This window comes from Aegilops tauschii, chromosome 7 (genome assembly GCF_002575655.3).
Source record: "Aegilops tauschii subsp. strangulata cultivar AL8/78 chromosome 7, Aet v6.0, whole genome shotgun sequence".
NCBI lineage: Eukaryota > Viridiplantae > Streptophyta > Magnoliopsida > Poales > Poaceae > Aegilops > Aegilops tauschii.
Genome location: NC_053041.3, coordinates 99783953 through 99928131, shown reverse-complemented (window position 1 = coordinate 99928131; position 144179 = coordinate 99783953). Strand labels below are relative to the sequence as shown.

The following is a 144179-nucleotide window of genomic DNA, read 5'->3' as shown; positions in this document are numbered from 1 at the left end:
TTCTTTTATATCCGGAGATCCGTAACTCCGATTCGGTTGAATCTTTCGCCCAGATTTTTCTCATAAAATTAGCTTTCTTGCGGCAAAAGAAGAGCGTCAACCACCTTACGGGGTGCCCACGAGGGTCCAGGGCGCGCCTGCCCCTGGGGTGCGCCCCCTGCCTCGTGGCCCCCTCGGGCACCGTCTCGCGTTGATTTTACTTCCCAAAAATCATAAATATTCCAAAATAATTCTCCGTCCGTTTTTATCCCATTTGGACTCCGTTTGATATTGGGTTTCTGCGAAACATAAACATGCAACAAACAGGAACTGACACTGGGCACTGGATTAATATGTTAGTCCCAAATATAGTATAAAAAGTTGCCAAAAGTATATGGAAGTTGTAGGATATTAGCATGGAACAATCAAAAATTATAGATATGACGGAGACGTATCAGCATCCCCAAGCTTAATTCCTGCTCGTCCTCGAGGAGGTAAGTGATAAAAAGATAATTTTTGATGTGGAATGCTACCTAGCATAATCTTGATCATGTATCTAATCATGGCATGAATATTAAGATACGAGTGATTCAAAGCAATAGTCTATCATTTGACATAAAAACAATAATACTTCAAGCCTACTAATAAAGCAATCATGTCTTTTCAAAATAACATGGCCAAAGAAAGTTATCCCTACAAAATCATATAGTCTGGCTATGCTCCATCTTCACCACACAAAATATTCACATCATGCACAACCCCGATGACAAGCCGAGCAATTGGTTCATACTTTTTAACGCGCTTCAGCTTTTTCAACCCTCACGCAATACATAAGCGCAAGCCATGGATATAGCACTATAGGTGGAATAGAATATGATGATGGGGGTTATGTGGAGAAGACAAAAAGGGAGAAAGTCTCACATCGACGCGGCTAATCAACGGGCTATGGAGATGCCCATCAATTGATGTCAATGTGAGGAGTAGGGATTGCCATGCAACGGATGCACTAGAGCTATAAGTATATGAAAGCTCAAACTGAAACTAAGTGGGTGTGCATCCAACTTGCTTGCTCATGAAGACCTAGGGCATTTGAGGAAGCCCATCGTTGGAATATACAAGCCAAGTTCTATAGTGAAAATTCCCACTAGTATATGAAAGTGATAACTCAATAGACTCTCTATATGAAGAACATGGTGCTACTTTGAAGCACAAGTGTGGTAAAAGGATAGTAACATTGCCCCTTCTCTCTTTTTCTCTCATTTTTTCTTTTTTTTGGGCCTTCTCTTTTTTTGGCCTTTCTCTTTTTTTATTTTTTTTATTTTTTTTATTTTTTTTCGTCCGGAGTCTCATCCCGACTTGTGGGGGAATCATAGTCTCCATCATCCTTTCCTCACTGGGGCAATGCTCTAATAATGATGATCATCACACTTTTATTTACTTACAACTCAATATTACAACTCGATATCTAGAACAAAGATATGACTCTATATGAATGCCTCCGGCGGTGTACTGGGATGTGCAATGATCTAGCATAGCAATGACATCAAAAAACGGACAAGCCATGAAAACATCATGCTAGCTATCTTATGATCATGCAAAGCAATATGACAATAAATGCTCAAGTCATGTATATGATGATGATGGAAGTTGCATGGCAATATATCTCGGAATGGCTATGGAAATGCCATGATAGGTAGGTATGGTGGCTGTTTTGAGGAAGATATAATGAGGCTTATGTGTGACAGAGCGTATCGTATCACGGGTTTGGATGCTCCGGCAAAGTTTGCACCAACTCTCGAGGTGAGAAAGGGCAATGCACGGTACCGAAGAGGCTAGCAATGATGGAAGGGTGAGAGTGCGTATAATCCATGGACTCACATTAGTCATAAAGAACTCATATACTTATTGCAAAAGTTTATTAGCCCTCGAAGCAAAGTACTACTACGCATGCCCCTAGGGGGATAGATTGGTAGGAAAAGACCATCGCTCGTCCCCGACCTCCACTCATAAGGAAGACAATCAATAAATACCTCATGCTCCGACTTCGTTACATAACGTTTCACCATACGTGCATGCTACGGGAATCACAAACCTCAACACAAGTATTTCTACAATCCACAACTACCCACTAGCATGACTCTAATATCACCATCTTTATATCGCAAAACTATTTCAAGGAATCAAACATATCATATTCAGTGATCTACAAGTTTTATGTAGGATTTTATGACTAACCATGTGAATGACCAGTTCCTGTCGTCTCTCTAAATAGATATAAGTGAAGCAAGAGAGTTTAATTATTTCTACAAAAGATATGCCCACGCTCTAACAAGTATAAGTGAAGCAAAAGAGCATTCTACAAATGGCGGTTTTCTATGTGAAGAGAAACACGCAATCCAAACTTCAAATGATATAAGCGAAGCACATAAAGCATTCTATATAGCCATACTCAAAAGATATAAGCTAAGTGCAAAGAGCATTCTATAAATCAACCAAGGACTATCTCATACCAGCATGGTGCATAAAATAAAAAGTGAAAACTAAATGCAAAAGACGCTCCAAGACTTGCACATATTGCATGAACGAAACGAATCCGAAAACATACCGATACTTGTTGAAGAAAGAGGCGATGCCTTCCGGGGCATCCCCAAGCTTAGACGCTTGAGTCTCCTTGAATATTTACTTGGGGTGCCTTGTGCATCCCCAAGCTTGAGCTCTTGCCTCTCTTCCTTCTTCTCACATCGAGACCTTCTCGATCATCGAACACTTCATCCACACAAAACTTCAACAGAAAACTCGGTAAGATCCGTTAGTATAATAAAGCAAATCACTACTCTAAGTACTGTTGCAAACCAATTCATATTTTGTTTTGGAATTTTTTCTACTGTTGTATAACTTTTCCATGGCTTAATCCACTGATATAAATTGATAGTTTCATCAAAACAAGCAAACTATGCATCAAAAACAGAATCTGTCTGAAACAGAACAGTCTGTAATAATCTGAACATTCACCATACTTCTGATACATGAAAAATTCTTCCAAAATTAGGAAAAATTAAATTTTTTTATATAAATACATTTCAAAAATAACCAGAACCATTTGACTTTCCAGTAAAAAATTAAAAATCGCACACTACAGCCAAAGTTTCTGTCCTGCACCGTACAAACCAACAAGCATTGTAAACATCCTAAAGGCAAACCTTGGCACATTATTTTTATAATACAGTGGAATTGTACAAGGGGATAATTATTTTTGTTGAAGGTTTCTATAATTAAGATTCGCAAAGTTTCCATGGGCATGAACAAAGTTCAAGGCTAGCTCCCACTTTAACAATGCTCGTCTTTCTCACTTTCACTTTCCTTTTCGAAAAAGTTTTTAGCTTCCCCTCTTTATTTGTTTGTTTTTAAACTTTATAAAAGCACACAACAGAAATAAATGATTCTCTAAAACTTCCGGGTTGTCTCCCTGGCAGCGCTTTCTTTAAATCCATTAAGCTAGGCATATAGTGCTCAAGTAATGGGTCCACCCGGATCCCAAGGTATATCAAAGCCAATTTTAATTAACAATGATTTGTAATTTAGTAGTGAGCACAAAGCAACATATATCAAGTAATGATGAAGTCTAACTCTCTTCCTATGCATCGGCATGTCATAAAAGAACAATTCATGCACATATAGTAAAGGCCAATGCATAGTATAAACAGTTTCTTGCAATTTTATCATGTTGGAAACATAGAGAGGTGGAGATATAGTTCCTCTCTCATAATGATTGCAAGTAGGAGCAGAGCAGCAAGCACATGCATATTATATTCATCAAAATCATCATGTGCAACGGTAAAATGCAACCCATCAATATAATCCTTAATAAGGGCAAACTTCTCCGATATAGTGTAGTCGGGAGAATTCAAAAAGATAATAGGACCATCATGCGTGGGTGCAATAGCAACAATTTCATGTTTAACATAAGGAACTATAGCAAGTTCATCTCCATAGGCATAATTCATATTGGCATCTTGGCCACAAGCATAGCAAGCATCATCAAAAAGGGATATTTCAAAAGAATCAATGGGATCATAACAATCATCATAGCAATCATCCTTCGGTAAGGACAAAGGGACATTAAACAATGTATGAGTTGGAGGGTTACTCTTATTAGAAGGTGGGCACGGGTAGCTAATCCGCTCTTCCTCCTTTTGTTCTTCGCTCTCCTCATCATCTTTTTCATCCAATGAGCTCACAGTTTCATCAATTCCTTCTTCCATAGACTCCTGCAAAATATTAGTCTCTTCTTGGACAGCGGGGGAGTCCTCAATATATGGTTTAACATAAGCATTAGAAGCATAATTATCATAAAAATATTTAAGTATGGCAAAGTTTTCAGATTTGTAAAGAGTAGCGTCATACTTTTCAATCAAAGAAGCAATTTCATAAGCACCCTTAAAAGCAACAAATTCTTCAATTTGTTGAACATCATAGTAATTATAAACACCCTTAGCATACGAAGATACAATTCCATTATCACTAAACTCACATTGATAGGGAAGGTGTTTCTTAGGGTTTTCAGGACAACAAGTAAAATCATATATTTCACATAAATTCCAATCATAGCATTGCAAACGATGAATTTGACCCAGTAAAAGTTTCCCTTTTTCAGATATACGGTGTCGCACATAACAAGCATCCTCATCTAAAGATTTGCCCTCAACTAAGCTAGTTGGGGTTTCAGCACGAGCACATAGGGATCGAAGATGATCCAAGTAATAAGCTTCAGGAGTGTGATAGATTTTGAGTGGTTCTTCAACCATTGGTTCAGTAGGTACAACTAATTTTTTTGGTATTTTGCCTTTCCTACCCATAACTAAAGATACAAAACAACTAAGAACAACAAATAAAAATTACTTAGTGATAAAGCAAACAAGCACACACGAGAATATTCACCCCACGCTATTGCTCCCCGGCAACGGCGCCAGAAAGTATAGGGAATCAATTGTGGCCTCTTTCGATAAGTAAGAGTGTCAAACCCAACGAGGAGCTAAAGGTAGAACAAATATTCCCTCAAGTTCTATCGACCACCGATACAACTCTACGCATGCTTCACGTTCGCTTTACCGAAAACAAGTATGAAACTAGAAGTACTTTGTAGGTGTTTTTGGATAGGTTTGCAAGAATATAAAGAGCACGTAAATAAAAAGTAGGGGCTGTTAAGATAAAGAAACGACTAAATTAGTTTTAGTAAAGAGCTTGTTGTCACGAGAAAGTTATTTGTCCCTAGGCAATCGACAACTAGACCGGTAATCATTATTGTAATTTTATTTGAGGGAGAGGCATAAGCTAACATACTTTCTCTACTTGGATCATATGCACTTATGATTGGAACTCTAGCAAGCATTCGCAACTACTAAAGATCATTAAGGTAAAACCCAACCATAGCATTAAAGTATCAAGTCCCCTTTATCCCATACGCAAACAACCTACTTACTCGGGTCTGTGCTTTTGTCACTCACGCCACCCACCATAAGCAAATCATGAACATATTGCAAACCCTACATCGGGAACCCCTCACGCTTGCGCAACACGGAGAGCACCATAGGACAGCACCAATAATAAAACATGCAACTCAAACCAATCACGATCATCAATTAACCCATAGGACAAAACGGATCTACTCAAACATCATAGGATAGCCATACATCATTGGGAAATAATATATAGCGTTGAGCACCATGTTTAAGTAGAGATTACAGCGGGTAAGAGAGAGGTTACACCGCTGCATAGAGGGGGGAAGAGTTGGTGTTGATGGCAGTGAAGTTGTTGGTGAAGATTGCGGTGATGATGATAGCCCCGGCGACGTTCCGGCGCCACCGGAAGAGAGGGGGAGAGGGCCCCCCTTCTTTTTCTTCTTCCTTGACCTCCTCCCTAGATGGGAGAAGGGTTTCCCCTCTGGTCCTTGGTCTCCATGGCATGGGAGGGGCGAAAGCCCCTCCGAGATTGGATCTGTCTCTCTGCCTCTCTCTGTTTCTGCGTTCTCGTCTGCTGCCCTTTCACCGTTTCTTTTATATCCGGAGATCCCTAACTCAGACTGGGTTGAATCTTTCGCCCAGATTTTTCTCATAAAATTAGCTTTCTTGCGGCAAAAGAAGAGCGTCAACCGCCTTACGGGGTACCCACGAGGGTCCAGGGCGCCCCCCTGCCTCGTGCCCCCCTCGGGCACCGTCTCGCGTTGATTTTACTTCCCAAAAATCATAAATATTCCAAAATAATTCTCAGTCCATTTTTATCCCGTTTGGACTCTGTTTGATATTGGGTTTCTGCGAAACATAAACATGCAACAAACATGAACTGGCACTGGGCACTGGATCAATATGTTAGTCCCAAAAATAGTATAAAAAGTTGCCAAAAGTATATAAAAGTTGTAGGATATTGGCATGGAACAATAAAAAATTATAGATACGACGGAGACCTATCACCCCTTCCTCACTTCACTTTTACTCCGCTCGATCTCTCTCCCGCTCGAGCTTTCCAAAAACTAGCGCCGCCACTAGTTCCATCGTCGCCGGTGAGGAAGAGCTTCACTGCCTCGACCTCGTCGCCGTCGTACTCGCGCCGGCTGCGGATTTCTTCACTCCGTCGCCGCCGTAGCTGTCTTCCTCTGCCGAGTTTGGGCGTGGAAGATCTGAACTGACGAACTTCACATCTACACTTCCCAGTTCGTCGTGTTCTTCATCCCGAGTAATTAAAAGTTACTTTTACTGCCCTCTTTGATTCAAATGTTTACTATAAAATCTTCAAAGGTGTTTATTCTTCAGATTCACACACACTAAACACCTCACATGTCATCTGTTCTTGAGCCGTTTCTCTAAGCAACATTTTTTAAGATTCCTGAATTGTGTGGATTTTTGATCTGTACAACTCTGGAACCTAAGACAAATAACTCTTAGTGAAATTCTTCAAGACACATCTGGTCAAATTCCTCAAACTTGTTCTTTTTGCAAAACCCTCTGAGAACGCATATGACCTCTCCAAATTCCTCGCAACTATACTCTGCTCACAGGTACTCATGTCCGCTGCTGAATCACTAGGTTCTCATCAACTTAACTCATTTGCAGCGTTCCTCGAAGAAAAGTTGCACACCTCTTCAGAAAATTCAGTTGTTCATATTCCTCAGCTGAAGAAAATGGCTGACGGTAAGAAACCACAGAAGGGAGGAAAGAGGCCTGAGATCAATACTGCTTTTGAGATCCCTGATGACATATACAAGGACTATTGCACTCCTGATGAGGCCAAGTTTGGCAAGGAGGACAAAAATAAGTGCAAGGTGCGCATACAAAGGATATAGAGGAGATGGGCACGAGAATGGAGGGAGTACAGATATGTTACTCCCAAGTATATGAAGAAATTCGCTCTAAATCCTCCATGCCCAAGACCTCCATTGGCACCTGGCCAAGATGCTGATCCCACCAGCCTCAAGCGTGGTGAGGACTATCCTGATGAATGGGCCAAGCACCAGGCCAAGTTAGCCAAAATAGCTAAGGAACCAGTGAGGACATTTAATGAAGACTCTGTTGCTGCTGCTACCACTGCTGAGGCCTCTGCAAGCAAGCCAAAGAAGGCCATGGCTACGAAGCCTGCTCATAAGCCAAGTGCTTCACTCCAAATGCCCTCACGGCCAAGTTCCTTAGCAATGCCCTCACGGCAAGATTCTTCAAAGCCCTCACGGCCAACTCCTCAAGCTGCTCCAGCTCCTCCGCCAAAGTTCTCAGCTGCTCCGACCAAATCGTCAGCACCTGTGCATCACGCCACATGCCAAAGGACAATAAGCATCTCTATTGCCTCAGGAGCTTCTGCTAGTTCCTGAGCCGCACCAAATTCATCAACTGCCCCCTCTCTGCTGAAGAAAAAGGCCACTGCTGGACGAGGCACTCGACTAAGTCCTCACAAAAAGCAGGTCGCCTTTCAAGTGCCGTCTGATGAAGATGAAGCTGATGATGAAGAACTTGCCGAAATCATCAGAGATAGGCAGCTCAAGGCCGCTAGAGACAAAGGCACAAATGTGCCTCTACTTTTGGATCCAAAGTTGATCCTTGATTACATTGATCTCTGGCACAAGGACCCCAACACTCCTATGCCTGATTTTAAGCTGACTCCTGGCCAGAGTCATATGCTGACTGCCTTCATTCAAGAAGAAAAATGGAATTTTGAAAAGGCCAGGCAGATCAACAAAGCGCAGTACAAGAATGAGCGCTTCCTGAAGAAAAATGTTGTCTCTATGACAACTAAAGAACTTGTCACTATTCAATCTGAGATCAAGAAGCTCAGTGATGAATTTGACGTATACCGCGCTGACTGGCTTGGAGCCAAAGTCAGATTTGTGAATTTGACTAAAAAGTTCACTTCCAACATTGCAGCCCCATCGCAACAAGAAAATCCTTAGGCTGAGGCTTTTGCTCAGCCTACTGAAGAACATGCCAGCACCGCTGATGACTTTCAGGCTGCTGAAGAAACTCAGAGTACCAGAGCTGATGACTGCATTCCAGCCGCTGAAGAAATTGCCAGGGCAACCACTAGTGTTGCGCCTGAAGAGACTGAAGAAGTCAGGGCAACTGCATCAGTTGTGCCTGAAGTAATTGAACCAATTTCCTCTGCTCGTCCTGCACCTACCTCAACTCTGATCCTTCCGTCTGCATTAGATGTGAAGAAAACCAAGGCTGCAGAGCATGCAGCGGTGAAGAAAAGGAAAGCATCAACTTCATCAGATTCTTCAGCTCCGAAGAAGATGAAGCCATTGACCAACTCTTTTGCAAATCCAATTGATGCTATTCCGGTCTCATCCATGCCATCAAAGGACCTTGTTCCTTTTGATGAAGAATATGTGATTCCAAGTGAATCAGATGAAGAGAATCCTTCTGCTGCTTCTTCAGAGCAGTTGGATGAAGAAATTGAAGCGGATGCAATCCCTTCAACCCCAATAGTCTCATCGCCCATGCCTCAGTTCACTGCTAAAGAGGCCGGCGTTGAGGAAAAGAGTGAAGATGAATATGTGGACATTGGGTGTACAACACCAGTGCTGAATGATGACTTTTGGGAAAGTCAGCACCCCAACTCCCCTTTGTTCACACCAGTGCAACAAATTCCTCAGTCCCCTGTCAATACTGAAGTACAAATGGGATCTGAAGAACCTCGTGCAACCTCGTCTGTCCATGAAGAGATTCCAGCCACTAGTGCTGAAGAAAATGTTAATGAAGAATTAAAGACCCAGGTTGTCACTGAAGAAGAACCTGAAATTCCTCAGCCCGTGGAGCCTGAGATTGTGATTCCTGAGGTGGTGATGCAATTGACTGATACTCCTCAGCCCAAGCCAAAGGATCCCTTCTCGAAGAAGCAGAAATTCAAGGCTGATGACTTCTTCGGCGAGCATGTTTTCTTCACTGACTTCAACCCATATGACTCTGCTCGTCTTAGAAGGAAGCGGTTCTGGACTGCCAGCCAAGCAAATTTTTATTCTTCACTGCTCTTCAACAAGGACAAAGTCTTCGACCACGAGCATATTCCTCACGTCGATATGGAATCAATGCCTTGTTTTACCCCAGTCCTTAGTGTGCTTCATGATGCAGGATTGCTCAACTTTTGCACGGATATTTGCGATTGGAATGAAGAGCTCATTCTTCAATTCTATGCAACCCTGCACATCACAGGCGATGCTGATGATATCAACTCTTGGGTGTTGGACTGGATGACCGAAAACACTCATTATAAGGCACCGGCCTCTAAATTACTTCACGCCCTGCCCATCCGTCCACCCCTTGAAGGAGCTTGCTGCCTGTACCAGGAGCCTGAACTCACTTCTCAGTACATGCAAGTTCTTATGAAGCCTCGGAAGCCCGGTCAAGCCCCAAGGACCAAATTCCTCGTGAAGGAATTGTTGTATGTACCAAGAATAGTCTATCGCATTCTGACAAAGACTATGAGTCCAATCAAAGGCCATGACTCGTCTGATGAGGAAATTGTTGGCATCATGAAGAATCTGATATTCAACATCATACTTGGCATTCCTGTCAATTATCATGATTTCTTCATGAGGACTCTGGCAAATGTTGCACTCTCTCCATTTGAGTTGAAGCCTTACGCACCTTGGATTATGAGATTCCTCAGAATAAGGTCTTGACTCAACTACAAGGCTGATTTTCAGAATCAACTCAGCTACTTGCCCCCAATTGAAGTCCTCAAGCGGACGTTTTCCTCAGCTGATGAAAAGGGCAAGGCCGCTGCTGTTATTGATGAAGGCAATCGTCCATTGGATTGTCAGTTTCGCAAAGTTGCATCTTATTCAACCAATGATGACTCTGCCACTCATGATTCTGCTGCAAATGCATCCAAGCCAAATCCTCAAGCCACAGCTCCAAGAGTGATGATTGACTGTGAGATTCTTCTTAGTCTTCACCAGAAGGTGGATCGAAACCATAAACGAGTTAAGCGTCAGTTTGGTTCTATTCTTTACAACATGACTGCTACACACAATGTAGTGAAGAAAAACCATTTCTACCTCCATGAAGTCTTCGGTCGCACCTGGGCTATTCTGTCACATCTGTATGGTGAAGAAGATCTGAAGCAAATGGGTCTCAAGGAAGATTTTGACTGGTCTGCTCCTCCACCGAAGAAATTCGAGAAGGTCATGGTTCCTTCCTTGGTGGCCAGCTCATATTCTTCATTGCGCGAAACCGATGAGCATGAAGACTTGGACGACACTGCGGTAGGCCCTACAACAACAAACGACCCCAACAACGTTGGCGCACCTCCATCATCTTGATATTCTTCACGGGCGTTAGTCCTCATTTTTCGATCCTTTTGGTCATTCGATGACAAAGGGGGAGAAATTTGAGTTAGTCTTCAAGCGGGTCTACATATATGGGCGTTTTTTGCTAAGTTACAACTCTCGTTCTTTTTGAAGACCTTGCTGTATCGAGTCGTAATCTTAAACCCTATGGTGGTCTGATACTTTTGATGTGTTTTTCTGCATGCTTGTTCCTCGTTAATGTTAAAGGGGGTCGAGGAAATACTTTTGATAAGTTTGATATTTACACGGAAAGTGGACCGCTAAAAATGAATATCTTCGACTGAAGATTTTGGTTTTCTGAAGACTTTCCGAAGACTTTGAAAGTGAAGAAATTGGTGTGACCTGAAGACTTGGTATTCATATGAGGAACATGAAGCGTGAAGACTTTTGTTTTTGTAGTTTCATTTTCTCTTTCTTGAGTCATAGGAAACACCGTACTGTTAAAGGGGGTCGAGGAAATACTAAGGAAAAATTTCCATGTGATGCTCAACTCAAAATCCTACACCTACCAATCCCTTCGAGTGAAGCCATTGGAAATCTCATACAGCTCAGTCAATTACTTCAGTGACAGAGACGAAGTTCTTCTGGTCGCCGAGGAATTTGTTCTGACTGAGGAGTTCGGAATTCGCCATTGCGGATTGCCTACACAATGAGGAACATGATAGCCCTGAGGTATTTGATACTCAAAATTCCGACCGTTGCTGTGCTACGCGCCAGCTGTCCCAAAATATCTACCCACCTAACCGTCATATCATTGAAGGGCATTTATGTCTTATCATGTCGGGCTGCTCCCTAGGCTATAAATAGCCACCCCCTACAACCACTAGCTAGTTGGCTGCTCCGAGAGAAACTGACACTTATCATTTGAGAGCATCCCATCCTCCGAGGACTTTGAGCGAAAATCATCCAGTGAGGAAACCCAAACCCAAACACCTACAAACCCAAAGTGATTGAGCATCACAGAAGAGATTGATCCTGCGTGGATCTGACGCTTGTTACCTTTGAAGACTGTGCATCTTCCAGACAGTTAGGCGTCATGGTCTAGAGCATCCAAGAGGAAATTGTGGATCGCCGAGTGACCGAGTTTGTGAAGGTTTGGAAGTCACCTGAAGACTTACCACGAGTAATTGGGCGAGGTCTGTGTGACCTTAGCTCAAGGAGAATACGGTGAGGACTGTGTGTCCGGGACTGTGTGTCCTCAGGTTTAAATACCTAGCCGCTCCAACCAGACGTACAACTATCACAGCAGTTGGAACTGGTCTACCAAATCATTGTCTTCACCAAGCCTACTGGTTCTATTTCCTTAACTCTTTCATTTGCTCATTATAGTTGTTGTGTGCTTGTTCATATCTGTTTGAAGACTTTGACTGAAGACTTTCTCAATTTCCTCAGTTCAATTTCTTCAGTCTGTTTGTCTTCATCCTGTTTTATCCTGTGTTTACGCTTTCTGTACTCAGTGCTTGTCTTCATTTCATCATGATGACCATGCTTATGTTCTGTTATGTTTACATCTGAGTACTTATTCTGCTGCGAGTAGTTCTTGGCTTAGGAATTTCCTCACCCTGAAATTCCTCAGTGAAGAATTCATAAAAATCTCCTATTCACCCCCCTCTAGTCGATATAACGCACTTTCAGTAATCGCACTTGTCATGATGCGTAGTTTCATGTATGAGAGTAGTAGACTCGTTGTGATGTTTACTTTCATGTTGGGACAATGTATAATTATGTTGGAACCTTTTATTTGCCTTGGTTTTCATTCGCTGCTTTCTTCTGGGATTTGTCATTGGCTTTTTCTCCCATTTTGGAATTTTCTCATCATTGTTGCTATGTATTGGGAAAACGAAAAAGAGGATGACGCGTGGAGGCAGCAGCAGCCAAGCTTGTGAGGATGTCCCTGTCCGTCACTCCGCAAGACAGGTAGGACATTGCCCTAAGCCATACCCGCCACCTCCATCTCCACCGCCACATCCGCCTTCCAGTGAGCAAATCCTGTGAATGTTTGAAGAAAGAAGGAGCAACGATCTGCTGGAAATACTGAAAAGTGTACAAGTTATGGTTGGGCAGATTGGAAACCAGAATGGCCATCACTCCAAGCTGTCAGATTTTCAGCAAACCAAGCCTCCCAGTTTCAGCCACGCTATTGATCCATTGGATGCCGACGACTGGCTAAGGACTATTGACAGGAAACTGGAGATTGCTCGGACTGAAGAAGGAGACAAGGTTCCCTTCACAACGCATTATCACGAAGGAGCTGACGCTATATGGTGGGATAATGCCAAGACAATATGGCCTGCAGACGAGGAAATTACTTGGACAAAATTCAAGGATCATTTTCGCAAGTATCATATTCCCACTGGAGTTATGAAAATCAAGCAACGCGAATTCCTCGCTCTCACTCAAGGCAGCATGACCGTCAACGAGTATCTGAATAAATTCAACCATTTGGCCCGCTATTCTCTCCACGATGTTGCCACAGAAGAGCGGAAGATCGACCGGTTTCCTGGAGGCCTGAATCAACATCTCAGGTGCACTCTCAGCATGTTTGATTTCCTAGACTTCCTGACTCTGGTGAACAAGGCCCTCATCGCAGAAAGGGAACACAAGCTCCTACACGACAACAAGCCAGCTGTTAACGACCACAAGCGCAAATTCGAGCCGAAGAAGAATATGCAACCAGTGCAAAAGGCTCGTACTTGGCAACAGACTCAGGTGGAGTACAAACCCAACTGGCAGCAGAATGTCAACAAGACTACCACTCAAGTCAAGAATGCCGTGACTAGCCCGGTGCGTGAAGATTATCAGCGCAACAGTTCATGCTTCAGCTGTGGTCAAACCAGACACTACGCCAGACAGTGTCCCAAGAACAACAAACAAGCAGCTCCATTTCATCCGCAAGTCAACACATGGAGCCGTATTCCTCCCCAGATATGATCCAAGGACAAATCCATCATATCTCCGCAGACGAAGCCCAAGAGGACCCGGAAGTCGTCATTGGTATGTTTCCTGTTAATGACATACCCGCCATAGTTTTAGTTGACTCGGGGGCTTCCCACTCTTTTATTTCGTGGAGTTTTGCTTCCCAAAAGAATTTTCCTTGCTCGATTTTGGGAAAGCACATGCTGGTACAATCCCCGGGATCCCTACTCAGAAGCAATCTCGTCTGCCGAAATTTGGAAATGGACATCAAGGGCGTCAAGTTTCCAACATCGTTGATAATCATCGACTCCAACAAATTGGATGTCATTCTGGGCATGAATTGGTTAACTCAATACCAAGTCTGCATCAGTTGTGCGACCAGAGAAGTTACCCTGAAAAACATGGAAGGTCGCACCACAAGTTTTTATGCCCGCAAGCGCATACCCACGAAAGATATGGTTTTCGCAGTAGTGGCAGAAGAGGTGGAATTAATTCCAGTGGTCAGTGAGTATCCAGATGTATTTCCTGAAGAATTGCCAGGCATGCCACCAGACCGAGAATTGGAGTTTGCAATTGACTTGGTGCTTGGAACCACCCCGATACATAAGAAATATTATCGGATGCCTTCCTCAGAATTGGTGGAATTGAAGAAACAATTGGATGAGATGCTGCAGAAAGGATACATCTGTCCAAGATCTTCACCATGGGGATCACCAGCGATCTTCGTGGACAAAAAGGATGGCAGTCTACGAATGTGCATAGACTACTGACAGCTGAATGACGTCACCATTAAAAACAAGTATCCACTGCCAAGGATTGACGATCTGTTTGATCAACTCAGTGGGGCTAAAGTATTCTCAAAAATTGATTTGAGGACTGGATATCTTCAGCTCAAGATAAAGAAGGAAGATATTCCTAAGACTGCGTTCACCACTCGGTACGGTCTTTATGCATATACTGTTATGTCCTTCGGCCTCACCAACGCCCCTGCCTTATTTATGCATATGATGAACAAGGTGTTCATGGACTTCTTGGACAAATTTCTGGTGGTGTTCATTGATGACATCCTCATTTACTCCAAGAGCAAGGACAAACACAAGGAACATCTTCGAGCAGTTCTGCAAAGGCTTCGCGACCATCAATTTTATGCCAAATTCAGCAAATGTGAGTTCTGGCTCCAGCAAGTGGGATTTCTCGGGCATATCCTCTCGGTAGAAGGAATCTCAGTGGACCCAAGCAAGGTGAAGGATGTACTTGATTGGTCCGCCCCCACAAAAGTCTCAGAAATCCGGAGTTTCCTTGGACTAGCCGGATATTATCGCCGTTTTATCGAAGGATTCTCCAAGATCGCCAAGCCAATGACTGAGCTTCTTAAGAAGGATAAGAAGTTCGTATGGACTGCGGACTGCGAACGGAGTTTCAATGAGTTAAAAATCAGGCTAACATCGGCACCAGTATTAACTCTTCTAGACATTTACCGCAGTTTTGATGTCTACTGCGACGCATCCAGAAAAGGACTTGGGTGTGTACTCATACAAGATGGCAAAGTTGTGGCTTATGCATCTCGACAACTGCGGCAACACGAAGGAAACTATCCTACTCATGATTTGGAATTGGCCGCGGTGGTGCACGCTTTGAAGGTCTGGAGACACTATCTGATTGGAAAGAAGTGCCAGATATTCACCGACCATAAGAGTCTCAAGTATATATTCACTCAGCCCTATTTGAACCTTCGACAGCGAAGATGGCTCGAGTTGGTTAAGGACTACGACCTCGGAATAAATTATCACCCGGGCAAAGCTAATGCGGTGGCTGACACCCTCAGCCGCAAACCAGCCAACCTTAATGCTCTAATGGACTCCTTGCCTCCTGAGCTTTATGAAGAAATCATGCAGCTCAATTTGGTAATCACCGACGCCCGTCTTGCGAACATATTGGAAGTTTCCCCTACTCTCGAAGAAGAAATCCGCAGTGCTCAGGCAGATGACAAGAGGTTGAAAATATATGTCTAGAAGATACACCAAGGGCATGCATCAGATTTCTCTACGGATCAGCGAGGTTCGCTAAGGTTCCGAGGAATACTTTGCGTACCCAACCAAGAAAGTCTGAAGAAGAAAATATTGGCAGAAGCACATGAAGCACCATACTCAATTCACCCCGGAGGTACCAAAATGTATGAGGACCTTCGTCAGGTATTTTGGTGGGATGGAATGAAGAAAGACATCGCATACTTTGTGGCCTGTTGCGACATATGCAACAAGGTAAAGGCGGAACACCAAAAACCCGCCGGACTCTTCCAACCTCTGCCGGTATCCCAATGGAAATGGGATGATATCTGCATGGATTTCATCACCGGATTACCAAAGTCTCATCAAGGAAATGACGCAATATGGGTCATAGTGGACACCTTAACAAAGGTGGCACATTTCCTTCCTATCCGGACCACATACCGTGCAAATCAACTCGCACAGCTGTATGTGTCAAGAATCGTCAGTCTGCATGGATTACCCAAGACTATCACCTCCGACAAGGGATCTCTCTTCACCTCCGCATTTTGGTCCCGACTACATCAAGCATTGGGTTCCGCTTTGAAATACAGCACGGCTTATCATCCTCAGACAGATGGACAGACTGAGCGAGTAAACCAAATACTCGAAGATATGCTCCGGGCATGTACATTGGCCCAAGGGACCGAGTGGGAAGACTATCTGCCCTACGCCGAGTTTTCCTACAACAACAGTTTCCAAGCCAGCTTAAAGATGTCACCCTATGAAGCCCTGTATGGCCGGAAATGCCGCACTCCATTGAACTGGTCTCAAACCCGAGACAGCCGCATTTTCGGCACTGATTTAATGCTTGAAGCGGAGAAGCAAGTCAAGGAAATTCGAGACGGACTGCAACTGGCCAAATCCCGACAGAAGAGCTACTATGATGCCAAACATCGTCAGATCAGCTTCGAACCCGGAGAACACGTATATCTCTGAGTCACCCCTATGAAAGGAGTCAAGAGGTTTCAGACCCGTGGAAAATTGGCACCCAGATATATCGGTCCATTCCCCGTGATGGCCAGAGTCGGAACCGTTGCATATCAGTTGGAATTGCCACCGGAACTGTCAGAAGTACACAACGTGTTTCACATCTCACAGCTAAGGAGATGTATCTCGCCACCGGAGAAAAGGATTGATATGGTAGAGATAGAATTGGCCAAGGATTTGACTTATGAGGAAAAGCCAATCAGAATATTGGATCAGACAGAAAGGGTCACTCGCAGCAAAGAAATAAGGTTTTACAAGGTTTAGTGGGAGCATCACACCGAAGACGAAGCGACCTGGGAAAGAGAGGAATTTTTAAGGACTGCATACCCAGAATTGTTTTCCCAAGCAACCGAATCTCGAGGATGAGATTCATCTTAAGTGGGGGAGGTTTGTGACAGCCTGGATTTTTGCCTTCTCTCTTTTTCCGGACTTGCCTTCTCTCTTCTTCCGGACTTGGTTTTTACCGTGGTTTTTGCCCTGACTTGATTTGGATTTTGGAATCATTTCAAATGGACTTGACACTTGGGCATATCCTTGACTTTCACCCAAGTGACCTATCTACTTTATTCCTCTAATAAATCCCCAATATAATCAAATGAATATTTTTCATAAAAGAAAAATATTCATTTTTCTCTCTGAAATTCAATTCAGAAACTTGTGCTCCAAAGAAACCCCAATTTTTCTTGCCCAGAAAAATCTGAAATAATTCCTGAATATTCTTAGAACCTTGGCACACCTTCCCATGCAAAAATATTGCATGTTGGAATATTTTTGCTATAGAAAATCATTTCTCTTCTAGCCCAAAATTCCAGTTTGTACAGCAAGTACATTTTCCGTTGAGCTTTTGGCCCTGATCTTTCTTGAGCTTAAACACCCTCCTAAGAAACCCTAAACCCCAGGGGATCAGAACTAATGGCCTTCTAGAAGGTGGCTTAACTTGGCGACCAAGTTTCTGGTCAGAAACTTGCCAGCTTGGTTAAGTCAAATATGGTCGGCGTGAGCATGAGCTATCACCACTCCTAGAGTAAACACTGCATGGACGAACGCGTAGACAAGGTTTGGCTGCTCTTGGGCGTCGTCTTGACCATGCCAGCTTGGTGACCGCGCGAAGACACGGTGCCTGGCAACGTCTCGACGCGCTCTGGCTGGCGCTTTCCTCTCTGTTTCGCGTGTGCTCGATCCAGTGCTCGCCGACGCCTACCGCACCACACCTACAACATCGACCCATCACCCTTGACCGCTCCCTGGCGCTCGCCGATGCCGTAGCCGTCGCAGCATGCACGGGCGCGTCGTGGCCAAAATGCCACAGTGCGCGCGTGCGCTTGTCCACTTCCTCCACTGCCTCCTGTGCTCGTCCGCGAGCATGGGCAGCTCCTGCGTTGACGCTGCGACCTTGCCCCCTCGCAATGGAGCTTCTCATCGCCATTCGCCGCATGTCCAGAGAGCTCCGGCGGCAACACGTCCCCCTCGCTCCGGCTATATATAGCGACCCCGCCTCGAATCCTAGCCAAGCACCACTCCACACCACCTTCACAAGCACGTAGAATGACCCAGCTCGGTCGGGCAGGCCTCTGGTCGTCGCCCCGACCAGAGGACTCCGGCGACCTCCGCAGTCCAGCCGCCGCTCTCCGGTGCCTCTCGAGCTCAAGCAACTGCTTGGGCGGGGCATTGGGGGTCTGCTGGTGCTGATTGGACACCGCTTTGCCCTCGGAGCCGCCTCTAGCCGTCGTCTTCCACCACTCCGGTGAACTTCGTCCGCCACCATAGCTTGCGAGCCCAACCGCGAGCAGCTCCGTCCACCCCACGCCAAGCTACGGGTACGGGCAGGTGCGCCACGAGCCCCGCTTCAATCCTATCCCTCTAGCCTAGCCCCAAACCCACTTGTCGCCGGCGTGAGCTCCGGCGAAGCCCCGCCTCTCTCTGATCTCGCGCTCCCCCTCTCTCTCCTGACACGCGGAACCCACCTGTCGGTCTCACCACTCGCGCCCGAAGCGGTACGAGTGGAGGCGCCTTTCCCGTTTACTCCTTCGACGTCACCCCCCTGGTTTTCTGTTTAATTCAAATATTATTCAGAAATTTGACTAAACTTTGACCAGCCACCATTTCTAAACCATAAGTCCAAATGATTTAATTCCTTTTGCATTGTCTTTCGTTTCAGAAAGCTCTAGCAGCACACCAAAGGGTGGATTTTTCCTTGCTGTCTAGAATTTCTGGTGCTATTCAGAGAGGTTTTTGATAATTATTTTTGTGGTTTTAAATTCTTTTCAGAAGGAGAAGCTTGTCTTGAAGCAAACCAAGAGGGGTGTGATCCTCCTCTACACTAAGGCAAGCCACACCAACATTTGGATGGTGTTATTTCAATATCTATGATTTTCTACTTGAATATGAGTTCTTATTTGCATTTAAAATTTGATAAATAAATTTGGTTAATTGCTGGTTACTTTATCATGCTTGATATGCTTGTTTTAGTTACTGGTTGAATGCATGAACTTGTTTGGCTAAGTACAGTAAGATTTTGCACTAGACATATTGCTATGGAAATTAATGATAGTTATTTTATTAAGTGATATTTTCAATTAAATGATGAACTAAAAAAAATATTGCTTGATAATAAAAATGAGTTATAACAAGAGAAGTTTTGATGAGTATTGCAAGATATTTATGTTGTTAAGTTTGATCCATGACTATGAGTTGTTTGCTTTGCATGTCGAGTAGTTGCATGATTGTGGCATTATATTATGTTTGTGATAAATTTTTTATCAAAGCTAAACTTGATTAATTTCAACTTGATATGATGTTGATCACATCATGGTGCCACATAATCGGGTTTTTAATTCAGTGCGACCACATTTACCTTGTGGGAAGGTCTTGATTCGGCCCTTTGTTGTGGCTCTCACCGGTGCCTCCCGCGAGGGAAGGTTATGGGCGTGCATACCCTGGCACGGTAGGCAGACATAACCTTATGTGCTTGTTTTTGTTTTTATGGTACCTTGTCCCCGTTTGGGACCATTTTGCCATGACGGTGGCCGTTGGTGTCTTTGGTAGACACGGGGCCACCCAAGACTTAGCCCTGAGAGGGAATTGGTCGGAGTGGTCGGAGAGAGTGCATGACAAAGGAAGGGTTTCGTCGAAATGCTTTGGTCCACCCGAATGGGAATGCGAGGCCAGGTGCTCCGTAGTATGGGTAAAGTGCGCTACCTCTGCAGAGTGTATTTAGTCTATCGATAGCCGTGTCCTTGGTTATGGGCATAACTCGTGAGTAAGTCACACCATGGATCAACTTTTATAATAAATCTTGCAAACCAAGTGATTGTTGTGATGCATTGGTTCATGGTGAATCATGAACTCTTGAGGTGTTCATGAGTGATTGGTTTCAGGTGTGACCCCGGTATGGTCACCGTTTGGTTACGAGGTAACCGTCTGGTAAGCGAGTCCATGAGACTCGGAGCACGTATTGTTTGCATTGCATCTGTAGTATTTCTTGCATTGAATTAATCTGATTAATTATCATGATATTGTCTGTCATCGTGCTTATGTTTGTTGTGAGCTTGCAAGTACATTCAATGTACTGACCTGCCGTGTTATGCCAGCTTTCAGGCAAGTCAGTTCACATCGGAGTGCATCTCGTGTCTAGGCCATGTCCACGTCAGTGTCCCTGTGCTATGGAGTTCCAGTTCGTCGTTCTTCCGCTGCCGCATAGTTCGTGTGATCGAGGCCCCCGTCATGGTCATTAAATAATATACATACTGTCCAGCAGCACCGGGTGTGCCGCTTGGCCTCGTATCTCGATGTAATATCAGACCTATGTAATCCACTAGCATCAATAAAGCGGTTGTTTCTATACCATGTTGTTGTGTATTGCTAGAAGACTTGATCTCTGGGCTGGCAATGCAAGGTAAACCGGTTGCTCTGAGCCGGGGTGCCACAGATACCCCATTGTCACCACGAGTATTCAATTGCAAGACATATATCAAGTGTTCTCAAATCCATAAAAATATTCAATCCGATAACAACGAAATATCAAAGGGAAAACTCAATTCATCACAACAAGATAGAGAGGGGAAAACACCATATGATCCGATTATATTAACAAAGCCCGCGATACATCAAGATCGTGACATCTCAAGAACACGAGAGACAGAGAGAGAGAGAGAGAGAGAGAGAGAGAGATTAAAAACATAGCTACTGGTACAAACCCTCAGCCCAGTGGGTGGACTAGTCCCTCCTCATCGTGCTGGCCGCCGGGATGATGAAGATGGCCACCGTTGATGATTCCCCCCTCCGGCAGGGTGTCAGAACGGGGTCGAGATTGGTTTCTCGTGGCTACAGAGCCTTGCGGCAGTGGAACTTCTAATCTAGGTTAACCCCGAGGGTTTTTGGAATATTTGTGAATTTATAGGGTAAAGAGGGGGTGCGGGAGGCTACCGAGGTGGGCACAACCAACCTGGGAGCGCCTGGCCCCCAGGCGTGCCTTGGTGGGTTGTGCCCCCCTCGAGGCACCCCCCCTCAGGTGCTGCTCTGGCCCATCCTGGGTGTTCTGGTCCATAAAAAATCTCCAAAAAGTTTCATGGTGTTTGGACTCCGTTTGGTATTGATTTCTTGCGATGTAAAAAACAAGCAAAAAACAGCAACTGGCACTGGGCACTGGGTCAATAGGTTAGTCCCAAGAAAATGATATAAAGTTTCTATAAAATGGTTGTAAAACATCCAAGAATGATAAATAATAGCATGAATACTTCATAAATTGTAGATACGTTGGAGACGTATCAGCATCCCCAAGCTTAATTCCTACTCGTCCTCGAGTAGGTAAATGATAAAAGAAATAATTTATGAAGTGTGAATGCTAGCAAAGTGCATAAGTTTGATCAATGATAATTTCAATCACTTTTCCTAGCATCATAACAGCAACGCTTTCTCATAAAACTTATCATGATAAAGTAGCAATTGAAAATGGAATTTTGTTGTGTAATGCTACCTATCATATTGATCATAAACTCTTCTCATTTGTAGCATGGACATTTGGACTTTTATATGGTTCAAAGCAATAGTCTAGTTTTTACATGAGGACTTTAATACTCAAGCATACCAACAAGCAACCATGTCTTTCAAAATATCAATGCTAAAATAAGTTATCCCTAGCCCATCATGCTCAATCATTGATCCATTCATGAAACACACTCACATATTAGGTACAGTCAATGCTCAACTATGATCATAGTGCCTCCTAGTTGGTGCTTTATAAGAGAAGATGGAGCCTCAAATAAAAAAATGCATAAAGTAAAAAGAAAGGCCCTTTGTAGAGGGAAGAAGGGATTTGTAGAGGTGCAAGAGCTCAAAGCAAAAATTGAGAGACAAAAAACATTTTGAGAGGAATACTTTTCCCACCAGCGAAAACGACTTAGAGCTCCCAACACTTTGCATGCTAGATATGTCATAGGCGGTTCCCAAACAGAAAATTAAGTTTATTCCTTTTTCAACCATACTTTCCCTTTCCATGGCTAACCGTGTCCACACGTGCCCTCCATACAAACACCTTCCAAGGAATGACAACATAAAGTAAATTCATTTTTCATTTCGGGACTGGGCATCCCTAATACCTTTGCCTTACTCTCGTGCAATGACAAGTGAATAAACACTCATCGTGAGAATAACACATCTAGCATGGAAAATATTGGCCACCCCTCACCGCCTCGCGAGCGGTACGAGCACAAAAAAGAGAAATTTATTTTGAAAATTAGAGATGGCACATACAAATTTGCTTAGAACGACAAAAGAATACCGCATATAGGTAGGTATAGTGGACTCATGTGGCAAAACTGGTTTAAAGGATTTTGGATGCACAAGTAGTGATCATACTTAGTGCAAAATGAAGGCTAGCAAAAGATTGAGAAGCGACCAACCAAGAAACAAATAATCTCATAAGCGAGCATTGAGCATAATTAACACCGAATAATGCACCACAAGTAGGATGTAATTTTATTGCACAACTATTGATTTTCATGCTTGCATAGGGAATCACAAACCTTAACACCAATATTCTTACTAAAGCATAATTACTCATCAACATGACTCACATATCACATCATCATATCTCAAAACTATTACAAGGAATCAAGTTTATTTTTTCCAATGATATTCATGAAAGTTTTTATTATATCCTTCTTGGATATCTATCAATTTGGGACTAATTTTCATGTGTTGCTTTTGATAAGCTCAATTAAATATAAGTGAAGATCATGAGCATAATATTTCTTTCTCTCAAATTAATTTAAGTGAAGCAAGAGACAATTTCTTGAAAACTTTACTAACTCTCAAATAAATCTAAATGAATCAAGATAGCATTTCTTCAAAAATACTAAAGCACACCATTCTCAAAAAGATATAAGTGAAGCACTAGAGCAATTCCATAGAAAAGAGCTTCGTTGACGGATGTGAATGTCGCTTACCTAGCCTCTCTGGCAACTATTTGAGGACTGTATTTTATTTAAAAACTTTCATTTCTAAGTATTTTATTAAAACAGCAAGCAAAACAAAATAAATTGACATTTCAAGAATAGCACAACTCATGTGAAGAAGCAAAAACTTAGGCTCAACCGATACTAACTGATAATTGTTGAAAAAGAAAGGTGGGATGCCTACTGGGGCATCCCCAAGCTTAGATGCTTGAGACTTCTTGAAATATTATCTTGGGATGCCTTTGGCATCCCCAAGCTTGAGCTTTTGTGTCTCCTTAATTCCTCTCATATCACGGTTTTCCCAGGTCTTAAAAGCTTCATCCACACAAAACTCAACAAGAACTCGTGAGATAAGTTAGTATAAACCAATGCAAAAACCTTATCATTCTCTACTGTAGCAAATCACTAAAATTATTATTAAACATTGCATACTAAATGCCTCTGCATATTTAATACTCCTATCCTCAAATAGAATCATTAAACAAGCAAACATATGCAACCAATGCAAACATAACAGCAATCTGCCAAAACAGTACAGTCTGTAAAGAATGCAAGATTCATCATACTTCCCTAACTCAAAATGTTATGAAAATTTTACCACACTGTAGAAAATTTATCAGATATTAATATGAAAAAAGTTTCAACATTTCATCACACTCTGACTTTTCTAGGGAATTTTTGCAACAGCGGTAAACTTTCTGTTTTGAAACAGCAACATGTATACTTGCAAAATAAGCATGGTAAAGCCAATCCTTGACATTTTTATTGAAATAAAATATGCAAAACATTATTATAAGTAACAGAAAGGAAATCCTAACAAAATAAATTGACACTCCAAGCAAAACACATATCATGTGACGAATGAAAACATGGCTCCAAGTGAGGTTACCGATAATGATGGAGACGAAAGAGGGGATGCCTTCCGGGGCATCCCCAAGCTTAGTTGCTTGGATCTTCTTTGAATATTACCATGGGGTGCCTTGAGCATACCCGAGCTTAGGGTCTTGTCACTCCTTATTCTCCTTGTATCGATATCTCACCCAAACTTGAAAACTTCAATCACACAAAACTTAACGGAACTTCGTGAGATAGGTTAGTATGATAAAGAGCAAACCATTTCACTTTGGTACTATCAAAGACACGATTCATAATTGTTTCCACACAATTCCTACTATAGCATATCATTTCCACAATTTATATTAAGCAATATAAGCCATAGAAACTAGGAAACAAGCAAACTATGCATTGAAAACAGAATCTGTCAAAAACAGAACAGTCTGTAATGATCTGCAGAATAACCATACTTCTGCTAGTCCAAAAATTATGAAAAAATCAGGACCACGTGAGAAATTTGTATATTAATATTCTTCAAAAATAATAAACTCAAAAGCACTCTTCTGTTAAAAATGAGAATTATTTTCGTGAGTGCATAAGTTTCTGTTTTTCAGCAAGATTAAATCAACTATCACCCAACATGATCCCAAAGGCTTTACTTGGCACTTTATTGAAACAAAAGCAATAAACATGATTACTAAAGTAGCTTAATCATGTGAACACACAAAAACAGTAGGTAAAAGTGTTGGGTTGTCTCCCAACAAGCGCTTTTCTTTAATGCCTTTTAGCTAGGCATGATGAGTTCAATGATGCTCGCATAAAAGATAAGAATTGAAACACAAAGAGAGCATCATGAAGCATATGACTAGCACACTTAAGTTAAACCCACTTACTATGCATAGGTATTTTGTGAGCAAACAACTTATGGGAACAAGAATCAACTAGCATAGGAAGGCAAAACAAGTGCAACTTCAAAACTTTCAACACATAGAGAGGAAACTTGATATCATTGAGATATGTAAAAGCATATGTTCCTCTCTCATAATAATTTTAAGTGGCATCATGGACGAATTCAACAATATAACCATCACATAAAGTATTCTTTTTATGATGCATAAGCATAGAAATTTTGTTACTCTCCACATAAGCAAATTTATTCTCATCAATAGTAGTGGGAGCAAACTCAACAAAATAACGATCATGTGATCAAAAATTAAAAGCATGATGACAAGTTTCATGGTTATCATTATTCTTTAAATCATACATGTAATCACCATAATCATCATAGATAGCAACTTTGTTATCATAGTTAATTGAATCCTCATCCAAAATGGTGGATTCATCACTAAATAAAGTCACGACCTCTCCAAATCAGCTTTCATCATTATAATCGTCCTAAATAGGAGGCATGCAATCATTATAACAAATTTGCACGTCAAATCTTGGGGGACTAAAAATATCATCATCAAACATAACATCCCCAAGCTTATGGATTTGCATATCATTAGACTCATGGATATTCAAATAATTCATACTAGCAACATTGCAATCATGCTTGTCATTTATACCAAACATTCTATTGAATTCTTCTTCTATCAATTGAGCACAATTTTCCTTTCCATCATTTTCAAGAAAGATATTATAAAGATGATCAATAATATGATGCAACTTCAATTCCGTTTTTATGTAGTTTTCATTTATGAACCAAACTAGTGATAAAACAAGAAACTGAAAGATTCAGTTGCAAGATCTAAAGATATACCTTCAAGCACTCACCTCCCCGGCAACGGCGCCAGAAAAGAGCTTGATGTCTACTACGCAACTTTATTCTTGTAGACACGTGTTGGGCGTCCAAGCACAAAGTTTTGTAGGACAGTAGGAATTTTCCCTCAAGTGGATGACCTAAGGTTTATCAATCTGTGGGAGGCATAGGATGAAGATAGTCTCTCTCAAACAACCCTGCAACCAAATACAAGAAATCTCTTGTGTCCCCAACACACCCAATACAATGGCAAATTGTATAGGTGCACTAGTTCGGCAAAGAGATGGTGATAAAAGTGTAATATGGATGGTAGAAATATATTTTTATAATCAGAATAAATAAAAACAGCAAGGTAACATTCGATAAAAGTGATCACAAACGGTATTTCAATGCTTGGAAACAAGGCCTAGGGTCCATACTTTCGCTAGTGCAATCTCTCAACAATGCTAATATAATTGGATCATATAACCATCCCTGAAAGTGCGATTAAGAATCACTCCAAAGTTCCTATCTAGCAGAGAACATAAGAATAAATTGTTTGGAGGTACGAAACCACCTCAAAGCTATTCTTTCCGTTCGATCTATTCAAGAGTTCGTACTAAAATAACACAAAGTTATTCTTTCCATTCGATCTATCCTAGAGTTCGTACTAAAATAACACCAAAGCAAATTCATATTCATAATATTCAATCCAACACAAAGAACTTCAAAGAGTGCCCCAAGATTTCTACCGGAGAAACAAAGACAAGAACGTGCATCAACCCCTATGCATAGATTACCCTAATGTCACCTCGGGAATCCGTGAGTTGGGTGCCAAAACATATATCAAGTGAATCAATACGATACCCCATTCTCACCACGAGTATTTAATTGCAAGACATATATCAAGTGTTCTCAAATCCATAAAAGTATTCAATCCGATAACAACGAAATCTCAAAGGGAAAACTCAATTCATCACAACAAGATAGAGAGGGGAAAACACCATATGATCCGACTATGTTAACAAAGCCCGCGATACATCAAGATCGTGACATCTCAAGAGCACGAGAGAGAGAGAGAGAGAGAGAGAGAGAGATATTAAACACATAGCTACTGGTACAAACCCTCAGCCCGCGGGTGGACTACTCCCTCCTCATCGTGGTGGCCGCCGAGATGATGAAGATGGCCACCAGTGATGATTCCCCCTCCGGCAGGGTGCCGGAATGGGGTGTAGATTGGTTTCTCATGGCTACAGAGCCTTGGAGCGGCGGAACTTCTGATCTAGGTTAACACCGGGGGTTTTTTGGGATATTTGTGAATTTATAGGGTAAAGAGGGGGTGCGGGAGGCCACCGAGGTGGGCACAACCCACCTAGAAGCGCCTGGGCCCCCAGGCGTGCCTTGGTGGGTTGTGCCCCCCTCGGGGCACCCCCTAGGTGCTGCTCTGGCCCATCCTGGGTGTTCTGGTCCATAAAAAATCTCCAAAAAGTTTCGCGGTGTTTGGACTCCGTTTGATATTGATTTCCTGCGATGTAAAAACAAGCAAAAAACAACAACTGGCATTGGGCACTGGGTCAATAAGTTAGTCCCAAAAAATGATATAAAGTTGCTATAAAATGATTGTAAAGCATCCAAGAATGATAAAATAACAGCATAAATACTTCATAAATTATAGATACATTGGAAACGTATTAGATATAAGCAGAGATGAAGCTGGAGAGGCTGCTATGGAGGAAGAGGAGCGGAATCCTTTTGGAGTTCACTCTCCGGCCTCCGAGAGAGGCACACTAGCGGGCATCTCTACTCACCCCAATCCTCATCAAGTAATGGAATCTGCAAACAATCAAGCAAGCCTGGAAGTGCAAGAAGAACTCCCTTCGAGGAGGCCTTTACACAGGTTGCATAGTAATAATTTTTGCAATTTGATTCACAAATATGGGTTCGAGAATACTCCTCGTAGGCACATACCGTCCAATTGGGACATATCTCGGCCAAGAGAAAACGATGCAAGAACAAAACCGTGGGGCCCGGAGAATAAACACATAATGGCTGAGGTGAAGAAAAACAGCAAATTAATTCATCAAGCCCTTCGGGAGATTCAAGGTTTGAAGGATCTACTCATGGTTATATTGGAGAATACTACCCCATCACCACCATCACCCTCTTCACCACCAAAGGAGAATTGAGTATCGGGTATGGGCACTCCCCTTGGCTTTCGCCAAGCTTGGGGGAGGTGCCCCGGTATCGTATCATCCCACTATATTTTTGCTTTTACTTATTATAGTTCGATCTTTTTCTTTAGATGAATAAAAGTTTAGTCCGATCATTTCTTCTTTGAGAGTTTGCTTAGAGATATTTCCTTGTAATCGTGTGCAAGGTATATAATAAAGTTTAGTTTGAGTTTTTGCTTTCTTTACTTTCATGTTGAAAATAAAGAAAAGAAAAAAGGAAGAGAAAAAAGAGAAAGGAAATAAATAAAAGAAAGGAAATAAATCAAGAAGATCATATACTAATCCTATGGTAGGTGATGACACCACATAAGGAAAAGTATAAGTAGAAAATTTTATTAGAGATTGACAAACATAGCATTAGTCAATGATGCAACTCATGAAAGAATTAATAAGGGAAGAGAAGATTCACATATAAATATACTATCCTAGAAATATTTTGTGATAGTGAGCACTCATCAAAATATTATATGCCAAAATTGTTGATGTTGGACAAGGAAGACAACTTAATGGTTTATGTTTGTTTATATTCACATAGAAGTCATGTTGTCATAGATCCTTCAACATGTGGTGCTTGCCCCCTATCTTTGCTAGCCAAAAATTCCGCACTAAGTAGAGATACTACTTGTGCATCCAAAAACCCTTAAACCCAAATCCTACTTTCAAGTGTCCACCATACCTACCTAGGGATTGAGCAAGATCCCTCAAGTAACTTGTCATCAGTGCAAAAGGGCAATAAAAATTGCTTCTAAAAGTGTGAGATAATTTAGTGTAAGAGAAAATTGAGCGTTGCACGAAATTGTGATGGTGAAGAATAAAAGCGACAGACTGGATAATAAAGGTCGCTATCACAAGGGGCAATGCAACGTGACATTCTTTTGCACTAAGGGGTTGAGCATACAAACAAATAAGCGCATGGCAACCTTTGCTTCCCTCTGCAAAGGGCCTATCTTTTACTGTTATGCATTTACTTTTATGCAAAGAGTCAAAGTTTTCCTTCTATTCATTTTTATTTTTCTCCTTTGGCAAGCATCATGTGGTGAGGAAAGATCTAGGCACATATGTCCAGTTGAATATAGATAGCATGAGTTATTATTGTTGACATCACTCTTGAGGTGAATATGTTGGGAGGCGAAACTATAAGCCCCTATCTTTCTATGTGTCCGGTTGAAATGTTTTGCTCATGTGTACACGGCGAGTGTTAGAAATCATAGAAGACTATATGATGGTTGAGTGTGTGGACTTTCCTAAAGGCTCTGATACGTTACCCTTCCTGAAATGATGATGAATTGTAGTTGCAAAGTTGACTGAGAACATAGTTTGTTGATTTCTAATAGAGTTTTTGCTTTGTACTTCGATTGTGTGATGAATTGCTACTTATTCATGAGAAGTATATGATAAAAGTTCGATGACAAAAGTCTTATGTTTAATTTTGTTGTTGTTATAATAATCTACATGATGCTTCTACGTCCGTATTTTGTTTTTATCGACGCCTCTCTCTCAAAGCATGTAGACATGTTTTTCGATTTCGGTTTTCGCTTGAGGACTAGTGAAGTCTAAGCTTGGGGGAGTTGATACGTCCATCTGCATCATGTTTTCTTACTGTTATTTGTAATGTTTTAATCCATAATAATGCTTTTTGGAGTAATTCTAGTGCATTTTCTCTCATGATATGCAAGGTATACACAAAGAGGGAGAATTCCGGCAGCTGGAAATCTGGACCTGGAAAAGCTACGTCAGGCTACCTATTCTGCACAACTCCAAACAAGCTGAAACTTCACGGAGATTTTTTATGGAATATTTGAGGAATATTGGAGCAAATAACTACCAGAGGGGGCCCACCAGGTGGGCACAACCCACCTAGGCGCGCCAGGGAGCCCAGGCGCGCCCTGGTGGGTTGTGCTCACCCAGGCCCACCTCCGGTGCCCATCTTCTGGTATATAGGTCATTTTGACCTAGAAAAAATAAGGAGAGGACTTTCAGGATGGAGTGCCGCTGTCTCAAGGCTGAACTTGGGCAGGAGCACTTTTGCCCTCCGGTGGAGCGATTCCGCCGGGGGAACTTCCCTCCCGGAGGGGGAAATCATCGTCATCATCATCATCACCAACAACTCTCCCATCTTGGGGGGGAAATCTCCATCAACAGCACCATCTCATCTCAAACCCTGGTTCATCTCTTGTGTTCAATCTTGTTACCGAAACTGTAGATTGGTGCTTGTGGGTGACTAGTAGTGTTGATTACATCTTGTAGTTGATTACTATATGGTTTATTTGGTGGAATATTATATGTTCAGATCCATTCTGATATTTAATACCCCTTTGATCTTGAGCATGATGATCATTTGTGATTAGTTACTTTTGTTCTTGAGGTCACGGGAGAAATCATGTTGCAAGTAATCATGTGAACTTGATATGTGTTCGATATTTTGATAGTATGTATGTTGTGATTCCCTTAGTGGTGTCATGTCAATATCGACTACATGACACTTCACCATATTTGAGCCTAAGGGAATGCATTGTGGACTAGCAATTAGATGATGGGTTGCGAGAGTGACAGAAGCTTAAACCCCAGTTTATGCGCTATTCCGTAAGGGACCGATTGGATCCAAAAGTTTAATGCTATGGTTAGAATTTATTATTAATACTTTTATTATAGTTGTGGATGCTTGCGGGAGGGTTAATCATAATTAGGAGGTTTTTTCAAGTAAGAACAACACCTAAGCACCGATCCACCCACATATCAAATTATCAAAGTAGCGAACACCAATCGCACCAACATGGTGAAAGTGACTAGATGAAATTCCTGTGTACCCTCAAGAACGCTTTGCTTATCATAAGAGACCGTTTTGGCCAGTCCTTTGCCTCAAAAGGATTGGGATACCTTGCTGCACTTTTGTTACTATTATCGTTACTTGCTCGTTATAAATTACCTTGCTATCAAATTTCATTTGGTAAGGAAACATTTATATAGTGTGCTGAAATTTATTGTCACTTCTTACTATGGAAAACAATCCTTTGAGGGGTTTGTTCGGGGTATCTTCACCTCGTCCGGAACCACAATGAGCTACCCCTCAACCAACTGCACCTACTGAAAATATTGAATATGAAATTCCTTCGGGTATGATAGAACAACTGCTAGCTAATCCTTATGCAGGAGATGGAACCAAACATCTTGATGTGCACTTGATATATGTGGAACAAATTTGTGATTGCTTAAGCTTGCAGGTTTACCCGGAGATGAAGTTATGAAGAAGGTTTTTCCTTTATCTTTGAAGGCAAAAGCATTGGCATGGTATAGGCTATGCGACGATATTGGATCTTGGAATTGGAATCGATTGAATTGAAGTTCCACCAAAAAATTTATCCTATGCATCTAGTTCATCGTGATCAGAATTATATATATAATTTTTGGCCTCGTGAAGGAGAAAGTATTGCTCTAGCTTGGGGGAGGCTTAAGTCAATGTTATATTCATGCCCCAATCATGAGCTCTCAAGAGAAATTATTATCCAAAACTTTTATGCTCGGCTTTCTCGTAATGATCAAACCATGCTTGATACTTCTTGTGCTAGTTCTTTTATGAAGAAGACCACTGAATTCCGGTGAGATCTTTTGGAAAGAATTAAATGAAACTCTGAAGATTGGGAACTCGACGAAGGTAAAGAGTCATGTATTAATCTTAAGTATGATTGTGTTAAATCTTTTATGAATACCGATGCTTTTCAAAAGTTTAGCACTAAATTTGGACTTGACTCTGAGATAGTAGCCTCCTTTTGTGAATCATTTGCTACTCATGTTGATCTCCCTAAAGAGAAGTGGTTTAAATATCACCCACCTATTAAATAAGAAACTAAAGAACCAATACCAGTTAAAGAAGAAACTATACTTTATAATGTTGATCCAGTTGTTCCTTCTCCTTATATTGAGAAACCACCTTTCCCTGTTAGGATAAAGGAACATGCTAAAGTTTCAACTGTGGTTAACAAAAGCTATATTAGAACACCTAAACCTGATGAACAAATTAAAGTAGAACCTAGTATTGCAATGGTTAAAGATCTCTTCGAAAAATATATAGATGGGCATGTTATTTACTTCTGTGAAGAAGCTGCTAGAATTGCCAAACCTGATAAAAAAGATAAACATAGACCTGTTGTTGGCATGCCCGTTATCTCAGTTAAAATAGGAGATCACTGTTATCATGGTTTATGTGACATAGGTGCCAGTGTGAGTGCTATTCCTTACACCTTATATCAAGAAATTAAGAATGACATAGCACCCGCAGATATAGAAGACATAGATGTTACTATTAAACTTGCTAATAGCGACACTATATCACCAATTGGGATTGTTAGAGATGTTGAAGTCTCGTGTGGGAAAATAAAATACCCTACTAATTTTCTTGTTCTTGGTTCCCCACAAGATGACTTTGGTTCCATTATTTTTGGTAGAACTTTCTTGAACACCGTTAATGCTAGAATAGAATTGCCTAGTAAAGATGAATTAATTGGTCTTGCTTCTATAGCTGTACCACCTATTGATCCTTTAGAACAATACTTTCTAGACCATGAAAATGATTTACATATGCATGAAAGAAATGAAATAGATAAAATTTTCTTTGAACAACGTCCTCTTCTTAAACACAATTTGCCTATTGAAACTCTAGGAGGTCCTCCTCCACCTAAAGGTGATCCTGTGTTTGAATTAAAACAATTGCCAGACACTTTGAAACATGCTTATCTTGATGAAAGGATGATATATCATGTTATTATTAGTGCTAACCTTTCAGAACATGAAGAAGAAAGATTATTGAAAGTTCTAAGGAAGCACCGAGCTGCTATTTAATACCCCTCTGATCTTGAGCATGATTATCATTTGGGAGTAGTTACTTTTGTTCTTGAGGTCACGGGAGAAATCATTTTGCAAGTAATCATGTGAACTTGATATGTGTTCGATATTTTGATAGTATGTATGTTGTGATTCCCTAGTGGTGTCATGTGAACGTCGACTACATGACACTTCGCCATATTTGGGCCTAAGGGAATGCATTGTGGAGAAGCAATTAGATGATGGGTTGCGAGAGTGACAGAAGCTTAAACCCCAGTTTATGCGCTATTCTGTAAGGGACCGATTGGATCCAAAAGTTTAATGCTATGGTTAGAAGTTATTCTTAATACTTTTATCGTAGTTGCGGATGCTTGCGGGAGGGTTAATCATAAGTAGGAGGTTTGTTCAAGTAAGAACAGCACCTAAGCACCGATTCACCCACATATCAAATTATCAAAGTAGCGAACACCAATCGAACCAACATGGTGAAAGTGACTAGATGAAATTCCCGTGTACCCTCAAGAACGCTTTGCTTATCATAAGAGACCGTTTTGGCCTGTCCTTTTCCTCAAAAGGATTGGGCTACCTTGCTGCACTTTTGTTTCTACTATTGTTACTTGCTCGTTATAAATTACCTTGCTATCAAACTACTCTGCTACTTACAATTTCAGCACTTGCAGACATTACCTTATTGAAAATCACTTGTCATTTCCTTCTGCTCCTCGTTGGGTTCGACACTCTTACTTATCGAAAAGAGCTACAATTGATCCCCTATACTTGTGGGTCATCAGGAATACACCCGAAGGTGAAAGACTCAAAGAAAGGTGTCTGATAACACCGGTTGGAGGGCTTCCCACAACCTAGCCCACTTGATGGTTTCCGCCTACCCATATGTGCATCAAAACAAGATGCTCCAATGCCCATTTTGGAAGGTCACAGAGACCAACAACATTGGATCAATGCAAAGAGTAAATAAGATAGGAAAGCCCACCTGAAGCGGCTCGCCTCCAACCAATGGATCAAGCCAGAATAGGGTTCCTTCTCCATTTCATTTAGAGAAGGAAACCCCAAGGTGAATATCCTGCTTGATTCGCTGGTTGGGCTTCCAAAATTAGGAAACACTTGAGTGCGAGCAAGTATGGAGGGGCTCTCCCCTTAGGTACTTGGACTGAAGAAGATGTAGCCACAAGCCACCCTCCCCTCACATGATCCGCCAGACCACAGCAACATGAGGGCCACATTCATGCGACGGGAGGCAAGAATTCCTAATCCACCAAAGTCCTTTGGCATACAGATGTCTGCCCACTTGACCATATGGTATTTCTGGCGGGCGTCCACTGCCTTCCAGAAGAATCTGGCAAGATCCGGATCAAACGAGCTATGAATGCCCTCTGGCAGGATATACATCATCACCATATACATGGGGAAACTTGAGAGGGTAGAGCCAATAAGGACAAACTTACTCCCCTTAGAGGTAAACCATACACACCAAGGTAGGACCCTCGAATCAAACATTGGCATCCCCAAATACGATATGGGGAAGGCTGCCGACTTGCAATTCAAGTTTTCCGCAATCCGTTGTTGCTCGACCGTAGAGCAACCTAATATAACGACCTCACTTTTGTCAAAGTCGATCTTAAGACCCATCATGGCCTCAAAACAGAGGAGAAGGAATTTAAGATTGACAAAGTGAAGGTTCGACCCCTCCACCAAGATCATGGTATCATCTGCATACTGGAGATGAGTAACCCCTCCACCAGGGATCAGGTGGTCCACTACCCCCCGAAGGTGACCGACCATCCTAGCTTTGTCCAGGATGGCCGCCAAGGCGTCGATGACGAGGTTAAAGAGAGGAAAAATAGCGTCACCTTGCCTCACTCCCCTAGAGGACCTAAAAATGGTCCAACCTCTCCATTAATATTAACCGATGTACTCCTAGTCCGGACCAACTACATAATCCAAGAAGACCACCTGTCATTGAAGCCCCGACGTTGAAGCACTAACCGCATGAAAGACCAGTCAAGGCGATCATACGCCTTCTAAAAGTACAGGTTAAGAAAACACCCTTATGCCAATGCGCTGTCACCTCATGCATGATCTCATGGAGGTCCAGGATCCCATCATGGATACATCCACCCTTCAGGAATGTAGACTACAGAGGATGAGGAAGCCGCTCCGCAATAGGGGCCAAACGCGTCGCACAAACTTTCCCAAAAATCCGTTTGAGAATTAATCACCATGATAGGCCTAATGTGTCGAATGTCCGTCGCCTCAACTACTTTGGGATCAGGGTAATCACACCAAAGTTCAATCGTGACATATAGAAAGTCCCAATGTAGATCTCCTGGAACATCAACATGACCATCCTGTTGAAGTAAAGTCCAAAACTTATGGAAGAAAGCCATGAGGACACCATCCGGACCAGGATCCGAACCCACCTTCGTGGAAGCAATTGCCCTACCTACCTCTTCAGGCAAGAACGGGAGAGTTAGTTCCCCATTCTCAGTGTCAGATACTTTGGCCTCGAATGACTAGAATTCATCCGCTGGAGAAACCCACCGTGGGGTTCCACCGTGAAGAGCTGCTTGTAAAAGGAGTGGATGTGGGTGCTAATCTCCTCCGGCCACTCCAGGGGAACATCTCCCTCCCAGAGGAACGAGATGGAGCATTTCCGCCTATGCCCTTTGGCAATTGCCTAGATGTAAGAGGTATTGTTATCCCATTTGAGAAGCCAATTCTGGCCCCCGCAGCATAGCTAGAAGAGCTCTTCACCCTTTAAGATCTCCATAAAGGAGGCCTCCAGGGAGTAGCGCGGAAGCCATTCATCTCCCGATAGGCCAACACCGTCGGTAGTCACATCCAAGGCCTTAATCTGGTACAACAGAGCCCCTTTATAGGCCTTGATCTTTGCGCCTAGGTGGCCCCCACCCCCGCATGAATTGGCATACCAACTTGGCACAATGGTGCCAAACATCCATCGCGCAGAACAACTGTGGTGGGTTGGCCGCGGCTTCCGCCCATCTAAGACATACCGGCTCAACGAAACCCGGCTATAGTAACCACGACGTTTCAAACTGAAATTGCCTCGCGCCTTGGGGCTGACCATTCCCCTGACGAGAAAAGCAGGGGGAGTGGTCAGAGCCAATCCAAGTAACCGTCTTAAGCGAAAACAGTGGGAATATGAACTTCCACTGGACGGATACCAGGACCCTATCTAGCACACTCCAGATAGAGTCCAACTTCTTATTATTCCAAGTGAACCCAACCCATACATGGGCTATCTCACGAAGAGCCATCTTCGTTGGTGCATTCGTTAAACAAACACACGCACGAGCGATCCACATTAGGAGAGTTGTTGTCGGCAACGTTGCTAATAAGGTTTAAGTCACCAGCCACCACAACCGGGGTAGTGCAACGCTCAACCTTGGTCTTCAACTCAGTCAGAAAAGCCGTTGACCGCCCTTAACATGCTTTCTTTGGCGTGTCTGTTCTTACAATGATACCAATATGCTTGAACGATCTCGCGTGTTCAAGAGACTTTGTAATTGGGAAGCTCGGCCATGAAACTACATTGTCAATGAGCATGCCAACTATATTGGGTACTACCTTGCCAATGGTATCTATTCTTAGTGGGCGGCGTTTGCGGAGACCATATCCGATCCCCATGGCAACAAACAATGCAACAATGCAAGAAGCAGCTAGGAAGGATGTGGAAACGACATACAGAGTGCTCAAACCTCGTTTGTTAATTATTCGTGGAGCTGCAATGATGTAGGAATCAAGACTTTGTGACAGCTGATGACATATTGTGTTTTTTTGCACAACATGATTGTCGAGGATAAGGAAGGGGCTACTCAAACCCATGATTATGAGAAGCCTGGAGAACAAGTCCACATCTCGGAACAAACAAGATGCAGATCAGGTTATGATTTTTTTAAATATGCATCAAAATCTTTGAGATCATCAAGTGTGCGCAACTACCCAGTGAACTTGTGGAGCATATGTTTATGAACCCACGGTGGAAATCAAGGAGCTTAATATTTGAATTGTGCACTTTTATGTTTAAACTACATGTTTTTCCTACGAACCATGTTATTTACGTGTGATATTGATGAGGACGATGGTTTTGTATGCATTCAAGTGTTTAGATATGAGGAGTGCGGCTGTTTGATAGGAGATATGCCAGGTCGTTCGACGCTTTTGGGGTCGTGCACGCGGATGTTTCACAAGCGGATTTACCAAGCCGTTGTTAAATATTATAGCCCGCTATTTAAAACATTGATCATGAGTGCTTGACGGTTTCTTCCGCATGCCCGTTGTCATAACGTAAGCAAAACAAAAGTCAACGGCTTGTAGTTTAATTCCGTGCGACAGTTGTTCGAGCCGAGCAGAGCCACAAAGGGCCGATTCCGGCGAGTAACCTTCAACCCCACGGCACAACGACCATTACAAATTCCACTCTACATCGCACAGTGCTCAAGCCACCACGCACACGGACAAAGTCCAGCGCGAGCCCCTCCCGTGAGTCACCATTTTGTTGCGAACGAGCAGCAGCCCCCCCCCCAAATCCGGTGGATTGGCCGAGCAGAGGCTCGCCGGCGAAGGCGATAGATGTTAGGGCGGTCGAGCAGGATCGCGATGGTGGTGGAGGATCGCTGCCGGCCCAGCAAATGCGGCCTGCAGTGCCGCAAGCGCTGCCCCGTCAACGCCACAGGTATGTGAGTATCAGAGAGGTATCTCTGGGCCCTCTCAGTAATGCACATCATGATAAGCCTTGCAAGCAATGTGACTAATGAGTTAGTTACGGGATGATGTATTACGGAACGAGTAAAGAGACTTGCCGGTAACAAGATTGAACTAGGTATGAAGATACCGACGATTGAATCTCGGGCAAGTAACATACCGATGACAAAGGGAATAACGTATGTTGTCATTGCGGTTTGACCGATAAAGATCTTCATAGAATATGTAGGAACCAATATGAGCATCGAGGTTCCACTGTTGGTTATTGACCAAAGATGTGTCTCGGTCATGTGTACATAGTTCTCGAACCCGTAGGGTCCGCACGCTTAACGTTTGATTACGATTTGTATTATGAGTTATGTGTTTTGGTGACCGATGATTGTTCGGGGTCCCGGATGAGATCACAGACATGACGAGGAGTCTCGAAATAGTCGAGAGGTAAAGATTGATATATTGGACGATAGTATTCGGACACCGGAAGTGTTTCGGAATATATCGGGTACGTATCGGAGTACCGGGGGGTTACTGGAACCCCCCGGGGGAAGATATAGGCCATATGTGCTATTCTTTTTACCTTATACCAAGAAATTATGAATGACATAGCACCCGCTGAATCAGAAGGCATAGATGTCACTATTAAACTTGCTAATAGAGACACCATCACACCACTTGGGATTGTTAGAGATGTTGAAGTCGTGTGTCCGAAAATAAAATACCCTACAAATTTTCTAGTTCTTGGTTCCCTACAAGATAATTTCTGTCCTGTTATCTTTGGTAGACCTTTCTTGAACACTTTCAATGCTACTATAGATTGGCATAAACAAAGTGATAGTGTTAGCTTTCGTGATGAGTCTCATGAGTTTAATTTTTCCAAGTTTAATAGACAACCTCATAAAAAAAATTGCCTAATAAGGATGAGATTATTGGTCTTGCTTCTATTGTCGTGCCTCCTACGGATCCACTAGAAAAATATTTGCTAGACCATGAAAATGATATGCATATGCATGAAAGAAATGAAATAGTTAAAATTTTCTTTGAACAACAACCTCTGCTTAAACACAATTTGCCTATTGAAACTCTAGGAGGTCCTCCTCCACCGAAGGGTGACCCTGTGTTTGAATTAAAACAATTGCCTGACACATTGAAATATGCTTATCTTGATGAGAAAAAGATATATCATGTTATTATTAGTGCTAACCTTTCAGAGAATGAAGAAGAAAGATTATTGAAAATTCTAAAGAAGCACCGAGCTGCTATTTGATATACTCTTGATGATCTTAAGGGCATTAGTCCCACTCTCTGTCAGCACAAGACTAATATGGAACCTGATGCTAAACCTGTTGTTGATCATCAATGACGTTTGAATCCTAAGATGAAAGAAGTGGTAAGAACTGAAATACTAAAACTTCTGGAAGCAGGTGTAATCTATCCCATAGCTGATAGGGGTAAGTCATGTTCATTGCGTCCCTAAGAAGGGAGGTATTACTGTTGTCCCTAATGATAAAAACAAACTTATTCCACAGAGAATTGTTACTGGCTATATAATGGTAATTGATTTCAGAAAATTAAATAAAGCAACTAGAAAAGATCATTACCCTTTGCCTTTTATTGATCAAATGCTAGAAAGACTATCTAAGCACACACATTTTTGTTTTCTTGATGGATATTCTGTTTTTTCTCAAATACCTGTTTCACAACCTGATCAAGAGAGAACCACCTTTACTTGTCCTTTTGGAACTTATGCTTATAGACGTATGCCTTTTGGTTTATGCAATGCACCTGCTACCTTTCAAAGATGTATGACTGCTATATTCTTTGATTTTTGTAAAAAGATTGTTGAGGTTTTCATGGATGAATTTTCCGTTTATGGAACTTCTTTTGATGATTGCTTAAGCAACCTTGATCGAATTTTGTAGAGATGTGAGCAAACTAATCTTGTCTTGAATTGGGAGAAGTGCACTTTATGGTTAACGAGGGTATTATCTTGGGACATAAAATTTCTAAACGAGGTATTGAGGTGGATAAAGCTAAAGTTGATGCAATTGAGAAAATCCCATGTCCTACAGATATTAAAGGTATTCATAGTTTCCTTGGTCATGTTGGTTTCTATAGGAGGTTTATTAAAGACTTCTCTAAAATTTCTAGGCCTCTTACAAATCTTTTACAAAAGGATGTTCCATTTGTTTTTTTATGATGATTGTGTAGAAGCCTTTGAAACACTTAAGAAAGCCTTAACTACTACACCAACCACCTGATTGGAACTTGCCTTTTGAAATCATGTGTGATGCTAGTGATTATGTTGTTGGTGTTGTTTTAGGACAAAGACTTGATAAGAAATTAAATGTTATCCATTATGCTAATAAAACTCTAGACAGTGCCCAAAGAAAGTATGCTACTACTGAAAAAAAAAATTAGCAGTTGTGTTTGCTTGTGATAAATTCAGATCTTATATTGTCGATTCCAAAGTAATTGTCACACTGATCATGCTGCTATAAAATATCTTATGGAAAAGAAAGATACTAAACCTAGACTCATTAGGTGGGTTCTCTTGCTACAAAATTTTGATTTACATATTACTGGTAGAAAAGGAGCTGGGAACACCGTACCTGACAACTTGTCTAGGTTAGAAAATATTCTTGATGACGCACTACCTATTGACGATAGTATTCCTGATGAGCAATTAGCTGCAATAACTGTTTCTCATAACACTCTTTGGTATGCTGACTATGCTAATTATATTGTTGCTAAATACATACCACCTAGTTTCACATACCAACAAAAGAAAAAATTCTTCTATGACTTAAGACATTTCTTTTGGGATGACCCACATCTTTATAAAGAAGGAGTAGATGATATTATTAGACGTTGTGTACCTGAGCATGAACGGGAACAAATCCTACGAAAATGTCATTCCGAAGCTTATGGAGGACATCATGTGGGAGATAGAACTACTCACAAGGTATTGCAATTTGGTTTTTATTGTCCTACTCTCTTCAAGGATGCCCATAAGTTTGGTTTATCTTGTGATGAATGCCAAAGAGTTGGTAATATCGGTAAGCGTCAAGAAATGCCAAAGAATTATTCACTTGTTGTTAAACCATTTGATGTTTAGGGTTTTGATTACATGGGACCTTTTCCTTGGTCTAATGGGTATACACATACTTTGATTGATGTTGATTACGTTACTAAGTGGGTAGAAGCTATTCCAACTAGTAGTGCCGATCATAACACTTCCATTAAAATGCTTAAAGAAGTTATTTTCCCAAGGTTTGGAGTCCCTAGATATTTAATGACTGATGGTGGTTCACATTTTATTCCTGGTGCTTTCCGTAAAATGCTTGCTAGATATGATGTTAACCAAAGAATTGCATCACCCTCTCATCCCTAATCTAGTGGTCTTAGTAATAGAGAAATAAAATTAATATTACAAAAACTGTTAATAGGTCCCGAAAGAATTGGTCTAAGAAACTGGATGATGTAGTTTGGGCCTATAGAACAGCATATAAAAATCCTATGGGCATGTCTCCTTATAAAATGGTTTATGGAAAAGCTTGCCATTTGCATCTTGAGTTAGAACAGAAAGCATATTGGGCAATTAAAGAACTCAACTATGATTTCAAACTTGCCGGTGAAAATAAGTTATTTGATATTAGCTCACTAGATGAATGGAGAACCCAAGCTTATGAAAATGCCAAACTATTTAAAGAAAAAATTAAAAGATGGCATGACAAAAGGATCCAAAAGCGGGAGGTCAAAGTTGGTGAATATGTTCTTTTGTACAACTCGCGTTTCAGATTCTTTGCAGGAAAACTTCTCTCCAAATGGGAAGGACCATATATTATCAAAGAGGTTTATCGTTGTGGAGCCATCAAAATAAATAATGCCGAAGGTACTAACCCGAAGGTGGTCAATGGGCAAAGAATTAAACACTATATCTCAGGTACGCCTATTAATGTTGAAAGCAATATTATTCAAACAATGACATCGGAGGAAAACATAAAAGGAACCTTCCGAAACAATCCAGAATTGTGAAAAAGAGGAGGTATGTGATACAGTAAGTAAACGAACTCCGAAAAATCCGCAAAAATATTTTCTGTTAGTGTTGGAATATTACAAAAATTAGGAGAATAAGAAACAACTAGGAAGGCAACCCTGGTGGGCACAAGGCACCAGGGCTCACCTGCTAGGTGCGCCCAGGTGGGTTGTGCCCACCTCGGTTACCTTCCAGACTTTGTTTTTCTCCCATTTACTTGTCCCCCAAGATAAAAAAATCTGTATATACCCCCGAACGTATTATCACCGTATCGCAGATAAATCTCATGTTCTGCTTTCTTGCTGTTTACTGACAGATCAAGATCGCCATGGGCGCCTCGAGCTCCTCCAAGGACAAGGTCTTTGAGAGGGTAATCAACCCTACTTGTCGGAGGTGTTGAAGCACCCTCAAACCATCGAGATGCGTGAGGGGGTGTGATACGTCTCTAACGTATCAAGAATTTTATTGTTCCATGCTGTTATATTATCAATCTTGGATATTTTACAAGCATTTTATAGCAACTTTATATCATTTTATGGGACTAACCTATTGACATAGTGCCCAGTGCCAGTTGCTGTTTTTTGCTTGTTTTTTACTCCGTGGAAAATCAATACCAAACGGAGTCCAAACATAGTGAAACTTTTTGGAGATTTTTTCTGGACCAGAAGACACATGATGGGCCAAAGAAGTACCAGAGGGGGCTCCGAGGGGAGCACAACCCATCTGGGCATGCATGGGGGCCCAGGCACGCCGTGGTGGGTTGTGCCTACCTTGGCCACCTCCCGCACGCATCTTTGCTCTGTAAATACCCCTAAAATCCAAAAACCCTAGGGGAGTCAACGAAACACAATTCCAGCCGCCGCAAGTTCCAGAAGCACCAGATCCAATCTCGACACCATCACGGAGGGGTTCATCATCCTCATTGGTGCTTCTCCGATGATGCGTGAGTAGTTCATTGTAGACCTTCGGGTCCGTAGTTAGTAGCTAGATGCCTTCCTGTCTCTCTTCTGATTCTCAATACAATGGTCTCTTGGAGATATATTTGATGTAACTCTTTTTGCAGTGTGTTTGTTGGGATCCGATGAACTTTGAGTTTATGATCAGATCTATTTTATCCCTGAAAGTTATTTGAGTTTTGATCTCTTATATGCATGATTACTTATAGCCTCGTATTTCTTCTTCGAATCTTTGGTTTAGTTAGGCCAACTAGATAGATTTTTCTTGCCATGGGAAAAGGTGCTTTGTGATGGGTTTGATCTTACGGTGCTCAATCCCAGTGACAGAAGGGGACATGACACGTATGTATAGTTGCTATTAAGGATAACAAGATGGTGTCTATTCCTACATGAATAGATCTTGTCTACATCATGTCATCGTTCTTATTGCATTACTCCGTTTCTCCATGAACTTAATACACTAGATGCATGTCGGTCGATGTGTGGAGTAATAGTAGTAGATGCAGACAGGAGTCGGTCTACTAATCTTGGATGTCATTCATATATAATGATAATTTCCTGGATATCACCATAATTATTTGCAGTTCTATCAATTGCCCAACAGTAATTTGTCTACCCACCGTATGCTATTTTTCTCGAGAGAAACCACTAGTGAAATCTATGGCCCTCGGGTCTATTCTTTATCATATTTTCCTTCGAGATCTATCTTTATTCACTTTTATTTTCAGATCTATTATTCCAAAAACCCAAAAATACCTTGTTGTATTTATATTATTTTGCTTTATTGTGAGATCTATATATCCAATCTACTACAAAACAAATCTATCTTTTACCCGGGAGGGATTGACAACTCCTCTTACGCGTCGGGTTGCAAGTATTTGTTCTTTGCGTGCACGTACCATTTACATAGTGTTGCGTGGTTCTCCTACTGGTTCGATAACCTTTGTCTCATCACTGAGGGAAATACCTACCGTAGGTGTGCTGTATCATCCCTTGCTCTTTGGAGAAATACCGACGTAGTTCAAGCCGCATCAAAAGGAATTTCTGGCACCGTTGCCGGGGAGACATCATCAACATCTATCAGGTTCCTAATCACAAATCTCATGTCCTGGCAATTTACATTTTTTGCCATTTGCCTCTCGTTTCATCTCCCCACTTCACAAAATTTTTCGTTTTATTCTCCCTCTTTTTTCGTTCGCCTTTTTCTCGTCAGATCTCTTGTTTGCTATCTCTACTTGTGTTACCATGTGCCTTCTATTTGCTTGCATCTTTACTTGTTAATAATCTATTGATATGGATCCTCATCCACTTTCTAATCTTTTCAAAAGATCCAATTATGATGGACCAATTGCTAGTGAATTGAGTTCACTAGATTATCTTTATGAAGTTTTGCTTGAGATCTATGAATCTGAAAATTGTGATGAAGTGTTAAACATAAAAATTGATAGAGTGATTCAGGATAGCTCCTTGAATGAAAAGCATGATTGCAATGATGTTATTATAAATTCTATTAATGTGATATGTGTTAATTATATGCAAAACCCCAAGCTTGGAGATGCTAATTTTGATATTGCCACTACTTATTGTAATGATCATGATTGGGGTGATTCTTCTTATGATCTTAAAAAATTATTTAAGCCTCATGATGAATATGAAATTGATAATAATGTTTGAAATAACATTGAAAGTGGGTTTGAAAGAGAGTCAACTCTAGGTAAAAATAATCCCATATTTTGGAGAGTGTTCAATCTTATGAAATTTTTGACAAAAGTGAGTACGGAGAGGTCATGACTTTATTTGATGATAATCCCACTATTTTGGAAGAGTGTCAACTTTCCATGCATGTGGATCATGAAGAGAACATTTTATGTGATAGTTATATTGTTGAATTTAAATATGATCCCACATGTAATTATTATGAGAGAGGAAAATATGGTTGTATAAATTTTCATGTTACTAGATTACCTCTCATTATGTTGAGATCGTCAATGTTTTATTCCTCTTCTTTGCATATGCTAGTTTTTGCTTGCCATGATAATTTGTTTTCTTGTAAAAATGGCTATGCATAGGAAGTATGTTAGACTTAAATATGATTGTCACACATTTTATGATGCTCTCTTTGTGTTTAAATTATTATCTTTCATGTGAGCATCAATAAAATCTTATGCCTAGCTAGGGGCATAAAACAATAGCGCTTGTTGGGAGGCAACCCAATGAATGAAATTTATTTTTTCTTTTTTCTTTCTGTTCTTGAGTGTTTCCCTAATTATGCTACTGTTATGATTGTGGTTTTTTATGTTTTAATTAGTGTTTGGGCCAAGCAAAGCCTTTGGGATCATGTTGGGTGATAGTTGATTTGATCTTGTTGAAAAACAGAAACTTTGTGCGCCAGTCACAAAATTATTACAAATCACAGAAGCGCGATAAAATCCTGATTTTTGTACAAAAGATTGATATGCAAATTGCCTACGTTGTCCTAATTTTTCTGAATTTTCGGAGTTAAAGAACTATTCGAAGTTTTCAGACTGCTACAGACTGTTCTGTTTTTGACAGATTCTGTTTTCTTTTTGTTGTGTGCTTATTTTGATGAATCTATGGTTTGTATTAGAGGGTATAAGGCATGGTAAAGTTGGAATAGAGTAGATATAACGCAAAAATAAAATATGAATGGGTTTGCAACAGTACCTAGAGTAGTGATTTGCTTTGTTATACTAACGGATCTCACGAAGGTTTTGTTGAGTTTTGTGTGATTGAAGTCTTCAAGTTTTGGGTGAGATCACGATGGATGAAGGAATAAGGAGTAAGAAGAGCCTAATCTTGCGGATGCCCATGGCACCCCATGTTATTATCCAAAGAGGAACAAGCAACTAAGCTTGGGGATGCCCCGAGTGGCATCCCCTCTTTCTTCTAATGACCATCGGTATTTTACTTGGAGCTATATTTTTATTCGTCACATATCATGAGTTCTTCTTGGAGAGTCTTGTATTATATGAGTCTTTGCTTGTTTTACTTCTTAGTTTGTGTCATTTATCCTTGCTGAACACACCTATTTGAGAGAGCCAAAATTATTATATGATTTTTTAGAATTGCTCTATGTGCTTCACTTAAATTTTTTGAGCTATGGAATTGATCTAGTGCTTCACTTATATCTTTTTGAGCACGGTGTGCTTTATTATTTTTGAAGAAATGCTCTCATGCTTCACTTAGATTTATTTGAGAGTTAGTAAATTTCTGAATAAATTCTCTCATGCTTCACTTCTATTATTTTGACAGAAGAAAATTTTTATGCTACAAAATAAAAGATTATGTGATGAACATGATAGGCAACATTCCACATCAAAAATTCTGTTTTTATCATTTACCTACTCGAGGACGAGCAGGAATTAAGCTTGGGGATGCTGATACGTCTCCAACGTATCTATAATTTTTTTATTGTTCCATGTTGTTATATTATCAATCTTGGATGTTTTGCAATCATTTTATAGCAACTTTATATCATTTTTCGGGACTAGCCTATTGACACAGTGCTGAGTGCTAGTTGCCATTTTTTTGCTTGTTTTTTACTTCGCAGAAAATCAATACTAAATGGAGTCCAAATGCAGAGAAACTTTTTGGAGAATTTTTATGGACCAGAAGACACATGATGGGCCAAAGAAGTACCAGAGGGGGGCTCCGAGGGGAGCACAAAGTTCCAGAAACACCAGATCCAATCTAGAAACCATCACGGAGGGGTTCATCATCCTCATTGGTGCCTCTCCGATGATGCGGGAGTAGTTCATTGTAGACCTTCGGGTCCGTAGTTAGTGGCTAGATGCCTTCCTCTCTCTCTCTCTCTCTCTCTCTCTCTCTCTCTCTCTTTTGATTCTCAATACAATGGTCTCTTGGAGATCTATTTTATGTAACTCTTTTTGCGGTGTGTTTGTTGGGATCCGATGAACTTTGAGTTTATGATCAGATCTATTTTATCCATGAAAGTTATTTGAGATTTGGTCTCTTATATGCATGATTACTTATAGCCTCGTATTTCTTCTTCAAATCTTTGGTTTAGTTAGGCCAACTAGATCAATTTTTCTTGCCATGGGAAGAGGTGCTTTGTGACGGGTTCGATCTTACGGTGCTCAATCCGAGTGACACAAGGGGACATGACACGTATGTATCATTGCTATTAAGGATAACAAGATGTGGTCTATTCCTACATGAATAGATCTTGTCTACATCATGTCATCGTTCTTATTGCATTACTCCATTTCTCCATGAACTTAATACACTAGATGCATGCTAGATAGCGGTCGATGTGTGGAGTAATAGTAGTAGATGCAGGCAGGAGTCGGTCTACTAATCTTGGACGTGATGCCTATATAATGATCATTGCCTGGATATCATCATAATTATTGAAGTTCTATGAATTTCCCAACAGTAATTTGTCTACCCACCGTATGCTATTTTTCTCGAGAGAAGCCACTAGTGAAATCTACGGCCCCCCGGTCTATTCTTAATCATATTTGCCTTTGAGATATATTTTTATTCACTTTTATTTTCAGATCTATTATTCCAAGAACCCAAAAATACCTTGTTGCACTTTTCCTTTATTTATTTTATTTTGCTTTACTGCGAGCTCTATTTATCCAATCTACTGCAAAACAAATCTATCTTTTACCCAGGAGGGATTGACAACCCCTCTTACGCGTCGGGTTGCCAGTATTTGTTCTTTGTGTGCAGGTACCATTTACATATTGTTGCGTGGTTCTCCTACTAGTTTGATAACCTTGGTCTCATCACTGAGGGAAATACCTACCGTAGTTGTGCTGCATCATCCCTTCCTCTATGGGGAAATACCAACATAGTTCAAGCCGCATCAGGGTGCTCCACATCTGGGATGTTCAAGGACCCAAAGGGAAGGGAACCGTGGAGGCCAGGCTCGAAGCCATGGAGCAAGAGGTCTTCAAGTGCAAGGGAATGCATGGTGGAGCGCAGACTCAATGCCAATCACCTCATGATTACGGATCTCACCCGTGATCTCAAGGTGGTTGGCCGGTCCATGAAGGACGTTGTTGATACGTCTCCAACGTATCTATAATTTATGAAGTATTCATACCATGTTTAGAAAAAAAATTATATGATTTTGGTATGATTTTATTAGAACTAACCCGGACTAACGTTCTTTTCAGTAGAACTACCGCGGTGTCGTTTTTTGTGCAGAAATAAAAGTTCTCGGAATGGGCTGAAAATTTACGGTGATTTTTTATGGACAAAAAGAGACCCCCGAAGAACCGGAGTTGGGCCAGAAGAGTCCCGAGGTGACGGCAAGGGTGGAGGGCGCGCCCACCCCCTAGGCGCGCCCTCTGTCTTGCCGCTGCCTGGTGGACCCCCTGACGTGAAACTGGCGCACAAAATTCATATAAATCTCGGAACCCCTAGAAAGAAACCTAGATCGGAAGTTCCGCCGCCGCAAGCCTCTGTAGCCATGAAAAACAAACCGGAAGCCTGTTCCGGCACACTGCTGGAAGGGGAATCCATCACCGGAGGCTATCTTCATCATCCCGGTGGTCTCCATGACGAGGAGGGAGTAGTTCACCCTCGGGGCTAAGGGTATGTACCAGTAGCTATGTGTTTGATCTCTGTCTCTCTCTCTCTCGTGTTCTTGATATGGCACGATCTTGATGTACCACGAGCTTTGTTACTATAGTTGAATCATATGGAGTTTCTTCCCCTCTACCTTCATGTGATGAATTGAGTTTTACCTTTGAGGTTTTGCTATTATCGGATTGAATACTTTTATGGATTTGAGAACACTTTATGTATGTCTTGCGTGGGATACCGTGGTGACAATGGGGTGTTCTATCGATTCACTTTATGTATGTTTTGGCACTCAACTCATGGATTCCCGAGGTAACATTGGGGTAATCTATGCATAGGGGTTGATGCACGTTTTCGTCCTTGTTTCTCCGGTAGGAATCTTGGGGCACTCTTTGAGGTTCTTTGTGTTGGATTGAATAATATGAATCTGAAGTTGTTTGATGCATACCGTATAATTGACCCATGGGTACTTGTGGTGCCATTTGAGTATCTAGGTGACATTAGGGTTGATTGATGTGTGTCATATGGTGTTATTTTACTACGAACTCTAGGGTTTTTGCTCACTTTTCCCACTTGCTACCTTGCTGGTTTTTTTTTCAGATTACAAAAACCAATATCTACTATCCATATTACACTTGTATCACCATATCTTCGCCGAACTAGTGCACCTATACAATTTTCCATTGTATTGGGTGTGTTGGGGACACAAGAGACTCTTTGGTATTTGGTTGCAGGGTTGTTTGAGAGAGACCATCTTCATCCTACGCCTCCCACAGATTGATAAACCTTAGGTCATCCCCTTGAGGGAAATTTGCTACTGTCCTACAAAACTCTGCGCTTGGAGGCCCAACACGAGTCTACAAGAAGAAGGTTGCGTAGTAGACATCAAACATAAACTTTTGCTCTCAGTCCAGGAATGTTGGAAATTCATTGGAACCTGATTTTGATCTGAATTTTTTACACAGGATTGATATACAGATTTCCCAGGTTGTCCTAATTTTTCAGAATTTTTGGAGTTATAGAAGTATACAAAGTTTCCAGATTACTACAGACTATTCAGTTTTTGACAGATTCTGTTTTCATTGTGTTGTTTGCTTATTTTGATGAATCTATGAGTAGTATTGGAGGGTATGAACCATGGATAAGTTGGAATACAGTTTATATTACACCAATATAAAATTGGAATGACTTCACCACATTACCTAAGTGGTGATTTGCTTTATTATACTAATGGAGCTTACGAGTTTTCTGTTGAGTTTTGTGTTGTGAAGTTTTCAAGTTTTTGGTGAAGTTTTGACGGACTACGGAGTAAGGAGTGGCAAGATCCTAAGCTTGGGGATGCCCAAGCAACCCAAGGTAATATTCAAGGACAACCAAGCATCTAATCTTGGGGATGCCTCGGATGGCATCCCCTCTTTCGTCTTCGTTCATCGGTAAATTTACTTGAGGCTATATTTTTATTCACCAGATGATATGAGTTTAGCTTGGAGTGTCATTTTATTTAATTTTGATTTTCTTGAAGCTATTTAGAATAATGTTTTACATCTTTTAGTTCAATAAAAAGGTTAAGTATAGCATTTACCATGCTTATTTTGCAAGTCTATATGTTGCTGTTTTGAAAACAGAAAGTTTGTTGTTATGTTTTGAATATTTGTGAATAGTCAGAACATGATAAAATCTGGATATTTTTACACAATGAGAAGCAATAATTTTTCTACAGTGTGGCAATTTTTCAGAATTTTTGGAGTTAAAGAAGTATGGAATTTCTTGCATTCTTTACAGACTGTCCTGTTTAGACAGATTGTTGTTATGTTTGCATATGTTTGCTTGTTAATGATTCTATTTGAGGATAGGAGTGTTAAATATTCAGAGGCATTTAGTATGCAATGTCAAATTCTAATTTTAGTGATTTTCTACAGTAGAGAATGATAAGGTTTTGCATGGATTTATACTAACTTATCTCACGAGTTCTTGTTGAGTTTTGTGTGCATGAAGTTTTTAAGATTCCGGGAAACTATGATATGAGAGGAATTAAGGAGACACAAAAGCTCAAGCTTGGTGATGCCCAAGGCATCCCTGATTAATATTTCAAGAAGTCTCAAGCATCTAAGCTTGGGGATGCCCCTGACATCCCACCTTTCTTAATCAACAATGATTGGTCAATTTTGGTTTAGCCTAGGTTTTTGCTTCTTCACTTGATTTGTGCTATCGTTGGAATGTCATTTTATTTTGTTTTGCTTGCTGTTTGAATAAAATACTTAAGATCAAAATTTTCTTTATGAGAGAGAGTCTTCACGTAGCTACCTAATTATTCAACTACTTAGTGATCTTCACTTATATCTTTATGGAGTAGTTTGTCATTTACTCTCGTGATTCACTTATATCCTATGAGTAAATGGTTGACTTAATTGAATATCATAAATCTGAAATTATATATGTTTCATATTATTATCCCATGGGGAGTAATGACTTCACATATAATAATTATTGGTGGTAAATTTATAGAAAGTTAGCAAACATAGTATTGGTCACTTGAACAATTCATGAAAGAATATTGAAGGAATGGAGATTTCACATATAAATATACTATCTTAGACATCTTCCATGATTGTGAGCCCCATAATGAGTTGAAGTTGAACAAGGAAGACAACATAATGAGTTATGCTTGGGTATATTTGTATAGAAGTTATATTGTTATGGATCCTCCAACATGTGGTGCTTGCTATTTAGAATCTTTTGCTAGCCAAAATTTCTTTACTAAGCGGTAATACTGCTTGGGCATCCAAAATCCTTGAACCAAGTTTCTTCAAGGAGTGTCCACCATATCTACCTATATGCAGTATTTATCTGCCGTTCCAAGTAAATTTGCATGTGCCAAACTGTAAACCTGCAAATAATAATCTGTTTTGTATGCCCGAATCGCTCATGTAGCGACTAGGGGCTGTTAGTATCTTCCATGCTAGGTGGGTTATTCTCACGATGAGTGTTGATTCACTTGTCATTCACGTGAAAGTGGCTGGTAATCGGGATGCCCAGTTCCATGCTCGAAATAAAATCAAAATATAATCATCAAACAAAACTCCACCGGGATTGTTGTTGGTATGGACGGTACCCGTTGTTTCGGATCAGACGTGGAGTGTGATTGTTGGTGGGCGGGGAGTAAAAACTTTACCATTCTATTTGGGAACCGCCTATGATGTGTCTAGCATGGAAGATAGTGAGAACTCTTGGTCGTTACATTGACAACGATTGCATACTTCTCAAAATTATATTCATCTCCATTTTAAAAGCTTGGAGCTCTGGCACCTCTGCAAATCCATGCTTCCCTCTACGAAGGGCCTATCTTTTACTTTTCTGCAAGAGTCAAGAGTATTCCTTCTCATTCCAACCTACTCTTTAGTTGGCAAGCATCATGTGATGGGGAAAGATCTAAGAATATATATATGGCCATTCAAATATATTTGATCATGAATTATTATTGTTGACAGTTATCTATATGATAAATAAGTTGGGAGGCGAAACATTAAGCCCCTATCTTTCTTTGTGTTCGATGGATGCTATTTGTTCTAAAAATATGCTTTGAGTGGTAGCAATCATGGAAGACTATATGATAGTTGAGTATGTGGAATTTGCTAAATCAAAGCTCTTACATAGACCCTTCTTGAAAATGAGATGAATTGCAATTGTTTGATGACCGAGAACATAGTTTGTTAGTTTTCAAGAAAGTTTATGATCTATGCTTTAACATGTGAATAGCTTGCTACTTGATCATGAAAAGTTTTATGAGATGACCAATTGTTATGATATATAATGATGCTAGAAAAAGTGATTGAAATTATCATTGATCAAACATGTGCACTTGCTAGCATTCACACTTCATAAATTATTTCTTTTATCATTTACCTACTCGAGGACGAGCAGGAATTAAGCTTGGGGATGCTGATACGTCTCGAAAGTATCTATAATTTATGAAGTATTCATGCCATGTTTATAACAATTTTATATGATTTTGGTATGATTTGATTAGAACTAACCCGGACTAATGTTGTTTTCAGCAGAACTACCGTGGTGTTGTTTTTTGTGCAGAAATAAAAGTTCTCGGAATGGTCTGAAAATTTACGGTGATTTTTTATGGACCAAAAGAGACCCCCGAAGCACCGGAGTTGGGCCAGAAGAGTCCCGAGGTGATGGCAAGGGTGGAGGGTGCGCCCACCCCCTAGGCGCGTCCCCTGTCTTGCTGCTGCCTCGTGGACCCCCTGACGTGAAACCGACGATCTCGAAACCCCCAAAAAGAAACCTAGATCCGAAGTTCCACCGCCGCAAGCCTCTATAGCCACGAAAAGCCAATCGGGAGCCCGTTCCGGCACCCTGCCGGAGGGGGAACCTGGATGCTCATATTGGCTCCTACATATTCTACGAAGATCTTTATCGGTCAAACCGCATAACAACATACGTTGTTCCCTTTGTCATCGGTATGTTACTTGCCCGAGATTCGATCGTCGGTATCTCAATACCTAGTTCAATCTCGTTACCGGCAAGTCTCTTTACTCGTTCCGTAATACATCATCTCGCAACTAACTCATTAGTCACAATGCTTGCAAGGCTTATAGTGATGTGCATTACCGAGAGGGCCCAGAGATACCTCTCCGACAATCGGAGTGACAAATCCTAATCTCGAAATACGTCAACCCAACAAGTACCTTCGGAGACACCTATAGAGCACCTTTATAATCACCCAGTTACGTTGTGACGTTTGGTAACACACAAAGTGTTCCTGCGGTAAACGGGAGTTGCATAATCTCATAGTCATAGGAACATGTATAAGTCATGAAGAAAGCAATAGCAACATACTAAACGATCAGGTGCTAAGCTAACAGAATGGGTCAAGTCAATCACATCATTCTCCTAATGATGTGATCCCATTGATCAAATGACAACCCATGTCTATGGTTAGGAAACTTAACCATCTTTGATCAATGAGCTAGTCAAGTAGAGGCATACTAGTGACACTCTATTTGTCTATGTATTCACACATGTATTATGTTTCCGGTTAATACAATTCTAGCATGAATAATAAACATTTATCATGAAATAAGGAAATAAATAATAACTTTATTATTGCCTCTAGGGCATATTTCCTTCAGTCTCCCACTTGCACTAGAGTCAATAATCTAGTTCACATCTCCATGTGATTTAACATCAATAGTTCACATCTTTATGTGGTTAACACCCATAGTTCACATCGATATGTGATCAACACCCAAAGGGTTTACTAGAGTCACTAATCTAGTTTACATATCTATGTGATTAATACCCAAAGAGTACTAAGGTGTGATCATGTTTTGCTTGTGAGATAATTTTAGTCAACGGGTCTGTCACATTCAGATCCGTAAGTATTTTGCAAATTTCCATGTCAACAATGCTCTGCACGGAGCTACTCTAGCTAATTGCTCCCACTTTCAATATGTATCCAGATTGAGACTTAGAGTCATCTGGATCAGTGTCAAAACTTCTATCGACGTAACCATTTACGACGAACCTTTTGTCACCTCCATAATCGAGAAACATATCCTTATTCCACTAAGGATAATTTTGACCGTTGTCCAGTGATCTACTCCTAGATCACTATTGTACTCCCTTGCTAAACTCGGTGTAGGGTATACAATAGATCTGGTACACAGCATGGCATACTTTATAGAACCTATGGCTGAGGCATAGGGAATGACTTTCATTATCTTTCTATCTTCTGTCGTGGTCGGGTTTTGAGTCTTACTCAATTTCACACCTTGTAACACAGGCAAGAACTCTTTCTTTGACTGTTCTATTTTGAACTACTTAAAAATCTTGTCAAGGTATGTACTCATTGAAAAAACTTATCAAGCGTCTTGATCTATCTCTATAGATCTTGATGCTCAATATGTAAGCAGCTTCACCGAGGTATTTCTTTGAAAAACTCCTTTCAAAATACTCCTTTATGCTTTCCAGAAAAAATCTACATTATTTCCGATCATCAATATGTCATTCACATATACTTATCAGAAATGATGTAGTGCTCCCACTCACTTTCTTGTAAATACAGGCTTTACCGCAAGTCTGTATAAAACTATATGCTTTGATCAACTCATCAAAGTGTATATTCCAACTCCGAGATGCTTGCACCAATCCATAGATGGATCGCCGGAGCTTTCATATTTTATTAGCACCTTTAGGATTGACAAAACCTTCTGGTTGCATCATATACAACTCTTCTTTAATAAATCCATTAAGGAATGCAGCTTTGTTTATCCATTTGCCAGATTTCGTAAAATGCGGCAATTGCTAACATGATTCGGACACACTTTAAGCATCGCTACGAGTGAGAAAATCTCATCGGAGTCAACACCTTGAACTTTGTCAAAAACCCTTTTCGACAAGTCTAGTTTTGTAGATAGTAACACTACTATCAGCGTCTGTCTTCATCTTGAAGATCCATTTATTTTCTATGGCTTGCTGATCATCGGGCAAGTCAACCAAAGTCCACACTTTGTTTTCATACATGGATCCCATCTCAGATTTCATGGCCTCAAGCCATTTTGCGGAATCTGGGCTCATCATCTCTTCCTCATAGTTCATAGGTTTGTCATGATCAAGTAACATGACCTCCAGAACAGCATTACCGTACCACTCTGGTGCAGATCTCACTCTGGTTGACCTACTAGGTTCAGTAGTAACTTGATCTGAAGTTTCATGATCAATATCATTAGCTTCCTCACTAATTGGTGTAGGTGTCACAGGAACCGGTTTCTGTGATGAACTATTTTCCAATAAGGGAGCAGGTACAGTTACCTCATCAAGTTCCACTTTCCTCCCACTCACTTCTTTCGAGAGAAACCCCTTCTCTAGAAAGGAGCCATTCTTAGCAACGAATGTCTTGCCTTCAGATCTATGATAGAAGGTGTACCCAACAGTTTCCTTTGGGTATCCTATGAAGACACATTTCTCCGATTTGGGTTTGAGCTTATCAGGTTGAAGCTTTTTCACATAAGCATCGCAGTTCCAAACTTTAAGAAACGACAACTTTGGTTTCTTGCCAAACCACAGTTCATATGGTGTCGTCTCAACAGATTTAGATGGTGCACTTTTAACGTGAATGCAGCTATCTCTAATGCATAACCCCAAAACGATAGTGGTAAATCAGTAAGAAACATCATAGATTGCACTATATCAAATAAAGTACGGTTATGACGTTCGGACACACCATTATGCTGTGGTGTTCCAGGTGGCATGAGTTTGTGAAACTATTCCACATTGTTTTAATTGAAGGCCAAACTCGTAACTCAAATATTTGCCTCTACGATCAGATCGTAGAAACTTCATTTTCTTGTTACGATGATTCTCTACTTCACTCTGAAATTCTTTGAACTTTTCAAATGTTTTAGACTTATGTTTCATCAAGTAGATATACCCATATCTGCTCAAATCATCTGTGAAGGTCAGAAAACAATGATACCCGCCGTGAGCCTCAACACTCATTAGACCGCATACATTGGTATGTATTATTTCCAACAAGTCAGTGGCTCGCTCCATTGTTCCGGAGAACGGAGTCTTAGTCATCTTGCCCATGAGGCATGGTTCGCAAGTATCAAGTGATTCATAATCAAGTGATTCCAAAAGCCCATCAGCATGGAGTTTCTTCATGCGCTTTACACCAATATGACCTAAACGGCAGTGCCACATATAAGTTGCACTATCATTATTAAATTTGCATCTTTTGGTTTCAATATTATGAATATGTGTAAAACTACGATCGAGATCCAAAGAAAACTATTTTCATTGGGTGTATGACCATCGAAGGTTTTATTCATGTAAACAGAACAACAATTATTCTCTAATTTAAATGAATAACCGTATTGCAATAAACATGATCAAATCATATTCATGCTCAACGCAAACACCAAATAACATTTATTTAGGTTCAACACTAATCCCGAAAGTATAGGTAGTGTGTGATGATGATCATATCAATCTTGGAACTACTTCCAACACACATCGTCACTTCACCCTTAACTAGTTTTTCTTCATTCTGCAACTCCCGTTTCGAGTTACTACTCTTAGCAACTGAACTAGTATCAAATACCGCGGGGTTGCTATAAACAATAGTAAATTACACATCAATAACATGTATATCAAATATACCTTTGTTCACTTTGCCATCCTTCTTATCCGCCAAATACTTGGGGTAGTTCCGCTTCCAGTGACTAGTCCCTTTGCAGTAGAAGCACTTAGTCTCAGGCTTAGGTCCAGACTTGGGCTTCTTCACTTGAGCAGCAACTTGCTTGACGTTCTTCTTGAAGTTCCCCTTCTTCCCTTTGCCCTTTTCTTGAAACTAGTGGTCTTGTTAACCATCAACACTTGATGCTTTTCTTGATTTCTACCTTCGTCGATTTCAGCATCACGAAGAGCTTGGGAATCGTTTTCGTTATCCCTTGCATATTATAGTTCATCACGAAGTTATAGCAACTTGGTGATAGTGACTAGAGAACTCTGTCAATCACTATCTTATCTGGAAGACTAACTCCCACTTGATTCAAGTGATTGTAGTACTCAGACAATCTGAGCACATGCTTACTGGTTGAGCTATTCTCCTCCATCTTGTAGGCAAAGTAATGTCAGAGGTCTCATACCTCTCGACACGGGCATGAGTATGAAATACCAATTTCAACTCTTGGAACATCTTATATGCTCAGTGGCGTTCAAAACATTTTTGAAGTCCCGGTTCTAAGCCGTAAAGCATGGTGCACTAAACTATCAAGTAGTCATCATACCGAGCTTTTGTCAAGACGTTCAAAACGTCTGCATCTGCTCCTGCAATAGTTCTGTCACCTAGCGGTGCATCAAGGACATAATTCTTCTATGCAGCAATGAGGATAAACCTCAGATCACGGACCAAGTCCGCATCATTGCTACTATCATCTTTCAACATATTTTTCTCTAGGAACATATCAAAATAATAATAAACGGGGAGCAACATCGCGAGCTATTTATCTACAACGTAGTTATGCAAAATACTATCAGGACTAATTTCATGATAAATTAAAGTTCAATTAATCATATTACTTAAGAACTCCCACTTAGATAGACATCCCTCTAATCATCTAACTGATCACGTGATCCATATCAACTAAACCATGTCCGATCATCACGTGAGATGAAGTAGTTTTCAATGGTGAACATCACTATGTTGATCATATCTACTATATGATTCACGCTCGACCTTTCGGTCTCTAGTGTTCCGAGGCCATATCTGCATATGCTAGGCTCGTCAAGTTTAACCCGAGTATTCTGCGTGTGCAAAACTGGCTTGCACTCGTTGTAGATGAACGTAGAGCTTATCACACCCGATCATCACGTGGTGTCTCGGCACGACGAAATTTGGCAACGGTGCATACTCAGGGAGAACACTTTTATCTTGAAATTTAGTGAGAGATCATCGTATAATGCTACCGTCAATCAAAGCAAAATAAGATGCATAAAAGATAAACATCACATGCAATCAATATAAGTGATATGATATGGCCATCATCATCTTGTGCTTGTGATCTCCATCTCCGAACTACTGTCATGATCACAATCGTCACCGGCGCGACACCTTGATCTCCATCGTAGCACCGTTGTCGTCTCGCCAACTATTTCTTCTATGACTATCGCTACCGCTTAGTGATAAAGTAAAGCAATTACAGGGCGATTGCATTGCATACAATAAAGCGACAACCATATGGCTCCTGCCAGTTGCCGATAACTCGGTTACAAAACATGATCATCTCATACAATAAAATATAGCATCATGCCTTGACCATATCACATCACAACATGCCCTGTAAAAACAAGTTAGACGTCCTCTACTTTGTTGTTGCAAGTTTTACGTGGCTGCTACGGGCTGAGCAAGAACCGTTCTTACCTACGCATCAAAACCACTACGATAGTTCGTCAAGTTAGTGTTGTTTTAACCTTCTCAAGGCCCGAGCGTAGCCACACTCAGTTCAACTAAAGTTGGAGAAACTGACCCGCCAGCCACCTATGTGCAAAGCACGTCGGTATAACCAGTCTCGTGTAAGCGTACGCGTAATGTCGGTCCGGGCCGCTTCATCCAACAATACCGCTGAACCAAAGTATGACATGATGGTAAGCAGTATGACTTGTATAGCCCACAACTCACTTGTGTTCTACTCGTGCATATAACATCTACGCATAAAACCAGGCTCGGATACCACTATTGGGGAACGTAGTAATTTCAAAAAAAATCCTACGCACACACAGGATCATGGTGATGCATAGCAACGAGAGGGGGGAGTGTTATCCACGTACCCTCGTAGACCGAAAGCGGAAGCGTTAGCACAAGGCGGTTGATGTAGTCGTACGTCTTCACGATCCGACCGATCCATGTACCGAACGTACGGCACCTCCGAGTTCAGCACACGTTCAGCTCGATGACGTCCCGCGAACTCCTATCCAGCAGAGCTTCATGCGAGAGTTCCATCAGCATGACAGCGTGGTGACGGTGATGATGATGCTACCGACGCAGGGCTTCGCCTAAGCACCGCTACGATATGATCAAGGTGGAATATGGTGGAGGGGGCACCGCACACGGCTAAGAGCTCAAGAGATCAATTGTTGTGTCTATGGGGTGGCCCCCTCCGCCGTATATAAAGGGGGGAGGAGGAGAGGGCCGGCCAAGGGGAGGAGGCGCGCCCAAGGGGGGCAATCCTACTCCAAGTAGGATTCCCCCCTCTTTCCTAGTCCAAGTAGGAGAGGGGAAGGAAGGGGAGGAGAAGAAGAAGGAAAGGGGGGCCGGCCCCCTAGTCTAATTTGGTTTGGGCTAGGGGGGCGCGCGCCCCTAGCTGGGCGCCTCTCCTCTTCCACCACTTCGGCCCATGAGGCCCAATAATCCCCCGGGAGGTTCCGGTAACCTCCCGGTTTCTCCGGTATTTATCAGATAATCCCCGAAACTCATCCGGTGTCCGAATATAACATTCCAATATATCAATATTTATGTCTCGACCATTTCGAGACTCCTCGTCATGTCCGTGATCATATCTGGGACTCCGAACTACCTTCGGTACATCAAAAACAAAACTCATAATACCGATCGTCATCTAACTTTAAGCGTGCAGACCCTACGGGTTCGAGAACTATGTAGACATGACCGAGACACGTCTCCGGTCAATAACCAATAGCGGAACCTGGATGCTCATATTGGCTCCTACATATTCTACGAAGATCTTTATCGATCAAACCGCATAACAACATACGTTCTTCCCTTTGTCATCGGTATGTTACTTGCCCGAGATTCAATCGTCGGTATCTCAATACCTAGTTCAATCTCGTTACCGGCAAGTCTCTTTACTCGTTCCGTAATACATCATCTCGCAACTAACTCATTAGTCACAATGTTTGCAAGGCTTATAGTGATGTGCATTACCGAGAGGGCCCCGAGATACCTCTCCGACAATCGGAGTGACAAATCCTAATCTCGAAATACGCCAACCCAACAAGTACCTTCGGAGACACCTGTAGAGCACCTTTATAATCACCCAGTTACGTTGTGACGTTTGGTAACACACAAAGTGTTCCTCCGGTAAACGGGAGTTGCATAATCTCATAGTCATAGGAACATGTATAAGTCATGAAGAAAGCAATAGCAACATACTAAACGATCAAGTGCTAAGCTAACGGAATGAGTCAAGTCAATCACATCATTCTCCTAATGATGTGATCCCGTTAATCAAATGACAACCCATGTCTATGGTTAGGAAACTTAACCATCTTTGATCAACGAGCTAGTCAAGTAGAGGCATACTAGTGACACTCTGTTTGTCTATGTATTCACACATGTATTATGTTTCCGGTTAATACAATTCTAGCATGAATAATAAACATTTATCATAAAATAAGGAAATAAATAATAACTTTATTATTGCCTCTAGGGCATAGTTCCTTCACCAGTAGCTATGTGTTTTATCTCTCTCTCTCTCTCTCGTGTTCTTGATATGGCACGATCTTGATGTACTGCGATATTTGTTACTATAATTGAATCATATGGTGTTTCTTCCCCTCTACCTTCTTGTGATGAATTGAGTTTTACCTTTGAGGTTTCGCTATTACCGGATTGAATACTTTTATGGATTTGAGAACACTTGATGTATGTCTTGCGTGGGATACCCGTGGTGACAATGGGGTGTTCTATTGATTCACTTGATGTATGTTTTGGTACTCAACTCGCGGATTCCCGAGGTGACATCGGGGTAATCTATGCATAGGGGTTGATGCATGTTTTCGCCCTTGTTTCTCCGGTAGGAATCTTGGGGCACTCTTTGAGGTTCTTTGTGTTGGATTGAATATTATGAATCTGAAGTTGTTTGATGCATACCATATAATTGACCCACGGATACTTGTGGTGACATTGGAGTATCTAGGTGACATTAGGGTTGATTGATGTGTGTCATATGGTGTTATTTTACTATGAACTCCAGGGCTGTTTGTGACACTTATAGGAATAGCTCAATGGATTGATCGGAAAGAATAACTTTGAGGTGGATTCGTACCCTACAAGCAATTTTATCTTATGTTCTCCGCGATAGGAACTTTGGAGTTTTGTCGCACGTTGAGGGATTGCCATATGATATAATTATGTTATCATTGTTGAGAGAACTTGCCCTAGTGAAAGTATGAACCCTAGGCCTTATTTTCAAGCATTGCAATACCGTTTTTGCTCACTTTTACCACTTGCTACCTTGCTGTTTTTATATTATCAGATTACAAAAACCTATATCTACTATCCATATTACACTTGTATCACCATCTCTTCGCCGAACTAGTGCACCTATACAATTTTCCATTGTATTTCACTAGTAGAAAAAGGGCCTATTGTCCCGGTTGGTTAGGGCCTTTTGTCCCGGTTTTTGAACCGGGACTAAAGGGTCGTTACTAATGCCCTAACCTTTAGTCCCGGTTCTTACACGAACCGGGACAAATGGGCCTCCACGTGGCCGCTGCGGCCAGCCCAGGCCGGGGGCCTTTGGTCCCGGTTGGTAAAACCAATCGGGACCAATAGGCATCCACGCGTCAGCATCTGGCCGGAGCTGAGGTTTTTGTTTTTTTTTTGAAAGGGGCTGATTTAGGGGTTTGGGGGGTTAATTTAGGTTGTTATTAGGTAGCTATTAGAGAGAAGTGTCCTCTCTTATATCTCCGTGCTTGGCTTACCAACGCTACGTACTGCTATGCCTAAACATGGCTTAGATTGAAGTGAAGGCAACATGTGGTGCATGTCGAAAGTAATACTAATCCTAACTTGATCAAGTTTGGATTGTACTACTTTCGACATGTACCACATGCATGTTGCCTTCACTTCAATCCAATCCATGTTCATTTCACGCGCTGATATATAATAACTCTTCATGCGCGCATCATGCATCATCATATATAATAACAAGTCCTACTAGTCATCATCATACAACTTCTACTCGTTATTAATAACCAGTCATACGATCATCATCCTCATAGTCATCGAACCAACCCTACTTAATTGTTCTTAGCACATGATCATCAGTATTAGGTAGGACCAAAATACCCTCTTTAAGGTAAAATACCATAAAACAATATAGACCCTGACTCTCCATTATGGAGAATGGAGATCATCATGTCTCCAATTCTTGCGCTTCGCTTCCTTTCGCTTCCAAGAACCTCCTTGCGACTGTCCATATGTTTTTTCCATTCTTTGATTTGCATGTCTCCACTTCTTTTAGAAATCCGGTATGGACAGTTGAGATTCGTAGGATGACCTGGTTGTATGTTCAAAACATCAAGCCTACCATTCTGATACATCAAATGAGGCACACAATCCTCTGGGATTATCTGTTGAAAAACATAGTAATAACTTCATAGTTAGCAATGATGTACTAGTTTTAGAAGTATGCAAAAGATTCACGGATGTCGTAATAGTAAGAAATCTTACCAGGGTATCTCCATAGTAGTTACCGTAGTTCAACACGTGCACTAGTGGCACGTATTGACCATAATGTGGAGGAGTTTTACAATAGATATTGTAATTCTCAAGATCAGTACAAAATCCGACCAGATGAGTTTTCTCCTTATAAGTTAACTCAGAGCCATTGGTGTAGTAGGTTCTGTCTACCATGTTCCGCACATTGTTTGAACAATCAAAATAAGCTGTCAATGAAAATAAGTTGTCAACTATTTTGAAATGAACAATATAAATTAGCTAATAACTATGTTTGAGAAACTCACATAGCGGTAGAATTGGAGGCGTATCAACAAGGACCCAAATGTCCATATTGTCTTGCTCGATGTCAGGATCACCAAGATCCATGGTGACAAGCATACCCTCATCAAAACCATACATCTTGCAAAATGCTTCCCAATTTTTGCAACCAAAACGGGTTACGCTCTCAGAATTATACAGCTTTACTTCAAAATCTATATCATGATGGGTCCTTAGGTGAATTTTCTTTGTTTCCATACTTTCATGGTCTTCAAAACCCATCCTCTCCAAGACGTAGCGTCTTGCATGGCATGGGATAAGCTAGCCGAATTGTAAAAGATGAAAAGTACACGTTGAAATAGTTGAAGTCGTGCTTAATTACGAAAAAATAACACTTGTCGTTGCTGCGTACCGTTTCAACATCGAAGGTCTCCTCCAGCTTAATACTGAAGCGCCGATCTTCGTCCAGGTGAGGCCTGTCGCACTGACCTCGGTCGTCGTGGCACTAGTCGCACTCCGGGAGACTTTCATCGTCCGAGTACGACATTTCCTATGTTCATAATTCAAATATTAAACGTCTACAATTAAATATATGTACTAAAAACCTAAGTTAGATCATTATTATTCATCACGGGTTGACTATCGGTTTGTCGAGTCTTTTCTTGAAAACTCTCAGCTCACGTGGTGTATACATTCGACCGTTGGTGATGGTCGCTCCTCCATTTGTCCCCGAGTGCATTACACCAAAATGTCTAGCACACGGGAACAAAGGAGAAGCGACCCCCACGACAACAGTCGGGATTCTTCGTCCTCTCATATATATATGGTGGAACTCTCCCTCACTGATTCCTCTCTGACATTTGCGACCGTCGGTGATGGTATGGTAGCTCCTCCTTTCGTTCTCGAGTGCATTACACCAAATTGTCTAGCACACGGGAACGAAGGAGAAGCTACCCCCACGACAACAGTTGGGATTCTTCGTCCTCTCATATATGGTGGAGACTCGACAGACTTACAGTCAACCCAAAATATCGTTTAATTATCTTTCTAAAAGAGGATTTGGCTAGTCTCACCTCGATGTCGGAGGGGACGGTGACGGGGACGACGGCGGGGATGATGGAGGGGCCGGGGGCTCCTAGATTTCTGCGAAAACAAAAACCCTATAAGCTATCAACTAATCATATGCATACGCCTTGCATAGTGCTCTCCAATTTCAGCATTCAAAGTAGGAGTAGTTTTCCACTTTGAGCATTCAATAAGCAAAATCAAATCACAAAATAAAGTAGTATTCAAATTAGGATGCTTTCAATTATAAGCAAAACTACATCATCTCCATGCGTCCGTACATCGTCGAATATTATCACTAATACACCTCGAATACTATCATACATATAGCATAGCTAGTACAGCTAGAACAGTAGCACCCGACGGGTATCGGCGCGGGCAGTGGACACCCAAAGGGACGGAACCATCACACGATCATAGCTCCATTGAGATCCCTGAAGAACCTGCCAGGTATTGTTGAACCTGCCCTCCAACGCAACCATGTAGCGACGGACGTGCTGGTCCTCCTCGCTGACACGGTGACGTACCACCTCCGCGGTGTCCGGAAGCCTCGGCACCGTCAATGGCCCACGCGACCGCCACCAAACAAGGATCGAGTCAACGACGGGCTGGCTCCTCACCAACCTACGCCCACCGGAAGGTAGCACCTCCCAAAACCAGCCCGGCGGAGCCCAGTCCCGGACATGGCCCCTCTGATCAAGTCGGCCTCCTCCGCCGAGTCGACGACGAGGATGCGGGATAGGCATCATCGACGTCGATGCGGGAATAATTGCTTTAACTAAAAAAACAAACTACTTCTATTAATTTCCTTGCTAAAAATAAACTACTTCTATAGTAAAATAAACTAGTTTTGTTAAATCAACTAGTTCAACTACTAATTAAGCACTTACTATAAATAAAATAAAGTAGTTTTATTAATTAATCAATTAGTTCAACTACTAAGCACTTACTATAAATAAATAAAATAAAGTAGTTCTTACTAAAAATAAACTACTTCTATATATAGTAAAATTTAATAAAATAGTTTTATTAATTAATCAACTAGTTCAACTACTAAGCACTTACTATAAATATATAAAATAAAGTAGTTCTTACTAAAAATAAACTACTTCTATATATAGTAAAATTTAATAAAATAGTTTTATTAAATCAACTAGTTCAACTACTAAGCACTAACCTAAAATCGATATCTATTAATAATTAACCTCAATAAAAAATTAATACATATATGAAAAAAAGTATATAAACAGAAAAAATTATGAACATTATATTCATACATAGCCACATCCATTCATCATATAGCTACCACATACATATATATATATATACATTATATATATGAAAAAATACAATGAAGTAAAAAATAATACAAATTATATGAAAAAAATAAACAGAGCCGTGGCGTGGCGGCGGCTCACATCGGGCGACGGAGGGCGACGGCGTGGGCGGCGGAGGGCGACGGCGACCGCGGCGGGCCGGGGGCGGAGGGCGACGGCGACGGTGACGTACGGGCGACACGGCTCGGGGGCGCGCGACGGAGGGCGACGGCGACGGCGGCGGGCGGCGGAGGACGACGGCGACGGGCGACGACGTGGGCTCGGGGGCACGGGCGACGACGACGGCGGCGGGGCAGCCTGGCGGCGTAGATCGAGCTCGCGACGTCGTCGGGCGGGGGGAAATTGGCGATGGAAATCTGAAAATTTCCTAAGTGCTGGCTTATATAGCAAAGGCTTTGGTCCCGGTTCGACGCACAAACCGGGACCAATGCCACCTTTAGTCCCGGTTGGTGGCACCAACCGGGATCAAAGGCCTCTTTTCACCAGCCCAAAGGGCGGGAAGCAGAGGGCTTTGGTCCCGGTTGGTGGCACCAACCGGGACTAAAGGGTGGGCATTGGTTCCGGTTGGTGCCACCAACCGGGACCAAAGGGGAGCATTGGTTCCGGTTGGAGCCACCAACCGGGACTAATGTGCTGGCGCGGTGCGGTGGGAAGTTTAGTCCCACCTTGCTAGCTGAGAGAGCTCAGCACCTGTTTATAAGCTGCGTTGCAGCTCAGGTGCTGAGCTCCTCTCTAATATGCAGGCATTACATGCCTACCCTTGTGACTGCCATGTTGGGCCTATTGGGCCTGCGGGCCTGCATCCTGGCCCATGTGCAGATGGGTTTCTAGTCGTATGCAGGCCGTGCGGCCCATTAGGCCGCATTTTTTATTTTTTCCAGTATTTTTTTTTGTTTTTTGAATTATTTATTTTCTTTTGATTTTTGCTTTATTTTTTTTATTCTTTTTGCTTTTAGCTCAGAATAATTATAAACTTTCTGTTACTCCATTAGTTTCCAAATTTGAATAGTTTAAATTTTAATTCTTTACGCAAATACTAGAGGTTTATAAAAGCTTTTTAGTTGATTCCATTTGCTACTAGAGTTTATAAAAGCATTTCAAATGAACTCTGAAAAGGTTGAAAGTTTGCATGGTATCATCATTTCATCCACATAGCATGTTCAAGAAAGTTGAGAGGGTTACGGCAAAAACTGGATGCACTTCGTGTACAAAACGGACAATCTCTTTCAAAGTATCAGGATTTCATACGGAAACTCGTTTGTTACAAAGGGATTTCATTTTTTTAAACTTATTTGAACTCCTGACTTTTTGTGTGTTCAAAATGCACCATTCAAAGCCACATCATCATTTTTCAATCCTTTCTGACTTCATTTGTTATTTTTCATGCATTTACTAATTATTTTGAGCTATAAGACCCTAAAATTGAAAAGCATTTCAAATGAACTCTGAAAAGGTTGAAAGTCGGCATGGTATCATCATTTCATCCACATAGCATGTGCAAGAAAGTTGAGAGGGTTACAGCAAAAACTGGATGCACTTCGTGTACAAAACGTACAATCTCTTTCAAAGTATCAGGATTTCATACGAAACTCGTCTGTTACAAAGGGATTTCATATTTTTAAACTTATTTGAACTCCTGACTTTTTGTGTGTTCAAAATGCACCATTCAAAGCCACATCATCATTTTTCAATCCTTTCTGACTTCATTTGTTATTTTTCATGCATTTACTAATTATTTTGAGCTACAAGACCCTAAAATTGAAAAGCATTTCAAATTAACTCTGAAAAGGTTGAAAGTTGGCATGGTATCATCATTTCATCCACATAGCATGTGCAAGAAAGTTGAGAGGGTCCCGACAAAAACTGGATGCACTTCGTGTACAAAACGGACAATCTCTTTCAAAGTATCAGGATTTCATACGGAAACTCGTCTGTTACAAAGGGATTTCATTTTTTTAAACTTATTTGAACTCCTGACTTTTTGTGTGTTCAAAATGCACCATTCAAAGCCACATCATCATTTTTCAATCCTTTCTGACTTCATTTGTTATTTTTCATGCATTTACTAATTATTTTGAGCTATAAGACCCTAAAATTGAAAAGCATTTCAAATGAACTCTGAAAAGGTTGAAAGTTGGCATTGTATCATCATTTCATCCACGTAGCATGTGCAAGAAAGTTGAGAGGGTTACAGCAAAAACTGGATGCACTTCGTGTACAAAACGGGCAATCTCTTTCAAAGTATCAAGATTTCATACGGAAACTCGTCTGTTACAAAGGGATTTCGTTTTTTAAAACTTATTTGAACTCCTGACTTTTTGTGTGTTCAAAATGCACCATTCAAAGCCACATCATCATTTTTCAATCCTTTCTGACTTCATTTGTTATTTTTCATGCATTTACTAATTATTTTGAGCTATAAGACCCTAAAATTGAAAAGCATTTCAAATGAACTCTGAAAAGGTTGAAAGTTGGCATGGTATCATCATTTCATCCACATAGCATGTGCAAAAAAGTTGAGAGGGTCCCGGCAAAAACTGGATGCACTTCGTGTACAAAACGGACAATCTCTTTCAAAGTATCAGGATTTCATACGGAAACTCGTCTGTTACAAAGGGATTTCATTTTTTTAAACTTATTTGAACTCCTGACTTTTTGTGTGTTCAAAATGCACCATTCAAAGCCACATCATCATTTTTCAATCCTTTCTGACTTCATTTGTTATTTTTCATGCATTTACTAATTATTTTGAGTTATAAGACCATAAAATTGAAAAGCATTTCAAAGGAACTCTGAAAAGGTTGAAAGTTGGCATGGTATCATCATTTCATCCACATAGCATGTGCAAGAAAGTTGAGAGGGTCCCGGCAAAAGGTGGATGCACTTCGTGAACAAAATGGACAATCTCTTTCGAAGTATCAGGGTTTCGGACGAATACTCATCTATTACAAAGGTATTTCATTTATTTAACTTATTTGAACTCCTGACTTTTTGTGTGTTCAAAATGAACCATTCAAAGCAGAGACTGATTTTGAATGGTGCATATTCAACACACAAAAAGTCTGTAAAGATCGCCAACCCCAACATAAAAAAATGAGCATAGATGCGCCTATAGAGAAAATTCAAACTAAATTCATAATAAATTTCTATGAATTTTAGAGAAACTCACTATGAATTTAGGTCAAATTCCCTGTATAAGGGCATCTATTTTCATTTTGAGAGGAGCTCAACAAGGCAGAGAGGGACGGGCTTATAAACCGGTGTGAGCGACCTTCGGTTGGCGAGGTGGGACTAAACTCTGGCCGCAACGAGGACCAACCCTTTAGTTCCGGTTTGTGGCACAAACCGGGACTAATGGTCATGGGCCAGGGCGAGGCGCATTGGTCCCGGTTCGTGCCTTGAACCGGGACCAAAAGGTCCAGACGAACCGGGACCAGTGGCCCGGCCGGCCCCCTGGCCTCACGAACCGGGACTAATGCACCCCATGGGTCCCGGTTCGTGCGGAACCGGGACTAATGGGCTGGCCAAGCCCGAACGAAAGCCCTATTTTCTACTAGTGTTGGGTGTGTCGGGGACACATGAGACTCTTTGTTATTTGGTTGCAGGGTTGTTTCAGAGAGACCATCTTCATCCTACGCCTCCCACGGATTGATAAACCTTAGGTCATCCACTTGAGGGTAATTTGCTACTGCCCTACAAAACTCTGCGCTTGGAGGCCCTACATGAGTCTACAGGATGAAGGTTGCGTAGTAGAACCCCACGGCACATCGGCCATTACAAACTCCACCCTACATCGCACAGTGCTCAAGCCACCACGCACACGGACGCAGTCCAACGTGAGCCCCTCCCGCGAGTCGTCATTTCGTTGCGAACGAGTAGCAGGGCCCCCAAAATCCGGTGGTTTGGCCGAGCAGAGGCTCGCCGGCGAAGGCGATCGATGTTAGGGCGGTCGAGCAGGATCGCGGTGGTAGCGAAGGACCGCTGCCGGCCCAGCAAATGCGGCCTGCAGTGCCGCAAGCGCTGCCCCGTCAACGCCACGTGTATGTGCCTCTCCGGCCTGCAGTGCCTGATTAGGAAGCTTTGGCAAATGTACAGACCTCTCGTAGACGGTAGATCTATCAAGCATCATGTGTTTGGTTTCCAACTAGTTAAACTTGTCAAACCATGATCTTGGAGAGAAGACTGTTGAACAAAAATCTTTGAAAAGGCATGTCTAGTTGGCCGAATGGGCAATTGACCAAACCTTCTTCACCCAATCTTAGTTTTAATTTTCAATTTGGCATAATTCTACATTGACCTAGTGATAATCTGAATCTCTTGGATCGGCAATAATTTTTTTAAACACAGTATAATCGAAGTCGCTCTCATACACGAGCCCCTATAAAGTCACGCATGCCCTTCTCTATGAGTATCTCTGAGGTACCGAGGCAGCATAGCAGCTTGAGATTGACGAAGTCACCACAGATGGCTCGTAATCAACGGGAATGTCTCCTCCCATTGCACGAACATCGCTGGAAAGGCTAAAATAAATCCAGAAAAATGCGAGCAAAAGCGTCAAGTCTAGAATTTGAACCCTAGTGTACTGGGAATATCACTGTCCTCCTAACTATCAAAGCACAGATTGGTTTGCAGATCAACAATAATTTCAAAGTAGATTTTAGTTGAAGCCACTTTGGCTAAGAGCAACTTTAACCGATCTCCTATCCATTAGAGGAGTAGACCATCAAGTATCCTCAGAGGAGGATAATTATCCTCCTCTCAGGGTGGCCCCATCAAACTGACATATATTTAGAGGATAATCTTTTTTGTCAATTCTATATTTCAAAATAAGCATACATAACATATAAATCATGAACAAGCATATAATTGCATAGTTTGAGAAATTCAAATTTAAACATGCAAATAGCTCAGCCAAAAGGCATCATATCGATCAAGTTTGATACAAAATAATCACAACTTAGCATGTTTTATGTTGTGGATCGATCCCAACCAAAGGCATGCACGAACTCAAGCACCATCCTCGCCAAAAAAATCAACACCATCTCCATGGCCACCCCCATATCCACACGGCCATCACTATCACCACCAGCACCGCATTCATCATCACCGCCATCCACACGGTCACCATCACCATTCCAAAGAGAAACCTCTATTTGAATCAAGATCTCCCCACGAGTGAGCTCCCAAAACTTTTTAGAGTATCATCAATTCAGGTTGGGTTCAGTAACATGATAGCACGTTGTTTGGCCTTCTTTGCATTCTAAAGCCTCTCACCCTCGAGTGCAAGCCTACGCTCCTCCGCTTTCAACTTGCTCTCTTCGTCTGCCTACTTTGATCTCTATTTTTTGTCCTCCAACAACTTGAGATCATTCCATCTAGCCACCCTATCTTCCTTGCGTTCGGACGCCAAGGCTTTCTTGATACTCACTTCTTGCTCTCTTTTGCAATATGTTGCCATCTGGTCTCTTGTTGGCATCGTCATCGTTCTCGTCATTCCTCAACGGTTATGCTTAACCTTGATCTATTTGGTGTGGTCTCATCGTTTCTCCTAACCCTCTTATCATTGATGCAAAGTTATTTGTAGCAATGGTACAATCTGAAGGGCTTGTGATTTGTACTTCTTGTTGTGTTGCTTGAAAAGTTCTTGTATAATAGGGTCATACTTCGAGACAACCACACCGCTTGGTGGTGCATGGTTCACTTGATTAATACAAACGGACCTTTGGTTGAATTGGTATTTGATGGTACCCCAATGATGCCCAAGAGAGCCTTGGGTGCAGCTTGATGTGACATCCACGTAGTTGTTGTATTACTCGGCAATTCTCCCCCAAAAGTGCATTCTCTTCATCCACCAAGAACGGGTTGGTGACGTAACATTCTCTTCTTGGTAGGATTGATTGGCTAGATGGTAGGGCTACCTCCGAGATGGCGCCTAAGCTACTTATTTTTAGTCAGGGGTCCATTCAGAAATGTCGTACTATCCATAAAGCTACCGTGGATAGACGTTGGATCACGAACATCAAGGAATTGAAATCCTGGAAGGCTTGCTAGGACATCACCAAGGATGGAGTTCTTCATCTAGCTCTCGCTTGCCAATATTGGGTTGGACCACGAAAAGGATTGCTAGGATAGGCTTGACAACCCCCCCCCCCCCCCCGCCCGCCCCCGTGGGTGCGCCGTGTGCTTTTTGGTCAAACGGAGATAAGCATGAACCAGATCCATATATAATGGCCGGCACATCTTGCATACCTTGTGATATGAGTATGAGGTGCTATCACAAATATGATTGATTGTCTGGCTCCCAACCTGAGGGAAATCTTTTTGGATTGGCGATATTGGACCGTCCACTCCACCCCCTACACCCAAGAAAGGTAAACTCTTTGATGGTCATTCTCACACCTTGGTGGATTTGGGTGCAGTGGAACATGGCCATCTTCGCTAGCATGCAACCCAACATTGCTATCCCACTTGACACAATTCAGGCTGAGGCTCGACTCTGGGCGAAGAGGGGAGTATTGCATTATGGTGATACTTCGAATGGTTCTAGCTCGTAGGATTGTAGCCTTGTAAATTTGGGTGTGGCCCTTTGACAGCCTGTACATAACCTTGTTTCTCTATAAATTCACTGACAAGCCTTTGCTTTTTCTCAAGAAAAATTAAATTAGATTTTTCCATAGTTCAAATTTTGGACCCAAGATGAATTTGTCTAATGAGAGATCACTTTACTTTGCCACTGTTTCTGTTATAGACTGCTGATTCTTTTCATACGTTTACAGGATGTCAGTGCATAGAAATTACTGCATCATCCAAGTTGTCTTTAATTTCGGAGGATCTATGCATTGGATGTGCTATTTGCGTGAAGGTCTAGCTACTTTTCCTTTTGGGGTTATTTCTGGGTACTAATCTATCAAATATGAAATGGAATCTTAATAACTTTCTGTTGTGATGGTACTCTTACAGGTATGTCCCTTCAATGCCATCCAAATTATTAACTTGCCAAGTAGTCTTGACAAGAGACGACACATCGGTACGGGCCGAATTCGTTCAAGCTCAACAGGTAGACAAATCTTTCTCATTCTATAATATTCGATCATCCCACCGCTGTCCTTAAGTCCCAGTTATTGCAGTCGAGCTGCTGAGGAAAACCCTATTTACCGCATTCCGCGGCAAGTTGCCCAACGACCGCTCATGTTTGAGCGTACATGGGCCCGCCCAATTATCTCTTTCTTCCGTGGAATCAATTTCCGGTTTTGGGAACCTTCTGGATGGTTCCTAGACGGTTTTGGGAACCTTCCAGAATGTTGTTGAACCGGGTTTTTCTGGTTTTTTTTCTTTTTGTTTTTCCTTCTTCTTTTCATTTTTTGTTTTTTCTGCTTCTTTTTCCTTTTCTCTTTTTTTCAGCTTTTCAGTTTCTTTCATTTTTGATTTTTTATTTCTTTTTCTCTTTTGTTATCTTTTTTGAAAAAACTCAAGATATTCAAAATTTGTTCATGTTTCCAAAAAAAATCAAATGTTGTCAAATTCAAAAAGTGTTCGCATTTTGCAAAATATGTTCAAAAATTGCTCTGAAAATTTAAAATCTGTTTGTGTTTTTCAAAAAATGGTCGCATTTCACAATTTTTTTTTCAAAGACTTCAAAAATGTTCCGGATTTCAAAATTTTGTCACGTATTTAATAAAATGTTCGCGCTTCCAAATTTGTTCTCAAAATTCAAAAAAAAATCGTTCTTTAAAAAATTTATTCATGAATTCTAAAAATCTTCATGTTTTTGAAAATTGTTTGGGAAATTCAGAATTTTTTCGATTTCCTAAGAAAATTGCGTTTGTGAAAAATTGTTCGGGATTTTGTGAAACAGTGTTAAGTCTGAGACTGTCGTTAGTTTCTTTTGGCCTTCTGCTGTGTTTCTGTTGACTGATCTCTTCGATCGTACAAGTGGGTAGCAGCGAGCTCGCGCAAGGAGTCCCGTGTTCTATTCCTAGCCAACGTGTGGTACTGTTTTTGCGATTTTTCACCCATGTATTCGCGGTGCACCGAATGGGCCGGCCCAGTCGGCACACCCTGTGCGATGGGGCGTGTATTTGCCACAGAACACGCCAAATAGGAGCTCGGAGCTGGTGACTCGGTCTGCCTCAGCTGTTCCTGACAAACATTTTAAATCTTTTGTAGGCTTTCGGGAGCAACTAGTTAACGAGCGCTCCTTCGGGAGCCTCGCAACGATCAGCGCCACTTGGCGCGCTCTCAGCTATTCGTCACGTGTCGCGCTCTGGATGCTCCCTTCAGATTTTATTTTTTTTTATTTTTTCACACGCGTTTTCGGCTTTTTAAACGGTTTTTTTTCAGGGTTTTTTTCGACGTTTTGGTTTTTCCCCGGTCTTCCTTAGCGTTTCGACAAAAAAAATTGAAAAAAAAATTTGCGCGAAAAAGCGCGTTTATTTTTTTTTCTTTCGTGAAAAGTCACATTTTTTTTCGCGAGAGGCATGGTTGTGCTTTAGCGAGAGTCACTGCCGTGCCTTTCGGAAACGAAAAAAACGTGTTTTCTGTTTTTTCTTTCGCGAGAGTCACGGTTTTACTTTCGCGAGAGGCACGGTTGTGCTTTTGTGAGAGTCACGGCCGTGCCTCTCGGAAAGGGAAAAACAAAACGCTTTCTGTTTTTTTCTCTTTCGCGAGAGTCACGGTTTTGCTCCCGCGAGAGGCATGGTTGTGCTTTTGTGAGAGTCACGGCCGTGCCTCTCGAAAAGGGAAAAAATACGCGTTTTCTGTTTTTTTTTTCTTTCGCGAGAGTCACGGTTTTGCTCTTGCCAGAGGCACGGTTGTGCTTTCGCGAGAGTCACGGGCGTGCCTCTTTCAAAAAGGGAAAAAACGTGTTTTCTGTTTTTTTCTTTCCACGAGAGTCACAGTTTTGCTTCCACGAGAGGCACGGTTGTGATTTCGCGAGAGGCACGGGTGTGCCTCTTTTGGAAAGGGAAAAAACCGTGCTCCCGGTTTGGTTTTTTCGTCCGGTTTTTTTCGTCCAGTTTTTTTCGTGAAAAAAAGTTTGTCAAAACCTATCAACATGGGATGTAGTTTTGAAGATCTCCACGCGAGGAATCTAATGGTGAAAACGGTTTGAGATTTGGACGCACGGTTTAAGAGATAAAACGTTTTGAATAAACGAATCTACGAAAAAAGGGAAAACTCCCAGGTTGCGACAAGTGGCGCGCTGCATGTGCGCCACTTGTCGTGAGCTGGGAAGATGGAGTGTTCTTTGCAACAAGTACTCCTTAATTAGTGATTTCGTAGACTTCCTGTTCCAAATCCTGGCCATGTTTTGGGCTTGGGTGGGCACAAACGGTATTGGGAAAACTACTGCACTTCAAATATTGGCCGGGATTTTAAAACCGAACTTGGGTAATTTCATAGTAAGTGACATTGATTTATGTTTGCTATCTTGTTGTGCCAATACTGGGTTTTTTTTATTGGGGAGCCAATACTGATAGGTTATGGAACTAATTGACAACTTTTGCAGGATGTCCGGTATGAAAAACTACCTCAGTATTGTGAGTGCTGTGGGCTTATAGGTCATACTTCCGAGCGTTTGTGTAGTATTCCAAAAGAAAAGAGAGTAGCTATCTACCCAAAAAAATCTTAGTGTAGACGCTTACTGGAAGGGTCAAGGGTCACACAAGAGAGAGGTTATCTTAGGAGGTTTTCCTAGAGGTGAGCAGTCTTCGGTCATCGCACCCGACAACAAAAACAAGTCAAAGGCTATGGAGGGTGTCGTCGTCAAAGTGGCTAAGGCGGTGAGTGTGCTCACTGTCTCCGACAAGGACGGGAATGTAGCGCCAAAGGCGGCCCAGCCTAGTTTCCTGCTCGGCCAGGAGGGCCGGGCGTTAGAGGCTCCTTCATCGACTCCTATCGGTGTTGCGCTCAGTCAGGATGGCCGGGCGTCGGAGGCTCCTTCATCGACTCCTATCGGTGCTGCGCTCGGTCAGGAGGGCCGGGCTGCAGTGCCAAAGGCGGCCCAGCCTAGTTTCCCTCTTGGCCAGGAGGGCCGGGCGTCGGAGGCTCCTTCACCGACTCTTGTCGGTGCTGCGCTCGGTCAGGTGGGCCGGGTTGCAGCGCCGAAGGCATCTACAGGCCTTGGCCAGGAGGGCCAAGGACTGGCGTCCCTGATGCTCACCCAATCGGGTGTGATGTTTGGTCAGGAGGGGATGCAGCCAGGGGGTTTCAGCACCTCCAAGTCTGCTGTACCAGCTGCAGTTCACCGGCAGAAAACTGCTGACCAGGAGGGCCAAGGACTCACGGGCGGGCCTCCTGCCCCGGAGGGCGCTGCACAACAGTGGCTGGAGGCCCCCAGTGTCCTCAAATCCGCTATGGCTGATGCGGCCCGTTTGGGTGTCACTAGTGGCCAGGAGGGACTGAACCTGGGTGTGCCCGGCTTTGCAAATGGAGCATCACAAGGGGCTGTTAAGTGTTTTTCGACAGCCACGAATCTTCAAGACCAACTGTTGTTCCAGCCAGGTGTGCTAGAGGCCCTGTCGGGGGCTGTTGCTGCGAGGCTCTCGGGATCTGTGGCGGCGGTTGACGCCACGGATGAAAATGTGTTGTTTAAATTTAGTGCTAATAAGAATCATAAGCGGGGCCAGCTAAAGAGGATGGGGAAGAAAGAGAAAAAGGGAAGGAGTGAGAGAGCGGAAGATGCTCGTAGGATAGTAATAGGTAAAAAAAGAAAACACATACACGACGCTCCACGCACAGGAAGTGACTTGGAGTTTTCTTTTGAGAAAGAGATGGATAGTTATGAGCGTTTACTATACGGCGACGTGAGTGTTTCTTCAAAACGAGTGTGTACTGGTAGAGTAGAAAGAGTGAAGGATGTTTATGGTGCTGTGACACATGTCGCGAAGGAGTTAGAAGAGAAGGAGGAGGAGTATGTGCAACAGGGAGGGGAGTCAGTTGGTGAAGAGAAGGAAGAAACTGGCGCATCGGCGGCCTTCGAGGAGGAGGTCCGCCGGGCCAAATGAAAATTCTAGGATGGAACTGCCGTGGTATGCTCTCCCCCATGGCAGTTCGTGAGCCCATGGAGCTCCAAGGACGGGTGAACCCAAAGCTAGTTTTTCTATCTGAATCACATTTAAATAAAATAAAGGCTGACGAGCTACGTTGTAAATTAGGTTTTAATTCCATGTTTTTATCAGAGAGTGATGGTAAGGCTGGTGGTCTTGTATTATATTATCAAAAGGAGAATAAAGTTGAATTGAACTACTTGTCTCCGTATTTTATTGATGTAATATTTATGAATGAGAATAATGTGGATTGGCGCTTTACGGGGTTTTATGGTCATCCGGCCTGGAATGAAAAATATTTATCTTGGTCCGACCTTCGCACTTTACATTCTAATGCCTCGTATCCGTGGGTTGTTCTTGGTGATTTTAATGAAATTATGTATTCTCATGAAAAGGATGGAGGTAACCCAAGACCAAATGCAATGATGCAAGAATTTCGGAATTGTTTGGGAGATTGTGGGTTATATGATCTGGGATATGTCGGCGGCTGTTTCACTTGGAGGAGAGGGGAGATTAGGGAGAGACTTGATAGGGCTGTATGCAATGTCGAATGGTCAAATAAATTCCCAAAGGCGGGCATCATCAATGAGGAGCATGTGCATTCTGATCATCGTCCCTTAATCCTTGACACAGAATATTACGGTGAGAATATTTTCAATAGCCCAAAAATCCGTGTGAAGCAATTTGAGGCTAGATGGCTTAAAGAAGAGACGGTGGGAGAAATTGTGCGAACAGCATGGGAAAAGGCCAAACTAGCAGGTGTTGGTCCGTCTCTTGCGGCAGGTACACAGGCAGTGCAGGCTGATTTACACACCTGGGACCGAGAGACTCTAAAAGGACCAAAGAGAAGGATAAGTAAATTAAAAAAAGAGCTGGAAAAGTTGAGGCGGGGACCAATGAATGCGGAATCTCGCTCTCGCCAGAAGGAAGTCCTTGTTCTCATCGAGAATTTGTTAGATCAAGAGGAAATTTTTTGGCTACAGAGAGGAAGAGCAAACTGGTTGATGCATGGAGATCGTAATACATCTTTTTTCACAATGCCGCATCGGCCAGGAAGAAAAGGAATAACATTAAAAAACTTCTTGATGATACTGGTGTTTGGCGACAAGGAGTGGAATTAAAGAATCATATTAGGAGTTAGTTCTCAAACCTTTTTACCTCTGAAGTGGGGCAGCTGAGTATGGAAGTTTTATCCCTCGTTAGGAAAAGAGTGTCAGATGAGATGAATAATGCCCTCTTGGTGCCTTATATGGCTGATGATGTCCGAAAAGCCCTTTTTGATATAGGAGATTTAAAGGCCCCGGGCCCTGACGGACTCCATGCTATTTTTCATAAAAGATTTTGGCCTATGCTGGGGGATGATCTCATCCAAGAAGTGCTGCAAGCCGTGAATACATGCACTATCCCGGAAGGCTGGAATGATACTGCGATAGTGATGATCCCGAAGATTAATTCACCAGATAAGGTAACTCAGTTCAGACCAATTAGCCTGTGTAATGTTGTGTACAAGGTTATATCCAAAATGGTGGCTGCTCGATTGAAGGTTTTCCTTCCAGAAATTATTAGCCCGACACAGAGTGCTTTTGTACCTGGACGAATGATTACTGATAATGTTTTAGTGGCTTATGAATGTTTTCACAAAATAAAAAATAAAAGGGATGGAAAGGAAGGATTGTGCGCGATCAAACTTGATATGCATAAAGCTTATGACCGAGTGGAGTGGGTTTTTCTGAAGGAGATCATGTTGAGATTAGGCTTCCAAGAGAGTTGGGTCAATTTTATCATGCAATGTGTTTCTACCGTTGAATATCGAGTTAGATTTAATTCGGAAGAAACTGAGAGTTTTAAGCCATCCAGAGGTTTATGACAAGGAGACCCGTTATCGCCTTATTTATTTTTGCTATGTACTGAGGGGCTGTATGCTCTCTTGTCACATGCGGAGGAAAGTGGGAAAATTGAGGGTGTGAAAGTGTGTAGAGAGGCACCACCGATTACGAATCTTCTTTTTGCGGATGACTCATTGATCCTAATGAAGGCAAGTATTCACAATACAGAGGCTTTGAAAACCATTCTGGACTCGTATTGTAAAGCATCGGGGCAATTGATCAGTGTTGATAAATCGAGTATATTTTTCAGCCCCAATACAAAAGTGGAAATCAAGGAGCAACTATGTACAACACTCAATATCATGACTGAAGCTCTAAGTGATAAATATCTGGGGTTACCGGCTAATGTGGGTATGGATAAATCTGACTGTTTTCAGTATCTGATTGACCGTATCATCATGAAGATAAGTGGATGGAAAGAAAAACTTTTATCCGCGGGAGGGAAGGAAATCCTCCCGAAATCTGTTATACAAGCTATCCCCACCTATGCGATGTCCGTCTTTAAAATTCCTAAAAAAAATTGTAAGGGAATCACTAATGCGATATCTCATTTCTGGTGGGGGGACGAGGATCATCAGAAGCGGATGCATTGGATGGCTTGGTGAAAAATGTGTGTACCCAAAAATCAAATGGGCATGGGATTCCGGGATATTCATTGTTTCAACCTAGCAATGCTGGCAAAACAAGCGTGGCGTATTATTGAAAATCCAGACTCCTTATGTGCTACCGTGTTGAGGGCTAAATATTTCCCAAACAGTGATTTATTGAATACAAAGCTAAAAAAGGGCTCTTCTTTTACTTGGCAAAGTATTATGGCAGGGGTTAATTGTCTAAATCTTGGTTATATTTGGCGTGTTGGAAATGGTCACAACATTGATATTTGGGAAGATGCTTGTATTCCTAATTGTGCAAATAGAAAAGTAATCACACCGAGAGGGAGTAATTTGATCTCAAGGGTATCTGATTTAATTGATCCTGCTACTAGTAATTGGGACAAAAAGTAATCACACAAATGTTCTGGCCAGTTGATGCACAAAGGGTCCTTGCAATTCCTTTGTCACAACATGATATGTCAGATTTTGTCGCTTGGAGCTATTCAAAGAATGGAACTTTTTCTGTTCGATCAGCCTATGCAGTGCAATGGGAACACCAACACGGGGGGAAATTAAGGAGAACCGATGATATGGGACATATGACTATCAATCCTATTTGGAGTGAGATTTGGAAATTATCTTGTCCATCGAAGGTTAAAATTTTCATTTGGCGCACACTGCATGGCACCCTCCCGTGTAGAGTTAATTTGGCGAATAGACATATAAAGGTTACCCCCAATTGTCCGGCATGTTCCTTTGGATCAGAGGTTACAAAGCATATATTATTTCAGTGTCAGAAAGCAAAGGAGGTTTGGAAAAAACTGGGTCTAGATCAGGTCATTATAAGAGCGTGCGAAGTTGATTATGCTGGTGAGGCGGTGCTTGAATTCTTGCTTTCTATGCCTGAACGGGAGCTTATGATCTTGGGTATTCCAAATGTCCGTGAATTAATTGCAATTTCAACTTGGTATTTATGGTGGGAGAGGCGAAAACTGGTCCATAAGGAGAAAACCCAAGACGCTAACCAGATCTCCATGGGAATTCGTGCAATTACGTTAAACAATGTTTTGGCTATATCACCAAAGGCTACGATGAAAAGAGGAGGTTGGGTCCAACCTCCAAGGGGGTTTTTAAAACTTAATGTGGATGCCTCTTTTGATCATGACCGGCTCAGGGGCACGGCTGGTGCTGTTTTGAGAGATGATAAAGGAAAATTCATTGCAGGGGGAATTGGAGAATTGATTGGTGCACGGACGTTCTGACGGCTGAAGCTATGGCGCTTAGATATGGTCTATCTATTGCTCAACGGGCGGGCTGCAACCGCTTAGTTATTAACTCAGATAACATGGAGGTTATCGAAACCATGAACAATGGAGGACGGTCATCTAGTATAGCGGCGGCAGTGTTTGACGATTGTTATTTTTTAGCATGTGACTTTCCCATTACTAAATTTGAGCATTGTAATAGAGAAGCAAATAGGGTCGCACATGAACTTGCTAAGTTAGCTAGATTTTCTTCATCTTTGAACTGGTTTGAGGAGCTCTTGAGTGAATTGTATCCCTCCTCATAAACGATGTACTTGTTATCGCAAATGAATAAAGTTTCTATGTTTCTTTTCAAAAAAAATTGACAACTTTTGCAGGATGCCCCAAGTTGGGATGAAATTTTTAGGTATTTCCGTGGATCTGAACTTCATAAATACTTCACTCGTCTAGTGGGAGATAACATGAAGGTACTCCTACAGTAATCTATGAATGCAGCTCTCCTACTAATCTATGAATGCAACTCATGAAACTAATATCACTAGCGATTCTATTATGTTGTAGTGGATACCCACAAAAAAGAATTTGATTCCTAATAATTATTTCTACTGTTATTCTAAATTTTCATTGTGCATCGACGATTTTGAAATCAAATAGGAAATATGATAATGTAGCTGATAATTGTAGAATATATTTTCTTCTACGTGATAACAAATATTTCAGTTTACATTTAGACATTTTCTTGTACGTGAGAATTGTTGCGAAATATTTTCTTCTGAATAGCTGTGAATACCAGCATATAGTATCATTAGTTCGTAATTCGATGAAATTTCTGCTTCCTTCCTGTGTATTTTAGCTTATTACTTGTATGTGGTAATTTTTACATTAAGCCGTGTTGTGCATTCTGTGTAACATAACATCTACGGTGCATGGTTTCAGGCAACTATGAAACCTCAATATGTTGACAATATTCGAAAATCTGTTAAAGGGAAGGTTGGGGACCTTCTTAACACGGTAGATGAGAGACAAGTGAAGGACACGTTATGTGATTTTCTTGAACTGAATAAAGTTATGGACCAAGACGTCTCAGGTTTATCTGGTGGTGAGCTGCAAAGATTTGCTATTGCTGCTCGTGCCATGAAGGAGGCAGACATTTATATATTTGATGAACCATCCTGCTATCTCGACGTGAAACAAAGGTTGAAAGCTGCACAAGCTATCCGTTCATTGCTTCAACCCAAAAGGTAAAGAGGACATGCGTCTCAATTATCTCACAAAATATAAGAGTCCTAGTAATTTGATTTATTCATTATACAGCTAAGAGAAAATACGCACTTCATATTTTGCAGTTATGTAATTGTTGTGGAGCATGATCTTAGCATTCTCGACTACTTATCAGACTACATATGTTGTCTTTATGGGACTCCGGGAGCATATGGTGTTGTTACTTTACCCTCTTCAATCAGAGAAGGAATTAACATTTTCCTAAATGGCTTCATACCAACAGAAAATTTGCGTTTCCGTGAGGAGAAACTCACATTTAGAGTAAGGATACTAAGATTATGGACAAACAGTTTCTCATTAGAGCGCCAATTTAGTACTTGCGATGTGATCTTGTATCTAAGGCAATGTTGCTTTGCTTCTTAGGTCACCGAGTCTACCCGAGGAGAAAACAGAGGGTCAGATACACCAATGCTACAACTATCCTGCCATGATCAAAACAAGACGTGACTTCAAGCTTTCGGTCACAGAAGGTAGCTTTAATGGTTCCCAAATAATTGTCATGCTTGGTGAGAATGGTACCGGGAAGACAACATTTATTCGTATGCTGGTATAACCCTTTCCCTCAAATATGCCTGGCAGCTACCTACAGGCCTATTTTGTTTAGCAGTTTCATCGATTGTCTTTTGCCTTTTTTCAGGCAGGGGAATCGAAACCAGACGAAGTAGGTGATGAGCAAGTTGGCATGCCTGCATATACTGTCTCATACAAGCGTCAGGAATTGGTCTCCAAACATAGCTCTACAGTGTCAGTGAGGGACCTTCTGCACGAGAAAATACCTGGATCATGCACGCAAGCTCAGTTCAGATCTGATGTCATGAAACCAATGAAAATTGAGGAACTCATGGACAGGCAGGTTGCAAATCTTTCTGGTGGAGAGCTGCAAAGGGTTAAACTATGTCTTTGCCTCGGAAAGGTAGGATTAGAGCAACTCTAGCAGACCCCGCATCCGGCGCAAACCCGCATAATTCCGGCGATTATACGGGCTCGGCCCATTATTCTGGCCAGACCAGAGCCCGCATCGGTGTCCGGCCCGTAAATATTTTTGTCGCAGCCCCCAAACGCAACCCCCGAGCCACTATAACTACGGGTTTGTGGGGCAGATGCAGGTCGAAACCCTATCACCCCGCAGCCGCGTTCCCCTCCAATCCCCCACCGCGCCGCTCGATTTGTCGCCGCCGGCGAGCCTTGGACCGCCATGGACGACTCGGGGGATGAGGCGGAGCGCCGCCGCCGCGCCAGATCTGACGCTGCGTGCAAGCGGGGGGCGCGTCGGTGGCTCAACCACGGTGCCCGGCCGCCGCCGGCATTCAACCGCCGCGAGCTCGAGGAGTTCGAGCTCAAGCGCGGCCGTCGCCGCCGCCCCTCCTCCGGCAACTGGTCCGCGGGGAGCTCATCCGGCCATGGTTCAGCAGGGTGCTCATCCGGCCACGGTTCCGCGGGGTGCTCATCCGCGGGCGCATCGAGCTCACAGCTTGTTCCGGTGAAGAGGGAGCCGGAGGATGCCGTGCCCGATGCGCCGTCGCGCCGAGGCGCCATCGGACCCGAGGACTACCTCCCCCCGGGGCAGGAGGAGCTCCTCGAGCGGTCGGCGAGGGATCAGGAGGAGATGGAAGGGCGCATCCGACGTGAGCTCGAGTACGAGCGGCTCTTCGTCGAGACGGGCGTCACAGCATCGCAGGCGCACGCATCGAAGGAGGCTGACCTGCGCGTGATGAAGGCGGAGCAGGCGAAGCTCTACATCGAGGTTGACTCTGACTCCGACTGATCGCCGCCAGTGGGCAGCTACCGCAGGAGCTCCGGTGAGCTCGATTTTGTTGTACTGGTGCGGTAGCGTAGGCCCTGTCTAGCATCTCTGACCTTTAATATGTATGTATGTGGCGTGTACGAACTTATTATGCGAAGAAGAACATCTATGCGAGCGAGCTCCGGCGAGCTGCTGCTTAAATTTCTCGCGCGAAACAACTTTTTTAAAAAATTACGGGTTTGTTTGCGGTTTCTAGTCTACCGCGGCAATTTTCAGCCTGCATAAGCGCCCCATGCGACCTGCAAACATAGTTTACAGGTCGGCAAAATGCGGGGTATGCTAGAGTTGCTCTTACTTTAGATCATCCCCTCCCCTACAGGAATACATCTGAGCTTGTAACTCTAGTCAGACTATATTTAAGAAGAGTAAATTGGATCATTGCTCCTCAAACTATTTTCAGTGTCTCATGTAGGTTCTAGAACTTTGTTAATTATCACATGGATTCCAGAAGTGCTATTAGTGATTCATGCTAGTTCAATACTAGAATAGTCTGAAGATTATATTTTGCCTAGCATGAGTCACTTATTGCACTAAAGGGACCTAGATGATGATTTTCAAAGGCTCGGGCACTACATGAGACCCCAGAAATAAAACATGTATGCTTAATGACTAAGTGTATTAAACAATAACATACTTCAAGTATATGTTCCATTCTCATCTAATGATCACTTACCACTAAGCGTCAAATTATTTTAGCAAGACCTGTTTTTTGTCTGCAGCCTGCTGATATTTACCTGATAGATGAACCAAGTGCTCATTTTGATTCAGAGCAGCGCCTTGTTGCAGCAAAGGTGATAAAAAGGTTTATCCTTCACCAAAAGAAAACGGCTTTCATCGTCGAGCATGATTTCATCATGGCAGCCTACCTGGCCAATAAGGTTCTCGTTTTCGAGGGAAAACCTTCGGTTGAATGTACTGCAAGTGCACCAGAGTCTCTGGTATCTGGAATGAATCGTTTTCTGTCAGCAAGTCTGATAATACTCCTCCATTCTCCCTTAGACTACTGGTACTGTAATGAATATCTTTCATGGTTTTATGGTCAATTTCAATGGTACTCCCTCCGTTTCAAAATAGATGACTCAACTTTGTACTAACTTTAGTATAAAGTTAGTATAAAGTTGAGTCATTTATTTTGAAACAGAGGGAGTAATAATTTTTATGCATTTCCATCCACTTCTGCCCCACAGCATCTAGATGTCACTTTTAGGACCGATCCAACGACCCACAGACCTCGGATTAACAAGCTGGGCTCTGTGAAGGACACTGAGCAGAAAGATGCAGGGTGCAACTACTACCTTGACGATTAATGTAAGAGAGATCACAACCGTTCACGCTAAGCTTTCACGAAGGGCATCTGTACTTCTGCAAAATCTCCTTCAGAACACGATGGTGGACAAAATCTGTACTTCTGCATACTACTCCTATATGTCTCTGCCAGAGTTCATGGTATGGGGGCTTGCACTGGTTTTTCATGAGCATACATGATACACGTAGGTTCTTGATGCAGTAAGTTTGTTACTGGAATTGCTTGTCTTTGCGGGATTGCTTTGGCACCAGGACATGGTTGGCTCGGCGCTTCGTGTGCAAGAACATTGTGCCGCCTTCGCCATCACGCCCTGGAGGGAGAACGACCATGCGGGCCATGGTACCTTCAACCTTCACGTCCGTTGCGTCATCGAGCATCTCCCCCAACAGTACTGGACGCTCGAGGGCGTTGAGGAGGTCTTCGGGGACAGGGTGCGTGTCGATCGGCTGGACAGCCGCACCCTAGAGCACGACCACACCAAAACCTTTGCCTGCTGGGTGTGGGTCTGGGACATGGCGTTCATCCCGACCCGCCACACCTACTGGAAGCTGCCCCAAGGCGCCGGCCGGGTGGAGGAGATGGAGGGCTTCTCGCCGCCTGACCATCGTGTGGCTCCGCCGCCCGGCGCCGAGCGCTAAGATCTGCTCATCCACGTGGACCGGGTGGAGGACTGGTCGCCCAGATCGCCGCGGTCCTCGCATTCGGCCCAGAGCGGCCTGCCGTCCTCCGACTCCGACCACGACAACGAGCTGCCGCGCACCTTCCCCGGCACTTGGACGATGCACGTCGAGGACGGCCAGCCAGATGAGCACCACCGTAGGATGCGGCGGCCGCCCGTGCTGGACACGGGCTGCGGGGGCCTCCCGAGGGGCGGTCCTCGCCGCGACCACGACGACCAGGGCGGTGGCGGGCGGCGCTCCTGGAAGGACACCCTCCTGGGTCGGGGCGCGGCAGCACCTCCAAGACGGGCGACGACGGTGCAACGAGCAAAGTGCGCCAGCGCAGCCGGCCTCGCCGCCAGGACGGCTCCAAGGGCAGTGGGTGACACGGCGGTCGCTCTGCTGCTCCGGCGTACCCCGACAAGACGAAGAAGAAGGGCAAGCCACGGTTAGCAAGCCAAGTCCATGTGCCCACCTCCAGGTTCATGTGGCGCCCGGGGCCAGGGGAAGGGCCAGGGCATGCTCATTTGTGGCGAAGAAGAAGGGCAGGATGGGCAAGGTTCGAGGAGCCGCTCACCGACGATGACATTGCCGTCATCGCCAGGCTCACCAGGATGGGCAAGGACGCCCTCCGCGTCGCGGCTGGGCTCAACGACCCAGAAGACGTCGCCGGGGAGGCCTTGGTGTAATCATGTTAGTTCTTCTTCAATGTAGTAGCTGTAGTTGCCGGCGGCGGCCAGCGTTCGGCTGGTTCGAGTTAGGTTTATTCTCTTCTAGTAGCAGTGTTAGCAAGAGGTTAGTTGCGGGCCGTCGAATGTTGGGGCCTATTGGTGGTCGGCGGCGCCCCCCGGTTAGATGGATGGTGTATCAGTGCATTTGCTTCATTAGTATTCTTAGTCGCCGGAGATCTCCTTTGTTTCCCGATGATTGACGACAACAAAACTCCACCCATCATGAGTTGGAACGTGCGCGGGCTCAATTCGCCGGCCAAGCGCGAGGCAGTTCGAGAGGTGGTAGCAGCTCACCGCACGGCCATCCTCTGCCTCCAGGAGACCAAGCTGGACGTATGGAACCCACACCTGGTTCGCGACATCGGCGGAGCAGCTCTTCTAGGCTGCGCGGTGCTGCCTGCCATCGGCACGCGCGGCGGCGCGGCGATTCTATGGAACAAGGATATAGTCACCATAGACACGCACGCAGTAGGAGAATTTGCGATCACTGTTGAAGTAGTGGTAGCCTGCAATCAAGCGACCTTCTGGCTCACTACGGTCTACGGGCCGGCGAGTGATGCCCATAAGGATGCGGTCGGACGAGACTTGGCTCATCAACGGCGATTTCAACCTCATCTACGAGGCTAGAGACAAGAACAATCACAACCTGAACAGGAGGCTAATAGGTCGTTTTAGGACGGCTATCGACAGCGCCGGGTTGCGCCAAATCAAGTGTAGCAACCCTAGGTTTACATGGAGCAACGAGCGGGAAAACCCCACGCTAGTGAGCATAGATAAGTTCTTCTGCAACATCCACTGGGAGGTCTTGTTTCCGCGCACCCTCCTCATGGCGGCCTCCACATCATGCTCTGACCACTATCCGCTCCTCCTCGCCGACGCGGCCGGCCCTCGAAGACGAGGCACGTTCAAATTTGAATCGCTTTGGCCTCGCTTCCCGCGCTTCCTCGACACGGTGACCGCGGCCTGGGCACGGCCAGTGCCGGAATCCTGCCCTTTCGCGCGCCTGCACACCAAGATGGAGCGCGCAGCCAGAGATCTGCGCATATGGAGCAGGTTGCTCTTTGGAGATGCCAAGCTCCAATTCCACATCGCCTGTGAAGTGATCCTACGCCTCGACGTCGCGCAGGAGCGGTGTCAGCCCACGCCGGCGGAGGCCGAGCTCCGGAAAGGGCTGAAGCTCAGGCTGCTCGGTCTGGCTGCGATCGAGCACTGCAGAAAGAGGCAGGCTTCAAGGCTGACCTGGCTGCGCTCGGGGGACGCAACGACCAAGTTCTTCATGGCCAAGATCAACTCCAGAAGACGCAAAAACTTTATACATGCCCTGAAGATCAACGGCTCCATCACCACCGCCCACGAAGAAAAAGCTGAAGCCATCCATGATCACTTTAGCGACATCCTCGGAGCCACCCAACACCGCCCCACCTCGATCAACTGGAGTCAGCTCCGGATGCCCCAAGTGCAGGGAGGGGGTCTCGACAACCCCTTCACAGAAGAAGAAGTTTGGGCAGCGATCAAGGCCTCTCCGCGGAAAAATCGCCTGGACCGAACGGTTTCTCCGGCACTTTCTTCAAATCCTGCTGGCCCATCATCAAAGAAGATATCATGCTGGTGTTCAACCAATTCTACAACCTAGCTGGCCACAACTCCAACCTCCTAAACACTGCAATAGTCGCTTTGATCCCAAAAAAAGATGGAGCCGACTACATCAACGACTACAGGCCCATCAACCTCATCCACTCCATAGCTAAGTTAATCTCAAAAGTGTTGTCGATTCGCCTCACAGTAGTAGTTCAGTCCATCATCTCGCCTGCTCAAACGGCGTTCCTGAAGACAAGATGTCTACACGACAGCTTCGTTTATGTGCAAAATTGTGTCAGAGCTCTACATCGTAGGAAAACGCCGGCAGTTCTTCTAAAGACATCTCTAGGGCCTTTGACAACATCTCCTGCGAGTACCTGCTCGAGCTCCTGGCGAGACTAGGTTTTAGCGCTCGTTGGCGAGATTGGATAACACTGATCTTATCCACATCCTCATCAGCGTTCCTCCTAAATGGATCGCCAGGCAGAAAAATTATGCACAGGAGGGGGCTGCGACAGGGCGACCCGCTGTCCCCTCTGCTGTTCATCATCGCCATCGACCCCATCCACCGACTACTCCAAGCGGCAGAAGAGACGCTCGACATCACCCCGGTTCCGGGTAGGGAAGTCAAACTTAGGGTCAGCCTATATGCGGATGATGCGATCATCTTCGCAAACCCTATCAAGGAGGAGATCGACTATCTGATGAGCATCCTAAAAGGTTTTGGTGATGCCACGGGACTGCGGATTAACACGGCAAAATCATGTTAGGAATCTGGACTCTCGCAACTCACGATCACAGAGGAGACGAAGGTTTTGCGTTGCGTGCAAACTTGCAACTTTTTCCATTTTTTTTTCACTGCTATTTATTCGTTATAAGGAAGGAGAGGCAGGTAGCGATCCTAACTATGCGCCACGATCCGCCGTGCTCGCGCCATCCCACTAGCGCTGATCGTGCCTCCTAAGCCACCTGCGAGACTACCGGGCCGATCATGGTGACCACGTCCAGCCGGCCCGTGCTAGCTACTTGCATGGCACGCACACCCCGCGGCTCATGCAGCAAGATTATTTCAACGGAAATAAAAAAACTAGCCTAAGCACAACGACTAGATTAGCTAACAAATCACCCCCCTAATCTTGGCGTTGGCGTATTATTTCAACCATGCCGATCCTCCTTCTCAGCTCCTGAAAGGCGAGACGCCTGAGTGCTTTCGTCAGAGCGTCGGCTAGTTGCTCGCTGGTTCTGACATAGTCGATGAAGACGCGTCCCTGCTCCACGCACTCGCGAATGAAATGGTACCTGATCTCAATGTGTTTGCTGCGATCGTGGAAGACAGGGTTCTTCGCCAGGGAGATCGCCGACTTGTTGTCGATGAGGAGCTTCGGCTGCGCGGCTTCCTTGTTCAGCATCTTGCCAAGCAGCCGCGATAGCCAGATGCCCTGACACGCAGCGGCAGTGGCGGCCATGTACTCGGCCTCGCACGAGGAGAGCGCCACCACCCTCTGTTTCTGGGACTGCCAGCTCACCGGGCTCTTACCGAGGAAGAAGATCACCCCTGTTGTGCTCTTCCTGTCGTCCGTGTCCCCGCCGTGATCTGAGTCGCTGTAACCGGTCAGCTGCAGTCCTCCGTCGCCGCGCTCATATGCGCAGCCATGATCCAGTGTCCCCGCCACGTAGCGCAGGAGATGTTTCACCGCAGCGTAGTGGTCGGAGGCAGGCTTCTCCATGAACCTGCTCAAGTACCCAACTGCGAAGGATATGTCAGGCCTTGTATGAACTAGATACCGCAGTCCTCCGATGATGCTGCGGTACATCGTCTTGTCCACCGGGGTGGCGGTGCTTTCCTTGCTCAGTTTGAGCCGAGCCTCCATCGGCGTGTTGCTGGGGTTGCCATCCTCCATGCTCGCGCGCTCCAGTAGCCGCTTGGCATAGGCTGCCTGCCCAAGCACGATCCGATCGTGCTTCTGGCTCACCTCAATCCCGAGGTAGTAGCTGAGCTTGCCCAGATCGCTCATGCGAAACAGCTTGGTCATCTGCTGCTTGAAGGCATTGATCTCTGTCGTGGCCGCCCCCGTGATGATGAGGTCGTCCACATAGACCCCAACGATCAGGAGAGAGCTGCCCGTGCCGCGTCGGTACACCGCGTGCTCCGATGGGCAGCGCTCGAATCCCAGCGCACAGAGGCTCTCGTCCAGCTTTGCGTTCCAGGCCCTCGGCGCCTGGCGAAGCCCGTAGAGCGCCTTGCGGAGGCGCAAGACTTTGCCCTCCTGTCCGACCACAGCGTACCCCGGCGGCTGCTGCATGTAGACTTCCTCCTGCAGGTCGCCGTTCAAGAACGCGGACTTGACGTCCATGTGATGAACCTGCCAGCCGTGGTGCGCCGCGAGCGCGACGAGGACGCGCACCGAGTCCATGCGTGCGACCGGCGCGAACACCTCTTCAAAATCCACGCCGTGCTTCTGGACATAGCCCTTCGCCACCAAGCGCGCCTTGTGCTTAACAACGGCACCCTGGGGATTCTTCTTGAGTTTGTAAACCCACTTCAGGCCGATCGGCCGGTGGCCGGCCGGGAGCTCGCTCAGCTCCCATGTGCGGTTGGTGGTGATGTTGCTCATTTCTTCGTCCATTGCAGCACGCCAACCTTGGTCCGTTTCGACCTCAGCAAAGGAGGCCGGCTCTTCTCCCACGAGCATGCACATCTCGCTGTCGCTGTAGATGGCCTCCACCTCTTCGGTCGTGTCCCACAGGTTTTCCAGCGTGCGGTACCGGCGTGGCGCCTCCGCGCCAGGTAGTGCTTTTGAAGCGCCAGTTGGTGGCGACGCATGTTCAACGCCTGTGGGTGTCGAGATCGGCGTTCCGTACGCCGGGGAGGTAGGAGTGGGCGCGGTGAGCGCGCTCTGCGGCGTGGACGGCTCGGCGTCGGGCGCGGGCACCGTGTGGTGCCCGATCGGGGAAGACGCTGGCTCCACCCGCACGCTCGTCGTGGCCACGGGCTCCAGCTCGACTGTGAAGGACTCAAGCCCCTCATCACGAACAGGTGAAGTGGCGCCCCAATCCCACGACGTGTTTTCGTCGAACACGACGTCGCGGGAGACGTGGGCGCGGCCTGACGCGGATGGAAGACGCGGTACGCAGCCGATCCGGGCTCGTACCCAAGAAACACCATAGGCACGCTGCGATCGTCGAGCTTCTTCGTGTTCGGGCGCGTCACCTTCACGTGAGCCACACACCCGAAGGTGCGGAGGTGCTGCACGTTGGGCCGACGGCCGCACCAAGCCTCATACGGTGTCATGCCAGAGACACTCTTCGTTGTTGCGCGGTTCAGCAGGTATACTGCCGTGGTCACGGCCTCCCCCCAGAAGCGTGCTGGGACGCCCTTCGCCTTGAGCAGACACCGCGCCATGCCGACGATCGTCTGATTGCGCCGCTCCACCACCCCGTTTTGTTGCGGCGTGTAGGGGGCGGTGAGCTGCCGGTGCACACCTAGCTCTGCGAAGAATTCGCCGAGGCTCGAGGAATTGAACTCACCCCCGCGATCGGTGCACAGGGTCTTCAGGTGGCGACCAGACTCGCGTTCTGCCGCCGCCTGGAACTGCCGGAGCGCCGTCTCTGCCTCGTCCTTGGTCGTGAGCAGGCGCAGCCACATGAACCGGCTCTTGTCATCGACGAGCAGGAGGAAGTAACGTTTCCCTCCCGGCGTGGCCGGCGTGATCGGCCCGCACAGATCCGCGTGCACGAGCCCGAGTACATCCTCGGCGCGGTTCAGGGCCTGACGAGGGAAGGGGCTCGCCGGTGCTTGCCGGCAAGACACGCCTCGCAGAGCCGATCCACCTGATCGACGAGCGGCAGGCCGTGAACCATGTCCTCACGCGCGAGCGACCGAAGCGCTTGGAAGCCGATGTGGCCGTAGCGCGCGTGCCAGAGCCACGCATCCTCGCCTCCATGTGCAGCGAGGCAGACCAGACGAGCCACGCTGAGGCTCAGCACGTACAGGCGCCCGTGGTTGCGCTGCACGCGCGCGAGCAGACGCCCGCCCGGGTCTCGTAGCTGAAGGACGCCCTGGCTGATGTGCGTGTCGTAGGCGTTCTCGTCCAATTGGCCCAAGCTCACGATATTGCTGCACAGACGGGGAATATAGTACACTTCAGAGAGTACCAAGTGCTCACCATTCAGACACTGGAACAGGATCGTTCCCCTCCCTTCGATCTGCACCGCGGACCCGTCGCCAAGCCTGACGGAGCCGCGCACGCCAGTGTCCAGCTCGGAGAAGATCTCCCGCCGCCCAGACATGTGGTTGCTGGCACCGGAGTCCAGGAACCAGGAGGAGTCGCAACCTCCATCATCCGAGGCGGAGTGCGCCTGCGAGCGCTCCTCGTTCAACATCACGTGCTCCACTGCCGCCTCCATGGTCGCGGTGAGCGCGCTCAGACTCGCCAGGAGGAGCGTGGTCTCCTCAATCCCGCCCTCGGCGAGATTGACCTGCTCCTTGCGCTCGTGCCGGGGCTCGATGCAGTCCCGCGAAAAGTGCCCCGGCTTGTTGCAGTTGTAGCACTTGACTTTCGTCATGTCACGGCCGCCGCTGCGACCGCCGGACCCGCCAGAGCTGCCGGCATTCTGAGGCGGACGCGCGTCGTTCCTCCGTCCCTGATTCTTTCCGCGGCGGTTGTTCTGCCCGCCGCCGCCGCCGTCGGAGCCTTGGCCGCTCTCGCGCGCCTGCTTGCGCGCCTCCCACTGCTGCTCAGTGAGGTACAGTTGCCCACCGCCTTGGCTCGGCGCGGGCGCGGCGCAGCGCTCCTCGGCGGTCCTGAGCCGCCCGATCAGCTCCTCAACCGAGATCGTACTCAGGTCCAGGAGAGTTTCGATCGCGACAACGATCTGCGAGTATCGGGGGGAACAACACACAAGAACTTCTGTACGACGCGTACCTCCTCGACGTTGTCGCCGAGCGTGCGTAGCTGGTTGACGAGGCTGGTGATGCGCATGCCGAAGGCGTCGAGGGTCTCGCCGTCGTGGAAGGCGATCTGCTCGAATTCCGCGCGGAGTCGTTGCGCGGTGGCCTCACGCACACGGTGCACCCCCATCCTCATGACCTTAATCGTGTCCCAAGCCGCCTTGGCCGTCTCCTTGACGACGAGAACGCCGAGCATCTCCGGCGGAACGGCCCGGAGAAGGACGCCGAGCGCCGACTTGTCGTCGCGCACGTGTTGCGCGTTGCCTTCGATCGCATCCCAGAGCCCCCAGGACTCCAGGTGAACCTTCATCACCAGCGACCACTCGATGTAGTTAGTCGAGGTGAGGGTCGGGAACGTGGTGCCGGCGCCCGGCACGAACGGCGCGCGCTCCGTGGCCGCCGCCTGGTGGATCACCACCTGCCGTTCCCGCCTCACGCGGCTTCGCCCGCGGCTGCGCTCCCGTGGTGGAGTCGCCGAGCGCGCCAGACCGCCCCCGCCTGCGTTGAGGGCCGCGGCGGCCGCCGCCGCAGCCGCGTCCGGCTGTTCTCCGTGATCGGACATGATCGCCGGGATCGCTAAACGAGGCTCTGAATACCACTTGTTAGGAATCTGGACTCTCGCAACTCACGATCACAGAGGAGACGAAGGTTTTGCGTTGCGTGCAAACTTGCAACTTTTTCCCTTTTTTTTCACTGCTATTTATTCGTTACAAGGAAGGAGAGGCAGGTAGCGATCCTAACTATGCGCCACGATCCGCCGTGCTCGCGCCATCCCACGAGCGCTGATCGTGCCTTCTAAGCCACCTGCGAGACTACCGGGCCGATCGTGGTGACCACGTCCAGCCGGCCCGTGCTAGCTACTTGCATGGCACGCACACCCCGCGGCTCATGCAGCAAGATTATTTCAACGGAAATAAAAAGGGTCTGTCTACGTATCAGTCGACTGAGACTTGGCGAAGTCTCAGTCGGCTAACGTCATCACATGTAAATTAGGCCCTTTAACTAGTTCTATTTTTACTGGGTTGACTCGGCTAAGCACTTGGGATTATTTCATTTTACTTGCTTGTTTGTTTGTTCTGGGCTTAGCACTTGGGCTGCTACCTCTTTCTGTTGTCATTAGACCGGGCCTTTTTCTTTCTTTTTCTTCGGCGGTCAGGGACATACGGTGCCACCCGTAGATATGCCCACGTTTTGCTCAAAAAGAAAAGAGCTATGCCCACGTACATATGCATGTGCATGCAGATGGATGGATATGGGTCTCTAGAGTGTACTATACGGATTAGCATGTCTACGTGTGTCATCTTGTCACAGATGTACGTATGTGTGTCACTGTGAGTACACGTGTCATTTGACTCGCCCGCCTCCTCTTTCGGCGCCCTCTCCGACAGAACAAAAAAGTCCAGTTGCAGTCGGGTTAAAAGACATGCAGTTGCGGTCGGGTGCTGCACTTGCAGTTGCGGGACTGTTGTTGGGCTTGCAACTGGCCCGCCACTCTCCTGGCGCCCACTCTGACAAAACAAAAATCGAGTTACAACCATGTTGGGGGACATGCAGTTGCGGTTGGGTGCGGCACTTGCAGTTGCGGGACTGTTGTCGGGCTTGCAACTAGCCCGCCCCCTCTCCCGGCGCCCCCTCCGACAAAACAAAAGTTGAGTTGCAACCATGTTGGGGGGCATGCGGTTGCGGGCGGGTGCGGTACTTGAAGTTGCAGGGCTGTTGTCCGGCTTGCAACTAGCCCGCCCCCTCTCCCAGCGCCCCTCCAACAAAACAAAAGTCGAGTTGCAACCATGGGGACATGCAGTTGCGGGGCTGTTGTCGGGCTTGCAACTAGCCCGCCCCCTCCGACAGAACAAAAAAACCCAGTTGCGGTCGGGTTAGAAAACATGACGTTGCGGTCGGATGCGACACTTGCAGTTGCAGGGCTGTTGTTGGGCTTGCAACTAGCACGCCCCTCCGACAGAACAAAAAAGTCCAGTTGCGGTCGGGTTAGAAAACATGCAGTTGCGGTCGGGTGCGACACTTGCAGTTGCGGGGCTGTTGTCGGGCTTGCAACTGGCCCGCCCCCTCTCCCGACGTCCCCTCCAACAACAAAAAAGTCGAGTTGCAACCATGTTGGGGGACATGCAGTTGCGGTCGGGTTCGACACTTGCAGTTGCGGGGCTGTTGTTGGGCTTGCAACTGGCCCGCCCCCTCTCCCGACGCCCCCTCCGACAGAACAAAGTCGAGTTGCAACCATGTTGGGAGACATGTAGTTGCGGTTTGGTGCGACACTTGCAGTTGCGGGGCTGTTGTCGGGCTTGCACTTGGCATGCCCCCTCTCCCGACGCCCCCTACAAAAAACAAAAATTGAGTTGCAACCATGTTGGGGGACATGAAGTTGCGGGGCTGTTGTCGGGCTTGCAACTGGCCCGCCCCCTCTCCCGGCGCCCCGTTCGACAGAACATAAAGTCAAGTTGTGGCCGGTATAGAAGACATGCAGTTGCGGTCGGGTGAGACATTGCAGTTGTGTGGCTGTTGCCGGGCTTGCAACTGGCCCGCCCCCTCTACCAACGCCCCCTCCGACAGAACAAAAAAGTCCAGTTGCGGTTGGATGAGAAGAGATGAGGTTGCGGTCTGGGGTGACACTTGCAGTTGCATGCCTAGTGTCGGACATGCAAAATGGCCTGCCCCCTCTCCTGCCACCCCCTCCGACAAAATAAAATTAAAACAAAAAACATGTAGAAAAAACAACAAGTGAGAATAAAAATTGTTCATGCGTGTCAAATGTATCTTCTACAAAACTTAAATCTTCCAAAGATGAATGATAAAAATAGAAAAAAGTAGAAATAGAAGAAAAAACAGACAAAGAAAACATATAAAAACAAATACACAAAAAGATAAAATAGAAAATAAATAATAAAGAAGAAAAAAAGCTAGTTAAGTACGCGTATCTTCTTTCTGTACACACAAGCCTATAACAGAAAAAGAAGAAAGAAAATACAAAATATTTACATGGGATACCTATTAAGAAATAAAATAAATAAACAGAAAATGAAAAATGAGACTGACCACAAACCGTAGCCCACAGCCCACGTAGCGGAAGGACTCAGCCAGCTGCCAGCCGCTCAAATAGAGAAAGCCCAATAGGTTTTGAACAACAGGAATACATCAGCGACAAATATAGATCAATCGAATCGTATGGTTAATCCTATCGACTGAGACTTCACTAATTCTCAGTCAACTGAGAATTAGCAGAACCCAAATAAAAAAACTAGCCTAAGCACAACGACTAGATTAGCTAACAAATCAACGGCCACGCCGATCAGCTGCGATGATATCGACCTGACCACGGTTCTTCAATTCTTTGGCGGGCAAACAGCTCAGTTCCCGATCAGATACTTGGGGCTTCCCCTCGTCATCAGTCGGATTCGTTTGGTCCATCTTCAGTTCATCTTGGACCGCATCAGGGCCAGACTCGCCGGCTGGAAAGGACGGATGCTCACTATCGCTGGCCGCCGTGTCCTGGTCCGGTGCGTGCTCACTGCCCTGCCAACCTTTGCCCTGACGGCACTTAAGTTTCCAACAAAGCTGCTAAAGGAAATGGACAAAAACAGGCGTCGTTTCCTTTGGGGAAGAGATCAAGAGCTCTCTGGGGAAGCTGTAAGGTAAACTGGCACCGAGTCTGGTCCCCGATCGAACTGGGAGGCTCGGAGTTCTGAACCTGCAAAAATTCAGCCGGGCGCTCCGCCTGCGTTGGTTATGGCAATCCTGGCAACAGCCACTTAGGTCGTGGGTGGGCGGGGAGACGCCCTGTGATGGTCTGGATCAAGCCCTCTTCAGCGCTGCCACGACGGTGACCATCGGCAACGGTCAGACGGCAAAGTTCTGGCAGACCATTTGGCTCGGATCGGCGCCACTGAAGCTCAGCTACCCAGCCCTGTTCGCGCACTCGAGAAGAAAAAACAGAACGGTGGCCCAAGCCATTACCGATGACCAATGGATGGCGGACCTCGCGCACGGCGAAACCAGTGCACTGCTCCACGATGCAGTCTCCTTGCATCGACAGATCCAGCAGCGTCAGGTCATGCTCCAGGCTGATATCCATGACCAGATTCGATGGAACTTTGAAGGCTCTGGCAAGTATAGCGCTCGCTCGGCGTACGCACTGCAGTTTTTGGGATCATCGACTAGCCAGTTCAAGAGCATTATCTGGGACACTTGGGCACCGGCAAAGCTCAAAATCTTTGCTTGGCTTCTTCACCAAGATCGGCTGTGGTGCAATGATCGACTCCAGCACAGAGGATGGAGCAACAACTACTTCTGCCAACTTTGTCGGAGGAACCTGGAGAGTGCAGATCATTTGTTCTGGGAATGTAGCTTCACAAAGGCAGTCTGCACCGACTTGGCAACTTGGCAGCACTGCCAAGCATGTCAACCAGCAACTTGGTGCAACAGCAACAGCTCACTAGAGAGGATGACAGCCATGATAGAAGCAACACAGCCAGCATTCAGGAAGGGACTAAAATCGCTAGCAATGCTAGCTCTTTGGGAAGTCTGGCAAGCAAGAAACAATTGCACCTTCAAAAACAAGGAAGCTGATGCAAGGGAGATACTCAGTGCAATCCGGCGCAATCTTAGCCTCTGGCAACAGTGCGGTGTTCGATACATGCAGAGCCCCTTCGGGGACCCGCCCTGAGTAGTTGGTTTAGGGATGTGCCTTTGGCACTTTCCTTTCTTTCTTTCTTCTTCTTACATCCTTGATCCTCGGATCATCGCCTTTGTCATTTTTCCACCTGCTCCCTGCTTATGATCAATGAAACCAGCCTAGAGGTGGATCCTTTCAAAAAAAATATTTCATTTGAAAAGAAACCACAACAGGTCTTCCAGCTGTTACAGTTAATAAGCTGCACAATGTGCCCTATCACAACATGTGGGCTGAACACCATACAAACCCTTATCATTATCTTTTAACCCCTGTCATTATCTATTATTCCACAAGTCTAGACTGGTTATGCAAGTTCTTCTATGCAGATAAGCTAAGAAGGTGAACGAGGTGAGAATCTTGCATACTAAATCCTGTGAAATATTGTTGATTTGTTCACCTAGTCATCACCGGATCATCTTTTGAGAGGTGTGTATGTGTGTGTGCGCGTGCGTGCACATGCGGACTCGTAGGTCAGTGTCGAAATACAGCTGAGGCATAGTGTACGTCATGTTCTTTTACAAAAACACCCTCAGATTTTTTGAAAAAATCTGCTGGGTTCCACCAGTCAGTGTACAGAGGCAATAAATTTGGTTGGAAGAAACACCCTTGGATTTTTCTAAATTTCGTACAAAAGACCGCTGGGTCCCACCCATAAATGTAAACAAATTCGGCTGAAAAAATTTGGACAGGAGAGTACGATTGCACGACCTAATGCTATAGCTCAGGTGTCCTTGCCACCACACATGAAGATGCTTGATGTCCAGTATGGACTGCTAATATGTATATCCTTTAAGATTAAAGTACACATTAAAGATTGGTTTTAGACTAGCAAACCGACTTGGACTTCCAAACAGGTCAAACTAACCGTACTAGACTAGCGCGAAAGGTTTTGAATTCCGAAATAGCAAAATTTTCACTCACCCTTGAAATGGTCGAAATTTGTAAATTCTTTCAGGCAAATCAATGAATTATTGTTTGAGGTTGAATATATTTAAATTAAAAAATATAGATAAAATAATAAATGAATATACGTCAATTTTTCAGATAAATCAACTTTTTTAATTGAATAGTTTTAAATTTTAAAATCTAGATAAAAGAAAATATAGTGCAGATTGAATGCACGTAAATTCTTTCCGAAAAACGTTTTTGTTTGAATTCAAATAATAAACTTAAATATAGATAAAAGAAAATATAGTTTGGAATGAATGTTAGTAAACTCTTTTGGACAAATCAACATTTTTTATTGAATTTGAATAAGTTTTCATTTGAAAATCTAGATAAAAGAAATTATAAGTCATAATTAAAGTGTGTAAATTTTTCGGACAAATCAACAAAAAAATTGAATTTGAATAATTTTAAATTTTAATAATCTAGACAAAAGAAAATATAGTTCATAATAAATGTACATAAATGTCTTTCGGATAAATCAACGGATTTTATGTTTGTATTCGAATAATTTTAAATTTGAAAATTTAGATAAAAGAAAATATATCTCAGAATGAATGTAACATAATTTTCAAGTGATTGGAAAAATTCGCCCACCTCGTTTGAAAAGTAAATTTATCTCATTTAAGGTATCAACTGTCGTTTTGTCTATTGGTTAGGCCGGATCTCCTTTTATTCCGTTTGAAACCAGTTTTTAATGGGTACTTTCCCTTGAAAAAAAATCTTTAATGGGTACTTTAATCCTAAATATACATTAGTAGTCCTCGTACCGGTCCCAATTTTTCGCTGTATTTTATATACACTTACACTGACAGGTGGGACCCATCGGGCTTTTGTCCGAAGTTAAAAAATCCAAGGATATTTCTGCAAGAATCAGCATGTACACCACATCTCAGCCACTGACAGTGAGCCCTAGCCACCCTGGAGGCAAGAAAGTGTGACCGTATTTGTACACCTGTGCAAGTTTAATGACTGCAATAATGTATTTTACAAGTTTTAAGACTCCTGGTATATTTACCTTGTTAATGTACGTACAATAAATTGTTCCTCTCACATATATATAGACATGTGTGGTAAAGGATAAGCACCCACAACTTATTTTAAGTTGGAGAAACATTATAGGCAAAAAGAGATGTTGGGGCGAGTTGGGCCCCACCCTCCCAACGCTTCCCTTTGTATACTTAGCCATATATACATGCCTCAAAATTTCAAATAAAACTAGCAGGAAGAAATATGAAGAAAGAGTATCATATTATATACAGTTTGTCTAATTCACATCTAGATGTTTTTTAAGGATGTCACATCTAACCTCCCACCAATATATAATGCAGCAACAAGAAACAAAAAAATAGAACAAAAAAAAATAGACCACAAACGGAGTGAAAATCAGCTTAGATGTGATCTAAGCTGATTTTCACTCCGTTTGTGGTCTATTTTTTTTGTTCTATTTATGTCACATCTAGATGTGTCCTAGACAGACCCATATATATATATATATATATTCTTGTGTTGCATAGTTTACCTCATCTAAACCATGACGCGTGTGCCATATCTACTATTCAACTTTGGTCAACAATTATACAAAAAATATGATTTCACACTAGGAATATGCCACATTCTCCTACCAGTTGTCTATACTCTATACATGTCTGCAGTTACCTTCCATTTGTGTTGGTTTAACATCATTTCCTACACATGACCCAGATTTACCACAACAAAACCATGATATAAATTTGTGGTCTACCGACTGCAAGATACTTTGCTCGTAAACTTTATTAGTTGTTGTTGGATGTAACACAAAGCATACTCTAATCAAGCTTCCAGAAAAATTGTGATTAATCAGGGAGTGTGGAATAAAGAACAAGAGAAGGAGCAAGAGAATGAAAATAACAAAACAAGACAAGGATGCTAAGAAACTGCCAGACAATCTCCGAATCTACTTGTCTGCTCCACACTCCTAAATGGTTGCTTACGCGAGCTTCTCGAGGCCTTGCAGCTCCCTTTGCGATTTGATTTTTCTGTGCTTCTCCAGGCCTTGCAGCTCCCTTTGCGATCTGATTTTTCCGTAAGGACCACCAAAGTACACAACAAGCATCTCACTGAGATCAAGAATCTGCTTAATGGCGCAGGTAAAACTGAATAAATATTTGAAGAAGAAAAAGGCAGAATACCGAGTATGTGAGCGTTTCTGATTTTAGCACACGAAATTGGACCATTAACCCTAACGTCTGGCATACATTAGCGGATTGTTGTTCCACTAGTATAATAATGATTTGCTCTTTTTACACTAGCGTAACAATCATGAACTAATGTTATCACATAAGGCTACAAGCATCACGACCACTGTTTTGGGTACCGCTCGAAATTTCGTGATCCCGAGCGGTTACCGTGTTTACCGCTACCCCACGGAAAACACTCATACCGAGCAAAAAAATCGAGTTTTTAAAAAATTTGAATTCAAACGATCACCGTGCTGTTAAATAGGCAGCATCTCTGTTGTAGCAAGATTGTTTGCAATGGCGTAGTGGCAAAGGCATGCTTTGTGGAGATGCGAGTCGCGGGTTCGAGTCTTTCCTTCCACAGTTCTTCTTTCTTTTTCAGAATGCAAAAGTATAAAACTAACAGAGTTCTGAAATTCTGGGAGCGGCAGGAGTCGAACTCGACATCTCTGACCAACGGCATCGGTGGGTGCGTGTGAACAGCCACAACGCTAGAAGGAAAGTTATGATTTCAAAGAGTTAAAAGTATATCTACATCAACTTCGCAATATTTGAATTTAAAATTTGATTTTAAATTTCGTCCGAATTTTTTCCGGTATTTCTTGGTTACCGTGGGAACCGTGAATTTCGGTGCCCCTCGGGAAAAAAGGCTCGCTTGGGTTCCAAAACCTTGATCACGACTCGGACAACGGTGTCATGGCCGAATCAACTTTCACGCCAACAAATAGGGGCACGCACAGCAAGATTTCATACATCCTTACTTTGGACCAATGAAATCAAACAAAAGAACCCCAGAAAAATATATCAAACAAGTAGTATAGATCCTTATTTGCGTGCACAAATTTCTAATTTTGAAGTCTTTAATAGCATGTATACAGATTTTATCAAAACTAAACTAAATATTAAATGAGTGCACTCAGCTACACGATATAGTTCCAGTCTGTTTAAAGGGGCCCAAAACCATCGCAGATGGACAAAATAAAAAGCGACCCAGGACAAGGATGAGGATCTTAGGTTGTGGACAACATAAAAACTGCATGGCCACATACTAATACTTCTAAAGGGGAAAAAAGAAAGCGGCAAGGACCGTTGTTGTTGTCAGGTCGACAAAAGATATATCTGCCATTGCCATTTCCACAGGGACGAGGTGGTAGGAGTTAGGATCCTACCTGGTCTAGGGCGTAGGTTGTACGGGAGGGAGGAGGGTTGACGGAGATGCGATCGCGGTTGCCGGCGGCGGGGCGCCGTGGCACGATGAAAGAGAGGCGGCGGCGGTGCAAGAGGCGGCTAGGGTTAGGTCTCCCGGCTTCCTTCGGAAAGCCGAGCAAATAATGATTGCTTCTTGCTTAATTAGATTGATACATCTCCTCTCCTTATATAGAGAGGTTTACTTAACTCTTAAGCAAACTATCCTAATAACGATAAGATAATTTGGCTAAGCCCCTAATAACGATAAGATAACTTGGGTCACAACCCACTGGGCTAAGCCCCTAATAATATGCCGGTCATAACACTTCTCCCCGCCTGCACAAACAGCTCGTCATCGAGCTGTAAGGTGGGGAAGCGCTTGCTGAACTTCTCGAGTTGATCAACCAGCGTCAAAAACCTTCACGACAGCTGGGGCGGCCAGGTCGGCGATGACGGCGTCCTCCTCAATGTAGTCTGCAACCTCCAGGTAGAAGAGTCCAGGGCAGACGTGGCCGGGAGTGTAGGGCTCGTCGCAGCTCGGAGGTGTGAAGCAGCGATGATTGGGGCGCCCGGTCAGTATGGCCGCGGCCCGTGGAGTGCCCCGCCGAGCCGGAGGGATCGCCGAACTGCAGAGTGGGTGTCGGCGGGTCTCCAGCCGACGTGTAGACGGGTGGCGGCAATGATCCAGTCAGCCAGGCCGGTATTGGGGACGGCGACGGCGGGAAGCACACATGCTGGATCGGTACGCCTCCCTACGAGGGCAACCCGGGCCCCGTGCTGGGCAGTGGCAGGGCCGACAGCTGCGGCTGCGGCGGCACGGACCCGGGTGACGTGGGGTGCACCGCGAGGGCCGGGGCTGGCCACTGTGGCCATTGAGGCGCAGCAGCGGGCGATGGTGGGGCCGGCAGCTGGGGCTGCGGCTGCCCGGACCCGGGAGGCATCGGGGGCGCGGCGATCGCCAGAGCCGGCCACGGCGGCCAGTGGGGGGCGACGGCGGGCGGCGGCTAACCGGGCCAGTGGTGGTGTAGAGGCCCGATCGGCGCCGTGGTGGCCGCGTACCAGGGCAGGGCGACTGGCCCGATCGCGGCGGCCGGCTGCAAGGGCGGCGGCTGCCCGTAGAGCCCGGCCAGGTAGGGGCGTATGCCCTGGACGGCTGTGACGAGGTCGTTGAGGATCCCGATCATCTCTGCCGGCGAGTAGACGGCGATGGGCGGCGCGGTGGAAGCGGCGGCGTCTGGCCGGTGGAAGCGCCGGCGGCGGAGTCTAGCGGCGCGGTGGGGAGAGCCAGCGGCGCGGTGGAGAGAGGCAGCGGCGCGGTGGTGACGGGCAGCGGCGGGTTGGGTGGTGGTGCAAACATTGATCAGAACCGAGCTACCTGATACCAAATTGGTAGGAGCTATGATCCTACCTGGTCTAGGGCGTAGGTTGTACGGGAAGGAGGAGGGTTGCCGGAAATTCGATCGCGGATGCCGGCGGCGAGGCGCCGTGGCGCGATGAAGGAGATGTGGCGGCGCAAGAGGCAGCTAGGGTTAGGTCTCCCGGCTCTCTTCGGGAAGCCGAGCAAATAATGATTGCTTCTTGCTTGATTAGATTGATACATCTCCTCTCCTTATATAGAGAGGTTTACTTGACTCCTAAGCAAACGATCCTAATAACGATAAGATAATTGGGCTAAGCCCCTAATAACGATAAGATAACTTGGGACACAACCCACTGGGCTAAGTCCCTAATAATATGTCGGTCGTAACACAAGGATTTAAGAAAAAGGGTTTGCCCCCGCTTTATACCCCGATACATCCAACTCGCTGGGGCCACAGCACAGATAAGCCCAAAAAGAAGAAGAAGAAAGAGAAATAAATGCCGACACCGGCAAATCAACGAAGAAGGAAGTCCGGCAACCGCTGCACCCTCCGAAGAAGTACCACCACGCACCAAGCATCCCGAAGCGTCGCGCCCCAAGCAACACCTTCAAGAGGGAATGCGACGATGCCGCCACTGTTGCCCGAACAAGTTCTAGGGTTTCCCCCGGTACGTGGGGGATAGTGGGGAAGGGGTATACCCGATGCCCCTCAGGAAGGTCCTACGGCGCCCGCAGGCGTCATCGCATCGGTGCCGGCAAGGCCGACAGGGATTTCTCCCGATCCACAACCACCACCTCCTCAGGCATTTTGAAATGCACCACCTCCTCGGCCACCCACCAGCTTGTGCCACCACGATTACTGGACAACCCTCCCCGCTTCACTAGAGCTGTCAACACGAGGCTTGGAGAGGAAGAGAAGACACCACCCACGGGAGCGAGCACAACTTGACCGGAAGGAGGGGACAGCCCCCACCGCCGCAGCGGAGCCGCCCGGACGCGGCGACGAGGACTTGCAGGCCTCGATGGCCCGGCCGGGCCCACGTGGACCCGGACAGTCCTGTCGCCATGCTGCAGCGCGCCGGCCAACGATGTCCTCACCGCCCGAGACCGCCGCCACCACGCCACCACCAAGGAACATCGCCGCCGAGCACCAAGCCACCGGCCCGCCCCAACCTAGATGGGCCCAGATCTGGGCTGGGCGGGCGCCGCCAGCCACAGCGCCACCGCGCCGCCCCATGGCCAACGGCCGCACCACCGCGTCGAGAGCCACCGGGCCCGCGGCACCACCACCGACGGGCCACACCGATGCCGGCTGAGGAGCACCGCCGCAGGCCACCACCGTCTGAGTAGGAGGGAGCTGCGTGCGGGGAAGGGCAGGCCCGCCGCTGCCAGCACCACGCGGCCGAGGCCTGGCGGCGGGAGGAGGCAGGGGCGGGGAGGAGCGCTGGAGAGGAGCGGCGAAGGGGCCCCCGGTCGCCCCGCTCGGGGAGGCGACGCGGGGGTACGGGGAAGGGAAGGGAGGGATGGGAGGGGTAGGGGAGCGGGCTCCGGTTAGCGGCGATGGCACCGCGCGGGGGAGCCGCCGGTGGCGACGAGGGAACCCTAGGAGCGGGGCGTTCGCGAGAGCGAGAGGAGACAAGCGTCTATCCGTGCCTTTCAGTCCAAGAGGGACGAGGATTTACAGTTTTGAGCAACAGCGAAACAAAATGTGAACTCAACCTGTTGCCAGAGGAAACTACAGGGATGGAAATCTTGACACTGAATTTGGCCCTCATGAGACTTATTTCCCACACTACTAGCAAAAGGGCTATAGATCATATGGACACTAATGGCGCACCAGGCATGTGGTGCGCCACTACTACATACTAATGGCGCACCATGTGTTGGTGCGTCATTAGTGTCCAAATACTAATGGCGCACCACATCCACTGTGCGCCACTAGTAACAATATTTTTTTCAAAACTAGTAATGGCGCACCAGGGGATAGTGCGCCGCCATTACTAGTTAAACTAGTAATGGCGCACCACATCCACGGTGCGCCACTAGTAATTTTTTTCAATTTTTTTCACATTTTTTTTCAAAACTAGTAATGGCGCACCACATCCACGGTGCGCCACTAGTAAATTTTGTTCAATTTTTTTTTCAAAACTAGTAACGGCGCACCGTGGGAGTGGTGCGCCATTACAAGTTGAACTAGTAATGGCGCACCACTCCCACGGTGCGCCATTACTAACTTGACCCAAAAATTCCACCGAATGCAACCCCGAACCGCCTTTTCAGTTTTTAAAAAAAATAAAAGAAAATGATGGAAATGTCAAAAAAATAAAAGAAAATAAGTTTCCTATGTGATATCTGGTCTAGTTGTTGGGAAAATTTACAAATATGAATTTCAACTTTATTTGCAAAATTTATCTGGAATTTGTAAAATGGGCATAACTTTTGCATACGAACTCGGATTAGAAAGTTTTTTATATGAAAAATCATCTACTCGAAAAGTTACATCCGAATTTACCAGGGGGAACCCCGTTAAACATTTTCAAAATCCTCAAAAACCTAACAGAAAAAAGTTACGGGGCTTTCAAGATCTAGAGGCAAAAAAATTTTAAAAATTTCAAACTTACTAGTGGCGCACCGTTTGCTAAGTGCGCCACTAGTAACAGAAAAAACAATTGGTGTTGAATTTTTTTGTTGGAATTTTTTTTCAAAAAAGATACGTAATATGACCGGGAAGTTTGAAATATTTTTCAAAATTTCATCATACTCTTGAACATGAACAAAGTCCTAGACATCAACAAGGTTTAATACGATTGATATGGTAGATATATCAACAAGTGCCTGTTAAGTGAGGTGGTGCTGGGGTTGGATAGAACTGTGAAGTTAAGCGTGCTCGGGCTGGAGTAGTGTGAGAATGGGTGACCTTTCGGGAAGTTTGACCACTTAGTGCGATTTGACTTGAGATTAAGCATATTGACCCGAGATTAAGTCATTAGTAGGCAAAACTGGTGCGCCACTAGTAGGCCTTTTCCTACTAGTAGGCCTTTTCCTAGTAGTGCCAGTTGCCACATCTTAGATCTGCCAAGGCAAAATTGAATTATGAGTTCCATACAGTAGGGTATATAACCCGAGAAAAATAAGCTGCATGTTGAGAATTTGAAATTCATTAATACTAAATTGTAGGTGCAACTACATAATGTGTTATTTGAAGGATATGAATTAACAGTCGTAATGCTGAGCACATTACTACCACTCGACCTAAGTACATACTGCTGAAAATAACATTCCTACAAGTATCTAGTGTTCGTTCTAAAGGTGTCATTTTCCTCCTTATTGGGTTGGGTTAAAAACGAATATATGTTACATTAATGTGTGTGCAACCATTCATACAAAGGAGCGTGGGCTAAAAATAAATAAAGAACAATGATGCAATCATATAGGGTCCATTGAGTAAATTTTGCACTGGATGATTTAACCTCGCTAGTTTAATATTTGTATAGCAAGCAGAAGCACTTCTACTAAACAAAGCATACCACTAGGACCCCCTTAGCTGGCAAATGTTCGTCAAGATGGTGTGACATTTGCAAACGATTTCTCTGAAATTTTTAGTTGTGAAGATGTGGCAGTTTCTTCAGAGCGACATAGCAGTTTCTATTAGAGAAGCTAATTTTTCTTTTAAAACTGCCACCGTTTTATCTAGCCTCATAACTAAAACTGATATCAGAAGGGGTTCATTTGCCACCCCCTCTCCCAGCGAACGGTCGCCAGATAGGATTTCCGTATAACTAAGCTAATCCTCCAAGAAATAAGACTTAATAGACGGCATGAGTTTGCCGGCTAACCAGATTACAGTAACCACGCATGCACTTTCTAACACACGGATATTGAACAAAGATATTTATTTAGTGGGTTTGCTTACATGTCAAAACATGGTTGGAGTTGATGGGAACACTAATGTAACATTGATGGAATATCACCAATGCAAAAAGGATAAGGAAATGACAAAAGTGTAATTAATGACTTGCTACGATAGTCTGATTACACTCCAAGTTTGTCACAAGCCCACGGCCTAAGACTGTCGAAGTTCTTAATCTGTTGGCCCACTAATCACAGACACAGAAGTACGGCCGGACAAACCTTAGTCAGATAAGCTAGCAGGCAACGTCGACCAAGTCACCTTCACCGAGATTACCGCAAAATCATTCTTTATTTCTTGATTATCATGCCCATGCGTTTTAGCCTTGAAAGAACAACAATGTTGGTGGTCGGAACGGGATGACAGTGCAGCAACCTTGAACTCCAAATCTATCGAAGAATTTTTCAATACAGCAACCACAGACCTCTTTAAGCCACGTGATTCAGCAACCGCACCATCGAAGAGCCGGATTTCCTCACCAAACCCACTACTTAAACATTCGATAGACAAATTGAAACTGCTTTGAACTTCCGATATAAGAACCTCTACAGTCGCCTCAACTGCATATAAAAGACATGATAAAATTGTCAACCGCACCACCATCACCAGGGATGCGAAATGTGAATGGCTGATCCCATTTGCCTTCGTGGCCTATGATTGATGCACCATCGATCAATTGTATGTCATCCTTTTCTTCTTCACCAGCCTTGATCCTCATGTCATATTCAATTAGAACACTATCCGCGATATCTATCCCTCGCTTAGGGCCAGTCATGTGGATGAGAGAACCCTCCTCCACAACGATGGGATCATCCCTGCATATTGACGACATAATTAAGCAATGGATCAATATCATCCCGCACCGCTATGTATCCGTACAGCTCTACTAAACCACCATCCACGGGAACTTCAGCCAACTCCACCGAGTAAAATTGCAGCATGCTAAAAGCATCATGAGTTATGCAAGTTCCATAGTGGATTATGCAATTTGTGGGATTTGACAGTGTCATTGCCTCGAGCCGTGTCTCTGTACGGTCCGCAATACGATACTCTCTCTTCCACCAAAGTGAATCCACACCCCTGTATATAGAACCATCACGGTGTCTGCTTTGTGCGAGCACATCATTCACGGCGTATCCGTCCTCCTCGCTGACGACGATTTCAACCGTGAGATCCTCGGCTACGCTGCTCCGATCTTCGTCGTCACAACCGGTGATCTTATCATTCTCGTTGCCCTTGGAAACAGTAATAGCCTTACCAGAAGAGATGGGCAGTCGCCTGTGTGGTTTACCAGATTCATCATCGGCTTGTGCTCGACTGACGGCGGCCATGTTCCGAGATCCACGAGGAAATCGGGGAAGACTACGGGCAGTAGGTGGATTGAAGGCCGCCACTAGCGGGGAAACTCCCCGCGCAAGGGCTGATGGCCACCAGCGAGCCATGAACATGGAAGAGAGGGGAGGTCGCGAGCGAGATGAGGGCTGGAGCGGTGGCGACGTTAGGGCGTCGGAGGAGAACTTGGAAAAGAACTCGGAAACGGAGTCCCGATACATACCGGGAATATCACTTCTTGCACTTTTTCGTTACAAGAAAATCCTCCGATCGCCTCCCCTCGGCCAACGAGCAATATCGATCCAGACCCTAGTACGCGTGAGTACCTCTTCCACCCCGCCAGGCCAACCTCCATGGCCACCCGCCGAAACGTCGACGAGGAAGTGCGCCTCGCCGCCCCGACGGAACCCCGGTAAGACCGTCGCGATCGAACTTGGATGGGGATATATAAATTAAATTGGTTGCTTGCGGGGTTGCAGAGGGAGGGTTCTCTTCTCGTCTACATAGATCACTCCGTAATTTCAGTCGGATCTCAGGTCGATTGCTCGGCCCTACTTCGGGCGAATTTCTAGTTTTACCAGCTTATAGCTATATATATACAGTATTGTTCTATAGCGCCTCACGATAATGCGAATTATTATCTCGTATAAGTTGAGATAAACTGGTGCTCTGTTTTTTTCTACTTCAGGAGCCTAGAGCCGACGGCAGCACAAGACATCTCGTTCTTGAAGGAGGCTCTCGACACTGCAACATTGGGGGAATCATCTGTCAGTGCCACTTCCTCTTCCTGCCCGCAGGTGGAGACAGTAGCTGCTGATGAGAGAGGCGTCGGGCTCTCGCCACCACCACCTGGGCGTTTGTCTCCTAGTCCTGGGACACCGGCCATCACGTCCCGGAGACCTTATAATTGGGCCAAGACATTTATCATCAGAACTGATCTCCGGGGATCAGTCCACATATATCCTCCTATTGGTGGGCCATTCCAGAGCGTACAGGAAGCTGATGATGCTATCGGTCGCCATCTCGATGACCTACGGGATAAGAACGTGTAAAGTTTCCCTGCTCTGCTCTAGATTACCATCACTTGATGTCTCCTATTCTGTGCGTTCACACTTGTAATTGTGTTAAAAAAACCAAATATCCATATGCTTCTGTGAGTTGGCCACAAAAGATTATCACAATTTCTAGAGCACGAATCAGCGAAAGGACAATTACCCAAACTAGACTGTCGGAAAGCTGACAGGTTGGACTTAGACTTCTAAGCTTGCAAATAGTCCAGTGTAGTTTAGATTTTGTTGATCACTGGTAGTACCATTATTACTACCACTGCCACAAACTACCATGACCTAACTCAAGAGACCTGGCAGTTGTTTGATGCCTATTTACAACTAATTCACCTAACAGTATGTCTGGCTGGCCTAGACACGTTTTGACAGAGTACTTCAAATCACTTTGCATTCTCCATTTTTCAGGAAGTGTAATACAATCTACTTATCAAATAGCATGCTTTGATCTTAACTAGGTGCTTAGATGGGATGTCCTGGACGGAGAGAGTTACAAGGCGGGCTCTTTACCGGCCTGATGGTACAAGGAAGAAGCTTTCAAAGTCGTTATTAGAACCGGAAAGGCTTAAGCATACTCGCCTATTGGTTCAAGCTCTACTGGACAAATATAACGAGGACCACAATCTTTTGGGGGTTTGCTCTGTCTCCCTCCCGCCGACATCCTCACTCTCTTTGTTATCTTGTCATCTAACAGTTACTGATACGACTCATGCTTCCTGTTTTAGAATCTCGCATATGAACTCAAAGATATTGCGTGCATCCAGTCAGTTTGTGAGGGCAGCCTCCATAAGTATGATTGGTACTATCATCTCAATTTCACTACAAGGAATAAAGGAGATGATGAATTGCACAGTGGCACCGACAATCTATTCTTTGCAGAAATCACACGTATGGGAGGACCATATAAAGATTTTGTGCTCAGCTGTTTCTACATGCTTAAACCTAATGATAATGGTATTATATACTCTCTCACCTTGTATGCTAATAACTATGTAATTGTAAATATGTTTCATATTACAATGTTCGGTTGCCCCTTTGTTATGTTTTCCTTCATCCATACATTATACCTAACAAATTTAATATCTCAAGCTGCACAGCCATGTATAGTGACTTATTGGTTATTGCACACATTTTTTTACATTTCAGTTATTCAGTTATTCTCATGTAGTTCTGTCTGGGCTATTTCTATGTGGTAGTTAAATGACTTGTCTCCTCTGTCTCCTTTATTTATTGAATGAAGGTCACTGCCGCGGTTGTACGAATAACAAAAGGGTTAACTTGAAGCACCCTAATGATGCTGATGAATACTCTGGTGGTCACTTGGATCCATATTTGCCGTACGGTGGTGACACTAATATACAAGATAGCAGCTCTGATGAGAATGTACGATGATCTATTTATGGGTGTGTGTGAGTAAGTCCAACATTTTATTGCTGGACGCTGAGGAGAAGGAAGCTATGCTGCAAGCTAAGGAGGAGGCTAGGGTAAAGCGTATATACGCGGTAATATACAGTATATCTTTTGTGGATAGTGTTACTCTAGTAGCATGGTTTGTTAATTGACTGATTATTCCCTGCTTGTTGTGAATTCACTTTAGTGCCTTGATGATCCAACTTTTTTGGAGAAAATGAGAAGGCGCTTCAAAGATGATCCGCGTGCCGAAGCTTTTTTCAGCCCCAAAAAAAACAAGATCCTCAGCATGCAACACCATTAGCGAACCAGCAGGGTACAGTTGAAGACTGAAGCGGCCAGATGTGACTCCACCTTTTTATTTGTCTCATACTAATTTGGAAGATAGGAATTCTGTAGAAATTCTAATGGCCAAGGAAGGAGGGAGAAATATATTGGTACCAGCTAGGCTCCAAGGTATTGTTGTGCATACTACGCTGTTGTTTAAGATTGTGCAAACATGAAAACCCACCTGTAAATATATTAAACATTCAATATCCCCAATTCCTTACTTAGGTAGCTTGGCAGGGGAAACTTATGTGTCCTCTGCTGCTAGACTTACGCTCACCAACACCTGTCTCTCCGCCATCCCCACATTTGTGATGGGTCTCTTTATCTTAGGGGAAGAAGCGCACATGAAATTTGACAAAGTGAGAGCTCGTTTTTCTGGGAAGTGGATGCTAAGAAACGTAGATACCACATGGTTAGATGGGCTAACCTTTTGTAGACCTAAATACCAGGGAGGTTTAGGGATTTCCATTTTGACAAAGATCAACATAGTCCTAGTCACTAAGTGGATTTGGGAGATTGCGCAGAATGACGACGGCCTTTGGGCCTGTATCACTGGTAGAAAATGGGCCTTTAGTCCCGGCTGTGCAACCGGGACTAAATATGCGCGACTAAAGACCCCCCCCCCCCCTTTAGTCACGCCTCTTACGAACCGCGACTAAAGGCTTTAGTCCTGGTTCTTGTGGCTAACCAGGACTAAAGGCCCGTCCACGTGGGCGTCAGGGGTCCGTCGGGGCGGAGGACCTTTAGTCCCGGTTCTCGTGGCTAACCGGGACTAAAGTCCTCCTCCGCAGGTTTAGGGTTTTAGCCCCCCTAAACCTGGTTTCTTTGCGAATTTTTTTTATTTTTTTATTTTCAAATTTCTGAATTATTTTAACCTCTAATCTCTAATCACCACCCCTCATCACTGCTCAATTTATCCTCTAATTTCTAACCAGGACTAAAGGCCCGTCCACGTGGGCGTCAGGGGTCCGTCGGGGCGGAGGACCTTTAGTCCCGGTTCTCGTGGCTAACCGGGACTAAAGTCCTCCTCCGCAGGTTTAGGGTTTTAGCCCCCCTAAACCTGGTTTCTTTGCGAATTTTTTTTATTTTTTTTATTTTCAAATTTCTGAATTATTTTAACCTCTAATCTCTAATCACCACCCCTCATCACTGCTCAATTTATCCTCTAATTTCTAATCACCCCTCATCATTCCAAATCATCTAACTTCCCGGACGGTCACCCATCCTCTCACTACTCCAGCCTGAGCACGCTTAACTTCCGGGTTCTATTCTCCCTCGTTTCCAAGTCTGCACTTGTTGTTTTCCTGACAATAGTAGGATGTCAATTCTATTAACCCTCAGGAATTTAGCTTGAGCATGAAGTGACACATTTCACTGTTTGAGTTTGAAACTATTGTTTTAAAAAACAATAATTATTTAGTAACACTAATATTTCTGGAATAATTAGTTTGACCATTGTTTGACCACTGTTTGACCACTGTTTGACCAGATTTGACCAAAATTTAAAAAAAAACTGAAATAATTATTTAGTAACACTAATATTCTAGAATAATTAGTTTGACCATTGTTTGAATTTTTTTGAATTTTTTTGCCTCTCCAGATCTAAAAAAACTGAAATAATTAGTTTGACCATTATTTAGTATCTTTTTTTCTGTTAGGTTTTTGAGGATTTTGAAAATGTTTAACGGGGTTCCCTTGTTAAATTCGGATGTAACTTTTCGAGTAGATGATTTTTCATATAAAAAACTTTTTCATCCGAGTTCGTATGCAAAAGTTATGCCCATTTTAAGAAATTCCAGAGAGATTTGCAAATAAAGTCGAAATTCATATTTGTTAATTTTCCCAACAACTAGACCACATATCACATGAGAAACTTATTTTATTTTATTTTTTTTGACATTTCCATCATTTTCTTTTGGTTTTTCTAAAACTGAAAAGGCGGTCGGGGGGGGGGGGGGGGTACAGTTTGATGGGCCCTTTAGTACCGGTTGGTCTGGCCAACCGCGACTAAAGGACTAACCTTTAGTCCCGGTTGGTCTGGCCAACCGCAACTAAAGGCCTTCGGGCCAGCTTGAGGACCTTTAGTCCCGGTTGGCCAGGCCAACCGGGACTAAAGCCCCTCCCGTCCGCTAGCTGTCGACCGAGCGCGCTGGGCCCAGATAGTTGGTCGCGGGTCTCCTCCCGAACCGCGACTAAAGACCCCTTTGGTCGCGGTTCGATTATTTTGGGGACTAATGGGGGCGTATGGAAGCCTCTTTTTCTACTAGTGTATCTTTAAAGCTAAATACTTTCCCAATGGATCTTTCTTTACCTGTAGAACCAAGGGTTCTCAAATCTGGAATGGGACCATTCAAAAAATCTGAAATGGGATTGAGAAGTGCAAAGAGATCTTTTTTTTTTTGCGGGGAGTGCAAAGAGATCTTCAATCTAGCGTGAGATTCTCTGTAGGGAATGGCCGTGACACTAAATTCTGGGTGTCAACATGGATTTCGGGCAAGCCACTTTGCGCCAAATTCCCGTCACTTTCTGTTTTTGCGTCGGATCATGAGGTACTTGTCAAGGTTTTAGTTACCGGTCAAAATTTCGAGATTTCCCATGGTTACCGCGTATTTCCGTGCCCCTCGGTAAATCCCCGTACCAAGCAAAAAATACCAGTTTTTTGAATTTTTTGAATTTAAACACTCAATTTATAGTAAGGTACGTAGGATCTAATTGATGCCATGAGAGTTGGTTCTGGCGTGTTGGTAGCAACCTAGTTCCTGTTTTGAGAGGTCTCTGTGGTTCCAATGTTCGTTCATTCACTTATTTGAATTCAAAATTCAACTATAAAATTTGTTCGAAATATTCTCGGTATTTCTCGGTAACCGTGGTAACCGCGTTTATCAGTCCCCCTCGGTAAAAACGCCTCATTTGGTAACCAAAACCTTGGTCCTTGTAGCAAGGTGTTTACCACAGGCAATGCCAACATTGGGTTTTTGCACTCTCTTTCGCCTGCGTCTTCTCCTGGATGGCTCGCTTTCCACGAATAAAGATTCGATCAGATGGGACCTGAAGACTTCGGGAAACTTCACAATTAAATATTTACACGTTAAATTAGCCCAGGGCCCTGTAGTGTGTTTTGCCAAAGCCTTGTGGGCTACGAAAGTGCCTCTTTGGACCGTCTTCCTTCGGCACTTAATCTACAAAAATGGCACGGTCTGGGAATGGTTTATTGTGTTTTGTGTGGATCTTCAGAAGATGTCTATCACATCCTATTCCAATGAGCCCTCGCCAAGTTCCTATGGAGCTATGTCAGAGAATGTTTTGGTGACACTTGGAACCCACAATCGATGACTGAAGCTCTAATGCTTCTCTGTGTTGCCTGCCTGAGGCCGCCGTTTGGCCTGGCGTACATTTAGTGCTTTAGCTTGGGCACTTTGGACTACTTGTAATATAATGACTACTGAAGGAATGTTTCCATCTCACCATGTTAACTATTTTTAAATATTTCGCAAAAAGAAACTACATTTTTAAACGGTTCTTTATTTTTAGCAGTCCTCCGGGGAAGAGGGAGGACGGTGATGCTGCTTCTAAAGTTTTGTGCAAGATCAAACGACTTCATGCATTCCATAGAAGTGCCTCTTCATGAAGATACTTTTCTGTATGTTAGCTCGTTCGAACTAGTAGTGCCTTGTTTTGTGATCGCCAATTTGCTCATCTGGCCAGTAAGGGCCGGTTGATGTAATAATGTAAGACTCCCTTAACATTTGCCTATGTTGGATTTATTAATTCAAAGTCGGGCGCTCCTTGTGCCTGTTTTCTAAAAGGTAAGCTTGTTATTTCCTTAAAACACACCAAGAGAAAAATGCACTCAAAGTAACAGTGAGAGAACTCTGTTTTGCAATTTTCTTTCAGTATCATTGCTCATTGCAAATGACCATGGCAAATTATATTCAGATGAGATGAAATTCATATACCCTTTGTCCAACTAACGGAGTCCTGGATTAGGGGGTGTTCGGCATGTCGGTTACCAATCCTTTGTGCTGGACCGAGGGCCCCCCTAAACTCATCAACTGGTGGGCCTCGTTTGTCTAGCCCAAGAACACAAAGAAGGAACGACTCGAAGACGTGGCGCATACTCCAAGGTTTAGAGATAGTCTCTGGCACGTTTGCTCCTAGATGCAACCGACTTATGTGTAACCCTAGGCACCCCTAGTATCTATATAAACCGAGGTGTTAGGGACGTCGACGGACGAACATATTCACATACGATCTCGCGGTAGATCACCTGTACTTTGCATCTCATCCACAACAATACAATCAAAGCAGGTGTAAGATATTTTCTCTTCGAGAGAGCCCGAAACCTAGGTAAACAAGGTGTCTCTTGTTACCATCATGTCAAGGCTATCAGATCGGGACCCCCTACCCGAGATCTTCCGGATTTAACTCCAAAATTGGTGGCCCATGCAAGTCTCTCTGCATAGTCGAAGCGACCCAATGGCGTTTCTAGATCGATGATGGCATCGGCTGTGGCTTGGCCTTTTTTCCACTACAGTTTTTTGTCTTCGGTAGCATTATCCTCCATGCAGATTCGACTGGTCACCTCGACCATGTCGAGAAATTCGCTCGAGGCCGGATCATTAGACTTGAAAATCTGGAATACATCACGGATTCTTGTGGTGAACTTGCGTTTTCAAGCTGGTGTCAGACTAGATCGAGGATCGTACTGACACACCCGCCCAGACCTTGGAATTAATCCAGGCCCAGAATGACGGTGCGATACCTACCTTGGATCCGACCTTGAGTCTGGAGCCGGGCACTGCCACTACGTACCAAGCATCTAGCCTGGGCGAGGAAGAGCCCGAGGCCATGTCAGATCGGACCTCGGAGAAGTTCCCATTGGATCCTACATTCGATCGGGGCATGGCTGAAAGCGAAAAGACTCTCGTGAGCGAGACGTTAGATTGAATTCGGAAACTCGCAATCTTGTACGATCGAAACTCGGTTTACGATCTGATCTCGGACAAACTGGGAGAGGTTGGAATTTTCAGCCCGCCCATGACCTATCTAGTCGCTAACGTCGAGGATTTGATTGACGTTTTAGCTTAGCGTGGATTTAACGTCGAGGATAAAATTATGTCGACGGCACCACCATCGCTAGAGATGGGAAATGTGAATGGCTTATCCCATTTGCCTTCAGAGCCTATGATTGATGCACCATCGATCAATTGTAGGTCATCTATTTCTTCTTCACCTGTCCTTGTGTCATATTCAATTAGATCACTATCCGCCATATCTATCCCTCGCTCAGGGCCAGTCATGTGTATGAGAGAACCCTGCTCCACAATGATGGGATCATCCCTGCTAATATTTACTACATAATTAAGCAATGGATCGATATCATCCCGCATCGCTATGTACCCATAAGCCACTGTCCACGCGTATTTCAGCCGAGTCCACCGAGTAAAATTGCAGCATGCTAAAAGCATCATGAGTCATGCAAGTTCCATCATGGACGATGCAATTCGCCGCATCTGACAATGCCATTGCCTCTAGCCGGGTCTCATTACGGTCCGCAATACGATACTCTCTCTTCCACCAAAGTAAGTCCACACCACTGTATATAGAACCGTCACGGTGTCTGCTTTGTGAGAGAATATCATTCATGTCATATTCGTCCTCCTCGCAGACGACGATTTCAACTGTGAGATCTTTGTCACAACCAGTGATGTTAACATTCTCGTTGCCCTGGGAAGAAAATAGTAGTAGGAACGTTATGAGAAGAGATGGCCAGTCGCCTTTGCGGTTTACCAGACTCATCATCAGCTTTTGCTCGACTGACGACAGCCATGTTCCGAAATCTAGGACGAACTCGGGGAACACTACGGGAAGCAGGTGGATTGGGGGCTCGCAAGGGCTGATAGCCACCATCAAGACATGGAAGACATGCCCAGTCCAAAAGTAGTACATGCACGGACTATTACAGCTTATAGGCTATTACAGACTCTTTCCAACTAATTAAAATTGCTACCCCAAAAAATAATTAAAATTGCTCCCCCACCCCCCCACCCCCCAATTTCAGTTGGGTGGGCCCCTCACCCTGATTTACACCCAATCAAAAAAGCCCACCTCAGCCTCTGCGTTGACCCCGTAAATGAGATGCCCGTGTGTGTACCATTGCTCGGTCCCAGTGGAAACCGAAGTCCCGATCTCTACTCCTAATGTCTGAGTTGGTGAATAGTATCCACGGTTTATTTTCGCTGGTTTTTCTTCGTCCCCTTCCCCCACCCCACCAGTTTAGTTTCACGTCACCCTCTCACACAACGAAAAAAAATCTAAACGGGTCAGAACTTTCCATGCTGGCACAAATTATTTAGTAATGCATTTATGTGAAAGAATCAATCACGGTCAATATCTAAAAATCAAATCAAAATTAATTAACCTTACCTTAAATCGCTCAATTCTTCTACTTAGTCCGACGGAGCGAAGACATCCCTACACCTCCCCTCGATCCCCCATGCAACGGAAAAAACATCCTTCCTTCTCCTGCACGCACTCGAAAGGAAGGAAATTAACTGAGAGACAGAAAACCCATGCATGGATGCCAATCCCCTTCCTCTCTCACGTTCTCTTTCCTTTCCCAGCTCCCATTCTCCTTAGAGAGATGGACATTGATCGGGAAGGAAGATGACTGAATGAGAGGCCTCAGATCGGATCCTCTTCGATCCAGACCTCCGCATCGTCAACGACGCATACACCTGGGCGCTCGACAAGACCAAGCACCAGGACGAGACGATGACGACATCCCCGCCGTGCTAGATGGCGGCCGCGGCGTGGATCCCTTGGTCGGATTTGAGAGCCTGTAACCGCCCGGCGGCAAGATGCCGAGCCACGAACATGCGCGAATGCGCTGGAGACAAGCTGTGCGGAGCCGCAGCCGTTTCCGTTGGTTGCCGCGCTGTAAGCGGTTGTTCGCCGCCGCTTCCATAGCCCGCCAGGAGCCGTCGTCGCGCACCGAGGGCCAAGGCAAGCACGCACTTAGGCGATGGTGGGCTTGTGGCGCGGGTGCACATGTTGCCGGAGCCAAGGCGAACACGGCTGCGGGTGTTGCTAGGCGAGCTAGGGCGCACCGATGTGGATGCATCTGTGCTGCTGCGTGCGCCTCAATGACGAGAGCCAAAGGTATTAAAATAGGAAAGAAGCACCTGATTATTATATCAATTAGATCAAGACTTTGGTATATGCATGGTTGTATGCGCCGCTTGATCCTGTGCATGACTTCCATTCATCCCTAATTCCCTTGTGTATGCTCCTCCCAGCTGAAGACGGTGTCATGCTACTGAAGTTGAAATGGAATAGATGAATTCTTCTCAGGCTCGGATGGAAGTGACTCGCGTGAGTGCATAGCATACAAGTGAAAACAATCAAATTAATTATTAAATCATTGATGTTAATCACAAAAGACAATGATTTTGCTTTCTCCTGATTGATGTTTTTGCAGTGAGCGGCATGGAAGTCGACTTCTCCAGCAATCAGGCCATGATCGGCAATCTTCGGGAGGAATTCCATGCGTCTTCCCTTCCACATGCTGGTTACCTTCCTCTTATCCAATCGCTCCAGCACATGCATGGGTGTGCGTGGTGGCCGGAATTGGGGTTCGCCGGAATGTCTTCGTCTCTCGTTCGCTCTCGGTAGATCGTGTTGATAACGTGCTTGAAGTTGATAACGAGGGAGACTCAATCACCTCATAGTTGCCAACGTTTATGAGCACGCCCTTGCACCCAGCGCCTTCTCGTTCGCTTCGTCATTAATTTTGGAGAGACGTGCGTTGTTTATCACGCCGCTCCCGCCGACGAGGCTGATGCAAGGGCGTCCTCCCCTGCTCCGACGAGGAGGAGGCCCTTTCATGAGAAATCCAGCAAAGAAGCACTCCATCGATACCCGTCCCTATGAGATCCGACGAGGAAGTGCTGGCCTCCTGCCTCCGGCGGGGAAGCTGCTGCCTTCCACGGCAAAAAAAGTGGTTGACCACAACGTTCTTGAAGCCTCGTGCGATGGAGTCTGCACCAGATAATATTCATCCTTGCCTTTCATCACCTGGCCTACTGTTAAAAAGGCTCTGCATCTAATTGCTTACTATACAGAGTTTGTTTATGTCTAGAGTTCATCTAGGGATTAGTAAGCAGATAAGCTGTTTTTTGTCAAATGGTTATGTAGGTTCGAGCAACCTCAAAGTTTTTTTTTTTCAAAAAGGGGGGCTCCCCGGCCTCTGCATCAGAGTGATGCATACGGCCATTCCTTTTTTGCAGGTTCGAGCAAGCTCATCGCCCACGTGAAAAAATGTTCTTGATGGTGGTCCATATTTTTTGTGGATAAAACAAATGTACAAACTTCTATCTAGAAGCATTATAACTCTGATTACTAAAAGAGTCAGACATCTCTTTAAGGTTCAGATATATACTTATAATCTGACCTTTTTCCTATTTGTGATTTTCTGCGCAGAATTTTTTATGGATCTTTAGATCGTGCAGAGTCGGCGCTATATCATCAACACCATAGCTATTATTTTCATTTATTATCAATAAAAGATGGAGTTGGTGATGCAATATGTCATTTCTGACCATATGATCGACATCTGACGCGTCTGAGGTAAATTGTGATATTTTACAAAAACAACCCTACCAATTTGGAAGGATTTTACAAATAGGATGATGTTTTTTCAGGTTTGTGAACATGTATTAGTATTGTTTAGATCTCTCGCAATGCACGGGCAGGGACAACGATGGCAAGAGATGCACCATCAAGGGCAGCGGCGTGTGGCCTTATCAGCTGGGCCAGAGCCACAACCATAGCCAATAATACGTTAGAGAAGCCACCATGATGTGCTCCAGCGGTGAGCAACAAGCCGGTGGTGCAATGTGCTGGTAGAACGACGACAGCAGCGTCATGAGAACCGAGAGTGCCACTCAACTATTTCCCTCTGCGATGGCGGGGAGGAGAACCTAGATGAGATCTACGAGGCCGGTCGGCAACAACGAGGGCGACTTGAATTGTGAGCAGAGCGACGCCGGTGATGCAACCACCAATCAAGAGTGAATTACTGAAAGCGTCATGAGAACCGAGAGTGCCACTCAACTATTTCCCTCTGCGATGGCGGGGAGGAGAACCTAGATGAGATCTACGAGGCCGGTCGGCAACAACGAGGGCAACTTGAATTGTGAGCAGAGCGACGCCGGTGATGCAACCACCAATCAAGAGTGAATTACTGAAAGCGATACTTGCATCAAGGATGGGATAGCATACTATGTCATGTGCTTGTGCCAATGGATGGTCTACAACGACGGCAATCTTTTGAACTCATTATCCCGGATCGAATAGTATGGGTGTGATGGATCTTTTCATCTTTGCTTCATATTCAGTTAGGTGCATTTTTGTGAGATAATATATGATTTTGATTTTGTTCTTTTCCTGTGGATCACAAGATAGGAGGGTAGCTTCCCAGGCCGGGGGGGGGGGGGGGGGGGGGTGTCAAACGAGCGAGGTGATGTTGTTGTGTCTATTTTTGTGTAGTTTGTTTCAGAGAAGTTGCACTGATTTCTCTCGATGTTTTTCTGTTTGTAGAGAATTAGTCAAAGGCAGGCTTCAGTTAAGATTGATCTCAAATTGGTCGAGCAATGTGAACATTGCACAGTTGTATGTCATTTAGGGTTGTCTAAATTTCATATAACTGGAGTTGCCTGATGTCTTCGAATATGTTGATCTCATGAGGTAATAAATTTTACAACATTATACTTACTTACCATACCAACGACAAAAAGTTAAATCATCCATGTGTTCAGCAACTAAGTTCATAATAATCATGCTGCGATTTCTTTCATTTCTATGTTGCGAGATTTTTTTGGCAATAGTTGAGGAATTATTTGGTTATGCTTGATTTTCGTTTTTCTTACGCCTTTGGTCATCATAGTAATATATATATTTTGTTGTAATGCATGGACATTCAACTATGATGTCAAGTAACTCTTCGCTGATTTGCCGATGAAATTGCTAAATGTTGTCCGTAGCAACACACAGCCTCCACAGTTTTTTTTGTCTGGTTAATTTTCGTCCGGTTTATCTTCGTCTCACCTCCCACCACCCCTCCCACCAGTGGCGGAGACAGGCCCCAGGCAGCCCGGGCCTCTGCCTGGGGCGTGAGATGCACTTCCTTTGGGTAGTGTAGCAACACTGTAGCTACAGTGCTTCAGTGCCCCACAGGCTGCCTGGGGCTTTGCTTTTTTCTGCCGCCGCTGCTGCCTCCCACGTTAATTTTTATTTCTTAGCACTTAAAACCGAATCGGCGTCTGATACTCCTTCCATTTATTCGTGCTTACTTTGGCAGGTGTCGATTCAATTAAACATGTAAATATTTGGACAAGAAGACTATAGCACGACGCAATGAACAGCCAGATCGACCGTCCGCTCCCAGCTCACTTCCCGGTTCTGTCATGCTGCCCCGTGCACCAACCATCCAGTAAAGGTTCTGAGGTTAACATCTCTTTTGCGAGTTTGGTATAACTTTCATTGTCATTTTATTATCTATTGATCCACATGTTTGTATTTTAGCAGACATGAGTTACTTTATCATCTTTCCAGGAAGAAATTACTAGAGAGAAGAAACCCAGTTTGACTCCAACATCATATTGACAAGTCTGGTTTCTCTTTCCGTATACATAAGTGTATAATTTGTTTTAAGTAACTGTTTCCTCGGCCCTTATTGCCACCGTTTTCTCAAGTGCAACCGCAAGCTTAGTAATAGCAAGATAGTAACAATATTCTATTTTTTTTTAGGATTGACATGATTGTGGTTGTTTCGGGAATTCTATTTCTGTTTCTACTTGATAATTAACTGTTCGCAAGATGTGTGTTTATTGCCTATGCGGCGGTGAAAACTTGAGAATAGGAAGGGATTTAGCATGGTGAAAGGAATATTTTGAAATATTTTGAAACGTACATATTTTCTCAACAAGGAGTTAAACACATATTGAGGATGGTAAAAAGCTTTGTTTGGACCAATATTATGAAATTAGATCATTGGAAATTTCCCTTCGGTTGAAATAGTAGTGGCCTTCAATTTCAAGGTTTGTAATTAAAGAAATTTATGCACTTGTGCTGTTCACTTTTCCATGTTTTCTTCAGTCATTGGGAAACGCTCCTCCTGTGTGGACCGTGAGAGATTTAGAAGGCTGAAATGGTTCAGGCAATTGCCAACTATCTGACATATTGAGACCATCATGAACGCCACCCCGAGCTATTTGTGATATCCAGAATTTAAGCTGACACAGAGAGTTAGATGTGAGCAACGGTATTAGCTATGCTAACTTTTTTTTAATATGCTCCCTATTGGAAAGAGAATGTAAATACCCATACCTTGCTTTTCTGGATTTCTTTATCCACACTTTGTCATTCCATTGTATCTTCAACTATCGGCCGACGAGGGAAGCATTATCGCGTTGGTATGTTATCCAGGAAAGTCTTGTTTGCAGAGAGCAGGGATCGCCTACTTGGTGAAAGTTGTGGTGTCAATGGAAAGGGCAGGGAACACGAGCATGTGAGAGAAAAAGGGGAGTGCAGAGAGCAGAGACTGGATGCTCTGTCATGAAGTGGTTTCGTAGTAGCCAGATAGAGGGACGACGATACATGCAATAATTTGCATAATAGAATAGAAATATGCCGCATGAGTCGTCAATTCAAGTGAGAAGAACTTTGTTCATGGGATTTGTAGTGGACAAAAGCCAAAACAAATTGTTTTTATAACAGCTAATTCGACAACACAAGTGCTACACCTTGATCATTATGTGCATATGATACTATTCTAGCTATTTTCCTTTGTACGAGTGATTTTAATCCTGGCGTAGGAGGGTTCATACGAGTGGAACTGTCAACTCTCATGCAATGCTTAAAAAAGAAAAATGAGAGAAATTTGGGATGGTTTTTTATGTATAACATTTTCTAAATTGTATGAAAAAATTGTTCAATTTGTCAGAACTTTTAGGAGGGACAGGCTCACGAATGCTGGAAGACATTCAAAGTTAGAGATGATGGAAATGCCTATGAAAATTTGGCGAACTTGGAGAAAACATATGCGAATTTGGGCTGGGTGGCAATGTAGATATGAAGCCAAACGGCATGTATTCATCGGTTGGTGCATTTGTTAGGGATGATGGAACTCAATAATTTGATAGACTTGAAGGGAACACTAGGTGGATTTGGAGTGGGGTGACGACATAGTGAAGTAATAATGCAATGACTGAACAATTGTATTTGAAGGGCTTGTGATAGATCATTTGTCGGCCCGTGGCAACGCACGGGCATTCTACTAGTAAGTATGAGATACCAGTTCTTGTGCTTTTCCTCCTACTTTGACTCAATGACACATCTTTGTTTTTATTGTATAAAATGGCATACTTTTGATTCATGGCTAAATAAAATGGCACAAACTGGATTTTTCGTTCAACTTTTAGGTTTAGGCCCGCACGTAAAAATTTGTAGGACGATTTTACCCTTCGATCGCTTTGACCCGGTTACTGGTTCGATCGAACCTCACTAGAGAGACAGCGACCAGAACCTCCAAGACAGAACAGCGCCGCCGCCTCGCTCTCCTCGCCGTGCCTCTTCCCCAGCGCACCGCCTGTCCCACCAATGTCGCATCGAAGCATGGCTCCCCGGCACTCCGCCTGTCTACCCCATCTTACCGTGCTACAACCGCTCCCTCGCCGGCCGAAGAGAAAAGGTGCCGCCCCTTCAAGCGCCCCAGCAGTCAGACACCGGTGGCTTGGACCTCCGCTCGATGCCGCTGCGTTACCCTCTGGTCGGCCCAGTTGTCAACGCCACATCAGCGCATCCAATAAAAAGAAAGGTGTGCCATTGAGTCAAAGCAGGAGGAAAAGTGTGGCATTTTATCAAATTGTTAAAAAAATCCCCCGATCTCCTCTTCTCGGCCAAACGAATCTATACCTAATAATAAAGGGGTTATTACTTCTTGCGGTACGTAACGAAAATTGCCCCAAAGTTCCAAAACATTACCCACCAATGTCATTTACAAGTGATAAAAAAATGTTTCACACACGGAAATCTCCCGCGTGGGCCAACCCAGCAGTACAAACTTCCTATATTGCGCTCCGCGCGCTGGCAGAAGACGCAGCGCGCCCGTTTTGGCCGGTCCATTCTGGGCAGCCAGTTTTTTATATTTTGTTTTTTGTTTTTTCTACTTTAAATAATTTGGGACTTCAAAAAAATTCCAATTTTTTTAAAAATAATGAGAATTCTGCAAAAACAATATATTTAATAAATCATAAAACGTTTGTGGATTCAAATAATGTTTGCATTTTAATTAAAAATGTTTACTTATTCAATAAATGTTCGACATTTTGAAAACAAATTCTAAAGTGTTCATGAATTCGAAATATGTTCTTGATTCTAGGAAATGTTTGAAAATTTGTAAAAGTGTTCATGAATTTGAAATGTGTTCATGATTTCAAATATGTTCATGAGTTTAAAAAAATGTTCATGATTTCATGAAATTATGAGTGATAGTGTATCTTGGTGATGTAACAAAATGTAATCATGCCCATTGAAGATTATGATTTTTTTTCTCCTGTCGCAACGCAGGAGCCCTTTTGGTAAAGAAAATACCCAGATCCTAGTGCCGGTACCTCTTCCACCCCCACCAAGCCAACCGAACCTCCATGGCCAACCGCCAGGACGTGGACGCGGAAGTGCGCCTCGCCGCCCCGATGGAACGCCGCGGCGGCCTGCTGGCTACACGGTATGGCCACTGCCACACCTCCCTCCATGTCACGATTTACCACCCGTTTTCTGTTCCTGGTCCAGTCGCGATCGAGCATAGAATAGATGGGGATAATTTGGCTGCTTGCGGGTCGCAATTGCAAAGGGAGGGTTCTCGTAACACATACTCCTAGATCATTGCGTAGTTTCATTCAGATTTCTGGCCGATTGCTCGCCCCTCCTCCGGGTTATTCATCTCGTATAAGTCGACATAAACTGGTGCTCTACCCAATGATCCTGTATTTCTGTCTGTTCCACTTCAGGAGCCCGGAGCCGTCGGCAGCTCACGACGATGGGCAGATGCCGCGAGAGGCAGCAGATGTCTCACCGTTGAAGGAGGCTCTCGACGACACTGCAACATTTTGGTGGAATCGTCTTCCTCTCTGCAGGTGGATGCAGTATCTCATGATAAGATTGGAGGCCGCTGGTCTCCGGGTCCTGGGCCACTCATTACGTCTCGGAGACCTTGTGGTTGGGCCAAGACATTTATCCTCAGAACTGACCGTGAGGGATCTGTTCATATGTATCCTCCTATTGGTGGGCCATTTCAGAGCTTACAGGAGGCTGATGATGCTATTGTTCGCCATCTTGATGACCTGCGGGATAAGACAGTGTAAAGTTTCCCTACTTCGCTCTAGATCTCCATCAGTGTATTTCTCCTATTCTGTCTCTTTACATTTGCAGTTCATAATATTAAAAAATAAATCGAATAGCCATATGCTTCTGTGAGTAGGCCAGAAAAAAATTATCAGGGTTCCGAGAACACGAATCAGGAAAAGGATCTGTTGAGGTTAAGAAAACATTTAGTATCTGTAGTTGTGTCTTGTGAGTGAGTTCTAGCTTAGCTTTGTATACTAAAAGTTAACAGAGTACAAAAAATCACATGACTTGTAATTTAAAAAAAAAAAACTTGCGCAATTCGTTAACTTTTTGTCAGGCTCGGCCCCATAGCTCTGTTTCTTCAGGTAAACAATCGTAATAGCCAGAATAATAAGTTCCTTTCACTGGTCACTACTCTGAGGTGCAAGCGTACTAAGTTGGAGATCTGATAACAAAAGATGAGTACTGTTTTTTCTTAAACTAGCAGTGGCCTTCAGAAATGCGAGGGCTTCTATTTTTAGTGTGTTGGAAGTGACCAACAGGCAACAGATGAATTTATTGTTTCATAGATCCTACTACAAGTAACTTTGCCACTCTCAACTTCAAGCACACCATAACCCATATCCGACTACATATCCAGCTCCTCCTCCTCCTCCCGTGTCGTCCCTGCGGGCGACCGGGGGGAAACCCTAGTGCGCCGCCGGCCGGCCCCCCTCCCTTCGCCGTCCTCCCTTCGCCGTCCTCCTTCGTCATGGTAGCGGCTTCGGGAGAAGGCAGCGGTGGTTGCCGGCCTGCTCCTCGGATCTGGCCCATGGCCGTCAGCGGGGGGCTCAGAGCAATTCCTCGGGGCCCCGGCGTGGATGTGGGCTGCCACGGCTTGCTGGTGACTCACGGCGGTGGTCAGGGACGTTTCACGGCGACGGCCGGACTTCTTCAGCGTCGGCCTGTCGGTGAGCGCCCCCGTTGACCTTCGATTCCTCTCCTCTTCGTTCGGGCACTACCTTCTTCAAAGGGTTGGCCCTCCCCGGTTGCGGTCCATCGCTCGTCTCGGGCCCGGCAGCAGGACCGAACTTGTCTCGCGCCCGGCAGCAGGACCGGACTCGTCTCGCACCCCGCAGCACGACCGACTCGTCTCGCGCCCGGCAGCAGGACCGGACTCGTCTCGCGCCCGGCAGCGGGACCGACTCGTCTCGCGCCCGGCAGCAGGACCGAGCTCATCTCGCGCCCGGCGGCAGGACGAGCCGATGGAGGCCAGTTTTGGCCGGCCTAGTGGGTCTCGGCTCTGGGGGCAGCTCAGGAGTGCTAAAGGTGGGGCCTTTCCACTCATCTCTTTGGTTGGGGTAGCGATGGGTGGCAGGTGAGGTGGCGTCGAGGTCTTGGATGCCGGGGCGGCGGCCCTGATGGTGGTGTCGCGGTGCTCATGGGCAGAGCCCGTGGCTTGGTGCTGCCCGTTGACCATGGTCGTGTGGGCGCCATGGTCGCCGGGGTGTGGCGTCCGGTGGCGGTGAATTTTGGCCGGGGTGAAAACCTGTTCTTTCTTCGGACAGACCGGCGGCGGCGAAACTCGTTCCCTTATTAAAGGCGTCGTCACGGCCATCATTGCCCGTCGTGTTGCTCCAGGGGAAACTTTGACCCTCGGGTCGGGCGGTGTCGGCGCTCCGGTGTCGTTTCCTTCCTGAAGGCGCCGCCTTGAAGCCCACGGTTCGTCGTATACGGCTTCACCTCTTCGCGGTGGCATGTTCACGGTCGAGGCCCCGACTTCTCTTGTAGTGCTTGGGGTGGTGTCGCTGCGCTCAGCACCTATGTATCTTGCCTTGGGTGTGTGCGTGTGTTGTGGTGGCGTCCGTTTGTACCGGTTTGTTGTTGGTCATTGCTTTATATATAAAGCGGGACGAAAGCCTTTTTCGGTATAACCCATCTCCAAATGAGGCACTTAAAGCTGAGTGTTAGGGTCAAAATCCCAATCATTTAGCTTGTTTGGGATTTGGGTTTGAGCCCCAGCCAGACTTAGCAAAATTTGGCTAGCCAATTTTTTTGTTAAGGTTTCGGTTGCCCATGTTTTGGCCAATGTTGGCAAGAAAGTGAACTAGAGTTGGCTAGAGGGAATGCCAAAATATTGGCAACCATCTAAACAAGAGCCAAAATTTTGGCTATGATCCGACAGTTGGTATGGCTGATTTTGGTCGCCATCCAACCATACCCTTATTCCTAACCCAATGCCCAGCATTTATTCGTAGTGCCTTTCAGTTTTGTAAGCACCCCTAGAATAGTAGTTTGCATTTGAGGTATTATCCTTACGTGGACACTTGTATTGTTCTCTTTAAGAGTTTGCATAAGCATTCTTGCATTGAAGATGGCCAATGTACCTCCGATCCATAGTTACCTTCGACACTTGAGAATTTATTTCCCTTGTCAGTTCTAGGCATGTTTTTTCGAGCGAGGATTGATCTTGTGTTCCTTCCTATCACTTAAAAACTGATTGAGAGATGTGTCACGGAGAACAACACAAGCATACATTTTTCAACAAAAATTAACATTTTCTTTGCAGGGAGACTGCAGTCAGTGTAGACATAGGCATAATCATATATTAGTAAAGGATGAAAATGATAAATACAATATGATGCATGACAACTTAACTGATTACGAAGAGTGTAAGACAACTATATTAATCAGGGTACCTAATACTTTTTTTTTCTTATTCCTCGGTCAATATATTATGGGAGAATCAGATGGGCTTCTAATAGATATCATGTAATTTAGAAGATAAACAAGGGCATGCACATGTATGTAGCATCTTAACAATAAGTTAATTAATTACCCCCCATAGAAGTTAGAACTTTTGAAAGTAGCACAAAAGTATGAACAACTCCTGCCTGGGTGACGTTGTTGCATGACATGTATGCTTGGTGTAGAGAAAGCACCATCAACATAAGACCATGCTATAGAAGGAAAATATATGGAAACATGTACTTCAGCATTATTAATATGGAAACAGAGCGACACTTCTTTGGTGTAAGGTTTTGGCCGTTGATATTTTCCATTCAGAAAATACAAATTGGATGATGTGGATGAACATGGTGTCTTTAAAAGGAACCCCATATATATAGACAATGCATTGAGAACTTAGACTTCCAGGCATGTAAAAAGTTCAGTTTAGTGTAGTGTTTATTGATCACTGCTACCATGATTACTACCACGAAATACCATGAACTAACTCAAGAGACATGGTAGCTGTTTGATGCCTATTCAAAACTAATTGACCCTAACCTTATGTCCTGCTTATGTCTGACCTGTATCATTGACAGAATAATTTGTGTCACTTTGTAGTTCCCATTTTTCAAAAGTACTCCAATACAATCTAATCCCTCCGTCCAATATTAAATGTCGCTCAAATAGATGTATTTAGCGTTGAATCAAATAGAATGCTTGGTCTAAATTAGGTGCCTAGCTGACCTTTCCTTGATGGAGAAAGCTGTACGACATGCTCTTTACTGGCCTGATGGCACAAGGAAGAAGCTTTCAAAGTCATCAGTAGATCCGGAAAGGATTAATCATACACGCCTATTGGTTCAAGCTCTACTGGACAAATATAATGAAGACCACAATCTTTTGGGGGTTTGCTCTCTTTCTCCCGTGCACTCTCACTCCCTTTATTGTCTACTCATGTAACAATACTTATGCACTCATGCTTCCTGATTTAGAACCTTGCGTATGAACTCAAAGATATTATGTGCATCCGATCAATTTGTGAGGGCAGACCCCATAACTGTAAGTGGTACTATCATCTAAATTTCACCGCAAGGACTAAAGGAGATGATGAATTTCACAGTGGCACCGGCAATCTGTTCTTGGCCGAAGTCACACGTATCGGAGGACAGTATACACTAGTAGAAAAAGGGTCAAATGTGAAGCACATTAGTGCCGGTTTGATTTTGAGCCGGCACTAATGTGTCCATTAGTGCCGGTTCCGACGGCTAGGCGGGCGGAGATCATTAGTACCGGTTCGTGAGCAACCTTTTGTACCGGTTCGTGTCACGAACCGGTACTAATGATGCTGCGTCAGGTTGTGGTCAGGCTGGGGCCCCACGGGCACCTTTAGTACCGGTTCGTGCCATGAACCGGTACTATAGTTTCTTAGTAAGCTGTTTTTTAGTCCCACCTCGCGAAGAGAGAGGCACTAGGAGCGGTTTATAAGCCCTGAGTGCAGAGACGATGAAGGAGAGGCGCAATGCTCATCTGCACGTTGCTTAGCTGGGCCTGCCAACCCTAGGGTTTGCAAATACAGGCCCAGAAGGGCCAGCAGGCGCCAGAGTTAGGCCCAGAAGCCTGCTATAGATAGGAGTTCGAGACGGCAGCCGCGCCGGGGCTTTTAAACTGGTGCGGGCGCCCCTCGGCTAGCGAGGTGGGACTAAACTTGCCCGCACCGCTCCTGCGCCAGCGCACACCTTTAGTACCGGTCGTGGCTCCAACCGGTACTGAAGGGGGGCCTTTAGTACCGGTTGGAGCCACGAACCGGTACTAAAGGGGCAGTTTCCCGCCCCTTGGCCTGGCGAAAATTGGCCTTTAGTACCGGTTGGTGGCTTCAACCGGTACTAAAGGCCCCTCCTATATATATGGCACTTACGAAAAATCTAGTTTCATCGACCACCACTTCTTCTCCAACTACTTCGCGCGACATCGCCGCCGCCCTCGCCGCCCCCGCCGCCCGTCACCGCCGTCGCCCTCACCACCCATCGTCGCCGTCACCACCGTCGCCCCCGCCGCCCGTCGCCGCCGCTCCGTACCACGTCGCCGTCTCAATCGCGCCGTCGCCCTCGGCCTGCCGCTCATCGTCGCGCCGTCCCCGTCGCATCGCCGTCTCGCGCCGCCGCCCGTATGCCGCCGCCCCCCGCTCGTACACACACACACACACACACACACACACACACACATTGTTTTTACTTATTTTCTGTTTTCTGTTGTTTAGATTAATGTTAGATAATTACGTAGATAAGAATGTTAGAATGTTAATGTTAGATGAATTATATGGAAAAGATGTTAAATATTAATGTCAATTTTAGAGAATTAGCTAGATATTAATTAGGTATATATATGAGATTTGAACTAGTTGAATTAATATAACTAGTTTATTTTTAGTATGAAAATTAATAGAACAAGTTTATTTTTAGTAAGAAAATTTAGGTATATGAGTTTATTTAAACTAGTTGAATTAATATAACTAGTTTATTTTTAGTAAATGCTTAGTTGAATTAGTAGAATTAGTTTATTTTTAGTAAGAAAATTTAGGTATATGAGATTTGATGAATTAATTAAAATATTACTATATATATAGCTACTTTATATATTTTAGTAAGAAAATTAATAGAACTAGTTTATTTTTAGTAAATTCTTAGTTGAATTAGTTGAATTAATAGAACTAGTTTATTTTTAGTAAGAAAATTTAGATATCTGAGATTTGATGATCTAATTAAAATATTACTATATGGAACTAGCTACTTTATTTTAGTAAGAAAATTAATAGAAGACGTTTATTTTTATTAAATGCTTAGTTGAATTAGTTGAATTAATAGAACTAGTTGAACTAATAGAAGTAGTTGAATTAGTTGAATTGGTTGAATTAATAGAACTAGTAAGTGTTTAATGTTTCACCTATATGAACATAGGAAATGTCGTCTGACGACGAAAAAGATTTCATTAAGTGCGAATTCTGTGAAGACCAGCGCGGCATGTGCGACAGAAATTTCCTTGTTGATGATAGGCGCTTCAGCATCAAGCTGGATGAGACATTCGAAGTGGATACAGTAAGTCACAACGACAAGTCTTTTTTCGTAATTAAGCATGACTTATATATGCTTCATTTGCTTTAACTTATAATTTTAAATTTTCACTATTCTACTAGCGCATCCCCTGTCATGCAAGAATTTTTGTCTTGGATAAGATAGGTTTCAGTGCTATGGAAACTATGAAGGTAAAGAGAGTTTACCTGAAGACCGAGCATGGTTATACTTTCAACGTCAAATTATACAATGCAGACACGTACACCTATTTTGAATGCAAAACTTGGTAAGCACTATGCAAGGCTTATGCATTTGAGCCTGATATGGTTATCATCTTTGATATTCGTCCGGAAGATGATATTGAAGGTAATAGAGACATCTGGGTCGATGTGCAGACGCCTCCAGTTCTACCATTATGTGAGTTTCTCAACCATATTTATGTCTTTGATATTGTTTATTCAAAAATAGTTCACAACTAATTTCTATTGACAGCTTATTTCCATTCAAGCAAACATGTCCGGCGCTTGGTAGACAGGACCTACTACTGTCCCGGAGCTGAACTAAACTGCGAGGAGATAAGTCATTATGTTTCATGGCTTGAGGATCTTGATGCTGTTAAAAGAAATCATTTTCCTGAATTTGAAAATCTTAGTACTCAAAACGTGCGACCAATAGTGATCGTATTGAACTATGGTCACATGTATTTAGGAAAGATAGTAAGATTTTTACTATTAGTCCTCAGTGCATCTTTTGCATACATTATTTTTCAAGCTAAAATTTCATTGCTAAGTATATTAATTACTATACGATGTTCTTCAACAGGGACTCCCGATGACAGTTGTGCCTCAGTGGATCGAGACTAAAGGTCGCATGTCAATTGTTAGCTTACGGCCAAGATATCCTACAGTGCACATGAGTGCATTCAGGATTTCTGAAAGCGATGAATGCTTAATAATGAAAGATTGGAGCAAAATTGTTAACGATCGCAGAGAAGTACTAAGGGGCAGCAATCAGAAGCGCATCCCACGATTAGGAGACAGGTTCATCTGCATGCTCCAATATGATGAATCAGGAGAGCTATACATGTTCTATGCTATTTTACCTGAGAGAGAGAGAGAGAGCAGCAGGAGTGATTTAGCTAGTTATCATGCTCTTAGTACTTGTTGTCCTCTCATGCGTGTCCGTGTTCTTCGTCCTGAACTTAATCTCAAAGAGTGATTTGCTTTTGTGGTGTTATGAACGCTTATAATATGATGATGATGATGATGATGATGATGATGAGTTATTATATCATTTATGAAAGAAACCGCATATTAGTTTCAACTGGATGGATCCTAGCTAAGTGATCAAGTATATGCTATATCCATATTACTTAGATCACTAAGTGATCAAGTATATGCCATATCCATCCATATTACCTAGATCATGATCTAGGTAATATGGATATGGCATATATTTGATCACTTAGCTAGGATCCACATGCATCCAGTCGAAACTAATCTGCGGTACTTTCACCTAATGATTTAACAACTCATTATAATGTAAAACAATCACTAAATTAAATTGAAAACACAAAACTAAAGGAAAAATAAAAATTAAAACCAAAACACACCCAAACATTTAGTACCGGTTGGTGTTACCAACCGGTACTAATGTCCTACACGCACCCGGGCCTGGCTCGTGCCACGTGGTGGCACGTTGGCGCCGGTTCGTGCCAAACCGGTACTAAAGGGAGGGGGGGGGGGCTTTAGTCTCCACTCCATAGTGCCGGTTGCAGAACCGGCACTAAAGGCCCTTACGAACCGGTGATAAAGGCCGGTTCTGCACTAGTGATACGGAGTTTGTGCTCAGCTGTTTCTACATGCTTAAACCGAATGATAATGGTATTTTATACTCTTACCTTAGATACATTTTGCTGGGGCCGTGCCAACTTGAAATTGTATGTTACATGTAAATGTGCCTCATATTGCCGTTTGATTGCCCTTTGTTATGTTTCCCTTCATCTATTCATTATACTTACAATTTTAATATCTCAAGCTGGTTCATGCACAGCCATGTATAGTAACTATTGGAATTATCTTATTTGCCGAGTGCCCCCAAAACTCGCTAAGGCTACTTAAAACTCTGCAAAGTGGTTCATGCAAAGCCATGTATAGTAGTGACTTATTGTACACGTCTCTTTACGTTTCAGCTATTCAGTTACTGTTATGTGTTTGTTCCTGGTTGGCTATTTGGTAGTTAAATGATTTATCTCCTGTCTTCTTTACTGAATGAAGGTCACTGCCGTGGTTGTACGTATAACAAAAGGGTAAACCTGAAGCACCCTAATGATGCTGATGAATTCTCTGGTGGTCACTTAGATCCATATTTGCCGTATGGCGGTGACACTACTATACAATATAGCGGCTCTGATGAGAATGTATGATGATTTATTTTATGGTGTGTCTGAGTTTGTCTGATATTTTATTGCTTAACTGTTTCTTAGATGCATCACCCTTCTTTTTACAGTTGGACGCCGAGGAGGAGGAAGCTAGGCTGCAAGCTAAAGAGGAGGCTCGGGTAAAGCATATATACGCGGTAATATATAGTATAGTATGCCTTTTGCGGATAGTGTCATTCTACTAGCATGGTTCGTTACTTGACTGATTATTCCCTGCTTGTGGATTCATTCACTCTAGTGCCTAGATGATCCAAGTTTTTTGGAGCAAATGAGAAGGCGCTTCAAAGATGATCCGCGTGCCGAAACATTTTTTCAGCCAAAAAGAAGACAAGGTTCTCAGCATGCAACACCATTACCGAACCAGCAGGATGCAATGGAGGACTGAAGCGGCTGGATGCGACTCCACCTACTTATTTGCCTCGTACTAATTTGGAAGATAGTAATTATGTAGAAATACTAATGGCTAGGGAGGGAGGGAGAAATAAATTGGAACCAGCAAGGCGCAAGGTTTGTTGTCTGTGCATACGCTGCTGTTCAAGATGGTGCAAACATGACAACCCACTTGTAAATATATAAATTGTCATCAGAAACATTTTAATGTTCACTCTCCCCAAGATCCATACTCAGGTAGCTTGTTATTTCCTTATACACCGACAGGAAAACGCACTTACAGTGTCATTGAGAGAATTTTTTGTTTGTTTGAGATGGACCTATTTTTAACAACTAACAAGCTTTACCTGACTAGGTTCTCGTTCTTTCTGCTTTCCAAAGTTGATGCATTGTAAGTTCGTTTTTCCTTCTTTTTTTTTGCGGAAAGTGGTTTGCACCCTGATTTCATTGAGCAGAAACCAGAGTTCGCTACAACAAAAGGTAAATGCAAAAACCAGTCACTACCAATATCATCACGGCCGCACACTTGCTAGCTTGAACCCCCAAACCCGAAGAGTTAGGTAAACATATGCGTTCGTACCACAACCAACAAATCACACCTAGAAGGATTAAAGTGGGGATAAGGTACTCAATCGCATGCCGAAGTACGTCGACCAGAGAGGCTCCCATCCAGGTAGCTTCGGCACTCCAAATGCTTTGTCACCGGTCCCTAGGCCCTTGCTGCTCATAACACACCTCATTCATTTTCGCTTGCTTCTTTGCTTTGTCTTCTTTTCCTGCAGAATTGTTGAAGCAGACAATGAGTGATCCACAACATTAGTGATGGCAACTGGATTGACCCAAAAAACAGAGCGAAAACAAGCTTAGACTATAAAGGTCACTCACCTCGGGGAAATAAACTCTTCCTTTTCCGTCCTATCAAATTCTTTACAGTGCGAGCTGAGGGAATTCGGGAACGCCTCTTCTTCATTAGTCACCTATACCTAATAAATAGGACTCCATGTCGAGCTGGCGGTATTAGCACCTCATCCTCATCATAAAGTGGTGTGTGAGAGTAGATTTCGTCCTCACACAGATCATGAAAGCGCGTGGAAGAAATGACCCAAGAAGGGGCTTCCCATTATCCAATATAGGCATTGCATCCCGAAAGAGCACCCATGGATGGGTTTTTAACCGCTGATCACTCGCCTCTATTTATCATTCCACTCAGAACATGTTGCAGTTCCCAAATTCTGGAAAATCCATTGCTGCTCTATCAAGATTCTCTTCACCCAGAGTCACCTTTGTCATCTTGGTATAATATTTTTCAGGCATTCCTCGTCAAACTTGAGGTCACCAACATGTTCTCCCTTTATATTAAACATAAATTTATTCCCTACTGCCACTTATCTCTAGCTATTCTCTGTTTCAATATCTTACGTGGATTATTATATGATAAAATAAGATTTTATTAAACAACAATCAAAGGACCATTATCATTGTTATATTTGGGTGGTCATACCCTATCATTTTAGTGGTTCAAGGTGAATTAGATATTCTAAAATTGCCCTATTTATTAAACATTTTTAATTTCTAAAACTCATGGTGTGATGTACCATATACCCTTTCATACAATCTACAACATATGATGTTAACTACTGTAGATATTATTAGATAATTTATTCCATTAAAATCTAAGATAATATTTTATTTATTACATGATTTATATGCCATAATTAATGCAAGGTGAATTAGATATTCTAAAATTGCCCTATTTATTAAACATTTTTAATTTCTAAAACTCATGGTGTGATGTACCATATACCCTTTCATACAATCTTCAACATATGATGTTAACTACTGTAGATATTATTAGATAATTTATCCATTAAAATCTAAGATAATATTTTATTTATTACACAATTTATATGCCATAATTAATGCAACTTGAGAATATTTTTGGGCTAAACTTGAGAAAATTTGGTAACGCTATTGTTTAGTAGCACCAATTATCCCGAGTTTAACCAAACAAACTAATATTCTACATGCCACTTTCATGTATTACTGGGTGTTACATATATTGTTTTTAGTTTCAGTACACAATCAAGGTATGAGTTGTAAAATTATCTTGATAAATGGTTATCTAACGAAACCCTTCCGCACATTTGTGTTGCTTGTTTCTTGATCAAATCTCCCCCTCTTGTACTTGAGGTTCATTGATTGGTAGGGTAACATGTTAGCACCTCAACAAGGGGTTGCGTGACTAGCCATATCTTGTTAGGGCATTTCCAACGTGGATCGCCAAAATCCTAGCAAATGTCCGAACCGAACTGTCTGGACACTTTTAGGCATCCAACTTTGATCACCAAATTGGATCAGCCTGGTCTAGATGTTCAAAATCCAAGACCAGGATTGATGAGCTCTGGGGGAGTCCTCACATCTGCTACATCGGACTCCGACACCCAGACCCACCCAAATCCCTACCCGAAGCCCGCACAATTGCACAATCTGGTACTCTTTCCCATGCCCGTCCCCCATGCTCTTGCCTGACTGCCGCTGTCTCCGCCTCTTCTGGCATGTTCTGCCGTCCAGTTGCTGCCATGATAGATCAACATGAGGCCATGGAGAGCTTTGAGTTCTCTCCAGGCCCAACAAAGACCGTGAGGAAGGCTGCATCCGCAGAAGGGCAATTGCAGCGTGTGAAGGTGAGGGCAAAGAAGAAGGCGCTGAAAGTAGTTGGAGCTCCTCCTGCAAAGTGGACCGCCATGGCGCCAGTACGAGCTAATGTACGTACTACTACGATTGCCATCTAAATGGTCAGTTCGACATGTAGCAGCTGCAGCAGCACTCGGCTACCTCCGGCCACCATCCACCATGCGTCGTCGTCCTCAACACTGACTCGTGTTCACGGAGTCACCGACACTTGTCCGGTCGTGATTTTCGTCCGAGGAGCCCTTGTCCGATAGTGTTTGGCCACTGTTCGGAGGAATTCCTCTCCCAAGCTCGATGGCAGGCACCAACGAGGCTATGATGAACATCCACAACGGCGCCGACCACGAGGACGACTACTCGCCGCAGTCAGAGCAAGAGATGCCAATGGACACCCGGCAATCGAAGCCAGACGTGTCCTATGCGAACACAAAGAGGAAGAGAGGTTCGCCGTACTCGAACAGAAGAGGATGAATTGTTGAGCGAGGTACGGTTGGGCACGAGTGTTATTTTGTTTCAAGGCACAGAGCAAAAGGGCCCGACTTTTTAACAAAGTGTGCATGATTTCTATCATGAGAAAAATCCCTACGCCCCCTATAACAAAGAGTGATCCATGGCCACAATCCAAAGTCGCTAGGCCTTCTATGATACATCATTCAACATGAGGCCAATAAGTATTGCGACGTGTATACAGATATGCAAAACCGGTGGCCAAGTGGCACGTCACTTCTCGATCTCTTAAGTTTCGCTTTGTGTTGCTCTACGTCTTGGTCATTATATTGATTTGCTTTATGTTTCAACCTTGTACCATAAGACCGAGGGCAAGCCATTCACGTTGAAGAATTTTCGGTTCAAATTGAATGGGCAAAGCAAGCGGTCAAGTATTGCCCATCACCAAGACCACCAACACCAAAACCAATGACGATGATGTTGATCCAAATATCGAAGCGAGGGGGAGGAAATGGGAGACCGACAAGGAGAAGCGAGAAAGGGTGGCAGCCAAGATGTCGGACAACATCATGGCGAAGAAGGAGGAGGCATGCGCCAAGCACGACGAGCTCAGGGAGGAAAAGAAGGCCAAGAGTTTTGGCTTGCTCATGGAAGTCCAAATGAAGAAGTTTGAGCTTGAGGAAAGGAAGTTTTAGATCAAGGAAGCATGCAAGGAGCAAAAGATGTTGTACTCAAAGTCGACGAGTTGGATCCAAGTGCGGCCAAGTTTGTTCTCACCTCGCACGATACTATTTGTTTGATTGAAAATCAACAAATGCATCAAACAAATGGCTGAAGCCGAGTAAATAGCATAAAACTACTACTTTACAGGCTATGGTTCCAAAAAACTACCGGTTTTTAATTTTTCTCAGATAACTACCAAACGAGGGGTCGGCTGTTTCAAAAAACCCAAATCGTCGCCTATTGATCATGATTATGACAGGTCGGACCCGCACCTAAACTCACCGTCAGTTTGACCATTTAGTTTGACCGTTACCTGACGTGTGGGCCCCACACGTCAGTGTCTCTTCCTCCTGCTCTTCTCCTTCCTTCTTCTCCTCCCTCCCCGCAGCCCCGCGGCTCCACCTCCTTCGCGCGGCCATGGCCACCTCCTTCACGCGGCCATGGCTGCCGGCCCTCGCTGCTGCCCACGCTGCCCCCTTCCGCGCGGCCATGGCGACCGTCTCTGCGCGGAGGCCGGCCACGCCACACGCCAAGCCAGGGAAGGAGCGCCGCGCGAGGAGCAGCCGGCACCCAGGAGCACGGGCCGCCGCCAACCACGCGCCATGGCCAGGGGCTGGGACTCCGGCCGCCGCGCCCAGGGGCTGGGACTCTGCCCGCCGCCTTCGGACTCCATGGCCGCCGTGCCCTGGAAAGAGGGAGAGGGAAAGGACGCACGACGGCTGCGACGGCGCTGGAAGGGAGCTCCGCCGCGACGGGAGGGAGCTTCCCCGTCGAGCACAGCGGCGGGTGCGCTCCTGTGGATCTTGAGCACGGGAGGGACCCGATGGCTTTTTTCAATTTGTTTGGAGGACCTGATTGCTTTTTTAAGTTTGCAGGGACACTGACATATGGGCCCTAGATGTCATTTAACGGTCAAACAAACGGTCAAACAATCAGTTTTCTTACATGCGGGCCCTAACTGTCATAATCACGATCAATAATAAAGCACTGGACAATTAGAGTTTTTTGAAACAGCCGTCCCCTGACTTGGTAGTTATCAGCGAAAAAAAATATTCGGTAGTTTTTTGGAACCATAGCCTGTAAAGTAGTAGTTTTATGCTATTTACTCGGCTGAAGCCCACGTCACTTGTGACACTCGTGCACCACGTGCCTCTCTCTTCCTCCTCCCCCACACTCTCTCTCCCCGCCGCTCTGTTCTCCACACACACACTCTCTCTCTCTCTCTGCCCGCATAAAAAAATCGAGCTCCAACAAACAACCACCACCTCAAGCTTCTTCCCCACCTTTCCCTTCCTGCCCCGACCCGGAGCCATTTCTTTCGCCACAGATATTCCCAAAGCATCTCCTTTCTTTCCCTGTTGCTCTCCTCCTCGGATTCCTCTTCCCCTGCCCCCTCCCCCTCCTACTCTGCTCCTACCCGCCCGTATTATTCTTCCCCTCTCTCTCTGCTTTTCCCTCGTGCCCGATCTTCCCACCAGCACTCCAGCAGAGCGCCAGTTCTGCCAAGAAAACGCCTGTCCGGGGCCGGCATGCGCGTGGACGACGCCGAGAGGCCCGATTCTGCAGACGCCGGAGCGCAGAAGCCCGCCGAGCTCACCTCGCCTCATGTGGGTACCGCCCTCTCTCTGTCTCTCTGACTCTCTCTGCAGTGTAAGATTCGATTTCGGGAGGGCGCTTCTTTGCTAGCCTAGATGAATCTCATGGTGTTCGGCAAATTCCATGGTTTCTGTCCTGAGCTGTGTTCCAAGGGTACGGATTGAGCTGGAAGCAGCCGGAACCAGGCTGTGTGTTGGCTTTGCGCGCACGCGTTTGGTGCTTCCGTTTCTTAAAATCTGGAAGAAAGTCTCTTTGAATCGTTCAACAGGACAGAGTGTCAAGCTCCCTGCGTTGGGTAGGAGATTTCCGGTGACAAGTGACAGGTTGTTGTTTGTCCGTCCATCGCATTTCTCCGTCGGTAGTACTATTGCTACTACTCTGTAAGACTGTAGCTGTACTGGGTGTCCACGCTGTGCCCAATCATTTGCTAGATCATCGTGATGATGAGATTTACTGCCACAGGGTGTCAGTCAGGGAGGTACTAATTTCAGACCATTGTAGTAGTACCAAGCAAACATGAGTAATTAGTACTCCATGTGCATTGGAGTACTTAGTAGTACCTGCAAGATTTTTTTCCTCTCTAAGGCTGAAGTGAAACAGATATGGCCCTAATGCTGTGCTAAGTGAAGGACATGTTGTTCTTACAATGATCCATGTTGATTGATTGCTTACTTTGAAGTGCCTGCGCTATGTCAGCGATCGACCTGGCTGTGTTGTGAGTGTTGCTTACTGCTGCCATGGGTTGCCATCATTAGTTTGTGTAATGGTAGTGCTGAACCATCTAATTTCAGGTTATTTATCTATGTATATATGGCTTTGTTTATTTAATCAGCAGACAGTTATATGGATTTTACATTGTGCATCACACTCTCTTGAGTAGTCATTATCCAGTCTGATGGTCTCGTGTTAACATTTCTGGGTCACTAATGATTAGTAGAAATAATCAGTTCGTTGAAGGTTACATTTGTATATGTTACTAAGTTGAACATTAGCATATGAACTAGATGCTTTACTAATCAATGCAGCTTATTCATATTTCCCAGTCACTATTCAAACTTCAGAGAATAGTGGTACTAAACTAGACATGGTAGGGACAACGCAATATGACACTTACAAGTTACAGCCAATGCTAGTAATAATAGGACTGTCTCCCCAAATTGGCTAATGGCAGTTATGGTCAAAATACCTGATCATCACATGTAGTAATTTTGTTAAATATTATTTTTCACAAAATTCTTAGTTAAGGCTGAAGTGAAACAAACATGACCCTAATGCTGAAGCGAAACAAACATGGCCCTAATGCTGTGCTAACTGAAGGACATGTTGTTCTTGCAATGATCCATGTTGATTGCATACTTTGGAGTGCCTGCACTATATCAGTGTTGCTTACTACTGCCATAGCTTGCCATCATTATGCAAAGTGGTGCTTCATCTTTTTCATCAGAATTCTTTCCTATTGTTTCTGCTCTCAGTTATAGAGTGCGCCTACTTTACTTACATTCTTAGTTATACTAATGCGTTTTTGAACATACAGATGGAGAGCGTTTGTGAGAACACCACAACTGCTGATTTCAAGCAGAGTAACTTTGGAAATTTCCTTCCAAATGTTAGATCAGGCGGTTGGTCAGATATTGGAAGTCGCCAGTACATGGAAGATACCCATGTGTGTATTGCCGATCTAGCTAAAAACTTTGGTTATCCAACAGTGGATAAAGAAGTTGTTTCCTTTTATGGGGTATGTACATGCTTTCCCTTTTTCGCTTTTTGCTCATTTTGACACAGAAATCAACTCTATTCAAATTTACAACTACTACAATTATAGCTAGACCGCAATTTCCCACATGAAAAGGATAAAATTATTGCAGATTTGATCCATGTACCCAATAGTAGAAAATCTCGAGTTGTATTTGCGTACCAGGAAACTTGTATAAAGTATGTACGGACAGATCCTCTGTATCTTCAAGAACTATCCACAGTCAATCCTATGCTTGATCCTTGAACCTTGATCTACATTCTGTCATGCCATCATCCAATAAAGTTCTCTTCATTGTTCTTGTACAGAATGCAGTACACACTGTGGTTCTCTGAGTGTAATTGTTGTACTGTGGTTCTTAAAGTACAGTTTTTATTTAACAGTATAGAAGTGTAATGACATGTGGTGATCATTTTAGTTGTTCTCTGTTTATATGAATCACGAGACATTGTGTTCCTGTAAGTAAGTTTTTGCACTTCTCGTTTTCTAGGTCTTTGATGGGCATGGTGGAAAAGATGCTGCCCATTTCGTTCGCGATAATCTGCCAAGGGTCATTGTGGAAGATGCTGATTTTCCTCTGGAGCTTGAGAAAGTAGTGAGCAGATCCTTTGTGCAGATTGATAGTCAGTTTGCGGATAAATGCTCTCACCAGCGAACTCTGTCGTCCGGCACAACGGCACTTACGGCAATGATTTTTGGAAGGTACTTTTCTGGCACATTTTTTTTTGAAACTCACTTTTCTGGCACATACAACTGTGGGAGGTTCTCCTTTCTATATAACATGTTTGATTGAGCTGGTCATTAAAACCATATGTTACAATACACTTCCTTTGCTTAGAAACTCTCATTGTTCAGCATGTATGATATGGGATGGAACACAAGGGACATATATATATGAACATACAGTGATAATGCATCGTAAAATGGCATTCATGATATTCTTGAAGTTTGAACTTTATACTGTTTTTTAGCTGCATGGTTTGCCTTGAGTGTTCTGCAAACTGCAACTATGATAAATTAGAGAGATTCTGCATACTTTGAGTCTTCATCCCAAGCATATGACTTATATAAATGCATCTTTCTTTATCCCTGGAAATAGTTCTAAAGGCATAATATTGCAAAGATTTCTCCAACATTAAGGTCATCCTTCTTTCGATGTCAAAGCTTTTGCTGGTTTTCCATACCTGTAAATTTCACTGCACTGATCGACATTCCTATTGACCAATACTAATCGTTATTATGTCTGCTGCAGGTCCCTTCTGGTCGCGAATGCGGGTGATTGCAGAGCAGTACTTTCGCGGTGTGGCATCGCAATGGAGATGTCGATGGATCACAGGCCCTGCAGCCTGAGCGAAAAGCTGCGGGTAGAGTCACTCGGTGGCTACGTGGACGACGGCTACCTGAACGGTCTGCTGGGAGTCACCAGAGCCCTCGGCGACTGGCACCTCGAGGGAATGAAGGAGGCCAGCAGGCCCGGGGGAGGCCCCCTGAGCGCGGAGCCGGAGATCAAGCTGACCACGCTGACCAAGGACGACGAGTTCCTGGTGATCGGCAGCGACGGGCTGTGGGACGTCTTCTCGAACCAGAACGCCGTGGACTTCGCCCGGCGGCGCCTCCAGGAGCACAACGACGTGAGGCGCTGCTGCAGGGAGATTGTCGAGGAGGCGATAAGGCGCGGAGCCACAGACAATTTAACAGCAGTGCTGGTCTCATTCCACCTGGTGGCGCCGCCTCAGATCAGAGTGAATCAGCCACGCAGGGTGGCGCGGAGCATTTCGGCCGACGGGCTCAACAGCCTCAGGATACTCCTGGGAAGCCAATGACGGCGTTCTTCTCGCGCCGCGGTCGGGCGCCGTGCCGGTGCTTGCTGAGCTCTAATTGTATGTAGTCGTGTCGGTGCCTCACTGTTGTTATGTTACCCCATTGTTGTTGAGTGGCTGTTATTCTTGTTGGTAATTAAGCCAACGAACATGTGGGCTCACAGTTGTGAGCATTTCTTAGCTGCTGGAGACTAGGCATGTCCTGGAGAAGAGGCTGTGTGCCTTGCCTGTATCATACATTTCCGTGTTTTCATCTGTAAATAAGATTGTGGGGGCAACTGAAATTCGGTCATGCAACTCCATCGCCGTGAATCCTGTCGTCGAATCCACGGTCTTTTCTGTATCTCTTGTCTCATGAATCGTCAATTACCAGGTGTCAAAACATAGTACATAAAAAGAGTATGGGGCTGAACACAAAGGAGCAAAATATTGCCTGATAAGTGGTGAGGGCATGGAGAACAGAGCAACAACGCCAAACTGCACGTACGTAAAAACCAGTCCAACTTCTCTGCATGCAATTAAACAACCCCAATTCAAATGGTTTCCGGACACTTTTCTGAATGCAATTAAACGACCCCAATTCAAATGGTTTCCGGACAATTTTCTGGAGGGACGCGCGCGCGAGCAAATATATTACGCGTTTCCTGGGAGACATGCAGGCAACTTTCCAGGGGCAGATGTCCATTATCACTTGCTTGAGGTGCACTTGGCAGCATTCTTAATCCCATCATCCCCATGGCGTTACGCGCCTAATCCAGGGGTCCGGCGTCCTAATAAACATGGCTCCATGGTTGGGGCAGACATACTTGTCCAAAGTGTAGCAGAGGACTGCATAAACAATGGCTACATTCCTGCATTGGTACTTCAGGTTAGACCCTTGGCCGCAGACATGACTACACCAATCACTGGGCGGGCCCGGGCCGGTGTCGTTGAGAAAAGTTTTGTGTCTGTGTATATATGTTCTCCAGGGTCAAATGGTTCTTCAGACAACAACAGAGTCCACAGCTGACAGCTCCCCACTGAGACTGAGCCACTGCTGTTCAATTCCATCTCAGCTGAGTTTGAAGAGTCGAAGCAGTAGTGTCTCCAGCTCAACTATTTCTGAAGATCCTAGCACAGGACGTACAAGATGGAGAAGGTTTGCTTGCCAGTGGCTGCAGCTGCCATGGTTCTGCTCCTGATGGTGGCGACGGCCCAGGGCATCAGGCTGGACGCCGGGAGCAAGGCGGCCCTCGGCAACCCGGTGCTCAATGTAAGTGATTGCGACTGTCGTCTCCGGTGATCCGATGTGTCTTTGCGCAATGATCGACGCTTCTGTTTGTGCGGAACGGTTCTCTAATCTCGTGCGCTTTCTTGTATCGGTTACAGAAATCCATGGAGAAAGGGGTGATGATCAAGGCTGATGGTGCTGAGCCGAAAGGGGTGATGATCAAGGCTGATGGTGCTGAGCCATTTTCAGGTGATGAAGTGGAGGAGGCCATCTCTGAAGATAAAGAGAGGGCAGGGGGGCACAGGATGCCTGAGATCCATGTGGACTACTATGGCCCCAGGGGCCATAACGCCAGGCACCACTGAGCAGATTTCTTCCTGGATTCTCCATTCTTTTTCTTCCACCTTCTTCCTTAGATGATCATGATGAGGCAGGATGGTGCTGCTGCTATGGCAAGACCATGACCCAAGATGTGATTCCTTTATTTTTATTTCTCATTTTTGCCCTGATGAAGAGGGGAAGAGACATAGCTGATGTACTACTAACTTGTTGACAACATATGATGAAAAAACTAGTG

At 44.4% G+C, this 144179-nt stretch overlaps 3 protein-coding genes and 2 pseudogenes across 4 annotated transcripts; 4 read left to right on the top strand and 1 right to left on the bottom strand.

Moving 5' to 3' along the window:
- The first annotated feature begins 37451 nt into the window (after positions 1–37451).
- LOC109781462 (ABC transporter E family member 2-like) lies at positions 37452–83989 on the top strand (annotated as a pseudogene).
- Positions 83990–95886: 11897 nt separating this feature from the next.
- On the top strand, positions 95887–96582 carry LOC141026886 (uncharacterized). Its single transcript, XM_073503761.1, has one exon. The coding sequence runs from the start codon at positions 95887–95889 to the stop codon at positions 96580–96582; it is 696 nt and encodes a 231-aa protein (XP_073359862.1).
- A 9853-nt stretch (positions 96583–106435) lies between these two features.
- LOC109781502 (uncharacterized) lies at positions 106436–107544 on the bottom strand (annotated as a pseudogene).
- Positions 107545–107898: 354 nt separating this feature from the next.
- On the top strand, positions 107899–110001 carry LOC141026885 (uncharacterized). Its single transcript, XM_073503760.1, has 5 exons — positions 107899–107957; positions 108234–108593; positions 109068–109242; positions 109335–109563; positions 109850–110001. The coding sequence occupies exons 1-5, from the start codon at positions 107899–107901 to the stop codon at positions 109999–110001; spliced, it is 975 nt and encodes a 324-aa protein (XP_073359861.1).
- Positions 110002–138411: 28410 nt separating this feature from the next.
- On the top strand, positions 138412–142699 carry LOC109781443 (probable protein phosphatase 2C 54). Of its 2 annotated transcripts, none has more exons than XM_020340046.4 (4): positions 138412–138830; positions 140354–140554; positions 141063–141274; positions 141825–142699. In XM_020340046.4, exons 1-4 carry the CDS (start codon positions 138753–138755, stop codon positions 142393–142395), a joined length of 1062 nt encoding a protein of 353 aa, XP_020195635.1. In that variant the 5' UTR covers positions 138412–138752; the 3' UTR covers positions 142396–142699. The 2 variants fall into 2 exon arrangements, with proteins under 2 accessions (XP_020195635.1, XP_020195642.1); XM_020340053.4 differs by having other exon boundaries at positions 138469–138834.
- Positions 142700–144179: the final 1480 nt, after the last annotated feature.

Bases quoted from the DNA above. Each gene is read 5' to 3' on its own strand.
- LOC141026885 (XM_073503760.1), top strand. From the start codon at position 107,899: ATGGCCACCCGCCGAAACGTCGACGAGGAAGTGCGCCTCGCCGCCCCG. The intron at 109,243-109,334 runs GTTTGCTCTGTC...TTCCTGTTTTAG, and splicing joins AGGACCACAATCTTTTGGGG to AATCTCGCATATGAACTCAA. The intron at 109,564-109,849 runs GTATTATATACT...TATTGAATGAAG, and splicing joins GCTTAAACCTAATGATAATG to GTCACTGCCGCGGTTGTACG.
- LOC141026886 (XM_073503761.1), top strand. From the start codon at position 95,887: ATGGCGGACCTCGCGCACGGCGAAACCAGTGCACTGCTCCACGATGCA.
- LOC109781443 (XM_020340046.4), top strand. From the start codon at position 138,753: ATGCGCGTGGACGACGCCGAGAGGCCCGATTCTGCAGACGCCGGAGCG. The intron at 138,831-140,353 runs GTGGGTACCGCC...TTGAACATACAG, and splicing joins CCGAGCTCACCTCGCCTCAT to ATGGAGAGCGTTTGTGAGAA. The intron at 140,555-141,062 runs GTATGTACATGC...CTCGTTTTCTAG, and splicing joins AAGTTGTTTCCTTTTATGGG to GTCTTTGATGGGCATGGTGG.